At 45.8% G+C, this 144,179-nt stretch overlaps 1 protein-coding gene across 7 annotated transcripts; it reads right to left on the bottom strand.

Moving 5' to 3' along the window:
* Positions 1-13,266: 13,266 nt before the first annotated feature.
* Positions 13,267-116,979, bottom strand: HOMER2 (homer scaffold protein 2). Of its 7 annotated transcripts, none has more exons than XM_002749176.7 (9): positions 116,755-116,979; positions 60,685-60,841; positions 43,245-43,376; positions 29,295-29,387; positions 23,993-24,099; positions 18,739-18,895; positions 16,256-16,366; positions 15,347-15,427; positions 13,267-14,177 (listed from the first exon to the last, which is right to left on the bottom strand). In XM_002749176.7, the coding sequence occupies exons 1-9, from the start codon at positions 116,757-116,759 to the stop codon at positions 13,989-13,991; spliced, it is 1,032 nt and encodes a 343-aa protein (XP_002749222.1). In that variant the 5' UTR covers positions 116,760-116,979; the 3' UTR covers positions 13,267-13,988. The 7 variants fall into 7 exon arrangements, with proteins under 7 accessions (XP_002749222.1, XP_008996733.1, XP_035159835.1 ...); XM_008998485.6 differs by having other exon boundaries at positions 23,993-24,132; XM_035303944.3 differs by lacking the exon at positions 116,755-116,979 and adding an exon at positions 116,216-116,334 and having other exon boundaries at positions 23,993-24,132.
* Positions 116,980-144,179: the final 27,200 nt, after the last annotated feature.

The raw sequence follows: 144,179 nt of genomic DNA on the forward strand, positions 1-144,179 counted from the left end.
AAGGGGAAGGGACCGATGCAATCTATCCCATTCATCTCTCAGACTGTGCAAGCATCCCCACTAACCTTGTCACCCTCACTCTTGTGATGTTAATCCTGGATTTCCACAGAACAAAAGGAATTCACCTTATTTCCAAAGAAAGTCCTGCCATAGAACCGAAATCTTGGTATGTCTGGTTTTTGTTTTTGTTTTTTTTTGAGACGGAGTCTCGCTCTGTCACCAGGCTGGAGTACAGTGGCATGATCTTGGCTTACTGCAACCTCCGCCTCCTGAGTTCAAGCGATTCTCCTGCCTCAACCTCCTGAGTAGCTGGGACTAGAGGCGTGTGCCACCAAGCTCAACTAATTTTTGTATTTTTGGTGGAGACGGGTTTTAACCATGTTGGCCAGGATGATCTCAATCTCTTGACCTCATGATCTGCCTGCCTTAGCTTCCCAAAGTGCTGGGATTACAGGCATGGGCCACTGTGCCCGGCCTTCAGTGTTTTAACTCTCATACAGCAGCCTGAGGGGCCTCAGCCGCCACAGCTGGGAGGGGCATGGGTTCCTTTCAGCAACTGCACCTGGGCCTGCCTTCATGGCGTGGCCACTGCCAGGTTGCCCACAGGTCTGTCATGTGTGCTACCTTTTCAGAATGCAAATCCAACTCCTGTGCCTCACTGTGGTGGCCTGGGCCTGATAGGCCAAGCCCTAACCCTACACTGGCCCCTGTACCTGTCGCTCCCATGTGGTTCCCAGGGGTGTTCCAGTGGGGGCCGCAACCTGCTGGCTACTCGCTGGGCATCAGGTCCAGATCCCAGGCTTCCTTCCCCACCACAGACAGGCCAGGCTCTGGAATTGAAAAAGTGGCAAAATCAGAACTTTGTGGGACTTTCCTTTTGCCTATTTTGCAGTTTGGTATTGTTTGTAATTACATATTTATAATTTCAGTATTTTGAGATGCCAGCAAGCTTAATCAGGCTGGAATAATACTCAAGTTGGTTTCTAACTGCTGGCAAAGACGAGGGGCCTTTGAAAAAAAGGATCCTTTTCAAAAGAGCATTCTCACAGTAAAAGTTCCTGGCCTAATTGCGTCTTTTGTGCATCAACACTTCTCTTCCTCATCTGGAACCCCCTCTCTCCTTTCTCCCTTTCCCTACTTCCAGCCAAGCCTTGAAGTAAATCCAGACTTTGGTTTCAGGGAATTTAGAGCCAAGAAAGTAAGGCCTGCCCAGCTTCAGAGCTCTCCAATCTGGCCTCTGAAGCACTGCCAATCTTCACCTCTCCCTGGCTTTCCAGCCCACATGGTAAGGGCAGCCCCTCAGCCTGGCAGATAAAACCCTCAGAGACCTGGCCACTTTCCCTGGACAGCCCCTGCTGCTCCCACAGGTTTTAGTACAGCAATGCTATGCTGCTTCCTGCCTGCCTGCCCACCAAGGGCCTGGAATTCTCCCTCTACCCTCCATGTCCTGGCAAACCCATGCCCATCTTTAGGTCTCAACCTCACAGCTTCTTCCCCCAGTTCTTCTCTGACCTCTCTCTCCTATAAAGCCATATACCTTGTCTTGGAGTCTGGCCTGGCCAGAGGAGGACTGGCATCTGCTCCTAGCACAGCCAAGCCAATGGATTGTCCTGGAGTGAAAAGCAATGAGCTGGACCAATCATACCTGTGTATTCATCTGTTCGTCCCTTCCATCTTCAGAATTTGAACGAGTGAATCAAGCCGGTGGTAGTAGCAGCCAGAATGAAGAGGTCATTGGTTAAAGGCCACATGGCATGTGAAACCCACATAGTTGAGTGGATTTATGGGGCAGAGGCTCTCAGACCACAGGGTATATAAAAGTATGTGAGAGTGCACTGGTTTTCTACTGCTGCCATACAAGTCACAAAAGTCGCTGCTTAAAACACAAATTAACAGTTCTGTAGGTCAGAAGTCTGACACGGATCTCACTGGGCTAAAATCAAGGTGTTGACAGGGCTGTGTTCTCTTCTAAAGGCTCTGGGGAGCAACAGTTTCCTTGCCCTTTCTGGTTTCTAGAGCTTGCCCCTGTTCCTTGGCTTGTGGCCCCCTCCTCCACCTTCAGTGCCAGCAGCATCGTATCTCTCTGACCCTTCTTCCATCATCACAGCTTTTTCTGACACAAGAAAAGGTTCTCTGCTGCTGAGAACTTGTGTGATTAGACTGGGCCTACCCAGATGATCCAGTATAATCTCCCTGTGTGAAGGGCCGTTTTGCCAAGTATGGTAACACAGTCACAGGTTCCTGGGATTAGGATGTGGACATCTTTGGGGGCGATTATTCTGTCTAGTAAATGGAGCTTTCTAGAATGATGATTTCCAGGTCCACAATGCAAGGATCCTCATCTACGAAGTCTTCCTGGGATGGTCCAGCAACACAAATAGCTCTGAAGCAGCTAGTCTGCAGATTTTCCTTAGAAAAATGCTACTATAAAAGTCAGAGGACCTGAGTGGGCTGGTGACGCAGGAACAGCAAAGTAGGCACATTCAGAGCCACTGTGGGCTCCTCCTGGGGTCAGCAATCCTGAAGCCTGGTGTTCATGAGGTCTTCAGAATGGCTCGGGTCATTCCTAGATCTGGAGAAGCAGGGTGAGTGCTGGCCCCTGACCTCAGCCGCCTGTGAGAGCTCTGCCTTGCAGGGGAGCCTTACAAATTCCCCATCAGCTGAGTTCCATGAATGTCTGCAGCGGAACAGCTCGCCCCTCCACTGGAACAGAGCGGATCTGGGGAAAGTAAGTCTCTTCACTATGGTGTTTCCCAGGGCCTGAGCATACAGATCACAATATTTGCTAAATGAAAACATGAATGAATGAATAAGACCTATAAATATGAAAAAGGTGATGGAAGAGGCACAAGTCCCCCTCCCTGGTAGTGGAGGCACACTCAGAAAACCCAAAGCCTAGTGGCCGCAGTCCGCACCACCACTCTTGCTTTGGCTCAGCAGTAGCCCATGGGGACATCAGCCTACTTAGGGAGGACACGAACTTCCAAAGTATCTTGTTAAGATACAAAGGACTCCTGAAATATTTCTGTTGACTTAAAGACAGACACAAATATTTTACTGAACTATGTATTTCTACAGAAACAACTGTTACAACAAAATCAGGTAAAATTCACAAAGGTCTACAAGTCTTTAAAGGAAAATATTTTTTCCCTTAAATATAAAAAGTTCATTTGCCAAATAACATCAAAAACAAACCAAAAAACTGTTAGAAACACAATAGACAGAAATACAATAATAGGAGACTAACATATCTTTCTTAGTCTTAACAAATCATTTAAATTAAAATTAAAGGTCCATAAATTATAAGGTCAAATGAATATATCTGAATTTTGTTCCCTTCAGAGAACACATTTTCTTCAGTTTCCTGGGGATATATATTAAAACAAAAAATTTATTAGGTCTCAAGAAAACATCCACCATGATCTCCAAAATGCACAAACTGTACAAGCCATACCCTCTTTGACAACAAGGCAATAAAACCAGAAGTCTGTAAGAAAAGCTAAAAACAACAACAAAATAAACTACCTGGAAATTTAAAAGAATAACTTCAAAAGACTCCAGTAAAAAACAGTCAAATCTGAAATTATAAATTATTTATAACTTAGAACGCCAAATATAAATTTAAGGGAGATTGATAAAGATATATTCAGAAGAAAAGTCACAACTTATAAGTCACAACTTATAATGTTAGTAACCATGACTTTTATTAAGGAAGAAAAATTTAAAATGGCATTCAACTTGAGAAGGTGAGAAATAAAAACAAAACAAAAATAATCATGAAATAATAAAACAGTAAATTAAGATATAAATCTCAGAGACGGTCATTTGAAAAGATCAATGAAACAGACTAACTCTGGAAAAACCAATGAGAACAAAAAGGGAAAGCACACACAATATGGGAATGAGGAAGCAGAATAACAGAGCTCCAGGCCAACAAATCTGAAAATCATAAAAATCATTATTTAGGAAAATTTACTTAATTAAAAACTTTTTTTTTTTTTTTTGAGAAAGGGTCTTGCTCTGTATCCCAGGCATGCTCATGGCTCAGTGCAGCTTCAGCATCCTGGGCTCAAGTGATCCTCCTGCTTCAGCCTCCTGAGTAGCAGGGACCACAGGCACATACCAACATGCCTAGCTGGGTTTTAGTACAGTCAGGGTCTCACTATGTTGCCCAGCCTGATTGTGCACTCCTGAGCTCAAGCAATCCTCCTGCCTCAGCCTCCTGAAGTGCTGGGATTACAGACACGAGCCACCACACTTAGCCGGGAAAATTTCAATTGCCAAAAAACAGAAAGGAAGTTTAAAGAAACCAATGAGCATGAAAAAAAAATTTCCTAAAAAGGCACTAGAGTTGGACAGTTTTATATGTTATAAAAACTTCAAAGAGCAAAACATTCTAAATATTTAAATGTTTCCAGGGCATAGAAAAAGAGCGCTTCCCAAGTTCTTTTTAATTTTTAAATAAGTTAACACCAATAACTGATGAAGACAGCAGAAAAAAAATTATACAATTATTCCTATTTAGGTATGAAAAACTTCTTAATAAAATGAGCAAACCAAATCCAGAAGAATTTTGCATTTTAAAGTTCTTATTTTTATTATACAAGTAATACATGATCTTAGTAGAAAAATCAGAAAGTACAGATAAGAAACACAAAATAAAAACCTACTATGGACCAACCAATCATAAATAACCACTGTTAACACTGAAAGGAGATGTATATTAAAAGAATAATATACTATGATTATATCAGGTGTTTGTAGAAACGCAAAGATGTCTTAACATTAGCAAATCTATTAAAATGATTCAAGTCATAATAGAGAAAAACCATTTGATCATCTTGACAGATGTGGAAAAAAGCCATTTAACAAAACCCCAACATCCATTACTATTTTCATCAAACTAGAAATAGAGGGCATAACCTTAATGTATAATTCAAATATTAAGATTATCTTACACTAAGAGTCAAATTTATAGTTTTGGAGAAGCATTCTTCTCACTAAAAAAAAAAAATATATATATATATGTATAAAAGAATGGACAATATCAGCACAATTATCTAAGTGTTAACATTGTTCTAAAAGTATTGGTCAATGTGATGAATTGAGAAAGTGAAGTAAGATTAAAAATATGGGAATAAAATTATCATCTTACCCAGAATTATTACCCAACTGAAAAAGGCAAAAAAATCAACAGCAGCAAAACCTTTAGCATAATTCAGTAATTGGCCAGTTACAAAATAAATAACCAATCACCAAGTACAACCACACACTACTCTCTTATGCAGAGGTAAGAATGAGGTAGATTGATGTGTACTGACACAGGAAGATCTATTGCAAAGAGAAAATGCTAATAATAGCAGAAGTGTTGTCTTATATGGTCAAAGTGCTAAAACATACTTTAGGAAACAACTGATGAATATGCATCAACTGTTGACTGTTTATCTTGGGAAAAAGGGATTTTAATTATGGGGGACTTTAATTTTCTACATTATGTTTTTTTAATAATGTCTACATTTATGTAAGTTTTATCCAATGTTTTTAAGTCATAGATTTAATTTTCATTTTTAAAAGTAGTGGGAAAAGATCTCATTTACAATAGTAATCACACTACAAAGATTACCTATACTAGAAAAGTTCGGCTGAGAGACATAAAATATTATAAATTTACTGAAACGAAAGGTTAAATATTATAAAGATGTTAGTCCTCTTGTGTAAAACATGTTAATTTTATGCAATTTCTAGTTCTTCTAAACATCACAAAATTATCTCAAATTTCTTTTGGAATTTTTTTTTTTTTTTTTTTTTTTTTTTTGAGACAGTCTTGCTTTGTTGTCCAGGCTGGAGCACAGTGCCACGATCTTGGCTCACTGTAACCTCCGCCTCCTGGGTTCACTGCCTCAGCCTCCCAAGTAGTTGGGTTTACAGGCGCCCTCTGTCACACCCAGCTTTTTTTTTTTTTTTTTTTTTTTTTGGTATTTTTAGTAGAGATGTGGTTTTGCCATATTGGCCAGACTGGTCTTGAACACCTGACCTCAGATGATCCACTCAACTCAGCCTCCCAAAGTGTTGGGATTACAGGCATGAACCACTGCGCCCAGCATGCACAATATATTAGGCAAGTTTTGAAAAAGTTTAATGGGAATGTTTAGTCCAAAGCTATGGCGATCCAAACAATGTGGTACCGTACTAGAAAGTGCAGGTAAAAATGAGCCACAGTAAAGTTCACAGCACACTCAAGGCCAGGGTGCTTATCCTGGCACCCAACAGAAGGGCTGGGTATACGGTACTGATAGGATTTCATCTAGAGTACAGAAAGGATAGACTTCCCAATGAACAGTGATGGGGTAATTTAGAAAATATAGTGCAGATAGATTAGAGAGTTTATTTTTTTAGAGACAGGGTCTTGCTCTGTCTCCAGGCTGGAGTGCAACAGCACAATCAAAGCTCAGAGTAACTTCAAACACCTGGACTCAAGTGACCCTCCCACCCTGGCCACCCAAAGTCTTGGGATTACAGGTATGAGCCACCATGCCCAGCCAGATCAGAGATGTAACCGCTTAGAAAGAAATAATAAAAGTGCAAAAATGAGATAGTGAATATACATTCTTGCAATCAGAATTGGAAAGACCTTGCCAGGCATGGTGGCTCATGCCTGTAATCCCAGCACTTTGGGAAGCCAAGGTGTGCAGACTGCCTGCGCCTAGGAGTTCGAGATGAGCCTGGGCAACATGGCGAAACCCATCTCTACTAAAAATACAAAAAGTTAGCCGGGAGTGGTGGCACACATTTGTAGTCCCAGCTACTCGGAAGGTTGAGAAATGAGAATCACTTGAACCTGGGAGGCTCAGTTTGCAGTGAGCCGAGATTGTACCACTGCACTCCAGCCTGGGGGACAGAGTAGACCCAGTCTCCAAAAAAAAAAAAAAAAAAATTAGAAAGGTCTTCATAAGCATGAAAACATAAGTAGCAACCATTTAAAAAAAAAAAAAGTAACGGCCGGGCGCGGTGGCTCAAGCCCGTAATCCCAGCACTTTGGGAGGCCGAGGCGGGTGGATCACGAGGTCAAGAAATCGAGACCATCCTGGTCAACATGGTGAAACCCCGTCCCTACTAAAAATACAAAAAATTAGCCGGGCATGGTGGCGCATGCCTGTAATCCCAGCTACTCGGGAGGCTGAGGCAGGAGAATTGCCCGAACCCAGGAGGCGGAGGTTGCGGTGAGCCGAGATCAGGCCATTGCACTCCAGCCTGGGTAACAAGAGCGAAACTCCGTCTCAAAAAAAAAAAAAAAGTAACAAACTTGACTAAGATTTAAAAAATGTCTAAACATTATTAAAAAGCCATACATGCAACTTAAAATTTCATTTTATAATGTTTATGAAGTAAGCCTCTTAGAAATCAATGATACTACTGAACATCTTAGAGGGTTACATTTGAACAAAAAAAATATATTATTTTTAGCTCTCTGACCCCAGGGTAACTCCGTGTTAAAGAGGAAGCAGTACACACTCATGCACTGTGGGTGGGAATATAATTTGGGACTGTTTCTGGAAGGCAATTTGAGGCAACACATATTAGAGTCCTAAAAATGTGCATACTTTTTTATCGTTAGGACAGGATATGTTGTGCTGCAGTTAACCAGCTAACTCTGAAATCCCAGTGGCTAACGCCTAAGGTTTAGTTTTTATTCATGCTACGTGTCCATGCGGGGTGGTAGGTGAGGGTGACATGAAGGGAGAAGGGAGCTGCTCCATGTAGTCACTCAGGGATCCAGGCCTGACAGAGGCTCTGTCCCTGGGACATCAGCATTTGCTGGGGCAAGGGAAGACAGACACTGCGGAACTACCCATGGGCATTTCAGTCTCTGCCTGGAGCTTCATATGTCACCTCTGCTCACATTTAATTGGCCAGAATTAGTCATAGGACTCTGAATGAGAACGAGGGGGCTGGAGGGTGAAGTCCTGTATGCCCCAGAAGGAAAGGAGTTGCTGATAGAGAGGTGCGTACTTTTGAGCCAGTAATAACTCCAGAAAATTATCCTAAGTCATTATTCTGCAAAATTCACAAAGATGTCAGAACTTCATTATGTTCTTGATTACAACAGCAAAAAATTGGAAACAACCTCAGAATTCAAGGTACAACCTACATAGAGGTTAAAAATAATGTCATTACATGTTTACTGATATAGAAATCTATTCACAATATAACATTAAAAGGGATAAAAGTCATAAAACATTATGTATAATATGATTATATTCCATGAAAAAGTAATAAAACACATACAGATGCATAGAAAAAAGTGTGAAAAGATAAAAACAGAAATGCTAACAGTGGTTATAATTAGATGGTGCAATAACAGGTGATTTTTCTCACTTATCTGGAATTTCTTTGTAAAAAAAAAGTATTTATGTACCAAAAAAGCATTTAAAAAGGGAAACACACAGTACTTGTGGGAGGGTTCACTTATCTACTCCACTCTTATATTAAACTCTTACATTTGATGCAAGGAATGTCTTCTTTCCTGTCACATCAGAAGACACTGCTCTCACAATTGATGTAAAGTCAGGACTTTCTATGAAAAGCAGTACAAGAAGGTAAAACAGTAACACAGCCCCACAGCTGTGGATCATCAGTCCTGCCCATCACTTGCCAAAACACACACCACTTGGGACTCCGCCATAGTTTGTCAGCTCCTGCCAGGTGCCCTTGGGGGTCTCCGGGGCCTGGGAGACCACTTTGCCACAAGGCTCTGCAGAGAGTAGGGCACTGTACAATTCCACTTCCAACAGAAGACCCACAAACTCTTCTGGTAAATGGATTCCAGAAATTAGACCACCACCACCAGAAACAGTAAAATAAAATCTCCTTTTAGGTGTACATACTTTTAATAAAAACTCTTCCTTATTGTTTCTCCCACCTCCCCTTTTGCTGTTCACACACACACACACACACACACACACGCATGCACCCAGTCCTAAGCTCACTAGAACATTTCGTCCATCTCAAAAATCTTACCAAAGCCACCTTCCTGCCTGAGTAGCATTTAAAGGCAAACTAGAAAACCCATATTCTTGAGACAGTTGCATGAAAGAGACATGTAAGTAACACACATTTCTAGACTAGACAGGAATCCCTCTCCATGCCAAAACCCCCACCATCTCCAAAATATGTACAATATCTTTGGGGAAGCCATGTACTCAGAAATTAGGGTCCTTTTAAACCATGCATATCATTTAAAAACATATATGGACATTGATCCTGCAAGCTTCTAGTTTGCAAGTGCTTCAAAATCTAGTGACAAGGCAACAAAAGAATTTAACTTCCAGAAAGACTAATGGAACAAACAATCCACTTCTGGATATGAGCAAAGACCAGCAGCTGGCTCCCTTTTTTTTTGAGGTGGAGTCTAGCTCTGTTGCCAAAGCTGGAGTACAGTGGCACGATCTCAGCTCACTGCAACCTCCGCCTCCCAGGTTCAAGTCATTCTCCTGCCTCAGCCTCCTGAGTAGCTGGGATTATAGGCACTTACTACCACCCCCAGCTAATTTTTGAATTTTTTTTAGTAGAGACGAGGTTTCACCATGTTGGCCAGGCTGGTCTGGAACTCCTGACCTCATGATCTGCCTGCCTCGACCTCCCAAAGTGCTGGGATTACAAGTGTGAGCCACCGCGCCCAGCCCTGGTTCCCTCTTTCCAGTCCCTGTGCTAAGTCACATCACTGCTGCCTTCCTCCCAAAGGTGCACCTGGCCATATGTGAGATCTCATCATAAGGTCCCCAGCACATCCTGTGGTTGGCTCTCATCCAAAATTGTTCCTGGTTTCTACAGAGGAGGAGATGTTTCTAAAGAAAAAGAGCCCTGTTAAAATAGGCAGATCATAGCTGGCGCAGTGGCTTACACCTGTACTTTGGGAGGCTGAGGCAGGCAGATTACCTGAGGTCGGGAGTTCGAGACCAGCCTGACCAACATGGAGAAACTCCGTCTCTACTAAAAATACAAAATTAGCTGGGCATGATGGTGCACGCCTGTAGTCCCAGCTACTTGGGAGGCTGAGGCAGGAGAATTGCTTGAACCTGGGAGGCGGAAGTTGTGGTGAGCAGAGATCGCGCCACTGCACACTCCAGCCTGGGCAACAAGAGCGAAACTCCATCTCAAAAAAAAAAAAAAAAACAGGCAGATCATGATAGTTTTGGGAGGCACATTCACTGTATTATGCTCCACCCTTTACTTGATGTTTTGTATCAAATGCAGTCCACAGCAGGCAGGCGCCTGCCCACCATCACCATGAACTGTGCTCACGGAGCCCGCAGGCTGGAGACCAATGGCCCTCTGTGCACAGTCTTCCTGGGTATTGATCAGGTCCCATTCATGCTGCTCCCCCGACTGAGCAAGGCTGCTCCCTCCCCGGAAAGCCAGAAAGGAGCGCATCTCTGGGAAGGGGCAGGCAGTGGAGAGGCCGCTTCCAACTAGAACTCTGTTCTGTTTCCATTCCTGCGATCTCAAGGTCTCCCTCTTGTTTTAAACATACTGCTCTGCCTCCACTGAAGCCAGTAAAGACCTCGGGGTGTGTTTGTTTTCTATAGAACTGGCCTCACAGGCATGGACACCATTTTAACCAACTTTCTTAGAATGATTCCTGCAAAACCAGAATCATTTCAAAGTGGAACTCTGTTACTGTTTATAACAAACATTCCTAAATGTCATTCTGATTCATACCTTTGTAAACTGTCCTTTGCTGTGGGCACATATTAAAATAATATAATTGCAATGTGCTCTTATCAGGATATAATTATTTTCTCTTGGCATTCATGGGTCACCAAAGGGACAAGAGTGGCATGGCTCAAAAGGTACTGTACTAAGGTCCAGGAGACCTGGATGCAGAGTCCACGCTGCTGGTCACCGCAGGGTGACCCTGGACATGTCACTTTCTGTCTCTACTTCCCATCTGCAAAACGAGGGGACAGTCTCTGCCCTGTTCTCTAACCCAATTAAAGCCTTAATATGATGGCAGGCAGGACAGATGAAACTGAGGAGCCACAGGAATTTGACATCTTGTGTGGATACTGGTCCTTTCCCTCCAAGGCCTGACCACACTGTCCCAACCTGTCTCTCTGGTGGTTTTACATTCCCCAGGCAGCACTAGGGAGGCTTCCTTGCCACTCCCAAGACCCGTATCCAGTTGGGTCTTGACTGGAATGAAAAGTAATTTTTAAAGATCCTCTTGATTAAAGAGTTCCAAGTTTTGTTGACTTCATTTAGACACCAGGTTTCATGGGGGCAGAAGGAAAGCTTATCACGGTACAGCAGCCAGTCTTGGAAATGCCAAAATCAGGAGACCTCATCTGCAAACTGAAAGTGCAGACCTGGCCCTGCACCTTCCAAGAGCACAGGCGGCTGCGATGCTCACCAGTGAGCAGCTTAGGTTCTGCCTGCATCTGGTGTAAGGTTAGGACAACAGTACTGAGACTGGGCTGGATGCCAGAATAAACGAGGGCACGTCACAGCAGCCCACGGGAACACCGTCCAGGTTGCTCCAGGGCCATTAATTTAAAAGAAAGTAAATGAAGAGACACTAAGATCTTTAGAGGAAAGCAGAAGGAATGGAAACTTCAGTGCTCTGTAAAAGCTGTTGTGCTTTCACAGCCAAGCCCAACTTCCCTTTAAAGGGGTCCCTACTATTCTTAGCTCCGGGGCTGCAACAGCTATAGAGCCAGACACACAGCAGGAGGAATCAAGTTCCTCACCTGCTGCCCACAGGGGGCTCCCCACAGGGGGCTCCCCACACACTTCAGTGGTTGGTGAGCTGGGATCATAGGTCTTGACTGCACAGCAGCCCACTGTGGAAATGGCTCTTCCAACCTTTTCTACACCTCCACTTCTGGAGTTTTCTAAAGTCACTGCTAGCAGAATGCCCAAGTGGCTTTAGTAACTATGCTATGTATATGCCACCTAAGCATGGTCTTGTCAGTCAAGAGGGCTCTTCCTAGATTCTTAAGTCACCTGATACACAGACAGAGGTCATCTGAAGACCCAAGTGGGGGGATTTCGGAACCCAGTGTCCACTGCTCCCAGGCAGCCACACACCCAGCCTGCTGCTGGGTGGACCAGGCTGGCTTGAGAATTCCTATCCCGCTGCTGGCCCAGGAGGCCGACTTATAGCCAGCTCTGCTCTCTGGTCTCCTGGTGCAGCCAGCAGGAAGCTGCTACCGACTGTCCTGAGAGCCATCTGGAGCTCTGGGGAAAGGGCAGGGCCAGCAGCAGCCTAGGCCGAATCACAAAGAGGTCTGGCCACACTTTCTACTTCCTGTCTGCCAAGAGCCCTGTGTACTCAACCAAAGCCCCCATTCACCCTGTGGGGGCTTCTCTAAAGTGCCTTGGTGCCCCAGGTCCCTGGCCTTCCCTTGTCTGCATCCCACACAAGACTCTCCAGCTCAGAGAGGCATCTCACTGAGGGGAAGGGAAGGAGAGCAGGAGGACTCATGCATTCACCTGGGGGCCCAGGGCACCTGCGAGGGGACCCTATCTCCCTCCCTCCTTGGGTTGTTTGCTCATTAATACAAATTCAGCAGGGAGAAACTCTGCGTCCACGGGAGGTTTCTAGAGGGAGTAGTTCTCTTAGGCGGTTCTCAAAGGGATAAGGGGGCACCAAAGCCTCCCCCCTGCCCAAGGCATTTAGGGATCTGTGGGGCCAGGGATTCAAAACATCTTGCCACACGTGGGCGACCTCCCAGGGTAGGATGCCAACAGCACCCACGGGCCCACTGGCCCCACTGAGCAGCTCTGTCAGACAGGGGAGGTTTATGGCTGCAGTCCCTTCCCTAGAAGAAGCTGAGAAAGGCAGGGGGAAAAGGTGGGTGGAAACCTCTGTTGCAAGGGCTGAGGCTCTCCCTGCGTGATTGTCTGCAATTTCTTTTCAATTGTCCAGACCCATAAGAGAATCTCACCCTAGATCCCAAGCCCTGGGCAGCCCTTATACCTGGAATTTCCAGGCCACAGCCCCCATTCCTGGGGGAAAAGGCAATTCGAGGGTCGGAGAGCCCCAGAGCAGAGCATCACGGATGGGCTCCAGGGGACCTCAGACCAGCTCCTGCTGGTTCTCCTTCTCCCTCCCTGCCCCAGGGCCACCCGAGCCCCAGCTTGGTTTTGACCACACAGTGACATTCATGTCTGATAACTACCCAGCACAGCAAAGATGGTGCATCATTCAACAGGGTCCCAGCTATGCTGTGGGGTTTGATTAAAACACTAAATTCTGTGTACATGTTTAATTGAACAGATATTTATTAAGCACCTACTTTGTGCCAGGCATTGTGCAAGGCACCCTCACTGTGTGCTGTTCGCACAGCACAATCATCTGCTCAGAAATTAAAACCAAGAAAAGGAACACTGTCGCAACCATACAAACTGGGGGTAGGGGCCAGTATCGCAGAGGCAGGCGGTTCCCGGGCCAAAAAATGCACTCACCGGGAGCTTGTTTTCCATCTCTCAATAAGCCTCCACTAAACAGTAGTTTCAAAGCCTCTCGATGTTGATGGAGAGGAATGTTGTTCTCTCTGTGCCCCCCGGGGCTGGTGCCTGGTGGACATTCAAATACTCTGAATGCTATTCAATAAAAGGAGCCTGATGGCCTGGTGTCAAGAATATCAGTATTTGGATTAGAAAATGTGTTTTTTCAGTTCATATGGTTGCAACAGCCCTTATGAAAGATATAAACATCCCTGCCCTAACTGCATAAATGTTTAAGGTAGACCTAGTTCTGGATTCCTGAGTCAGAATCTTCCAGTTGTCCACAACCTCACAAGGCCAGAGAAGTGAGAGGAGATTTCTATCCTGGAAAGGAGTGAGTGGACGGCACAACTGGTTTGGAAACACGACAAACTGTGCCTGCATTTACAGAAGCAACGCACATAGGAGAACATTCTAGAGCTATCTGGTCTCGCACACACACTTGGGACTCACAGGCGGGGCCCGGGCCTCGGCCAGCCCTAGTTATCGGTGCCTAGCTTGGAGAGGCCTCGGCGGAAGTCGTGCAAGTCGTCAATCTTCCCATCCAGCACCTCCAGGAAGCTCTTCAACTCCACCTTCAGGTGGCGCTGTCGATATTTGCTCTCCTCAATGTCTGTCTTTAAGGAACGCACTTTGTCTTCCAGGTTTTGATTGTCTCTCTCTGCTGCCTGGCAAAGCAAAAGGGAGAAAGGTCTGGAAAACTGAGTGACAAGAGTCATTCTTCTAACCCTGCCACAGCTGAAACAAACATTCTCCATCCCACCTGAGGGCCTGGGCCAGGGCCTAAGCTCCCTAGAGCATGCTAAGCCCCCAGCACACATGTGACCATGACCTCAGAAGGGAAGCGGCAGGCACTTCAGTGACCTCCTCCTTTCCTGTCTGCTCTCCTGCAGAGGGGCCAACACCTGGCCCAAAGACCCAAGACCCAACAAAGCAGGCAGAATGCAGCAGGGAAAGTCTGAAATCCCCGTCCAAGTGGCTAGCAGAGACCACATTTCAGTTCCATCCTGAGACAGAACAGATGGGAGAGTGGCTTGTTACCCTGGTCCCACAGAGGCGTGGCCTCCTCAGCCAGGAAGGACTGGCCGTGCCAGTGACTCAAAGACAGCCAGTCTGTGCACCCTCTGATGCTGTTACCATGGAGACTGTGGTGCTGGGCCCCACAAGCCTATAGAGCCACATCTAGGTAAATCACACGCAGGTTCTCAAAGACAGGACAGCTGTGAATCTTAACAGTAAGTCTTGCATTCTTCATATCAAATAAGAGCTTTATGTTGAGGGCATACATGGAGACTTTTCTGAACATGTGTACAGGAACCAGTTACCAATCCCAGGGTTGTTAATTACACGAAGCACATGTGTATTTCAGAGGGCCTGCAGGGAAGAGACTCTCTGAGGTGGAGGAGGATCTGAAAATCCTCATTTTAGGAATCAGAAATCTGAGACTAGAGAGGAAGGCCTGCCCAAGGTCAGTGCGCAAGGTCACTGGCAGGGGAGTGACTGAGGTGGCCCCACACCCTGACCCTGGGCTCTCAGGCCACCCCCTCCCCGCTCCTCACCCCCACCCGGGTTCTGCAAGGAAACAGTCAATACCACGGTGATGCATAGAAACCCTCGTAGAACTGGAAAAACCAAAAGACCAGTGCTGCCAAGTCTGCCCCGGGGGCAGGGGTGGATGCGTTGCCATCTGGTGTGCAGTTACCGCCAGCTTTTTGTGAACAGAAAATCTCTCCTTTACCATTCTCAGTATGAAAGTGAGGGGAGGTGGGCAAATGAGTACCATGACATTTGTGCCTTCTCGGCTGAGCCAGGACAGCTGTGCCCCTCACCCACGTACCTCTAGCTTCTCAGAGACATATTCGCACTCTGACATGAGCTGAGGTATGATTTCACTTTGTTTTCGGAGATCTTTCAGCTCCTACAGGAAAAAAATTTTAGAGAGAACAGAAAAGTCAGATAAAATATATTCTTGAAAATCACCAATGTGTGCACACTCGTGAAAGGAGCTTTGGGAACCTGTTCTGTTTGCAGAGACAATGACAGCGACTGTGAAAACACTTCATCTCAGGGAATTCCAAGGGTGAAGTGTGTCACACACTTTGTCACATGAAGTCTGTACACACCACGACAAGGCAGATGTTTTTCCGATTCCTGTTCTATGAGTAGAGAAGGTGAGGCCTGGAGAGTTTGGTAACATGCCCACAGCCTCCAACATGTGCGCACTTAACTGTCTGCCCCCTAGAAAATAAATGACTATAGGCCAGGTGTGGTGGCATTCGTCTACAGTCCCAACTACACAGGAGGCTGAGGTGGGAGGATCACTTGAGCCCAGTTCAAGACCAGCCTGGGCAATACAATGAGACACCATCTTAAATAAAATAAATACATTTTAAAAAATTTTTAAAAAGAAAATAAGTGATTATATGATGGGTCTCCAGTGGCATTAATCTGGTAGCAAAACTCCACTTCTGAGGACAGATACCAAACATGTCTGTCTTGTGAAGTGTTCAGCTCCCTTGGGGATCTGCATGATTGGCTATAGAACAGGACTAGCAGGGAGGCGGCAGAAGTTACGGGGAGGCCTTTGCTCTGGCCTGTCTGCCCCTTGATGTGGCTCCCAGCTCTCTCTCTGAACTGCTATGCAGGCAATTTCCAGGGCTGGTCATGTGCCCCAAGACACCTGCTGTGTGCCACCCCACAAGGCCCAGAGGATGCCGAGGGGCCTGCTCAGAGCACCGTGACTCACCGTCTCCTTTTCTCGGAGCTCTGCCTCCAGCTCCTCGATCCTCCTCTTGAGCTGTGTGTTCTTCTCCTTCTCTCTGTTGATCTCACTGCATTGTTCTTCCAGCTCATCAATCTTCAATAAACACCACACAGTAAAGCAAGGGTGACAGCTGATGTCAGTCATTAAGGAAGAGATCACCACAGCTACGCTTATGTTTTCCTTTAAAAACAAACCCTAAACTAATCCATTTGTAAGTTTATCTTTGTGGCTATGAACAAAGCCCACACAGCTCCACCACGGGGCTGTCCGTCCCACTTGCAGGGACCTGCTTTGCACATGAGGCCTTACAGAGGCACCTCAAGAGCAGAGCCAAGTAAGTCATAAAACCTGCCTTCTAGATGCCCTGGGCTTCTGGTTTCCGCTCATGGCCACGAAGAAGATTCAGATTTGCTTTAGGATCATCACCAGCAAGGGACAGGTGTCCCCTGGATTGAGCTGCTTTTCCCCAGAATAATTTTTACACCATTATTGTCATGTCCTGCATTATTCTGTTTCATCTCAAGGGTTTAAGCCAGCAGGGTAGAAAACCGAGCAACCTCATGGGGCAGTGGCTGTCAAAAAGGGAAGCAATGACATTTCGAACATTATAAATCAAGGTGGCCTTCCCCTGTGGATGCAGGTGGAAGGGGCTGGCCTGTAGGCCTCTTCTTGGAGGCTGAATGGCAAATCCCCAGATGGCATCTTTCCTTCCTTCCCAAGGCTGACCCCTCAAAAGGGTGACCTGTGTGGAACACAGATGCAAAGGCCTGATTCTCTCACACTGCCATTGGATGCTGGGGGCCAAAATGTGTGTGCAGAGTGAACAGCAGGCAGGGACCCCACATTCACTACAAAAGCATTGTAGTGATGAAGCCCACCCCCAAATGGGCAGCAGCAGTCCTTGATGTGATGGGTACCGAGGACACTTCCCAGAGGCATCCTGCACCAAGCCCTGGGGTCTGAACTTACAGCCACCACAGCCGCTGGAGACCACACCAACCTCTACTTCCAGCACTGGGAGGCAAGCTTGAGACATGTCCCACCCCGTAAGGGTAACACTCCTCCAAGGGAGCGTTGTGTGCGATGCTCTTCCTTTACTCCCCACGCACTGCTGCTGGCTATCGGACTCAGACCAAAGTGAGAAACTCAGCTCTTTTCTTGAAAATGCAAGAAAGGGCAATAGATCCCTCTGGCAGGCAGATCTGCCAGGCTGCGGGTGGGAACGTGCAAAGTCAGCAATTGGCCTGGTGCCCGACTGTCGGCACTTTCAGCACCGAGATGAAAAAATGTCACAAGACAGTTTTATGTGGCATTAGCAGGTAAGTAAGACAGTGTGACAGAGGGCTGGGGTGCAGGGGCCCTCTGACTTGGGCAGGGCAGAAACAGGGATCAAGGGGGAGTGAACACCAATCTAAATGGGACCTGTCTCCCAAAACCCTGCACTGACGGAGCATACTCCAAAGCCTGTGTGTTCATAGCGGGCGAACTAACCACCATCAAAACAAGGTTAGCAGAGAAATCTCAAGACCTCAGTTGGGGAGTGTCTGGCCATCCCAAAAGCACCTTGTGAACCAGCTGGAATGTGACTAATGACAGGGAAGGTTACAGGTTCATTTTCAAACAAATCAAAATCCCAGGATGTCAAGGGTGGAGAGTAGCGGGCATATGAGGGGCCAGCACCTGCCCACCCTCCTCACGCCTCAAGCACCATCATCTTTTTCTCAACTCCAAAGTGACATGTTTAGAAATAATAATGTGAATGGAAGCAGGGCTTCTGAGCAGCCACAGCTCGTGTCCCGAGTCTGTTTCTCACCTACTCTCTGGGTCCCCTTCCTCCACAGAGGGTCACTGAACCCCAGAAATGCCACTCTGAGAGGGACAAGGCTGACACCTCCAGTTTATCTTCTCCTCTTCAAGAGGAATTATAAAACTTGGTTCAGAAAAGGTAACGAGTCTGGCCAAGTATGGTGGCTCATACCTGTTATCCCAGCACTTTGGGAGGCTGAGGTGGGCAGATCACCTGAGGCCAGGAGTTTGAGACCAGCCTGGCCAACATGGTGAAAGCCATCTCTACTAAAAATACAAAAATTAGCGAGGTGTGGTGGTGGGCACCTGTAATCCCAGCTACTTGGGAGGCTGAGGCAGGAGAATCACCTGAACCCGGGAGATAAAGGCTGTAGTGAGCTAAGATCACGCCACTGTATCCAGCCTAGGAGACAGAGCAAGATTCCTTCTCAAAAAAAAGAAAAAGAAAGAAAGAAAAGGTAACGAGTCAGTTGTGAGTTGTGTACATGGTTAAACTCCTAAGAAAGGCAGGGAGGAGGAAGGATGTTCCCGTGGGAGAGGCAGCAGGTCTTCCTCTGGCCATGGGGATGAGGGCAAAGTTGGGGGTGGAGAAAAAGAGTCGTGGGTGCCCCCATCTCCTGCTGCTCATGCCAGCCGGGCTTGGGGCCCACTGCACCCACCTTGTTGCGGAGCTGGTCGTTCTCATCGCGACAGATGGAGAACTGCCTCTTCCACTGCTCCACGCTGGCTGCCGACTCCTGCAGCGCCGTAGTCAGTCGGGCATTGCTCTCCCGCAGGGTCTGCAGCTCAATCTCCCACTTCTTTACATTGGCAGCACTGCAGGACGGGGACGGGCAGTGACGACAGGTGGGTGCCGTCCTGTCTCACTGCGCCTCCACTCACCCGAGGGAGGAGACTCCACCACCCTTAAGCACACCCCTTGGGGGCCCACATGCCCTCTCCCCACAGTGGGCTGGCAGGTGGGTCCGGCTGCCCTGATACAGGGCCAGGAGGGACTGGCCCCACTTTCTGGTATGAACATGTCACCCTGCAGTCTATTTTCTTAAAGAATCACCTTAGAAGAGAACACAATTCTTGGGCTGGGCGTTGTGGCTCACACCTATAATCCCAGCACTTTGGGAGGCCAAAGCAGGCGGATCAAGAGGCAGGTCAAGAGATCAAGACCATCCTGGCCAATATGGTGAAACTCTCTCTACTAAAAATACAAAAAGATTAGCTGGGTGTGGTGGTGTGCAATTGTAGTCCCAGCTACTCGGGAGGCTGAGGCAGGCGAATCACTTGAATCTGGGAGGTGGAGGTTGCAGTGAACCATGGGCATTCCACTGCACTCCAGCCTGGCAACAGAGCAAGACTCCATCTCAAGGAAAAATAAGTGAACACAATTCTTCACGAATGAAGAGGCAAAGCTATGCACGAGTGCTGCAAGGCGGGCAATGCCCACCCCTTCCTCCTTCCTGGCTGCCCTGCTCCCACCTGAAAGGAGTCCAGCAGGGGCCCTTCCCTTCGAGAACTCTATGAAAGCCATGGATACCTCCAGGACGCTGGGTTTAAATAGGCAAGAAGCCAACAGCTTGGCTCAGGGCAATAATGGCCCCACTGTACCCCGTGTCTCCTCAGAGCCTTTAAAGGAATCCAGATCTGAGAGCCTAGGGTTTGGAGACAGGAATCAGTGCCCTGCCCTGAGGGCAGAATGGGGGTTCTGGAGGGAGTCCTGGCTGGCCCATGTCCCCTTGGAAGTGTGAGGAGACCAGGCATCTGAGGGACACCTCTTCTGTCCACACAAAGTCCTCATGCTTCATCCGATTCTATGTGCTGGGTGAGGAGGACATTTAAAACGAAACCAAGCTGGAATCAGGTTCTCCTCACCATTCTCTTCTGACCCTCCTTCAGTTTCCTTGCTAGCAGCCCACATCTGTGGTGCTGAATGTGACTGGAGGTGACAGGGAAGAGCTGCATGTGACAAGCCCATGGGGAGGCTTCTGCCAGGCTGACAGTCCTCTTTCTAAAGGCCTTCAAAATTTTTTTAAGTAAATACAATGGTGTGTCTGAATAGATCTGTGTTATCTTTCATTCCACACCCTCAAGGACCCAAGGACTTGGAAAATATGTAATTTCACTTTCAAACCCCACTGACTGAGGAAATAATAAAATGTATTATCTGATGAATTCTAGAGTTGATGACTGAGATTTTATTATTATTATTTTTTTTGAGATGGAGTTTTGCTCTTGATGCCCAGGTTGGAGTGAGTGCAGTGGCACAATCTCGGCTCACCAGAACCTCCACCTCCCAGGTTCAAGCGATTCTCCTGCCTCAGCCTCCCGAGTACCTGGGATTACTGGCATGCACCATGCCCAGCTAATTTTGTATTTTTAGTAGAGACAGGGTTTCTTCATGTTGGTCAGGCTGGTCTCAAACACCTGACCTCAGGTGATCCACTCACCTCAGCCTCCCAAAGTGCTGGGATTACAGGCGTGAGCCACCTCGAGCAGCCGATCACTGAGAATTTAAACTAATTTAGGGAAATAGCTTCATGACCATTCCTATACCTCACTTTTTCATTAAACTTGGAATTGAAAACATTTATTTTTAGGGGTGAAAAATTTTCACCCAGGCAGCCCATTGTGACTTAAGCAACCAAAAATAGTTCTCAGTTGGGTGTGGTGGCTCATGCCTATAATCTTGGCACTCTGGGAGGCCAAGAATGGAGGATCACTTGATAACCCCAGGAGTCTGAGACCAGCCTGGGCAACATAGCAAGACCTCATCTCTACAAAAATCAAAATCAAAATTAGCCAGCATGGTAGCGTGCACCTGTAGTTCCAGCTACTTGGGAGGATAAGGCAGGGGATCGCTTGAGCCCAGGAAGTCAAGGCTGCAGTAAGCTATGATCGTGCCACTGTACTATAGCTGGGGTGACAGAGAGAGACTCTGCTTCAAAAAATAAAAGCTCTCACAGTTGCCTGATGGGTAAGAAAAGTGACTGGTCACAGTTCTGTCCTTTGAAGTACCTGACAAAGAGCCACAGTCCAAAGGCAGGCGGCTGGATCTAAGGGTCACATGTGCTTTCTGGAATTCCTAGGTCAGATCACAGCCAGGCCAGTGCAGTTGGAGAGGTGGGCGCCAACCCTGTGGCAGGTCTGGCTGTGGAATGTGACAGGCTGCCTCTGGTAGGCTCCTGAAGAGACTGTGACCGCAGCCTTGAGTGGAACACAGGCAATGTGAGGTGACGGAAAGTTTACTAGCCATGTGACCTTGGGCAAGGAGTCACTTTATCACTTGGAATTTAGTTTCCTCATCTTTAAAATGGGGGGAGTTTCAAAATGACAGCTTTTCTTACAGACTAAATGCTTGAGACCTCCCCAAATTCATATATTGAAGCCCTACCCCTAATGTGATGGTCTCAGGAAGTAGGGGGTGGGGAGGTTGAGAGGTAACTAGGATTAGTTGAGGTCATGAGGGCAGAGTCCTTATGAATGGGATCCACGTCTTTACAAGCGTCCCCAGAGAGCTTGCCTCCTCTCCCCACCTATGAGGACACAGTGAGAAGACTCTGGTCTATGAACCAGACCCTCACCAGACACCAAAGCTGCCAGTGCCTTAATTCTGGACTTTCTGACCTCCTGAACTGTGAGAAATAAAGGTTATTTAAGCCACCCAGTTCATGGTATTTTGTTACAGCACCCTGAACCAAGATAGCTTCTAAGATGACGATACAGTTTTTGTTTTGTTTTGTTTTTGAGATGGAGTCTTGCTATCATCCAGGCTGGAGTGCAGTGTTGCGATCTTGGCTCAGTGCAACCTCCACCTCCCAAGTTCAAGTTATCCTCCTGCCTCAGCCTCCTGAGTAGCTAAGATTACAGGCATGTGCCACCATGCACAACTCATTTTTGTATTTTTTTCTCTTTTTTTTTTTTTTTTTTTTTGAGACGGAGTTTCACTGTTGTTACCTAGACTGGAGTAATGGCATGATCTTAGCTCACCGCAACCTCTGCCTCCCGGGTTCAAGCAATTCTCCTGCCTCAGCCTCCCGAGTAGCTGGGACTACAGGCGCGCACCACCATGCCCAGCTGATTTTTGTATTTTTAGTAGAGACGGGGTTTCACCTTGTTGACCAGGATGGTCTCAATCTCTTGACCTCATGATCCACCCGCCTTGGCATCCCAAAGTGCTGGGATTATAGGCGTGAGCCACCGTACCTGGCTCATTTTTGTATTTTTAGTAGAGACAGGGTTTCACCACGTTACCTGGGCTGGTCTCAAACTCCTAACCTCAAGTGATCCACCCACCTCAGTCTCCCAAAGTATTGAGATTACAGGTATGTGCCGCCATACCTGGCCAGTATAGCTCTTAAATGGGCAACTCTGAGGAGAGGGGCTTCTCAGTCTGAGGGAGACCCCCTACCCCTGGCCAGGTGAGCAGAAAGACCTGAGTGTGCTCATGGGACCAGCCTATACCATGAAGCCCAGCCTTTGGGAAATGCACCACATTCTCAAGATACAAAATCATAAGCACCGTTCACACAGTAAATTAAAATCATATTGATACCATTATGGGGACTGTGTTACATTTACAGGTCAACTTAGGAGAAACTGATACTTTTAAAATATCAAGGCTTTTTGCCACTTTCCAACAGAATGTCTATTTGTTAAACAGTTCTTTTTATAAGCCTCGAAATCATTTTAAAGTTTGCTTCACATAGATCTTGCAAATTTAAGTTTATTCCTGTGTAGTTTATGGTTCTAGTTCACATTGTAAAAGATCTCTTCTTCAAATATATATTCTATGTGACTTTTTTGTATATAGGAAAGTGACTGAATTTTGTGTGATTTCATATTTTTAATAGTTTATGTTTTCACATGGATTTCTCAGATGTTCAAAATTCAATCTTTTTTTTTTTTTTGAGACAAGAGTCTCACTCTGTCATCCAGACTGGAGTGCAGTGGTGCAATCTCAGCTCACTGCAACTTCTGCCATCTCCCAGGCTCAAGCAATCCTCCCACCTGAGCCTCCAGAGTAGCTGGGACTACAGGTAAACACCACCACGGCTGGCTAGTTTTTAAAATACTTTTTTCTTTTTTTGAGAAGGAGTCTTGCTCTGTCACCCAGGCTGGAGTGCAATGGTGTAATCTCGCCTCACTTGCAACCTCCACCTCCTGGGTTCAAGTGGTTCTTCCGCCTCAGCCTACCGAGTAGCTGGGACTACAGGCATGTGCCACCATGCCTGGCTAATTTTTGTATTTTTAGTAGAGACGAGGTTTCACCATGTTGGCCAGGATGGTCTTGACCTCGTGATCCACCCACCTCAGCCTCCCAAAGTGCTGGGATTACAGGCGTGAGCCACCGTGCCCAACCTAAAATACTTTTTTCTAGAGACAGGGTTTTGTCATGTTACCCAGCCTAGTCTTGATCTCCTAGGCTCAAGTGATCTGCCCGCCTCGGCCTCCCATACTGTTGGGATTCAGGTGGGAGCTGCCATGCCCAGCTAAGAGTCCATGTTATAGATAAATGATAAATTTGGCTCCCCAAAAACAAAACAAAGCACAGGCATGTGCGTAATACATGCACAGGCACACACCCTCTCTCCACACATGTACACTCAATCACATACATTCTAACATACACACTCTGATACTAACACATGCACATTCACCCTCTCTCCATTTACATACTCACAATCACACACACATACACCCACACACTCTCTCTTTCTCACACACAAATGGATGTTGATGTAGTTGGCCAGAGTAGGGCCATGAAGCCAGCTGGCCTGCCTTTCACCAGGAGACAAGAGTGGATGCTCCAAGCAGGTTCCAGTTTTCTTTCCCAATTTCCTGAAACCCTGTCCAGCAAGAAAGGCTTCTAGGAAGTGCTGAAGGTGAAGAAAATAGGTCTGGACTTCAAAACAGCCTTACCTCTGTGTCAAGGCAATCTTCAGCTTATCATTCTCAGACTTCAGGTGTGTGTCAGCTGGACCGGCGTGAGAGGCCTTTTCATCGTCCGTCCCGTTGACACTGGATGCCTGAGTAGAAGATGGGGTTTCACGCCCAGATTCCTGGCCAAAGTGAATTATCTTCACACATTATTGCTTGTCCACACATCAGCAGCAAGTCAGGCATAACAAGAAACTGTGTGTTTATGAGTGTAGACGAATCAACTCATCCAACTATAATATAGCAAAGACTAACAGATTTTTTAAAAATAAAACCTAGCAAAGACTATCAAGAACAAAGAAAAAGGCACTGAAGAGACCATGTAAAGCTCATAAAGTCTGTGCACTTTACTGAAAAATACCCGGGCCAGTGCTCTGAGCTTTTTTACTTATGGGCGAGACCTGGTCTCCTGAAATACACAGGACAGAAGCCACAAGGGAAGAGGGACTGTTAGAAACAAGGAATGAGGAATAGTGAATGAGGACAGAGAAAAAGTACATACTAGAAATGGAGACCACTTAAAGATCCTGGGGCTATGGAGCGTTAGATCAACACATTCATTGAAGAAATAAGAACCAGGTCCTGACTTTTCCCAGCTCCCTCACTACTGAGTGTTTTCCATAAATCACACCACGGAGAGGTGAAATTCCATTTGGTGCTATATAAGACCTTAGAAAGATCTTACTTAGCCTCCAATAAGCACACGGGCAAAGGAGGAAACTAGAAGAGACTGGTGTATAAATCCAAGTTTATATTTCTGAATTAAAAAAAAAAATGCCATAAACAAAATTAAAATAAAACAAAAACCTGGGGGAAATATATGCAGCAGCACATATGAAAAACAAAAGTCTGCCGGGTGCGGTGGCTTATGCCTGTAATCCCAGCACTTTGGGAGGCCAAGGCAGGCAGACTGCCTGAGGTCAGGAGTTCGAGACCAGGCTGACTAAGGTGGAGAAACCCCATCCCTACTAAAAATACAAAATTAACAGGGCCTGGTGGCACATGCCTGTATTCCCAGCTACTCGGGAGGCTGAGGCAAGAGAATCACTTGAACTCAGGAGGCGGAGGTTGCAGTGAGCCGAGATCATGCCACTGCACTTCAGCCTGGGCAACAAGAACGAAACTTTATTTTGAGACAAATTAAAAAAAGCAGAAAAAGAAATGTTAGTATCTTTCCTATGTTGACAAGCTCTTAGAGTCCTCATCTTTTAGAGCTATACACTCAAATATTTATGGATGAAACGAAATGTCTGGGATTTGCTTTAAAACAGAGGGGAGGAGGAAGGAGTAGGTGGGTAGATGAAACAACTGGCCATAATTTCCTAATTGTTAAAGCAGACCTATGGATACAGGAAGACCCATTATACAGTTACACCTAGCTTTGCATATGTTCAAAATATTTTGTGTTTAAAAATAAAGCTTTTGAAAATCAATACCAAAAAAAAAGCACCTTAAGTTAAAAGGGGTAGGTAATTGATATTTACAAAAGAAAAAAAACATACAATCAATAAACATAAAAAATATTTAATCTCATTGGTAAAGAAATACAAAATGGCTGGGCGCGGTGGCTCAAGCCTGTAATCCCAGCACTTTGGCAGGCCATGGCGGGTGGATCACGAGGTCAAGAGATTGAGACCATACTGGTCAACATGGTGAAACCCCGTCTCTACTAAAATACAAAAAATTAGCTGGGCATGGTGGCACGTGCCTGTATTCCCAGCTACTCAGGAGGCTGAGGCAGGAGAATTGCCTGAACCCAGGAGGCGGAGGTTGCGGTGAGCCGAGGTCGCGCCATTGCACTCCAGCCTGGGGTAACAAGAGCGAAACTCTGTCTCAAAAAAAAAAAAAAAAGAAACACAAAATGAAGGCCAGGTGCAGTGGCTCATGCCTATAATCCCAGTACTTTGGGAGGCCAAAGTAGGTGGATCACTGAGGTCAAGAGTTCAAGACCAGCTTGGCCAATATGGTGAAACCCTGTCTCTACCACAGTTACAAAAATTAGGCAGGTGTGGTGGCACATGCCTGTAATCCCAGCTACTGGGGAAGCTGAAGCAGGAGGATCACTTGAACCTGGGTGGCAGAGGCTGCAGTGAGCTGAGATCATGCCACTGCACTCCAGCGTAGGTGACAGAGCAAGACTCTGTCTCAAAAAAAAAAAAAGGAAAAGAAATAATATACTTTTCATCTGTCAAATTAACAAAACTTTGCTGATGAGGGTGTGGGAAGAAAAAGCCTTATTCACTGAAGGTGGGAGTTAGAACTGTATATTTCTGCAGGCTAAGTCTGTGGTATGTATCAAAAGCTTAAAAAACGTCCACACCTTTAACTCAACACCTCCATTTCAAGAACTTATGCAGAAACCACCAAGTGCACGAAGATACGCAAGGATGTTCATCACATGTTATTTATATTAGTGAAAACTTAGAAATACAGATGTCCCAAATCATAGGAGATTAACTGAATAAGCTGTGATACAAACACTAGAATGTTGTCCAGCCATTAAAACAGTTTTGAAAAGGAATACTCATAAGGTTAAATGGTATAATATAAAATATATACTGGAAAACTATGTTAGAAAGATACAAACCAGGCTAGGCGCAGTGGCTCACGCCTGTAATCCCAGCACTTTGGGAGACCCAGGCAGGTGGATGGCCTGAGGTCAGGAGTTCGAGACCAGCTTGGCCAACATAGTGAAACCCCATCTCTACTAAAAATACAAAAAATTAGCTGGGCATGGTGGTGGGCTCCTGTAATCCCAGCTACTCGGGAGGCTGAGGCAGGAGAATCTCTTGAACATGGGAGGCAGAGGTTGCAATGAGCCGAGATTGCGCCTGTACTCCAGCCTGGGTGACAAGAGGGAAACGCTGTCTCAAAAAAAAAAAAAAAAAAAAAAAAAAAGTTACACAGAAAACCCTAATAAAATATCTTCAAGTGGTGAGAGGTAGATAATTTTTATTTTCTTTACAGTATGGTAATTTTTCCTTTATATGACAAACGTAGTAATTTATAGTCACAAAACAGCCCCACATTAAGTGTTTTTGTAATTAGGCTGTTTAAAAATCCACCTATTTGGAAAACATAATCAAAGTGTTCATATTCTAAGAGATTCAGAAAACCAAGTAACTGTTTGATTACTAATTAAAAAAAGGGCCAGGTGCAGTGGCTCATGCCTGTAATCTCAGCACGTTGGGAGGCTGAGGCAGGCAGACCACCTGAGGTCAGGAGTTTGAGATTCAGAATTAAATTCAAAGATATCACTGTCATATGTGGTATTCTGAAAAAGATAACATATTAGAAACTTTCTAGACCATGGACCATTTCACATGCTGAATTTCATAGCTCCTCAGAGATTAATCAAGAATTCCCCCACCACCACATACACTAATCTAGGCATCAGGAAGGTGGGTGTGTTGATTTCAGGTTAAAAGAGGTCCTTTCTCACGCCTATAATCCCAGCACTTTGGGAGGCCGAGGCGGGTGGATCACAAGGTCAAGAGATTGATACTATCCTGGTCAACATGGTGAAACCCCATCTCTACTACAAATACAAAAAAATTAGCTGGGCATGGTGGTATGCGCCTGTAGTCCCAGCTACTCGGAAGGCTGAGGTAGGAGAAATGCCTGAACCCAGGAGGTGGAGGTTGCAGTGAGCCGAGATCGTGCCATTGCACTCCAGCCTGGGTAACAAGAGCAAAACTCCATCTCAAAAAAAAAAAAAAAGGTCCTTTTCAGTCAATTCTCACACTTTAGACAGACTGTTCAATTAGTATACAAAATTAATGGTATCACTTAGATCATATTAAAGATTATTTTAAAAGATTCAGGAAAGCTCCTGTCTACCTGAAATGGAATTCGCATTCATTTCCATAGGCCCATGTGGACATATTTATGTGATGAGGCCCGGACAAGGTATTGGGGAGATAACTCAAGGCAGACATAGGTTTTGCCTTTTTGAAACATCTTAAGCCACCAAATCTGTCCCAAGGGTCAGCCATAGCTCCCACAAACCCAAGGTCCCTCTCATTCTCTCCCCTCCTGAGCACCCATATGTTGGGTATGCTCCCTCCTGGGGTTCACCAACACTGGAACTTCTCCATCCCTGTCTTTGCTGGCTCCCATTTCATAACTGGGCCCATTTCCTAGGGCTCTAGCATCTGCCCTCTTCTCTCCATTGCTTCTTTGTGCACCCAAGGCTTCAGCTATGCCCCTGTGAGGCTGATGGTCAAGTCTAGAGCATTGATCTTGACTGCTTAAGATGCCCAGGCCTCCCGGTTCTCTTTCTGCACCCTGTCCTCATTTGCAACCCCCTCCCCAGGCTTCCCTGGCCCAGCCATTCTCCCCTTCACAGCCTCTAGATGATCTTTCTGCCCTCACTCCCTCCCTGCCTGCCTTACCATCTGCAAGCAAGCCCATCCTCTCAGGTGAAAAGTCCAAATCAACAGTCACAAAACACTTCCAATGTCTACCAACTACCCAAGAATAATTAAACAAATAGCTAATAAATAATAAATTACCCACTAATGAAGAATTTTAGGTCTTCACAGTATCTCCAAGCACACACCCATGCCTCCCACAGCACACCTCAGCCCACCGGGCAGACTCCTGGCTATCTTGCTAGTACATCATACTTATTCCTGCCCTTCAGTCTTCCCTCCTGAAGTCTCCCTTTCCCCTGGCTTTCTACATATAACCCCGTCACTAGGTCAGGACTTCTCCCACCACCACATATACTTCTCTAGATATCAGGAAGGCAGGTGTGTTGATTTCAGGTTAAAAGAGGTCCTTTCCAGTCAATCCTCACATTTCAGACAGACTATTCAATTCCTGGCCAAGCCAGCTCTCCTGCGTTAAGACAGAGCTATTGGAACACCATCTCCCACCTGACCTCTGTTAAAACTGGAGATGAACACAAAGGTTGTCTGGTATCAAGTCTCTCTCTTGTGGGCACAAGGTACCCTACATAGAAACTCACCCCCCCGTCACAGCCAGGAGACATGGGCCCTCGCCACTGGCATTTAAACACAGTGACCACAGAATGTCACTCCAGGGACAGGACATGCATTAACTCGAATCTCATCAACAATTTTCTGTCCAAAATATAGTACACCACATCCTAAAAAAATAAAGAGTCTAATACAAACATGTCACTGTGATTAAGCTAATAGTTGAAAAAGTCTTCAAAATGACCTACTGTCAAAATTCCCTATTTCTGGCCAGAGTGGCAAGGAACAAGAGACCCCATCACCAACCCCACTCAGATTTACTTTATGGACACATGTCTTACCTGGGAATGATTACTCGAGGTCTCGATTTTCTCCTGGGTCTTGTCTTTGGCTATCTTGGCAGCTTCTTTCACCTCCTGGAATTTCTCTGCAAACTGAACATGAAGAATATTTGTTAAAGCTTTTTTAAACTTCAGTCATGGTTGGTATTCACAGACTTTATTTATTTTGCGTCCCTTTTAGGCCAATGCATTCTGTACAAATCCAGAAGAATTTTATTTGCTATTAAATGAATATAAGGACGTATACTCCAGTAAACAGCACTGGGCAAGTCAGATCTGAACCAATATGGAAGATACTGAAGCTACTTTGATTATGATGTATTAAACTAATATGGCCAGGTGTGGTGGTTCATGCCTGTAATCTCAGCACTTTGGGAGGTCAAGGCGGGCAGATCACCTGAAGTCAGGAGTTCGAGACCAGCCCGGCCAACATGGTGAAATCCCATCTCTACTAAAATACAAAAAAATTAGCTGGGCGTAATGGCACGTGCCTGTAATCCCAGCTACTCAGAAGACTAAGGAAGGAAAATCGCTTGAACCTGGGAGGCAGGGGTTGCAGTGAGCCAAGATCACACAACTGCACTCTGGCCCGGGCAACAGAGTGAGTCTCCATTTAAAAAAAAAAAAAAAAAAAAAAAAAAGGCTGGGCGCGGTGGCTCAAGCCTGTAATCCCAGCATTTTGGGAGGCTGAGGCGGGTGGATCATGAGGTCAAGAGATCGAGACCATCCTGGTCAACATGGTGAAACCCCGTCTCTACTAAAAATACTAAAAATTAGCTGGGCATGGTGGCATGTGCCTGTAATCCCAGCTACTCAGGAGGCTGAGGCAGGAGAATTGCCTGAACCCAGGAGGTGGAGTTGCGGTGAGCCAAGATCACACCATTGCACTCCAGCCTGGGTAACAAGAGCGAAACTCCGTCCCGAAAAAAAAAAAAAACTAATACAAAAATGGCAAATGAAAATTGGCTATTAACCACACAAAAAAAAAAATCATGGAAAACTTCATAATCCATACTGAAAAGTCCAAAAACTCTTATATGTCAATGTCGTGAAAAATAAACACTCAAAAAATTGGAATAACTCTTGTGATTTTAAAAGCTTAAGAAATAAAATAGTAAACCATAACATGTAGCCTATGATTGGATCCTGTTTTGGACAGACCAACTGTAAGACTTCTGAGGGGACAAATGGGGAAATTCGAATACAGACTAGATTTTAGATGATATCAAGGAGTTACTAATGTTGTTAGAAGTGCTAATGATGTCAAGGTTACATTGGAAAATGTCATTTTTTTCTTAGATGAATACTAAGTATTTAGGAGTGAAATGTCTTAATAATTACGGTTTAAAGTACTTCAACAACAATAAAAGTGGAAGAAATGGGGTAAAATGTAAACAACTGTTAAATGTAGGTGATATGTATATGGGTGTTCATTATACTATACTCTCTACTTTTTATTAATATCTTAATATTTCCATAGTAAAACAATTCTTCAAGTCCCAGGGCAATCATATCACTCATTAGCTTACAGTCACTAACAAGGTGGCCAATTTTAATTAGCAAATTCATTGCTTGAACAGAGAACAGCCTGTGATAATGCTGGTGTGTATTACAAAGAAAGAACTAAATGTGGTTGCTGACAACACACACACACACACACACACACACACACACACACACACACACTAGCAAGTTGCAAAGCTATCAACAATTCTGCGGGTTTTATTGAGAACTCATTTATTTCTGAGCATAGGTTATCCTCTGGGTATCTTCACAATGCCAGTAACAGTTATCTGCTTTGGGAAACCTTGCCAGAAAACAGATGTAGGTGAACTCAGCATCCTAGGGTAAGCAGAAAAGGTCAGTCTTTCTGTTCTGGCCTGTGGTTGAAGGCCCTGTCAACAAAGCCACAGCTGGGGAGGCTCCATATTTAACTATTGCAATCCTGGCAGAGGAAAATCACAATACTTATTGCTTAAAACATGAGGTCCAGCAGGGATGAACAAAGCCTCCCTCACCTTTTTTTTTTTGAGAATCTCTTACAGAAAAAACATCATTATCATGAACTCCTTTGTGGCAGGGTCCACATCTTTCCTCTTTGTGCCCTCCTCCCACACCTGGCAAAAAGCAGGTACAGTACAAATAAGTTTGTTGAGTGAATGAATGAGTTCTAGGCAGCCCTATCCATTTTAGGAAAAAAAAAAATCATGTAAAAGACTTGGTAGTCTATCAAAGATTTTGTTTACATTTAAACAGGTGAGAATCAAAAAGAAAATTTCAGACAATAAGCTTAAAATATAATGAGGTAGGATAACAAGCCCTGTGATATGGTTTGGCTGTGTCCCCATGCTTTGGCAGGATCCCCATGCTGTGTGAAGTCTAGGGAGTTGGTGACCTACGTCCCAGCTGCTCCAGCTGTGACTAAGAGTGGCCAATGGACAGCTCAGGCTGTGGCTTCAGGGGGTGCAAACCCAAAGCCTTGGCAGCTTTCACATGGTGTTGGGCCTGCAGGTGCACATAAGTGAAGAATTACTGTTTGGGAACCTCTGCCTAGATTTCAGAGGGTGTATGGAAATGTCTGGATGACCTGGCAGAAGTTTGCTGAAGGGGTAGGGCCCTCATGGAGAACCTCTGCTAGGGAAGTGCAGAAGGGATATATGGGGTTGAAGCCTCCACACAGAGTCCCCACTGGGACACTGCCTAGTGGAGCTATTAGAAAAGGGCCACCGTTCTCCAGACGCAAGAATGGTAGATCCACTGACAGCTTGCACTGTGCACCTGGAAAAGCAGGGGACACTCAATGCCAGCCCATGAAAGCAGCCAGGAGGGAGGCTGTACCCTGCAAAACCACAGGGGCGGAGATGCCCAAGACCATGGGACCCCACCTCTTGCATCAGCATGACCTGGATGTGAAACATGGAGTCAAAGGAGATCATTTTGGAACTTTAAGATTTGACTGCCCTGTTGGATTTCAGACTTACATGGGGCCTGTAGCCCATGCAAGTTTTGATCAATTTCTCCCATTTGGAACAGGTGTATTTACTCAATGCCTGTACCCCCATTGTACCTAGGAAGTAATTTGTTTTTGATTTTACTGCCTCATAGGTGAAAGGGACTTGCCTTGTCTCAGATGAGACTTGGACTGTGGACTTCTGGGTTAATGCTGAAATGAATTAAGATTTTGGGAGACTGTTGGGAAGGCATGACTGGTTTTGAAATGCGAGGATATGAGATCTGGGAGGGGATGGAAAGATATGGTTTGTCTCTGTGTCCCCACCCAAATCTCATCTTGAATTGTTAACTCCCACAATTCCCACGTCATGGGAAGAACCTCCTGGGAGGTAATTAAATCACCAGGGCGGGTCTCCCCCATGCTGTTTTCATGATAGTGAATAAGTCTCAGATCTGATCGTTTTAAAAATGAGAGTTTCCTCACACAAGCTCTCTTCTCTTGTCTGCTGCCATGTGAGAAATGCCTTTCACCTTTTGCCATGACTGTGAGGCCTTCCCAGCCACATGGAACTGTAAATCTAGTAAACCTCTTTCTTTTGTAAATTGCCCAATCTTGAGTATATCTTCATCAGCATGAAAACGGACTAATATACTCTATCAGGTACATTTTAAATAAATGATCATTTTTCAAGGTATGGTATTAGTAGATGCATGATGGAACAGAACAAATGGGTGAGAAATGGGCCTGACCTTTTATATAAAAAATCAGCTTATGACTAAGGGGGAATCAGAAATAAATGAGGAAGGTTACTCAGCATATGACTGAGATAACTTTATTAAATTACAGGAAATGAATTTAAATCCCACAAACCTGTAGCATGATAAATTACTGATGAGTTAAAGGGGCAAGAAAAAAAATCAGATGCTCCTGAAGAAAAAAAAATGCAAACAGACTGAGCACGTATCAAGCTTCTGCTTGAGAGGTGGGAGGATAATTTTCTAAACTTGGAAGAAATTTCTTAAACCCACAAAAGTGACAGACTTCACTACATAACAATTTAAAGCTTTTGAATATAAAAGGAAAAAAAAAAAAAGCTAAACCAGAAGGGAAACAACAGCTTTGGGAAAATATCTATAGCTACACTAGTACAACAGAAAAAGGACTATTTTCTTTAGAATGGAAAGAATTCGTACAAACTGAAAAGTATGACAAACCCAATAGATAAATGGCAAAATTCAGGAATAACAAATGCAGTAACAACTTATAGAAAAGACCATTCAGCCATTTGTTGGAATTGCAAATCAAAATAATGAGGTGCCAGTGTTTGCCTGTGAAATGAGCAAACTCTAAACAATTAGATTCTCTGTTCTGGCAAGATATTTCTGGTAATGTTGGTACAGCCCCACTGAGAAACTATTTGGAAATATGTCTCATGAGTGAAAAAAACACACCTACTGACCCAATGATATAGCTTCTGGGAAATGCTCTATGGAAATAACTGAGAATACGGGGAGAAAAGGCCCTCAAGATCAAAGATGTGAATTCTAGCATTGTCTGCAACTATGGAACACTGGAAACAACCCAGAGGGCCCTAGGAGAATGACAGAGAGAAACTTCCTCTCAAAGCCTCCAACTAGCAGAAGAAAAGCGCCCGACACGACAGACGCCTAGTCATTGTCCTTCTGTGAAAAATCCCAACCCACCAAGTCTTGCATTTTCTAATAGTTCCCCTATTCTAAAAAAAAAAAAAAGCATATAAGCTTGTAAATTTGGAAAACATAATTTAGAAAAAAATATTTTTTCATATGACTGTTGGCTGCATGTATGTCTTCTTTTGAAAAGGGTGTGCCTATATCCGTTGCCCACTTTTTTAATGGATTTTTTTGTTGTTGTTGTTGTTGCAAATTTAAGTTCCTTATAGATGCTGGATATTAGACCTTTGCCAGATGCACAGTTTGCAAAAATGTTCTCCCATTCTGTAGGTTGTCTATTTACGCTGTTAATAGTCTCATTTGCTGTGCAGAAGCTCTTTAGGTTAATTAGATTCCATTTGTCACTTATAAGTAGGAGCTAAACGTTGAGAATACATGGACATATAGAGAGGAACAACACACACAAAGGCCTATTTGGAGCATGGAGGGTGGGAGGAGGGAGATGATCTGCAAAAATACATATTTTTTAACTTTTAGGTTACATAAGTTATATATAATACATATTAATATATATGAATTATACAATATTATATATATATATATTTTTTTTTTTTTCTCTTTCCTTTTGAGACTGAATCTCACTCTATCGCCCAGGCTAGAGTGCAGTGACGCAATCTCAGCTCACTGCAACCTCCGCCTCCTGCGCACAGGTGATTCTCCTGCCTAAGCCTCCTGAGTAGCTGGGATTACAGGCATGTGCCACCACGCCCGTCTAATTTTGTATTTTTAGTGGAGATGGGGCTTCACCATATTGGCCAGGCCAGTCTTGAACTCCTGACCTCAGGGGATCTGCCTGCCTCGCCTCCCAAAGTATTGGCATTACAGGCATGAGCCACCACGCCCAGCTATTATGTATATGTAGACCTACAGTCCCATTGAGGTAGGAGGCAGGACTCAACTCTGGACCAGACTGAAGACTGGCTAATGTGCTCCACATAGCCATGACAGTTTACCCATTCCCTGGCAATGACCTGGAAGTTACCACCCCTTTTCTGGAAATGTCTGACTAACTTGGCCCTTAATTTGCATGTAATTAAAAGTAGGTATAAACGTGACCGCAGAACTGCCCCTTAGCTGCTGCTCTTGGCACACTGCCTACAGCGCAGCCCTGCTCTGCAGGAGCAGCCACAGAGCTGTTAACACTGCCACCTCAGTAAAGCTGTTTTCTTCTACCACCAACTCACCCCTCAATTCCCTCCAGGGCAAAGCCAAGAACCCTCACAGGTGGGGCCCCAATTTATGGGCTTCCCTGCCCTGCAACACCATCATCCAAGATAAGAAGGACATAATCTTCTGATATCTCTGTCTGTATATATGCATTCATTACCTATATTTCTTTTAAAATAGATTATATATCTCATTTTACAGCATCTTTTGAAACAGTATTATATTAATATTTCCATGCAATTATATGATCTTGTCCTACACATTCTTTTTTAAGACTCTCGGGAGAACGATCCAAGATGGCCAATTGCTAACATCCCGGGATTGCAGCTCTCAGGGAAGGCGCGGAGAACTAGAAGATGCCACACTTTCAGACAAATTCTGGTCACTCACGGAGCAGAAGATCCCCCAGTGGAGGAAACACACGGGTGGCCAGCGCGACTCTTGTGGCCGGCGCAGCGGTTCCGCTGGCACCTCTGCGCAGCAGCACTCGGAGCAGAGTAAACAGGTTCGGAGGACCCGCAAGGGCCCCCACGACACCAGAGCCCAGCGCAGCGGCTGTGACGGCACCTCGGCGCAGAGTAAACGGGACCGGTTCCCCTTCTGACCGAGGTTTGGAGTCCCAGGAAGGCAGAGTCGCCTACTACGGACACAAGAAGGAAGCCCGACAGGAGAATCCTGGGCAGAAAAGCACCATCAGTTTTAACGCCGCTGCTCTAGCCCTGGGAACTAACAACCTGGACGTCCACTCAAGAGACCTAATCTGAAAGTTGGTAATTTCAAAGACGACAGGAGGATAAATTTACAATGACGGGAAGAAACCAGCGTAAAAAAGCTGAGAATACTCAAAGTCAGAATGCCTCTCCCTCTAAAGATGATCACAGTTCCACATCGACAATGGAACAAGGCTTGATGGAGAACAAGCGCATCCTGATGACAGAATCACTCTTCAAGGAATGGATAATAACAAACTTTGGTGAGTTAAAAGAGCATGTTGTAGCCCAACGTAAAGAAACTAGGAACTTTGAAAAAAAGTTTGATGAAATCCTATTGAGAATAGACAACTTAGAGAGGAGTATGAGTGAATTAATGGAACTGAAGAATATAATACAGGAACTCCGAGAAGTATGCACAGGTTTAAACACTCGAATTGTTCAAGCAGAAGAAGGGATATCAGAGGTCAAAGTCCAACTTAATGAAATAAAACGAGAAGACAAGATTAGAGAAAAAAGGATAAAAAAGAATGAGCAACGTCTCCAAGAAATGTGGGACTATGTGAAAAGACCAAATTTACGTTTGATAGGTGTACCTGAATGCCACGGAGAGAATGAATCCAAGCTGGAAAATACCCTTCAGGATATTACTAAGGAAAATTTTCCTAAACTAGCAAAGCAGGTCAACATTCAACCCCAGGTAATACAGAGAACACCACAAAGATATTCCTCAAGAAGAGCAACCCCAAGGCACATAATCGTTAGATTCACCAGGGTTGAAACACAGGAGAAAATACTAAGGGCAGCCAGAGAGAGAGGTCAGGTTACCCACAAAGGCAAGCCTATGAGACTTACAGCAGATCTCTCAGCAGAAACTCTACAAGCCAGAAGAGAGTGGGGGCCAATATTCAACATCCTCAAAGAACAGAACCTTCAGCCCAGAATTTCATATCCAGACAAAATAAGCTTCACAACTGAAGGAAAAATAAAATCTTTTATGAACAAGCAAGAACTCAGAGATTTTATTACCACCAGGCCTGCTTTACAAGAGCTTCTGAAAGAAGCATTACACACAGAAAGAAACAACCAGTATTAGCCTTTCTAAAAATACACCAAAAAGTAAAGAGCACCAACATAAAGAAGAATTTACACCAACGAATGGATAAAACAGCTGGTCAACATCAAATGGCAGTAACTCTAAATTTAAATTGACTAAATCCCCCAATCAAAAGACACAGCCAAAACCCAATGGCATGTTACATCCAGACCTGTTTCACATGCAAGGATACACAAAGACTCAAAACAAAGGGATGGAGAAAGATTTACTAACGAAATGGAGAGCAAAAATAAATAATAAATAAATAAAAAGCAGGAGTTGCAATTCTCGTATCTGATAAAATAGATTTTAAAGCAACAAAGATATAGTGGTAAAAGGATCAATGCAACAACAAGAGCTAACGATCTTAACACCCAGATACGAGACTTAGATTCAATGAGACAGAAAATTAATAAGGATATCAAGGACTCGAACTCAGATCCGGAACAAGTAAACTTAATAAATATTTATAGAGCTCTCCACTTCAAATACACAAAATATACATTCTTGTCAATACTACATCACACCTACCCATAAGTTTAAATGAAACATTGATTGGCCATTATTAATACCCAATTTTCTTCAAAATAAAGCAATATTTCCATTTACTCTCCCTCTTTCTCTTCCTCTTTCTTCCTTTCCTTTACTTATTGTTTTTTTTTTCTTTCCTTCTCTCAAAAAAATAAATAAATCAACTTGTAAACCTCTAGATCCAGGTCGGCAACGTCTCTCTCATTGCTTGATTTCCTTCCTTCCCTTCCCTCCCTCCCTCCCCGCTTCCTCCCTTCCTTCCTTCCTTCCTTCATCCCTTCCTTCCTCCCTACTGTCCTTCTTCCCTCCCTTCCTGCCTTCCCCCCCCCAAAAAAAAAGACTCTCACTCTGTTGCCCAGGCAGGAGTGGTGCAGTGGTGTCATCTTGGGTCACTGCAACCTCCATCTCCTGGGTTGAAGTGATTTTCCTGTTGCAGCCTCCCAAGTAGCTGGGATTATAGGTGCCCACCATTATAAACCCTGCTAAATTTTGTATTTTTAGTAGAGACAAGGTTTTACCATGTTGGCCAAGCTGGTCTCAAACTCTTGACCTCAAGTGTCCACAAACCTTGGCCTCCCAAAGTGCTCAGATTACAGGCATGAGCCATTGCACCCAGCCTCTACTACACATCTTAATTGCTGCATATTACCCTGAAGGATACACTGCAGTTCAACCAATTTCCTACTACTGGATGTAATGGCTTTCTTTTTTTTTTTTTTCTGTTGTAAATGATGCAATCCTTGTAGTGAAATTTTTATACACAGTTACAATTGTTTCCTTAGAATAGATTCCTGTCAATGAAACCCATGGATCAAAGGATATTCAAATCACAAAGGTTTCTGACATGTATTGCCAAATTCTCACATCTTCATTAAGGCCATTTTTTAGTACTTCTTACAATTGGGGTAATAATCAAAATCATTATCATGACAGAAAATGAGAACATTACTGCTTGATTTCATTTGTGGCTTCTTTCCGCCTTAGCCATTGAAGACCTGAGGCACACTACTGTTCGCTTATTTAAAATCTGTTTCTTTCCCTTAGCTTAACAGAATCTCAAATTTTCTTGGAGCAGGAAATTTCCTAGGTGCTAGAGAATGAAAGCCAGTCGAAGCCAATCATGGAAACCCATTTTCCTGGTTTTTGGTGGGAGAAGCGAAGGGCCTAGGGACCCAGCATTGCTAATGGAATGCAGATGTCTGCCAGGGCAGTTTCCAAAGAAGGTGCTGTGGTCCCTCTTCCTTCTCCCTCTCGCCAAGAATGCATATGTGATGGATAGAGCTTGAGAAGCCATCTTATCACCACAAGGAAAAGGCCAATAAAAGAAAAAAAACAAATGAAACCTATGCAGATCCCTCAGACCCAACATCATGGAGCCACGGTACCAGTGCCAGCAACCACCTGCCTCAGGACTTCTCTGTCACATGAGAAGAAATTACCCTACGTATTTAAGCACTGTGATTAGGTTACCTGTTACTTGCAGCCAAAAGCATTCTACTTAAAACATGTCAAAAGAATGATTAATATCCTCCATTTTAAAAATTAGCTGTTAAATCAGGACCCAGAAAGGTAGGAGATAAAACAACGTTCTTACAACGATACTGAGTGAATAAAGTGAGTATATGAAGACAAATTTGAATTACAGATGAAATCACTGAAATGGATCAAAAGCACTGAAATGTCATGCATGTATCAGGGTTTAGCCAGATCTACCACTGTGCACTGGCAATGCCATCCTGGGTCACTCCGGCTTAAGAGGAGAATGTGTTTCCTTCTGTCTGTGACGAGTAAGATGGAACCAAATTTAGAACAGTGACAACTCGAGGTCAAATGCCAGAAAGAATCTAAATTTTAACCACTGGCTCATTCTTATATTTGTCCCTCTTTTGTCTCCTTTCATAAGCTCTTCCTTTTATCAGAACATGCAAGTCCCTTTTCAATTTCCTTCAGCAGGTTGGGGTTTTATGTCCTCTCCAGTGGGTGGACAGATGAGTTCCAGTTTACTTCTGAGAAAACACAGCTTCTACTATTTTTGGAGAGCCTATCTAAAGAGCAGAAAATTGCCCTGTAATAATACTTTTTGGACTGTGGTTGGGAAGTGGTCCTTATAATGGAACAGTTAAGACCAAGACATCTATTTTCTTTCTAGGGGGCAGAGAGGGAAGTATGTATAAAGTATTCTTAGATGAAAATGTCCATGCTGGTGTTCCTTTCTCTAGCCTAGTTATAGTGCTTGATTACCATTCCCCTACCGGGCTGTGGATGGTTGCTCTGGGAAACAGACAGTACTAGCCTGGATGTCCCCTCAGTACATGCCTTGGGAGCACTCGAGGCCAAGTTCCTCTGTGCTAGCTAACTCCCACTTGTTGAGATGGCCAGACTCACTTCATGATAATTTATCAGTGTGTGGTTAATCATTTCCTTCAGAGAGCAGGGGGAGAAGCTGATTCAAAATGTTTGGACAAAGGGGTCATCTGAGGGCTTCTCTGTCAAGTCTTTGTGATGATGGAGGTTTTGGGCACAGAGCAGGAACTCCAGCACTGCACCAGAGGCTGAGAGGCTTGGGAGGACAGTACATTCCTCCTTAATGATAGGACATTTTCTTCTGTCTGGGAAAAATTACAGGTGACCATCCTTGGAAGCAGGCACAGCTCAAGGTCTCTTCAGTTCTCAGAGGCACAGAGAATTTAACTTGGACAATGTGTTCTGGTTTTTGTTTGGAGTTCTCCCTGCTGTCAATTCTGTTCATAGAAACCTTCCCCCTTTCTACCTAGCTGCTTGGGTTCCTTTAAAGATTGAAAAAACTGTTCCAGGAAATTGTGAAGTGATTCTCTCAAACCAGCCTTGGCTTTGGGGAAGAACTTCCAGGCCTGGGAGGGATCAGGAGCACATGACCAGGATGGGTCTGCCAGGCACCCTGTCTCAGACAGAAGCTCCCAGGCCAATTTGTGTGGATACGAGGCAGGTATGGGAAGGGGCCACTTGGTGGGGTGGGGGTGGGGTTGCCAACACACCCTTCCTCACCAGGCACCTCTTCAGGAGGGAAAGCCACACTCCACACTGCTCCCTCAGACAGAGGTTCCATCTAACTGTGGCACAGTCTGACTTGTTCAAAGAAGTCACCACCATACCTGCTCCTGCTTTAAACAAATTCTCTCTGCTCCTCACAGGATCTATTCCTGTTCCTCTTCCCCATTTCAGAAAATGGCCTCACTACCCTCCCCATCCCTCATTATCCCAGAGTCTCTTCTTCCTCTTCTGTTCACCCAGTTTTGCCAATATTTGTGCCTCAGTATTTTAAAAAATTCTTCAACTCTTAACCCTTCATCTGCTCTACCCTGGACTAAAACAATCTAATCTGACTTGCTGCCAGAAAACATTCTACCTAAAATGTAAATCTGATCGTTTTCCTTCTCGGCTTAAAATCCTTCTCAGGCCATAGGTTAAAGTCCACAGAAACTCTGGCATGACTGACAAAGCCTTTGAAGACTGGACGTTAGCAGCCTTCCCCACCCCGAAAATTCTGGACACTCCATCAGCTGAGCTCTCCGCAGCTTCCCTCATACACCTCACAGCGCCAGGAATGGGCTGGAGCTAATCCTGCTATCTAGCAGACAATGGAAAAAGGAAATCCTCCCTGTGGGCAAACCCTGGAACATCTCATGGTGCCACAGGCACAGCAGAGGTGACCTGGATTCAACATCTTGGAGGAAACCGTTAAGGGCCTAGCTGCCTGAGGAGAAGCCGCAGAGAAACACAGTGACAAAGAGGTTTGAGAAACAGCAACATTAATGGGTCCAAAGGGAACCAGAGCCTGAAAATACTCATGTTCCACATGCAGGCTCTTCAGAGGCCTTCACAGCGAAAGAGAATATTCAAACTAGCTGGCAGGAAGGGCTGTTCTGTGGATACCCAGTCATTTGCTTTCCCCAGACAGCCTGGTACTTGCTCAAATGACTTACGGACACACTGGCCCTGGTGCCAGGGGAAAAGGCACCAAATGGCTTGAAAACACATACTCCTGCTCTCCATGGCCTGATTCCTGGCCCTGCTGGGCGTCCTGCTGCCAACACAGTGACCCACGCCAATATCACACATTTAGGCCCCAGCCAGCTCCCTAGTGAAGGCTGATTCCACTGGGCCCCTTCTAGGAGAAGGGTGATTTATCATCACCAGAATAGACACTGTGGACTGCCATGCCTCTGCCAGCCGCACCAGCCAAAGATTTACCCAGTACTTTCTATCCCACACGACGCTGCTTCAAAACAACTGAGGTTGCGGAAAACTCAGTTCTCTGCATATGAAGTGAAGCAAGAGTCTAGCTGCCATAGGATTCTCAGCTCCTCCCAGGTACCGAATCAGCTGAAGTGGCAGGCCTTGTGGAACTCTGCTGCGCTCATGCCTGGTAAACATCCGGGATCACAGCACACAAGCCCTGGAGCTGAAGGATCGGGGACAGAGAGGACGTCCTCTCTGTCCTTCAAGCACATGCACACACACTGGACAAAGGAAGGGGACATGCCAGCAGGCCCCTGCCAGTGGGAGGCTTCCTGATGCACCCTAATTTTCCCCTCTTTGAAAATTGTCTTCAATACACACAGGTAACCCAAGCAGCCAAGTCTGCCCTAGGCAACTCTGTCAATTCCCCAAGAATCTGGAAATTTGTGGAGCCCTGAGAACAGGGATGATGTCTCTGATCCTCTGTGCCTAGCATGGTGTCAGCAGAGCAGAGGCGGGATCGCACTTGTCCAGTCAGTCAGATGTTCACAGCAATGGTCTAGAGAGAAATAACTCCTAGAGCCAAGCTGCTGGAAGCAAGTCTGGCTCTGGCCCTTCCCTGGATGTGCAGCTCTCCCTTGCACTCCTTGAGAGATTCCAACATTCTTCCAACAAATTTCTTTCACTTGTAAACTAGTCAATCTTATCTTAAACCAAAATATTCTCAGCACTTACAAAGGGCTCTACTACTACCCTAAAAGGAAATGTATGCTCTAAAACCAGATCTCAGCCCCTTTAAAGTGCTGAGTAAGGCCTCTCAGAGGCAATCCGTTTATTCCCTCAGTTCTTGAGGTTCTCTCAACAACTTTCTGACCATCCAAAGAGTATGTCCCAGGCCCCTTAGAGAAGCAACTTGGAGCTATGAATCCTCTCCCTAGAAAAAAAGCAACATACACACACCACTGTGTGGCATTTTAAGGGATGTGTGGAGTCCAGGCTAAGAGCTTCCATTAAGCATCACCTTACTCCCTAAGGGCTCCAACCACAGGGTCACTGACATTGATGGCTGTCAGAGAAAAAGTGTGCCTTACTTCAAATGGTTTAAGGAGTTTCATCAAGATGCAGTCTTGGCAGCTGGAACAGTCTCTTCCTTGGAAGTCCTACAGTAACAACCTCTGACAACTGTGCCCTCACACAGGAAGGTCACCTAACCCTCAGAGTCCTGAAAATCCAACTGATTTGGTTTTGGCACACAAGCCAGTGCTCAGTGTGCGTGCTGATACTGCCAGGCACTGGGAGCGGTGGCTGACACCTGGAAGGGAGGAAGGACTGGCCATGCTTCAGGCCCCAAAGCAGCATTTGTTAGATACAAATATCTGTTCCCCAGACAACTTCAAGGAACCTGGTATTTCAGAAGGGCCCCTGCTTTGGCACCCTGTGATCTCAGGAGGTGTGAAACCAAAGACCAGACAGGAATCCTGCTCACGAAGGGCACATCCCTCAGTGGGCAGTCACTGACTGAGAACGGCATCTGACGTGGGACTGCAGATGGGACCACATTACCTTTGTCAGCTGCTGCTCAGAAGAAAACCCCAAACCAAACACCGTGTTGGCTCTGCTGTCGGCCCACTGCCCAAACTTCTGTGATGTTTTGGTGAAGGTCATGTTCGGTGTGATTGTGCTGTTGATGATCACCTGCGGAGAAACAACCCAAAGGGTGGAAATGTAAGTGCTGGATGAGACAGTCATTCCTTAGAAAGTCTTCTGCTGGCAAAGCCAGTGCTTGGAGCCTGCATCCTTGCCCTGTTATATTCGGTCCCGAGTTCTCCTGGCACATCCCATGCTGAGTCAGATACACAACCATGAAAAGGGGCAACTTCAGAAACTTAACAGTCAGTCTAAAATAAGATCCTACGCATTATCTGTGGGAGAAAGTCTCTCCTAAGCAAAGAATAGTTTCCCAAACTGCTATTTATTTCCCCAAGCTGCCATGCATCAGAGTGCCCTTAATGGCTAGCCATGTCCCACATCCTCAGAACTGCACTATGTTGCTTTATGAGTCACCTGGAGCCCCAGTGTCCAACTCAAACAACTGAAAATCTCTATAAGCAATTGAGGCCTGCTGCTTCCCAACAGGAAGGATCAGGTACAGTCCAATTAGGATAATTTGTAGAGGGTTAATGGACAAAGAAACCAATCACACAGGTGTGAGTGGGGTATAGGGAAACCATAACGATGGTGCAGCAGCCTGGTGCAAGCTGTCACCACTCCCTGGCCTAAAAGAATCAGAGGATGGGTTGGGCGTGATGGCTCACGCCTGTAATCCCAGCACTTTGGGAGGTTGAGGTGGGTGGATCACGAGGTCCGGAGATTGAGACCATCCTGGCTAACACAGTGAAACCTCCTCTCTACTAAAAATAATTAGCCAGGCATGGTGGCAGGTGCCTGTAATCCCAGCTACTCGGGAGGCTGAGGCAGGAAAATCTCTAGTACCCAGGCAGGGGAGCCAAGATCACGCCACTGCCCTCTAGCCTGAGCAATGGAGTGAGACTATCTCAAAAATAAATAAATAAATAAATAATGAGAGGATAGGCTGGGCACGATGGCACACGCCTGTAATCCCAGCACTTTGGGAGGCTGAAGCAGGCAGATCATGAAGTCAAGAGATAGAGACTATTCTGGCCAACATGGTGAAACCATGTCTCTACTAAAAATACAAAAATTAGCATGCCTGTAGTCCCAGCTACTTGGAAGGCTGAGGCAGGAGAATGCTTGAGTCCAGGAGGCTGAGGCTGCAGTGAGCCGAGATCGCACCACTGCACTCCAGCCTGGTGACAGAGCAAGACTCCATCTCAAAAAAAAAAAAAAAAAGAATGAGGGAATAGAGAGGCTATAGACCCTAGAAGGGAGAGGGATCAGGAAGAGTAGGTGACCTTATGTTGGAGGACACAGTCTGGCGACCTCACAGGAGCAAAGAACTGGGGGAGCCAACATCTTCGCTTCGCTCCCTCTGACCTCTACTTGCCACTGGCCAAACCCAACTAGAAGCCAAAGGGCCTGAGAGCCCACTGATGTCTGCAAGTTAGCCTCTCAGGGACCAGAGCAATGTCAGGAAGGGTAGAGGAAGAATCTGAGGCTGAGGCGGAAGGATACAAAGATAATGTCTAGCAATGGCACATTGATTCATTTAAATATTTATGGAACATTTACTATATACCAGACATTCTGCTAATTAAAGATACAAAGACGAATGAGTCAAGATTTCTGGTCTTCCAATTGCAAGTAGTCAGGAAGAAGGCAGAGACACCAAACAACTGATGAGGGTTATAAAATATCAAAACAGGCTTGCTCACATAGAAATCCCTGGAAGCCCTAAGACTCTAAGAAACACACAGGAAAAATGCTCTTGAAAATAAAGGATTACTGGGTGTCTACGTAAAGGCAGGTGGCAAAAACCACTGGCTGCTTCCTTACCAGATGATCTGAGCAGGGAACAAGAGAAATCTAAGTAAATATTCTAAAGAGTGAACCTACCAGCAATTTTACTTATTAAGGTTGTTTATTCTCAACAGTCAACTTAGAACATTTTCCTTGTAACTAATAAAACAGAGAAGAGAAAAAAGTTTGAATGGCATAGGCCTTGTTTTCTGTGGTAGTAACTTGAATCTAATCTACCATTTTGCTAAAGGACAGACCTTCCAGATACAGACCCTTGCCTTAACTAAAGGGCAAGGGTCTGTAAGTAAGACAGTAAGAGACAGCTGACACTAGTTAATAGAAGTATCATCGCTACTGCTATATCTACATTTATCTATCAGACTATTGAGTTTGCTGATGAGGCACTGGCTCAAGAGAAAACCTTAGCTTTGCTGGTAAAATAATTTTTAGAATACTAATAGCAGTAACTACTTATTTGTTGAACACTTATTGAGTGCCTGACTTGAAACTTACAACAAGCCTCTGCATATGACTATTCCTTCATTTTACAGAAGTAACTAAGATTTGGGAAAGGTTTTTTTGTTTTGTTTTGGAACAGAGTCTTTCTCTGTTGCCCAGGCTGGAGTGCAATGCTGTGATCTCGGCTCACTGCACCCTCTGACTCCTGGGTTCAAGTGATTCTCCTGCCTCAGTCTCCTGAGGGATTACAAGTGCCTGCCACCAAGCCCAGCTCATTTTTGTATTTTTAGTAGAGATGGGGTTTCACCATGTTGGCCAGGCTGGTCTTGAACTCCTGACCTCAGGTGATCTGCCCACCTCGGCCTCCCAAAGTGCTGGGATTATAGGCATGAGACACCACACCCAGTCGAGATTTGAGAAAGGTTAAACTAACTTGCTTAAGGTAACACACGAAAGCTGGACAGCAGCAGACTCTAGAGGTAAAAACCCAGTTGCCTGACTCCAAAACTTGTCCTATAAACATCTATATGATGTTGCTTCTCGTTTTCTACACAATGAAGAAAACAAACATTACTGCTCCTCTTCTTTTCCCCATCTATGAAGTACTGGTGTCCACGTGCTACGGTCCAGGTAACTTTTCCTTTCTCTACAATAACTCTTCCATAATGCCAATGTCCATGTGAGCTAGGACATTTCACCAAATCTTTTCCATCTGGAAAACTGAATGCAACAGGAGAAGTCAAGAGATCTGCCTGCCGCCACTGGACACTATCAAGAGCAGGGCATGGAAAATGCAGATCTAAACCACTGGCAAGTGTGGGGGAAGGATTCTGGCTCAGCCCCAAGCAAGGTGAATATGGTGGAACCTAAGGAAGGTGTGTGGCTAGGAGCTGGATCAGGATGGATCACATGACCCCAGAAAGCCAACCCTAGTCACCTCGTCACCTCTTAATTACCAGAATCCTGGGAGAACAAAGCAATGACTACATTCATTCAGAAACTGGATTTATTTTAAATCTTGCTGCTACCTCACTGCAGACCTATGCCCCTAGGTCAGTCGCCACACCCTAAACCCTCCCCTTGAAAGGCAGTGGAAAGAGGCTGGCCAGAGGATAGGACATGGCTCTTAAATTCACCCCAAACAGGCTGTCCCAGAGGCAGTCAGGGTGGAATAACAATGGTGACACCTCTATTTCTTTAAAACTTACTTTCTAAGCCACTTTTTCAGCCTTTAATCCCCATTTTTTTTTCAGATGGGGAAATTGAGGCTTAACATCGTCAAGGGACCTGTTCAAGGTCGTAAAACTAGTAAGTGGCTAAAAATAATATAATGTATGTATTACTTACAAAGCAACAATGGACTGATTTCAAGAGCTAAACCTATTTACCATGGCTGGAGGTTCATTCAGCTTCTTTAATCTGTAGACTCAATCAGTTTTTCGAAAATTCTCAACCACTCTCTCCATGAATATTGCTTCTACTCTATTCTCTCTCCCTGCTTCTACTTCTGGGACTCCAATTACAGACATGCTAGGACTTTTGAGTGTGTCCAACATTTTTTTTTTTTTTTGAGATAATGTCTTGCTCTGTTGCCCAAGCTAGAGCGAAGTGGCACAAACATGGCTCATTGCAGCCTCGACCTCCTGGGCTAAAGTGATCATCCCATCTCAGCCTCCCCAGTAGCTGGGATTACAAGTATGCACCACCATGCCCGGCTAAGTTTTGCATGTTTTGTATAGATGGGGTTTCACCCATCTATACAAAATGCCCTGGCTGGTCTCAAACTCCTGGGCTCAAGCAATCCATCTGCCTCAGCCTGCCTCAGCCTTCTGAAGTGCTGGTATTACAGACAGGAGCCACCATGCTGGCCATACCCAATATTTTTTATACTCATCAATTATTTTTCCCTAATTCTTGGTTCTCTCTGCTTTTATTTGGGTATTTCCTATTAATCTGCTTTCCTGGCCACTGATGTATCCAATCTGCTGCTGTTACATCTATCCATTGATATACATTTTTTTTTTGATAGAGTCTCACTGACACCCAGGCTGGAGCATAGTGGCGCAATCTCGGTGTTGGGCTCACTATAACCTCCACTTCCTGGGTTCAAGTGATTCCCCTGCCTCAGCCACCAGAGTAGCTGGGATAAACAGGCACACACCACTATACCCAGCTAATTTTTGTATTTTTTTAGTAGAGTCGGGGTTTCACCATGTTGGCCAGGCTGCTATTGAACTCCTGACCCCGTGATTGACCCATCTCAGCCTCCCAGAGCACTGAGATTACAGGCATGAGCCACCGCGCCCAGCCTATCCATTGAATCAGACACTGATTTTTTCAGTTCTAGAATGTCCATTTGGTTCTTTAAAAAAAAAAAAAAAAAAAAGTTGAAATCTCTGAGAATATTCTCCTTCCTTTATTTTGTCCATTTCCCCCCTGTTTCCTTGAATATATTAAACATAGTTTGCAGGCTCATGCCTGTAATCCCAGCACCTTGAGAGGCAAAGGCAGGTGGATTGCTTGAGCCCAGGAGTTTGAGACCAGCCCAGGCAACATGGTAAAACCCCATCTTGACTAATACAAAAATTAGCGGGGCATGGTGGCATGCACCTACAGTCCAAGCTACTCAGGGGGCGGAGGCAGTAGGATCACCTGGGCCTTGGGAGGTCAAGGCTGCAGTGACCTGTGATGGTGCCACTGTACTTCAGCCTGGGTGACAAGAGGGAGACCTTATCTCTAAAAAGAAAATAAAGAAATTATAGTTGGCAATAGCATCATATCTTTTAAAAAATGTGCATACCAGGCCAGGCGTGGTGGCTCAAGCCTGTAATCCCAGCACTTTGGGAGGCCGAGGCAGGTGGATCACGAGGTCAAGAGATCAAGACTATCCTGGTCAAAATGGTGAAACTCCGTCTCTACTAAAAATACAAAAAATTAGCTGGGCATGGTGGCGTGTGCCTGTAATCCCAGCTACTTAGGAGGCTGAGGCAGGAGAATTGCCTGAACCCAGGAGGCGGAGGTTGCGGTGAGCCGAGATCGCACCATTACACTCCAGCCTGGGTAACAAGAGCGAAACTCCTCCTCAACAACAACAAAAAATGTGCAAACCTTAATTTTAAAATATTTTATTGCTAAAAAATGCTAAGGATCATCTGAACGCTCAGCAAGTTGTAATCTTTTTGCTGGTGGAGAGACTTGTATCAATGCTGATGGGTTGCTGACTTAGGGTGGTGGTTGCTGAAGGGTGGAGTCATTGTGTCAGTTTCTTAAAATAAGACAATATTTGCTGCATTGACTGACTTTTCCTTCACGAAAGGTATCTCTGTAGCATGCAATGCTGCTTGACAGCATTTCACCTGCAGTAGAACTTCTGTCAGAATTGGAGTCAGTCCTCTCAAACCTTGCTGCTGCTTTATGAAGCCATTCTTTGCTCATCCATAACAAGCAACTTTTATTGTGAGATTATAGCAATTCAGTTACATCTTCAGGCTCCACTTGTAATTCTAGGTCTCAATTTTTATTTTATTTATTTATTTTTTTTTTGAGATGGAGTCTTGCTGTATCCCTCAGGCTGGAGTGCACTGGCATGATCTCAGCTCACTGCAACCTCTGCCTCCCAGGTTCAAACAATTCTCTGTCTGACCTCCCGAGTAGCTGGGATTACTAGCACCTGCCACCCGCCACCCGCCACCCGCCACCCGCCTGGCTAATTTTTGTATTTTTAGTAGAGATGGGGTTTCACCATCTTGGTCAGGCTGGTCTTGAACTCCTGACCTCGTGATCCACCCGCTTTGGCCTCCCGAAGTGTTGGGATTACAGGCATGAGCCACTGCACCTGACCTTCTCTTGCTGTTTCTACCACATCTGCAGTTACTTCCACCACTGAAGTCTTGAACTCCTCTAAGTCATTCACAAGGGTTGGAATCAGCTTTTTCCAAACTTCTGTTAATATTCATATTTTGACCTCTTTCCATGAATCACAAATGTTCTCAATGGCATCTAGAATGGTAAATCTTTTCCAGAAGGTTTTCAATGTACTTTGACCAAACCCATCAGAGAAATCATTATCTATGAAAGCTTAGGCCTAAGAAACTTTTTTTAAGGCAAAGTCTCTCTCTGTTGCCCAGGCTAGAGTGCAGTGGCCCGATCTCAGCTCACTGCAAGTAATTCTCGTGCCTCAGCCTCTTAAGTAGCTGGGATTAGAGGTGTGAGCCATCACTCCTGGCTAATTTTTGTATTTTTAGTAGAGATGGGGTTTCACCATGTTGGCCAGGCTGATCTTAAACTCCTGCCCTCAAGTGATCCATCTCCCTTGGCCTCCCAAAGTGCTGGGATTACAGGCATTAGCCACTGTACCCAGACAAGAAATTATTTTGTAATCATCGACTTGAAAGTTGAAATTACTCCTGGATCCGTGGACTGCAGAACAGATACTGTGTTAGCAATGATGAAAACAAAACTAATGTCCTGGTACATCTCCACTAAAGCTCTTGAGTGACCAGGTACATTTTTATTTTGAATATTTTAAAAGGAAATATTTCATTCTGAGCAGTAGGTCTCAACAGTGGCCCTAAAATATTCAGTAGACTATGCTGTAAACAGAGATGTGCTGCCATTTTCAGGATTTGTTGTTCCATTTATAGAGTGTGGGCAGGATAGATTTAGCATAATTTCTAAGGGCCCTAGGATTTTCGGAATGGCCAGTGAGCATGAGCTTCAACTTAAAGTCACCACTTGTATTAGTCCCTAACAATTGTCAGCCTGTCCTTTGAAGCACTGAAGCCAGGCATTGATTTCTCCTCTTTAGCTAAGAAAGTCCTAGAGGACATCTTCTTTCAACAGAAGACTTTTGTCTAATTAAAAATTTGTTGTGGAGTGTAGCCACCTTCAAATAATGAACACCGCTAGATCTTTTGGATAGGATAACTTGTTGCAGGGGTTTTTTTTTTTTTATACAGGGTCTCACTGTCACCCAGGCTGGAGTACAGTGGTGCAATATCAGTTCACTGCAACCTCTACCTCCCGGGTTCAAGCAATTCTCATGCCTTGGCCTCCCTAGTAGCTGGGATTAGAGGAGTCTGTCACCATGCCTGGCTAACTTTTGTATTTTTAGCAGAGACAGGGTTTCTCCATGTTCGCCAGGTTGGTCTTGAATTCCTGGCCTCAAGTGATCTGCCCACCTGAGCCTCCTAAAGTGCTGGAATTACAGGCTTGAGTCACGATGCCTGGCCAACTTGCTGCAGTTTCTATATCAGAACTTGCTGCTTCATCTCTCTCACTGAATTAAAGAGAGTCTAGGGCATTGCTCTAGATTATGTTTTGGTGTAATGGAATGGGGTGGCTGATTTGATCTTCTCTGCAGACCCCTAAAACTAAACTTTCTCCAAACCAGCAATAAGGCTGTTTCGCTTTATCATTCATGTGTTCAATGGAGTAGCACTTTTACATTGCTTCAAAACTTTTCCTGTGCCTTCACAACCTGGCTGTTTGAAGCAAGAGGCCTAGCTTTAAGCCTGCCGTGGCTTTCGACATGCCTTCCTCACTAGGCTTAATCATTGCTAGCTTTAAAGTGAGGGATGTGAGACTCCCCTCTTCACTGGAATATGTAGATGCCATTGTAGGTTATTAATTGGCCTAATTTTAATATTGTTGTGTTTCAGTGAATAGGGAGGCCCAAGGAGAGGAAGAGAGATGGCAGGCAGTGGAGCAGTCCAACCACATGCCACATTTACTGACTGCACGTGCTGTCTTACATGGACAGGTTCATGGCACCCCAAAACAATGACAATAGTCACCTCAAAGATCACTGATCACAAATCACCACAACAGATACAATAATGAAAAGTGTGAAATATTCCAAGAATAACCAACATGGGACATGGAGATATGAAGTGAGCACGTCCTATTGGAACAGTGGTGCCGACAGACTTGCTTGGCACAGGGTTGCTACATCTTCCATTTTTGTTAAAAACGCACTATCTGCAAAGTACAATAAACTGAGATATGCCTGTACTCACTCTAAGCTAGAATTCCAGACCTCTAACTCTGGAATTAACTCTAACTGTCCATCTCTTTCCTCTCTGCTTCTATATCATATGTGTGTTGCAGAGGGAGGCGCAAATTCTGAGAATCAGACCACAGCCCATAATTTATGCCCACCAAAACCCCGCTACCTCACTCTCCAGGCTTCCAAGAGAAGGGTCCCTTCGCCTGCCCAGAACTGCGTTCTCTCGGTGCCCTAGGTCCCATCTCCTTAGCCCCACCCCCAGGGCATTCCTTCTACCCACACAACCACACTGTGAACTCAGTACCACAGATCCAGAGCAAACAAAAATCTGTTCACTCTTGGGACACAAGATGCTGGTCTTGCAGGAACTCATCAGAATTTTGCAGTGGGAGTTCCATCCTCCTCCTCATTCCCTACTGAGATGCCTGCTCTGCTGGGGGATGACTTTGATCCTGGTTCAGCAAGGCTACCTGTCCCTCACCAGCATCAAGGTGTCAGGGAATTCAGCAAACACAACCCACAGGATCCCATTGGATTGGCCATGAGGAAGGAAAATGAAAGCCTTCAATACGCTGCTCTTGCCATTCCTCAGGCTGCCTCCCTGCAGGCTTTGCTGGCTCTGGGACTTCCTAGATCCAGAAGGAAAGAAAAAAGGCAGGGAGGCCGGGCACAGTGGCTCAGGCCTGTAATCCAAGCACTTTGGGAGGCTGAGGTGGGAGGATCACTTGAGGCCAGGAGTTTGAGACCAGCCTGGCCAACATGGCGAAATGCCATCTGTACTAAAAGTACAAAAAAATTAGCCAGGTATGGTGGTGTGTGCCTGAAATTCTAGCTACTCAGAAGGCTGAGGCAGGAGAATCACCTGAACCTGGGAGGTAGAGGTTGCACTGGGCTGAGATCACTCTACCTGCACTCCAGCCTGGGCGACAGAGCGAGACCCCATCTCAAAACAAAAAAAAGAAAGAAAAGAAAAAGGGAAGACAGGGGAAGGAAAGCCAACATTTACTTCTATACTATCCTTCTCCATTGCCCTGACGCACCAGAGGTGCTTGTTCTGAACAACCTCAAGGCCACAACAGTAGGCCCATCTCTACAATCAATGAGAAAACTGGCTGGCTGCCCTCCCAGGAAGTCCAGCACACCCACCTTCACAAAAGCAACAAGAGAGATCGCCTCTATGTACAGAGTCATCCCCAGCAACATGGGAACTCCATGCTGTGCTACGCTTGGCTCAGCCCTCCATGACCACGTCTTCCCAAAAAGTCGGGCAGAATGAAGCTTCCAAGGATAGGCTCTTTCCGTGTATGGTCCTCCTGGGCCCACACCGTGTCTGACTAGCTGCTCTTGTACCTGGAAGCCACTTAATGCCTTTGTTTCTCTTTCAGGCTCTGACTCATTTCTGATTTTCACCTTCCTTAGGAGTGAATGAAGGAGTAAAAGAAAGTGTGCATGCATGAAAAGACCTTTTGTCCACTCTGGTGTGCAGTGGTGAGCACACAGTGTAGTCAGGTGGGTGCCAGGGAGGCTTCTGGGGTTGCAGATGAGGAGAGCTGGAGACCTACGGGACTGAAGGAGGCTTAGTTCCAGGTGGGTTAATAGATCCTTCTCTTGTGAGACCAGAGAATGAAGTAGGGTGGGTTTGACAGACATAAATGATAAGCTCAATGTCACGGTCATGGGGAACCTGCATTACCGTGACATATGCACCAGATTCAAAATATGTCGGATTATGCCAAGTGTGTAGGCAAGTGTGCAGGGCAACGGGAGCCCCACAGATTAGTAAAACCACTTTAAAAACCAACTGTAGTTTACTCCAGTAAAACTGAAAATACACATTCTCACCAGCCAACAATTCCATCCCTCAGTTATACCTGTGAGAAAACTTTGCACAGGTATATGGAAACATGCACAAGAATGTTAGCCTGATGGGAGAGCATCTAACTAGGGAAAGGCCCAGAACTTGTAACTGGGAGTTAAAAACAAAAACAAGAATGTCCACAGTAGCAAAAACAATGTCCACTACCAGCAGAATGGATCAACACACTGGAGTATTTCCATACAATGAAATACTAATCCAGCAGGAAAATTAACCAAGGCTAACCAAATGATCAGCATGGATGAATCACAAAAATTTAACGTTAAGTGTTTAAAAAAAAAAAAAAAAAAAAAAAGGCGGGGGGAGGTTATAAAAGAACACATATGAGTCTCTAACATGATTCTATTCAGATAAAGGTCAAAAACAGGCAAAACTGAATAATAGATTATTTAGGGCAGGGGTCAGCAAACTATAACCCTCAGGTCAAATCTAGCCTATGGCCTGTTTTTGTAAATAAAGTTTTATTGGAAGACAGCCATGCTTATTTATTTACATATTGGTCTATGGCTGTTTTCAGGCTACGAAAGAGTCAAATATCTGCAGCAGAGACTGAACAACCTGAATAAAACACTTTAGGCCGGGCGCGGTGGCTCATGTCTGTAATACCAGCACTTTGGAAGGCCAAGGTGGGCAGATCATGAGGTCAGGAGTTTGAGACTAGCCTGGCCAACATAGTGAAACCCCATCTCTACTAAAAATACCAAAAATAAAAATAAAAAAATAGCTGGGCATTGTGGCGGGCTCCTGTAATCCCAGCTACTTGGGAGGCTGAGGCAAGGAGAATCGCTTGAACCTGGAAGGTGGAGGTTGCAGTGAGCTGAGAGCACAGCCCCAGTGACACTGTGAGACTCCATCTCAAAAAAAAAAAAAAAAAAAAAAAACAACTTTAAAAAGTTCCTCTCGGGCCCTTTGAGAAAACCTTTGCCAATCTCTGGTTTAGCAACATATACACATGTGGGAAAACTATACAGAAAAGCAAGGGGATGCTTAATACAGATTGCCAAAGAGTGGTGATCTCTTGAGGAGTGGATGGGAGAGCATCTAATTAGGGAAAGGCCCACTGAAGAACTTCTAAAGTATTAATGAAAGATGTACTTCCACTGGGTGGTGGGTACAATATGGGTTTGCTTTATTATTAGACACTGAATGGTACCTATTAACATAAATGGTTAAAAATAAAGTCCACAAACCCCTAACAAAGTTGTAAGGGAGGCTAATCTTCAGAGTGGGCAGAGGATTGTGAAAACAGCAGGCAGTACCCTTCCTGCCAATGGAGACAGTAGAAAATTCTGTTAGGGACCAAGGGGGTGGCTGGATCTGTGGGTTCTGGCATCAGAGGAGAGGCAAAACTTGAGTAAACTGAGGGACGAGAAGTGAAGTGGTCACGGGTGGAGTGTCATCTGGTGGGAGAAAAGAAGAGGCCCAGGGCAAAAGGCTAAGGAAGCAATCAAGAAAAAGCAGGTGAAGGAGCTGGCAGTACACCTGCCACAGGTGGCCAGGAACCAAGGAGGCATGAAGCCCTGAGAGCCAAGAGTGAGCGTATAGAGGATGAGGGCATAGCTGAGTGTACAATGTGGCAGAACGAGAACTGTTCCTACCTGGGGAGAGGGGAGAATCAATCTAGGGAAAGAAACCAAAGCCCAGAAGGGAGAAGGGGCTGCGCTAAAGCACCCCAGGTATAAACTTCACATGGGCTTCCATCTCTGTACACCTTCCTCTCGTGTGAGTCACCTCTGAAACTTTCACAGAGAAAGAAGCCACCCTAGTAAAAGTCCAGTTCTGCAGATCAGTAGAACCAAGTTTTCAAAAAATGCACAAAACACATGTAATCAAGAGCTATTTGGAAGAAGCAAAATGCTAAAAAAAAACTTAAAAAAATTACTCCTCCCATCTCTAGTCTGACCTACTCCGGACTTCAGGGGAAGCTGCTCATGAAATGGGCAGGGGTAGATAGGCCCATCAGATTCCCTTCATGGAAAGTCGTTCCCAAATCCAGGGAGATGGAGTTGGACGAACCTGGGAGTTTTTCGCAAGAGGCTGGGACTGAGCTACAGCAATAAAAAGCTGTCGCCTGCTTCAAGAGTAGTTATTAACAGGTGTTAATAACGTTGCTGTCTGTTAATAACAACTATACAAGATGTAGTTACTAACAGTAGTTATTAACAGACAGCAAAGTTAAGAAACATTCGCTGAAAGCCTACTATGTGCTCAGAACCTTCCATATGCTTGCTCCCTTAACAGAAGGTGCTCATATTTATTCAAAGGAGAAAATTCTAATGATGGGTGAAAAAGCAGAGCCCGAATGTGTTCCTGAAAGTAATTTTACATTTGCAAAAGAAAATACACAAGTCAGAGTTTTGGAGGCTGATATCCTCTGAACCATCACAATCAAGCAGCACTCGCAACACAGCAGGTACTGCTGAGTATCTGTAGAATGCATGACCTCTAAGGTCTCTTCCAATACAGGTTTCCGTGATCCTATAAATAACTGAGAACCAAGGGCAGCAGAGTCATCCAGAGCTCCCAGGAGAAGCACCTGCTTCAGGCAAGTCTTGTCCACAGGCAGGCAGTTTCTCATAAGGATGGCAGTGACTAACAATCTGGAAAGAGTGCCAACAGCACAATGAAATCAAGTGCTGTTATGGCTCAATTAACCAATGCTCTGAAAATGGAGTTTCTTTATAATGGAGTTGGCCGTTCTGCCTAAAAACTCACCATAAATCACATGCCTATTGGCATGTGCCATGTGGCTCATAGCAGTACTCTCAGAAGCTGGGAGTGGGGAGTTGTCCTCATGTGGCTCCCATCTGTCCAGTGTCTATAAATAGGGACAATCCAAGGTTTGGGTCCTTGGGCCCCCTTTGGCGGTCACTCTGTCTCTGCCTGCTATTCCTCCTGTGGACACAGTATACCTGCCACAGGCCGGGAGAGAAGGTGGCCAGGCCTTACCTCATCATCTAATCACTCCCACACCCACTTCTATGGCTTTGCCTACCCTGGCTTGGTGCTGGGAGTCCAGGCATAGTTCCTATCCTCAAAGAGCTCACAGTCTCCTGGCAGCCCCAGCACTGACGTGGAGCCATATAATCTCCTAGAGCTTGGACAATGCTGAGGCAACATACTGCAGTTTTCCCACCCACTCATGTCTTTGGGCAACAGCTGGACTGACACATGAAATACTGTCCCAGGAAAGAAAAAATGCCTCCATGTTTTAAGAATAAAGAACAAGTCTTAGTACAGACCTTCCTATGATGAGTAGCACCAATTGCTCCCAAAGGGAGGAGAGGCCATCCACACATCCCTCCCCAAGTCAAGTGTGACACACGCTTGGACAGGGCAGAGGTGCTGGCTGTGCCTGGCACGGAATGACAGCTGCTAAAGCTGTGGGCCACAGCTTTCCTCCCAGGGAGCCTGTGCGCTTCAGCTGCCCACAGTTTACATGGAAGCTGAGTATGATGTGGCCTTTGCTCAAAATGACCTCTGAGTCCCTTCTACACCAGCCACTTCCTACTGAAGCACGTCTACTCCTTCACTGGGGAGGGGTGGAGGAGGCTTCCCCTTTCCAGCCTACAACAACCTCTGGCTTTGAGAGGGACAGATGGCCCAGAAGTACCATGCAGAAGCTCAAAGTCATAAACCTGATGTAACCCAGCCGACGGTGAGGCAGGACTCAAGCGCTAGACCTGCCCAGCATCACAGAAGTGCGGCTCATGAGCTAAGACACAGCCCCAAAGGCTACACGCATTTGACCACCTGTCATCTCAGTTCAGATCAACATTTGACATCAAAGGCCTAAAACAAAGTGGGGCTGACCCAGTGTGGTAGAACACAACAAGCGGGATGCCAGGACATGTCCATACTCGCCCAGCCCTGGTGCATCCATGCCTAAGTGGCCTGCCTGAGGCTCCACGGCATGCATGAGAACTGGGGTGTGTGCTGGGCAGGGAGCAGGGCTCCAGGCCTGAATAGATCCTCAGGAATAAGAACAGAAGTGGAACTAAGCTGACTGAACAGAGATGGGGGTGAGGGTGGGCAAGGGCAACAGACAGGAGCCCATAAGGGGAAGGCACTGGCATCAGCACAGATGCTCAGCAGTCGGCTCGACACACTGCACCTGATTCCAGTCTGCAGACGGCAAGCGATCCATCTAGAGTATTCAGGCAGGATCAAGCAAGACTGGGCTCAGGAGATGAGGACCTTAGTAATGGGTGGGGAAGGGGCACACTGCGGGGGAAGAGGCGGCAGCAGCAACAGCTGCTACCACTCTAGGGTCCTCTCCATGCCCACCCACCTTGTGGAGCAGCTGAGGGCACAGGGTCTGATTTAGACCCAGGCTGCTGGGTTTACACGTTGCTGCCTGCCATGTCGAGAGGGCCCACCAGGGCTGAGTTTGCATCGGGACCACTTTCCAGTGCAGTGTGGTCAGGTTCTCCAGACAAACGTGCCCTATCCCCAATCCCTGAGTGTCAGCAATAGTAATTAAACAACTGAGGTCCATCCCTACTCCCCACTTCCTGGAGCCTTCTGTTCCCTCATGGGATGCTTCATTTGCAGAATGAGGCTCTGTCATGGATCTCTGGTGCCATAGCACTAAAGCTGGAACAGCAGGTGGTAGCAGGGCGTGGTGCCTCACACCTGTAATCCCAGCACTTTGGGAGGCCAAGGCGAGCAGATTACTTGAGGCCAGGAGATTGAGACCAGCCTGGCCAACATGGCAAAACCTGTCTCTACTAAAAATACAAAAATTATCCAGGCATGGTGGCAGGCACCTGTAATCCCATCTACTTGGGAGACTGAGGCGGGAGAATTGCTTGATCCCAGGAGGTGGCAGTTGCAATGAGCTGAAATTGTGCCACTGCACTCCAGCCTGGGCAACAAGTGAGACCCTATCTCAAAAAAAAGAAAAAAGAAAAAAAAAAAAAACAGGTAGCTGGGCACCATAGAAAGGGAATTCCAAGATCCTCTAGGTGGCTCCGAGTTCCAGCAGCACCCCATGGCCTAGGTTTTGGATTCCCAGTCTGTGAGTGAGTCTAGAGCTTGATGGCGCTCTGACGCTGAGCCTGGAATAGTGCTGTGCTGCAGCCAGGGGCTTAGCCCACCTTCCCACACCCATCTCATTTCTCCTGTCATATTTGGCTTGGACCCCACCACATTGTCACAGCCTTCAGGAACTGCAGAGCCATAACGACACAGTGGCTGACACTTTGACAAATTACTAAAAGCTCAGCTAATAGAACTAAAGCACTTGCTCTAAGAAAGTCGTTTTATCTATATTTAAGCCCAATATATCCTTGGATAACTCAACTGACAAAAGTACAAATCCATCGAAGGATGGCAGATGAACTGACAGAATCTATAGATAAAAGAAAGCAGGTCAGCTTGATTCACCACTGCTGTCAGAACATCCTGGAAAGAGTCCAGGTGATTCCAGCGCAGAAGCACAGAGGAGAGGAGTGGTAATTACAACTGTGCATCACCATGTCTCCCAGAAGGAAAAAAAATAGACACCTTTCAGATGTTCCCCCAACAAACTCGAGGTGCCTACCTACTATGTGCCAGGCACCGGCACACTTCCTTACTGCTCACCAGCTCCTGGGATGTGCTTTCATCCTACTCTCATCCTGCTTGCTTGGATAGATCAGCTCCTTCATCTCTGCAGTGGAGGGAGATAACACACAACCCGCCCAGTATGTGTCAGGAAACTCTCCTCTACCAACCAGGAGAAGCCTGGTTTAGTTCCAACCCAACAAACCAGGAACTGGTGTGCAAAGAACTGGGCACTGGCCCCAGCCAACCAAGCCTCCCCAGCAGTGTAAACCTGGGACAGGTCATTGCCTCTCCTTAGACCTCGGCTATAAAACGAGGACTTCCGGGGTCTCTTCCTGAGGAGGAGGAAGTGCTGTGGCAACTGGATGGGACAGCAACAGGATCCCAGGGTCAAGCCACCTTTACCTGCAGTTGCCAAGGCACAGAAAAAGGGCACAAAGCAGTCCCTTAGAGAACATGGGCTGAAGTGCCCTCATCTCCTGAAGAGATCAGGAGGCACCAGCAGACTCTCATGCCTTCCCTGGGAGACCTTCCCTGGAGGCTTCCTCATGCTTTCTGCTTGTGGAGTGCAGGGAGAAGCCTATACCCAGGCCCATTCTATTGCCCAGCCCCTAACTCCCCTGCTTCCTATGGCATAGGAAGGCTGATCTAGAGGCAGAAGTCAGAAAAGACTGCAGGTGGGGGAGAAGGTGGCTACTGCATGGGTCCAGGTGAGACTGACAGGACAAGAGTTAGGGTCCTAAAACTGCAGGCACAAGGGGCGATACTTCAAAGGCAGATTCACTTGACAAACTTAAAGAGGAAGGACTGTGTTTTGCTTTATTAGCCCAAACGAATGGGGAATAAAAATGGAGAGGTGGTTTAGAGGACAAATGGGAATTCAGCTTTAGATACACTGAATTCCAGGAGGCAGCAGATAATCCATGTAAAAAATGTACAGCAGGACGAATACAGACAATAAACCATCAGGTCTGTCTTTTTTAAAGACTTGGTGATACTTCTGCTGGTATCCCGTCTTAATTCTATTCCCACGATAATGTGACAAAAATCATGGGAGAGAGAGTAACATACATATATATATATTTTTTTTTTCAAGAAATACTTTAAAACTACTTAATAAAATTCAACTCCTATGCCTAATAACACCAAAACCCAACTAGATAGAATACCCAATGCTGGCAAGGGTGCAGTAACAGACACTCGTACAGGCTGGAAGAACAACCCTTCTGGAAAACAACTTGGCAGTATGCATCAAAAAGCCATAAAGCGTTAATATCTGGCCCTATATATTACTTCTAGGAATCTAGCCTAAGGACTACTCAAAAGAAAGCAATGGTGTTTGATGAACAACTGAGGGTATCTGATACATGAAGATGCTCATTATCTATAATAGCAAAACATTGGAAGTCACTTAAATATCCAACCACTGGGGAAAAATTAAGAGCATTATAGGCCATTGGTGGAATTATTACACAGGCATTAAAAAGTTATTAAGACAGTGGTAATAGAGAAATCTTTTCTACTCCATTTACCATAAGTTTAAATGAAAAAAGAACAGAATATGTGATTACACAGACATTACAACTTCTGTGTTAAGATGGCAGCATTCTGAGTACATCTTGGATGAAGAATAAGCAACTGAGAGTGTTAAAATCAGCTGGGGGGTGGGGTGGTACCTTGGCTCCATCCACACTGATGATCCGATAGCTGTTCCTTGTGACATCATAGAAGTAGGAAACAGTGACTGCCTGCTTGCTCGCAGGCATCCAGTTCTTCTTGGTGTTGGGGTCGATCTGGAAGACATGCGCTCGGGTGGTGAAGATGGGCTGTTCTCTGCAACAGGAGAGTGGGTGTGTGAGTTGAGAGAACATGACTTAATGTATAATTTATGATTTCTAGGCCACCTACTGCCCCAAAAGATTTTAAATAGCTTACAGGGAAAGATACATATGCATGAAGTCAATTAAAATAAGAAAAGCAAAGAGGAAAAAAAAAAGAAGACACCAGTGAGTTTTTGATACCCACACTCCGCTAGGCTGTTATCCCCAGAGACTGCAGGGCAACTGGTGTAATGAACAATTTGCTTAAAAGGCAACTTCTTGTTCAGTGTTTCTGAATCCCTGTCAAGTGTCCTATACTTTTTCTGACACCCTGTTGTCATTTTTAGGATTTTTGGAACCATTTCATTTTTTAGAATTTTGCAACAAATTTATTTTCAGGGATTCCACAACAATTTTAGGATTTTACAATCCATTTGCAGCTTAATGTTATATTTCTGTTAAATTTGCTCAAATGTGCAGCAATTTATGAATGTTATAATTTTTTTTTCTTTTTTTTGGATATGGAGTCTTGCTGTGTCGCCCAGGATGAAGTGCAGTGGCACAATCTCAGTTCACCGCAATCTCTGCCTCGCAGGTTCAAGCTATTCTGCCTCAGCCTCCTGAGTAGCTGGGATTACAGGTGCACGCTACTGTGCCCGGCTAATTTTTGTATTATTGTAGAGATGGGGGTTTCACCATGTTGGCCAGGCTTGTCTTGAACTCCTGACCATGTGATCCACCTTCCTCAGCCTCCCAAAATGCTAGGATTATAGGCGTGAGCCACCATGCCTTTTTTTTTTTTTTTTTTTTTTTTTTAAAGAGACAGTGTCTCACTGCTGCCCAAGCTGGGCACAGTGGCACAATCATAGCTCACTGTAGCCTGATCTCCGAGGCTCAAGCAGTTCTCCTGCCTCAGCCTCCCAAGTAGCTAGGACTATAGATACGTGACACCACACTTAGCGAATTTTGCGGGGAGGAGGTAGGTAGAGACAGGCTCTATGATGCCCAGGCTAGTCTTGAACTCCTCATCTCAAGTGATCCTCCCACCTTGGCCTCTCAAAGTGCTGGGATTATAGGCATGAGCTACTGGACCCAGTCATATGATAGAATTATTTGTATCTCTGTATCTCTTCAGTCTACTTCTAGAATCATTCAACAACCTGACAAAACATTTAAGTTTTGTTTCCAACTCATAAACCTTTTGAGTTTTATGTAGAATTCATCAAATGCATCTCTTGTGCTAGTCTCACCTCCATATTGTTGCTTTTTCATTCCATATGCCTAAAGCACTTTATGTCATTAACCAAATTTGCATATTACCTATATTTTTCTGTTGAGCGGGGAATTAGATTTTGACAATAAGCATTTAGAAATAAGGCAGATGAATAGAAATTGTGATAGATTTCACTGCATTTCATATTCTAAGCAATCAACTTCACAGAGTAATGCAATGACACAGACATCACAAATATATTTATTTTTGAAGGAAGTATCTTTACACAAACTGGCTCAAAAATCCTTTAAGTATTCAAAAATAAGATCCAAATAGAAAAAAGCCAACAACATGTAAAAAAATAGTCCCATTTTTATAAAATGCTACAGATTTAATAAGTACTTATTAGAGATACACAATTAAATCAAAAGGTAACTTCCACAATTTGTTAAATCCTTACAATGTCAAACGAGATGACATAAAAGAGACATAGACAAGAAGATACAAAAACATTCAAAGGGAAAAGAGAATTTTACGTGTTCTGATCTCCAGACGGAATGTTTTAGGCGAAGCAGTCTTTGAATTCAGCCTGATTGTAGAATACTCATTAAAAAATAAAAAAAGAAAGAAAAATTTACTAATTAAAAAAACAAATAAAAAATAAAATAAAAAGAAAGCTCTTTTTTTCTTTTTAAAGAATGCTCTTAAGAGAGAAACTTTTCCTAGAAAACCACTTTGCCATTTAAACCTCAGGTAAGGGCTGCTGAGTAACACCAGCAGCATCGACCATCAGCCACAGTTTTGAAGAAATGCAGTCACCTCCTTTATGCCTGTTTAATGCATTAATGCTACTTCAATGCAGCTGTCCACAGAGGCCAGCATTCCAGAACAGAGGCTAGCAGCATTCCTTGCTCCCTGAAACTTCCCTTCTAGGTCCCCTGGAGCAGGACAAGTGCCTCTGGGTCTGTGGATTACTAGGGCATCTTTATTCCCTCAACAGAGACTAAGTTTACCCACACACTAGACGCTAAAACGACACCCTTCCAGCGGCTGGGTGACAGCTGTTAGAAACAAAAGGAAGACTCTCACTGTAATTTCCCACATCTGTTGTCGAGAGAGGCCAGCCGACGGGGAGTGTGTGCGCATCAATGCGAGCCCCTAGATCCTGTCCACGTGATACGATCCAGCCTGCCGTCTGGATCACCCAGCTGTGCCACTCTCCACCCAGCACCATATTTTGCTAATCATCTAAGTACAATGCCACAAAGGAAAACACTTCCTCACATAGTATTCTCCTGCATACGTGAGAGGAAAGACCGATTTAAAGGGCAGTAACTACAGAACATTTTTTGAAGAATCAAATTGTGCTACAATCTGCCTCATTGTCAGAGCACTGAATGCGCTGGGCTGGGGGCCCACAGGTTTGAAAAGAAGAGCCTTCCTGGGAAGTGACCCAGACTTTCAGATTTTCCCTCCTGTTCCCTACACCAGAAAAGAGGAATTGGGGCTGGGTTTGGCATGCTTAGACCAATGTTTCCTAAATCTCTCTGACAGAAATTAGCTGGTACACTTACTAAAAATACACATTCCCAGGCCCCATCCTAGCCCCCTACCTTGAACCTGGCTCTCCAAGAAAGGGCCCCAGGGGCTCCATTTTTAAGAACTCCAGGTGATTTTTATTTTCAAGGAAGCTGGGGACACATTCACATTAGATATAATCAGATGATCTAAAAAAATAAAGAAAGAAAGAAGAGGCCCTTAGAGCCAGCATCCCTACTGCAGAACGACACAGGTGCCTGAATGACACAGGAAGACTCCAGAAAGTTCTCCCACAGCTGTGGAGGGGGCTGGAGGTGGGGCAACAGAGGGACCAAGAATAGGATCTCTGGATGCAAAGGATGGGGACAGGGATGAAGGGAGGCAGAGTTGTTTTGGTCGGGAAGTAGGGTGGAGATGAGAGCAGCCTGTGATGGTCCAGCAGTGGCCTTCCGCAAGCACTCTGTCCCTGAGGCCTACAGGAGAGAGGGAGGAAGTGAGGAAAGCCAAACGGAGAGGCAGAGGGGAAGGCAAAGGGAGCTGAGAAGATGGCAGAGCTTCCTGACCAGGCACAAGGAAAGCGTGTGCACAGGCAAAGACCTTCCTGACCAGGTCAAAGTGAGCAGAGAAGAGGGGCTCCATCTCCAAATCTACCTGCTCAGCTCTGCGGATGAACTGAGGTCATGGTGTGCTGCCCTTGAGACCTCTGAGTAGAAACACAAGGATGTTGGGAGAACACAGTGGCTCAGCTGGCCACACTCTTGGTCACCACAGTCAGGCTCTCTGCAGGGCAAGTGTCGAATCCAGTTAGAGGGAGGGACAAAGACCTGTGAGGGGTACTCCCTGGGAGCGGTCCTGCCAGCTCCATTCTGAGGTGGTCACCGTGGCAGGAAGCTATGGTCTTCCTGAGGCCAAAGACCCACATTCCTCATCCCTGAGCCCCTGGGCAAATGGGAGGATTGCACAGCCAGTCTGGCAGGAAACCACCCACAGCTCTGGATTTGCCACATGAAATCTGGGGGCACTGGGGAGTTCCATACTCTTCTTCTACAATTCAAAAAGTCTAATGATATTTCAAGAAAAGGAAAAAAAGAAAGGCAAGGAGAAGAAAAGCTCGTAGCTGACCTTTACTGAGGGCTCACCACTCTGCTAGGCTCGCTCTCCACTTTAAAATCGCAACAATCCTACAGGGAAGGGGCTGAACAAGTGGGGAAACAGGAACTCAAAGAGGCCAGGTAACCTGACTTGGGTCACACAGTACACGACAGGTCTGAGATTTGATGTCACTTCTAAGTGACACGGAAATCCTCCCTCTTAACCATTATGCTATTCTATCTTCCTACAATAGCTGTCTATAGTAGGCAGCTTCGAATGTGGCTCCCAGTGGCCCCCACTCCTAGTGTTCATGCCCTTACGTAATCCCTTCCTCTTGAGAGTGGGTGAGACCTGTGACTTGCTTTTAACCAACAGAATATGCCAAAGGTGGTGGGATGTCATTTGTGTAATTAAGTCACACAGGATTATGATGTGTCTCCTAGCAGACTCTCTCAATAAATTACCTTGTTGGTTTTGATGAAGCAAGCTGCCATATTAGGGAGATCCACCTTGCAAGGATTCCAGTCAACTGCCAGACAGGAATGGAGGCCCTTAGTCCAGCTTCCCTGGAGGAATGGAAATTCTGCCAACAGCCATGGAAGCCTGAAAGCAGATCTCTCCACAAGCGAGCCTTCAGATGAGACTCCAGCCCTGGTCAACACCTTGATTACAGCCCTGCAAGAGACCCTGAAGCAAAGGTTCCAACTAAGCTATACTGAACTCCAGACACACAGAAATGTGTTTTAAGCTGCTATGTCTGTGACAGTTTATTACATAGCAATAGAAGACACATTGTCCTTCACAGAAAGTTTACTACACACCAAGCAAACCATACATATTCTCATTTAATACCCCTGACAGGACTCAGAAAATCAAGGGTCACAGAATCACTTTAGGCAAACTGGACAAAGCTTATTTATTTATTTATTTACTTACTTACTTATTTGAGATGCAGTCCCACTCTGTCACCCAGGCTGGAGTGCAGTGGTGCGATCTCAGCTCACTGCAACCTCCACCTCCCAGGTTCAAGTGATTCTCCTGCCTCAGCCTCCCAAGTGGCTGGGACTACAGGTGCATGCTACCGTGCCTGGCTAAATTTTTGTATTTTTTAGTAAAGACGGGGTTTCACTGTGTTCGCCAGGATGGTCTTGATCTCCTGACTTCACGATCCACCCTCCTTGGCCTCCCAAAGTGCTGTGATTGATTACAGGCGTGAGCTACCACACCTGGCCCTGGACAACAAATCTTAACACCATTATGGGCAAAATTCAAGTACAAACCTCACCACAAAATTCAGAAAAAGAGACCTTGACTTTGAAAGAATATTTTGCCTCACCTGAGAAAGCAAGAGAGCTAGAAGTAGGACACAGAAGTCATTTCTTCCAGTGTGCAAATCAATATAAATAGAAAGATTTAAGAGAATCAGAACTTTCCAACCTGCATTTCCTTCCCAGCAGGGAAAAGCTGAAGAGAGTGTATCAGAGGACAGAAACTACCTTCATATCCAAATTTATTCTCCTTTCTTTGATGTTCAATGTTCAGAGGGTAAATTTCAAATATACTCCCATTCCTTCTTCAGTGCTTTAAATAGAAAGCAGATGTTTCCGGACGGCAAAACACTTCTTTAGACAGACAATATAACCCACTGTTCCTTGCATAGTCTCTTTAGAGCTGAATAAACACCAATCGCTGTTCACTGAACACATTCTGGAACCTGACAGTAATTGTTCCCAAGAATAATTAGATACTCTGTGCAACATATGTATGTTTGGAATATGAAAACCACTCAGCAACGGGGCTGCTCCTGCTTTGAACAATTTCTGGCTCCGTGTAAAATAATTCTGCTAAGAATTGACATGACTACTTTTTGCAAAGAAAAAAGAGAGAAATGATGTTTTAACTTATCACAATTCTTCGCTTGCAATGCTTAGCGCCACACTTTTTCTGACATAAACCTACAAAATCCCACTATTCTTGTTTCCTACTTCGATTTGATTTGAATTAAAACAAACCCTTCAGACATTATTTTACAGTATTACAACTCTTACAAGGTACCATAATTAGTTTATCTGTTTTGGGTCTGAAACCCCTCCAGACACCATCCACTCAACACCAACCGACAGGTCTTCCTCTAGTACAATGGGTCACTCTCTGCCTGGCCAGCTGCAAAGGCTTCCCTGGCTCTGTCCCCAACAGACCAGCTCCCGGTGCTCTGCATGAATCACAGGCCAACCCCTGACCACCTGGCCCTGCCCTCTCACCAGCAGGGCTTCTGCTGCTTTCCTTCTAGCACTCTGAATCACCTGCACTTCTGCACATCCCAGCCAATGCACGTGCCCATCGCTGGGCCCAAAGCATCCTCCCTTGACTGCTGGAAGAATTCCTATTAGTCCTTCATGTACTGTCACAGCATCTTGTGAAGTCTGATTTGTGCTCTGAGGACACAGACCCTTGACTGGTCACCCATCACAAGAGACAGGAAGCATGGTCTCATCTCACCCTTGGCCCACACTCCAGGTGGTCAACGGACTACGCCAGCCAGCAAGGCCAAATCCGCAGAACCCAGGACAGAGAACTGAAGGAAAAAGGATATGGAGTCAGAAACTTTTCCTTGCATATTCTCCCATGCAAAGAATCTAACTCATAAGCATATTGGAGTTCTACTTTTATACAAAATCCACATTGTAATGTTCCTGTTATTTCAGATAATACAACTGCACATCAAGAACACCCAAGAAAATCAACTGAAAAAGTGAACATAACTGAAATTCAGTAAGGTGGCTAGGTATAAAATTACTAATAAATGAAATCAGTAACCTTCCTAAATAAACAAACAACCAGATAGAAAACATAACAGATTATATGGCTGGGCAAGGTGGTTCACGCCTGTAATCCCAGCACTTTGAGAAGCCAAGGTGGGCAAATCACTTGAGATCAGGAGTTCGAAACCAGCTTGGCCAAATGGCAAAACCACATCTCTACTAAAAATATATAAATTAACTGGGCATGGTGATGGGCACCTGTAATCCCAGCTATCTGGGAGGCTTAGGAGAATCTCTTGAACCAGGGAGGTGGCAGTTGCAGGGAACTGAGATTATGCCACTGCACTTCAGCCTGGGTAAGTGAGACTCCATCTCAAAATGTAAAAAAAAAAAATGATAATAGATTGCCTAAAATCCCATTTACAGTAGCAACCAAAAGGATACAATGTCTTGAATCTATTTAGGGAGAATGCAAGATCTATGTTTAAAAAAATAAAAGTAAGGCAGGTACAATGGGGTGCCCTACAGTCCCAGCCACTGAGGAGGCTGAGCGTATGGCTTGAGACCAGGCTCTAGTATACTATGATTGGGCCTGTGAATTTCCAATGCTTTCCAGCCTGGGCAATATAGCAAGACCCATTTTTTAAAAACCCAAATAAATAAATACAGTAAGAACAATAACTTCTGAGGCACACAGAAGAAAACTTTAATAAGACATATTCTTAAAATGGGAAAGCCAACACAAAGTTGTCAATTATCCCTAAATGTATCACTCTAACATAATAAAAATATCAGGATTATTTTTAGAAGTAGACAGGGTTATTCATATGAAAAACTATGTGAGGACAGCCAAAATATTCTGAAAATGAAGAGCGATGAGGAGCAATACCATCTCAGATATTGAAATATATTATAAAGTTATAACAACCAAGGCAGAAGGTCTTTGCAAATAAGCAGATAAATAATGGAAGGGCACAGAGTCCAAAACAGAAGCCCAGGGAATTTTAAGTATACAACACAGGCAGTGGAAACGCAAGAAATTGCTCCAGAAATCCTGTTTCAATAATGCGCAGCTACCTAGACGAGCCCACATCTGCCAGACCTTAGCCAGAATTCTGTCTCCCTGCCTGGTCTGAGGCCTTTCAAGGAGGTCACAACTGCCCCATCCTATTATTTTCTTCCTGCCCCCAAACTTCCCAATTAACAAACGTGATAAATTAGTGATCTGATAGAATAAATACTTGCCACAAATCCTCCTAGTGCTCTGACTAGGAATTCCCCTTTTGGGTCACATTTACACCAGGGAATGGATGAGGCAAGTGCCCCTGATGAATACTGACGGGCTTTATTAATGACACTGCCTTATTTTCCAGTGTCTGACAGTTTTTAAGGAGCTCTAAACACACAGTCTCCTACTGGTCCTCCTGAGATGTGGGTTTGACTAAGTTCTGGGGCTGGTTCACAGGCTGAGGGCTGACTGGAGGGGCCATCAGATCCATTCCCACGTGCTTTGGAAAAGGGTCCCGATTCTCCAAAAGGGCTGGATGGGCCCACAGTAGTGGGTGAGGACCTGGACAGCCAGGAGGGAGAAGGCAGAGCTGCGGAGAAGCAAAGATGAGACAGAAAGTAAATGTGGGCATGGGGGTGGGGAGAGGGAGGTATGGCTTCTCTGAGGATGCAGAATAGGTAAACTTTATAGGGGGGATGAGTGAATGGGAAGTCTAGGACATGGACAGAAGAGAAAATAAAACTCACTAGCAACATGGCAATGCCATCCTGTGTTCAAACGGCACCCCTGGACCCCTGCACAGAAACCCCTCTCCCACCTCCACCCATAGATCTCCCTCCACTTCAGCCCAGAGCCCAGCAAATCTGCTAGGTTTAGCAGATAAGGGAGGAGACAGCTATTCAGGCACCAGAGGTGCACTCAGAGACCAGCAAGGGCGACTGTGTGGCACAGGAAGCAGGCGGCAGTAGACAAGGCCTCAGGGCAGGCCAAAGCCAGATGACCATGGAGCCTGAGCAAGAGCTAAGGAAATCAGTCTTTATCTTGGGGCCAGCATCTCCCTAATGCACTCTGTGGAGCTATTTTCCCTTCCAAACACATTCCAAAAGATACATACGTAGGAAAAAAGTTAAATGCATTTGGATCTTCTCATAATTATGTTCTATCACCTTCAAGAAGTGTTCTCAGGCCAGGCGTGGTGGCTCATGCCTGTAATCCCAGCACTTTGGGAGGCCAAGGCAGGCGGATCACGAGGTCAGGAGTTTGAGACCAGCCTGTCCAATATGGTGAAACCCTGTCTCTACTAAAAAACACAAAAATTAGCTGGGTGTGGTGGCGCATGCCTGTAGTCCCAGCTACCCGGGAGGTTGAGGCAGGAGAATTGCTTGAACCTGGGGAAGTAGAGGTTGCAGTGAGCCAAGATCATGCCACTGCACTCCAGCCTAGACAACAGAGTGAGACTTTATCTCAAAAAAAAAAAAAAAAAAATGTTTCCAAGCCAAGACTGCCAGGAAATAGCTTGGGGGCCGCATGAAACACAGGTATCTGTCATGTGAGCCACAACACAGGTGTGTTCCCACACTGACAAACCAGCCACTGCCTGGATGGTTACCTTCTATCCACAGGCTGTCATCTCAGGATTTCAACATATACTTGTGATTTTATTCTGTAGATGGCATATTTAACATTTATACTATAAAAATTCATCCCACCTGAATCTACTGTGAACAAAGGAAGTTTTAAACAAAAAGCAGAGTTTGATTCACATATGAACCCCACAAGCCAAGAACTGGAAAATAGCCAAGTGATTTCTAAAAAAAACAGGTGGTAAGATGCCCAAGTCAAAAGGATTAATGATTTCTGAGACAGCTTAATTCAAGAGAGCACAAAATCCTGCCAAAGGAACAGTTTGTGTTCCTCCTTTTGCTGTAACACGTCTGTGCGCAAAGATTTTCATACTGCACTGTAATGAAACAAATGATGGAAGACGGCATGCTGTACCTGACGAGGGTATCACTTGGAAACATTATTCTAAATATCGACTAGATAGTTTTTTTAAAGGACTGGAAAAATAATGTTCTCAATTTTAAATGCCAAGGGCTTTTGTATTCATCTATAATAAAAATGAAGTTAGATGTCTACTTACATACCTTATTCTTAATAAGATGAAAATAATTGTTTTATTGTTGCAAAGCATTCACATACAAATGTGAATAATCTCACAGCAATTAATTCATCTGTGAGACCATATCTTGCTGTCCGCTTCACCTAGGAGTCTGTTATGTTTTATGATCGGTTGATTTCCCACTAGTATTCTAAATGGGTAAATTGTTCCACAGTAAAATAAATTTAGGAAATGCTGAGCAAAGAGTAGCACAGTCAGAACTACAATTTAGAGGGATCACTGTGGCAGTTGTATTGAAGATGGGCTGACGGGGGAAGAGACCGGAAGCTATTACCAAGGCACTTCGCAATCACCCAGGCACCTGGAGATGAGGGCCTGGCCACAGTGGTAGGGACGGAAGGAAGGGAGTGGGTTTCTGAGATTTCAAAATGGCATTGGGACAATTTCTGGTTTTCAGTCCAAAATGTGAAGAGCTAGGAAGTCACCACTCCATTTTAACAAGTAAAAAGCTAAACAAGGTCGGGCGCAGTGGCTCACGCCATGTAATCCCAGTACTCTGGGAGGCTGAGGCAGGTGGATGGCTTGAGCCCAGGAGTTCGAGACCAGCCTGCACAACATTATAAAACCCAATCTCTACCAGAAATAGAAAAATTAGCTGGAGGCTGGGTGTGGTGGCTCATGCTCTATAATCCCGCAAGGTGGGCAGATAGTTGAGACCAGTTTAAGACCAGGCTGGCCAACATGGCAAACCCCGTCTCTACTAAAAATACAAAAATTAGCCAGGCATGGTGGCCTGCACCTGTAATCTCAGCTACTCAGGAGGCTGAGGTGGGAGGACTGTTGGGCCTGGGAGGGAGAGGCTGCAGTGAGCCGAGATCAAGCCAGTGCACTACAACCTGGGCAACAGAGTGAGATTCTGCCTAAAAACAAAAAAAACAAACCACCAAACACAGAAAAACTAACACCTCTTCTTCACTGTATCAGAAGTGAGGTCACAGGGCAAACCACAGCCCCTCAAATTGGAAGAGACAGATACAGAGAATCACAACTTACCAGAGCAGAAAGCCATAAGCAGAGACCTCTGTGGGAACGAGTGCCATGGCAAAAAAACCTGAACTATAACTGGGGCATTGCTGAAGCCTCAGTGTGGGTAGGTATCAGAGTCGAAAACTCCAGAGGGACTCCATCCTAGGGGGCCTGCCCACTGTCTTGACTTCTACTTCCGGGAGCTTTACCAGGTTCTCCCAGTGAGCATCAGAGAAAAATCCCCTCCTGCTTCAGGCAGGGGGAGGGGAATGCAGCCGTTTTAAAATACACTAGAGCACCTGTTCTTCCTAACAAGGCCTGCCCTCAGGAGAAACTAATTTACCAAGGCCCAATCAGCTGAGGTATATCAGCACCAGCTAAGCTGGAGGAACGAAAATACCCAACTCCAGCCCCCTTTAACCATCCTGTCCTACCTAAGTGGAGGGAAAATATTTGAGAAGCACTAGTGAAGTTCACAGTCCACGGGCACAGGCTCACCTCAAGACTGAGACGTAGTCATAAGGCTATGGAACGCTTCCCCTCCCCAACACCTCACCACCACATTACCAAAGACCTATTGACTGCAGTTCCCTTCACCCAGGACAGCATGTCTACCTTTCACCAAAAACTTACAAAGCATACCGAAAGTAAAAAAATAAATAGTTTGAAGAGACTAAACAAATATGAGAACTGGAGTCATATGTGGCAGGCATGTTAGAATTATTGGACCAGGAATTTTTTTTAAAATTATTAATATGCGAAGGGCTTTGATGGAAAATGTAGACAGCATGCAAGAACAGATGGATAACGTAAGGAGATGGAAATTCTAAGAAAAAATCAAACAGAAATGCTACAGATTAGAAACACTGTAACAGAAATGAAGAGTGCCTTTGATGCCTTCAGTAGTAGACAGGGCTGAGGAAAGAATCTGTCAGCCTTAAAGGCAGCCTTAAACTGCCTTTGGAAGGCTCAGAGTTTGGAAGTTCTGAAAGTTTCATAACTGAAAAAGAGAAAAGACTAAAAAAAAAAACAGAATAACCAAGAACTGTGAGAAAACTATAAAAGGTATAACACAGGCATAATAAATATATTAGAAGAGGGAAAGAAAAAGCAGAAGCAACATTTGAAGCAAGAATGACTGAGAATTTCCCCCAAATTAACGTCAGACACCAAACCACAGATCCAGGAAGCTTAGAGAACACCAAGCAGGATAAATGCCAAGAAAAACTATACCTAGTGTAAGTCCGGTAGCCTCGCCTGGAGGTTGGACACACCCACCTCTGCACCCGGCACCAGGCTCTGCCGCGTGGCTCCCCTGGAAGGCTCCAGCTGATGCAAGGCTCCTGGCCGGCTCTCCCACCAGAAAACCCGCCCAACAACCCGCTAACCAATAGCGGCCTGCCCCGTCTCAATCCCGCTCCGCTGGAGTTAATCAGAGCACCCAGCTGTTGCTCGTTCCTTCTAGCCAGAAAACACCCCACGCCCCAGGAAGTTGGCGCGACTTCCCTGGCCCCTTTCCCCGGGGCCATGGAACCTCGCCCGGGAGCTGAATAAATTGGATTTTCGTTTCCTTATACTGGCCTCAGTTTCCTCATTTTAAACTCGGCAATAAACCTTACACCTAGGCATATCACATTCAAACTTCAGAAAATAAAAATAAATTTAAAATCTTGAAAAAAGTCAGAGGTAGGTAAAGAAACACTTTACCTACAAAGGAACAAAGCATGACATCTAACTTCTCAGAAACCATACAAGTGACAGAATGGAGTAAAATACGTAAAGTGTTAAGAGAAAAAAGCACCTACCAACCTAGAATTTTGTACCCTGAGAAATTATTGTTTGAAACTGAAGGAGAAATAAAGACTCTCAGATATACAAAAATTGATGGAGTTTGTTGCCAATAGACGTGCCTTACAAGAAACGTTAAGTGTTTCAGAAAGAAGGAAAATGATAGGACAGAAACTTGAATCTACATAAAGAAAGAGTATCTGAGAATGAATAAGTGAAGACAGCATAAAAATTTTGTTATTCTTAATTGATCTAAAAGATAACAGTATGATCAAAATAGTAACATTATATTTGAATATGTATGTATATATATGCTTATGAATAAATAAAATGAATGACAGCAATGATATAAAGCAACAGGATGGAGGAGTTGGGATTATTTTATCATTAGTTACTTGTACTACCCATGAAGCAATATACTGTTATCTGAAAGTGAGCTTGGATTCCTTGTAAATGTATATTACAAACTCTATGGCAACAAGTAAAAAAGCATAAAAAAAAGAAGTATAATTGGTATGCTAAGAAAGGAGAAAGAATTGAATATGAAATCCTCAATTACAACTACAAAAGGCAGAACAACTGTAGAAGAAAACACTGGAACAAAGCACACAGGCAGCAAATGGAAAATCGTAACAAATATGACAGATATTAATCCAACGATATCAAGTCACCTTAAATGTCCATGTTCTAAACACACACAAGACAGAGATTGTTAGAGTGGGTTAAAAAATAAGGCCTGACTACAAGAAACCCACTTGAAATATAAAGACACATAAAAATAAAAGTAAAGGGATGGAAAAACATATACTGTATAATAGTAGTCCAAAGACAGCAGGAGTAGCTCTATCACTTTCAGACAGATCAGACTTAAGAACAAGGAAAGTTATGAGAGATAAAGAGAGTCATTACCTAATAGTAAAGGGGCCAGCCGGGGGCGGTGGCTCAAGCCTGTAGTCCCAGAACTTTGGGAGGCCAAGGCGGGTGGATCATGAGGTCAAGAGATCGAGACCATCCTGGTCAACATGGTGAAACCCCGTCTCTACTACAAATACAAAAAATTAGCTGGGCATGGTGGCGCGTGCCTGTAATCCCAGCTACTCAGGAGGCTGAGGCAGGAGAATTGCCTGAACCCAGGAGGCGGAGGCTGTGGTGAGCCGAGATCGCGCCACTGCACTACAGCCTGGGTAACAAGAGCAAAACTCTGCCTCAAAAAATAATAATAATAGCAATAAAGGGGCCAATACTAAAGGAAGCCATAACCTTAATGTGTACATGCCTAGCAGCAAAATGTCAAAATACATGCCCAAACTGACAGAACTACAAGGAAAAATAGCAATGAATCCACCATTATAGTTGGAAACATCAACACTCTTCAGTTAGAAATGGACAGATCCGAGAACAAGCTCAGTGGCTCAGGCCTGTAATATCAGCACTTTGGGAAGCTAAGGCAGGTGGATTACTGAAGGGTTGGGAGTTTGAGACCAGGCTGGCCAACATGATGAAACTCTGTCTCTACTAAATATACAGAAAGCTATTTTTGGCATGTGATGGGAGCCTGTCAGGAGGAGCTGAAGCACAAGAATCGCTGGAACCCAGGAGGCAGAGGTTACAGTGAGCTAAGATTGCACAACTACACTCCAGCCTGGGTGACAGAGCAAGACCCCATCTCAAATAAAAAAAAAAAAGGACAGATTAAAAGAGGCAGAAAACCAGTAAGGACATAGTTGAACTCAACACTATGACATCAACCAACGGGCTATAATTGGCACCTATAGACTATTCATCCAACAAGAGTAGACTGCATGTTCTTTTCAAAGTGACATGGAACATTCAAGACAGACCACATTCTGGGCCATAAAACACACCTCAACAAATTTAGAAGAAATTATACAATGTCTGTTTTCATACCACACTGGAATTAAACTAGAAATTAGTAACAGGAGTGGCCAAAAAGTAGAAAAAACTCAAATGTTCCATAACAGATGAATGAATAACAAAATGTGGTGTATCCACAGAATAGAGTATTATTTGGCAATCAAAAAGAAATAAAGTACTGATACAGGCTATAACAGGGATGAACCTTGAAAACATTGTGCTTAGCGAAAGAAGGCAGTCACAAAAGGCCACACATTCTATGATTCCATGTATATGAAACGTCCAGGACAGGCCAAGAACCTATGGAGACAAAGTGGATGAGTGGCTAAGGGTAGGATGCCAGGGTAGGGGAAATTGGGAGTGACTGCCAATGGATTCTGGCTTTCTTTTAGGGGGAATAAAAATGTTCTATAAAATTAGATTGTGGTGAATGTTCCAAAGTCTCTGATTAGAGCAAAAAAAAAAAAATCAATGAATGTATATTTATATACGTGAATTGTGTATTATGTGAATTATATCTCAATAAAACTGTATTAAACTTTTAAGAGGACATTGATTCAGCCTGAGATTCTGCACTTGGTCCCAACAGACCAAACCAAAATGGAGTCGCTTATGCTGAAGTTCTAGGTACCATGCCAAAACTAAGTGATTTATCTGACCTTTCAAGAAATCAGGACAGAGAAAAGCCGAATCCCCAAACAGGCCAGTTTTATCTGACATGATAAGGAAGTTCTTTTTGCTTTAACCTTTACAGAGACCTAACTTTGAAACAACCATCCGCTTTTTGTTCTTCCTTGTTTCCGCTTTCTTCAGCCCTCTTCTGTCCATAAACATTCAATGTCCACATTGCAGGGTGGAATTCTCTGAATCTCTTCTGATTCTGAGGGCTGCCCAGTTCAGTAATTGTTGTGTTAACTTTATTTTGTCTAAAGTTTTTCTTTTATCAGCTGTTTTCCTTGAAAAAAAAAAAGATCAAACATGGAAGATGAAGGAGAAAAAAGCCTCAGTGACTCCAAGTTGTCTGGCCTGGGCAACTGGGAGGAGATTTTAGTCATGCTGGGTGTGCCCTGCCTGTAAACCAACTGGAAGAGATGTTGGAAAGAGTGGAATTTCTTTTTAGGGTGACTGCAGGGTTAGAAGACAACACTGGGGAGACTCTGTCTCAAAAAAAAAAAAGCTAACTTGTTTCCCTACCTTTATTGAGAAAAGTAAAGAAAGTGATAGATATCTCAAATACAAGTTAAAATGATGATACTGCCAGGTGAGGTGTCAGAGCCCCCGCATTGTGAAGTGGCCAACTCGTGAGTTGGTAAGAATTCACCAACAACAGTATAGGTTTGAAGAAGTTTTATCAGAAAGAAGGAACGCTGCCGAAGAGTGCAGTGGGGTGCCTCCGTGAGAGGACTGAGCGCCCCCTGGTGTATTTTTCCTTAGGGGTATTTATGGACCTTAAGGCGGGAGCCTGAGGGTAATCTGGACCACACTAGCCACATAGGTCATGACAAATGATTACATCTGTAGTAATTCTGGTGCCTTAATGTCAGCAAGTGTTGCACAATACGTTCTGGCATGGCATTCTGGAGATGCATAGAAATCCTAGTTACTTACAAATTTGGGGTAAAGATAGCTGCAACCACGTGCCTGCTTTAGACACTAGGGAGGTGCAATTACTTCTAATTTCCCAGATAAGGAATTTGCCTGGGGTGCCTGTTTGATGGTCACCAGGTAGTCTTTGCTCCCTTCTAAATTCCTCAGACAAGGAGTTTTTGTCTCTGGGGCCTATTCAATGGTCACCCGGTGATTTTCGCTCTCCTCACAAACATTCCTCATTTTGTCTCAGCAACACAACTGCGCCCAGTTTCAAGTCTGGTTTCTGTTAGGACTCTTTCTACCTGTCAGGGTCAGAGGTAAACAAGAGGAAGGTGCTCCACAAAACTTTTCTGTTTCTCTTCTTAAGGAATAAGGGACGAAGTGGTTCAGGGCTAAGTCCCTTCACTCTGTGTGCGGTAGGGACATTAATATAACCACAGCAAGGGTTTGTGAGATTAAATAAGATAATGTGTGCAAAGTGCCTTTTTGTTATTAATAGCAACCTGTTAAAGGAATACTGTGTTGACTGCAGGTGTAAGAAAGACGGCACTGCAGGGAAGAGAATCCCTTTGCCACCTTAGCTCAACCTGCCCAAGGAGAATCTCGTTCTCTCTCCCTATTACCATCAGCAAATTAAACAAAGAAATCTTCAAAAACAATAACTGTGCTTTTATAACTTAAGAAAATTGTTCAAAGTTTAAAAACCTAGACATCTGGTATTAGTTTTTTCCTTTACTGGCAAATTAGTTCTAGTTTTAGCAAGCTGGTTTTACGGTTCCCAGGTTCCCACCCTTTCAGGTTTCCAAGTAGCAGGGAGAAGTATCCTAGTACCACTTCTAGAAGCCAGTCATTGTAAATGTATGGCTACTACTCTGAATTTACGTTTAGTGGGGAAAAGAAGCTGTTTTTATTTTCCTAGGAATCACTTTAGTTTAAAATTAGAATTGCATGGTGTAAAGAGCTGGTAACTTGCCAAGTCAATTACAAAAAGCAGAAAACACAAAACCAAAGATGCAGACATACCTCAAGAGTGTTTATGATGTTTTCATTTACACTATCAGTTGGTCTCTCAGGCTAATGGCTATGTGTGTGTGTTCCAATAAAACTTTATTTACAAAAACAGGTGGCAAGTATAGAGTTGGCAGATTTGGCAGATATGACAACAGAACTTTCATTTAAATTTAAATTTCACTGCCAGGCGCGGTGGTTCACATCTGAAATCCCAGCACTTTGGGAGGCCAAGGCAGGCGGATCACCTGAGGTCAGGAGTTTGAGACCACCCTGGCCAACATGGCAAAATCCCATCTCTACAAAAATACAAAACTTAGCCAGGTGTGGTGGCGAATGCCTGTAATCCAGCTACTTGGGAGGCCAAGGCAGGAGAATCACTTGCTCCCAGGAGGCAGAGGTTGCAGTGAGCCGAGATCGCACCACTGCACTTCAGCCCGGGTAACACAGTGAGAGTCTGTTTCAAAAAAGGAATATTTTAAATTTCACATAAACAATGAATAATTTTTAAAGTTATTTTTAGTGGGATATAATTTAAACAACATAAAAATCTACTTTTTTAAAATCCCCAATTCAGCAGCTTTTTAGTCACAGAATTGTGTGACTTAGTTATTAATTTCAGGGCATTTTCAGAGCACCCCTCAAACCCTGTGCTCATTAGCAATCATTCTTCTCTTCTCCCAGGCCCCAGAAACCACTAATTTACTTTCTGTCTCTATGAATTTGCCTGTTTCAGGCATTTCATGTAAATCGAATCATACAACATATGGCTTTTTATGTCTAGCTTTTCTTTGTAGTGAGCACTCTATTTTTGAGGTTGATCCATGTCAACACATACCAGTATTTCATTCTTTTTATGGCTGTATTATAGCCCATTGTATGGATATACCACTTTTTAAAATCTATTCTTCAGTTGGTGGACATTAGGCATCGTTTCCATCTTTTGGCGATTACAAATAATGCTGCTATGAATATCCATATTCTATAATTATGTGGACACATGCTTTCTTGGCTCTTGGGTGTATATACCTACAAGTGGCATTGTTGAGTCATAGGATAACTGTGATTAGCTTTTGAGGAACCACAAGGCTGGCTCCCAAACAGCTGCTCCATTTACGTTACCACCAGCAATGTATAAGGGTTCCAATTTGTGCACATTCTCACCAACACTTGTTATTGTCTGTCTTTTTGATATAGCCATCCTAGTGAGTGTGAAGAGGATGAGGGATACCAGGCACATCTCCAAAGGAACAACCAAGCACCTATCTGAAGGCAGCTTATCCCCTAAGTAGGCAGACTGAGTGTGTGACTGTTCTGGGGGCCCCCACCGACTTTCCTGGGTTGCAGGTGTCCAAGGAGAGAAGCTCACACACTAGGTTACCTATTTCAGGGTCTCTTATTAACGGAAAAATTTAAAACAATGCTCTTAGAAATACTGAAAACACAGAAAACTGGGGTGTGGAGATACAAGAAGGGAGTCAGGTAAACAGTGAAGCAAATGTTTTTTATACGACGTAACCTTGGAAGTCACAAGCAAACCTGCAGATAGTGGGCAGGCCATATTTCAAAGACAACGAAGATGTCATACTGGACTCTGCCATTCTCTGCTTGTCTGGAGTGGCCACAATGGAGTTAAAGCTCAGCATCCCTGTGCCCTGGAGAGGGTGGGAGTAGAAGCCACCAGTGCAAGGAGAACATCCGCTTTTCTTACTTTGCCTCCAAGTTAGTCTGACTTTTTTTTTTTGAGACAGAGTCTCACTCCATCACCAGGCGCCAGACTGGAGTGCAGTGGTGCAATCTCAGCTCACTGCAACCTCTGCCTCCTGGGTTCAATCAATTCTCCTGTCTCAGCCTCCTGAGTAGCTGGGATTACAGGCGTGCGCCACCATGCCCAGCTAATTTTTGTATTTTTAGTAGAGACGGGGTTTCACCATGTTGACCAGGATGGTCTCAATCTCCTAACCTTGTGATCTGCCCGCCTCAGCCTCCCAAAGTGCTGGGATTACAGGCGTGAGCCACCACACCTGGCTAGTCTGATTTTATTTTAACTGCAAACATTGCCTGATATAGTCTGAACATCTTGAAGAAGCCTGAGTTACACAGAGAGGGGAGCTCCAGATCCTTCTTGAACGTTTTTCCTCTGCAGCTGGAAACCCCATGCAGTTCCTAACCAATGGTGCCTGCCAGCAGGGCCTGAGAGTCTGACCTACTGCCTACAGCCCAGAGCACACAACCTGCCTCCCCCATCTCTGCCATTACTCTTGCTTCTGTAATTACATCCCAACAGCAGAATTCTATCAGGCCATCTTCCTGAAAGCAACACAAGCCCCTGCTTAGAGGAGTAAGCTACTGAGATAGCAAGCAGATCACACAGTGAAGCTTTGCGTATCTTAGGAAATATACTTGCTGCAGTCCCTCCATCCTGGACCCTTCTTCCACACTCCCCCACCGCCTATCCCTCATCCTGGCTCCCTGGGAATTCTCAGGGGCCATCTCTTTACTGGTTTTTTCAAAACACGTACAGGGCTGTGAAAAACTGTTCGGTGCTTCCTCAAAAAGTTAAGTACAACATTTTCACATGGTCCTGCAATTCCTCTAGGTATATACCCCAGAGCATTGAAAGCAGAGACCCAACCAGCTACTTGTATGCCCAGGTTCAAAAGCGGCATTATTCACAGCAGCCACAAAGTAGAAACAACCCAAAGTCTATCAACAGATAAATGGATAAACAAAATGTGGCATAGACATAGAATCAAATAGCCTTAAAAAGGAATGAAAGTCTGTTATATGCGACAACATGGATGAACTTTGGAAACATGATAAGTGGAATAAACCAGTCACAAAATACATATCGGAAGAGTCCACTTATATGAATCAAATTGTCAAATTTATAGAGACAGAAAGTAGAACAGTCATTACCAGTGGCTGGAGGAGGAGGGAATGGGGAGTTATTGCTTAATGGGTACAGAGTTTCTGTTTGGGATGCTGAAAATTCTGGAAATGGAGAGTGGTGATGGCTACACAACATTGTGAATATACTTAATGCCACTGAATTGTACACTTACAAATGATTAAGTGGTACACTTAATGTGTGTTTTACCACAATGAAGTGTGCTGGGAGCAACTTCTGGTGAGGTAAGGGATGGCTTCACAGAGACAATGACTGGGCCAAGTCCTTAGGAGGACAAGGGGAGGAAGAGCAACTGTGAAGAACAGCTTGATGGCACCAAATAGAACACTGCAAAGGGTGTGCATTAAAAGGATGGATGGAAGTGGGCACAGTGGCTCACACCTGTAACCTCAGCACCTTGGGAAGCCAAAGTGGGAAGACTGCTTGATGCCAAGAGTTTGAGACCAGCCTGAGGAACATAATGTGACAAAAACTACAAAAACTAGCTGGGTGTGATGGTGCGTGCCTGTAGCCCCAGCTACAAGGGAGGCTGAGGCAGGAGGATCGCTTGAGCCCAGGACTTCGAGGTTCAATTGAAAATTTTTTCAATTTTTTTTTTTTAATTGAAAAAAAAATCAACTGCTGAAAGAATTTTGGAGATGGATAATGATGATGGTCGTAGAACGATGTGAATGCTTTTAACGCCCTGAACTCCATACCCGTAAACATGGCTAAAATGATCATGTTTATGTTATCATAATGTTATGTACATTTTACTATAATTTTTTTAAAAGACTAGGAAAAAACCCATTGTCTGCTGGAGTGGGCACATCTGGCTCTTCTACACCACTGTTGGAGTACTGTACTTTGACAGAATTCTCTGGGAAGCAATTTGTCATCACACATCAAAAGCCTCAGAAATGCCAGGTGCAATGGCTCATGCCTGTAATCCCAGCACTTTGGGAGGCTGAGGCAAGTGGGTCACTTGAGCCTAGGAGTTGAAGACCAGCCTGGCAACATAGGGAGACCCCTTCGCTACAGAAAAAAAAAAAATCACCAGATAACAGTAGCTTGCGTCTGTAGTCCCAGCTGCTGGGAGGTTAACGTGGGAGGATTGCCTGGGCCTGGGAGTTCGAGGCTGCAGTGAGCTGCCCTGTCTCAAATAAATAAATGAAGCCTTAGAACCGCATGCATACTCCTCAACCCAACAACTCTACTTCTGGGAATCTATTCAAAAGTGATAAATAAGCCTTTGCAAAGACACTTATGCCAAAGGACAGTCACTGAAGAGCGCTTATTAAAAACAAAAACAAATAAAAATAAACCTGTAAATAAACTAAATGTCCCAAAGTTGGTTAAATTAAGTATGATACATCCATGCAAGAAGTACCACCTGGCCTTTCAAAATTATAAGTAAATATTTGCTCACGTGGAAAGATAATCTTCTTTTCTTTACCTATTCTGATTTATGCTATACTTCACTGTTACAAAATAAGGAGACCACCCAGTGTTGCTGAGTCCCAGCCTAGTTACAACTTTCTCTGTCCCCTTCCCTACTAAATAGAACTAGCCAGACTTTGAAGGACTTGAGTGTCACTTGAAACTTTTTGCTTCAGAGGAAACAAAATAACGGGGGGAAGCAAAGAACTCATAGGTTCCAGAATTCCAACAAGATTTGGCTAACACTAGGAGTGTGGAGTGAAAAGAGCGAGTTGCAAAATAGCTTCATCCTCTGCTCCCACCATTCTTATCAATATGTGTACAAATATTAACTTAACAAATATTTAACCCACAACTATAAAGGAGAGCTGTGCTGGGTGCCAAGAATATCCCAGGGAACAAGACAGCCACGGCGTCAGAATCCAGGGAGCTTGGTACCTGTCTGTCTGAGCACGTGCGTGTTCATGGGATGGGGTCTGAAATGGTGACTCTACAATGAGGGTCTTCTGGCAGGATTGAGAATAGGTCTATTGCATGCATGCGACGTGCAGACAGCCTTGCTGCAATGGGAAATCATGTCTGGGCAAGAGAGAGGCCAGTGTCTCTTGCTTCCCAATCTAAAGATCAAGTGCAGAACCAGCTGGACCAAACAGAAAAGGCGTGAGGGACCTCCAAACACCAGAGTCGGAGGGGGAGAGGTAAGTGCTCTCAAGAGCTGTAGATGGCAAAGGGACAAAGATGACACAAGATGGACAGGGACTTGGCACCAAGAGAATTGAGCCCTGAGTTGCCAGCTGCTTGGTCCAAAGTATGGGCTGCTCTGGAAAGAGCCAGAGCCCTCATTTTTAAATTTTTGTTTTGTTCTTACAGTTAACCCATTGACCAAGACGTACCCATTTCTGATTTATATTTTCCCTATAAACCCCGTTATTGAAAGAGTTTGCCCTTGGAGGCAGAATTTATGAAAGAGTAATTTATTTCCTCATTTCTTCATTGGTCTAAGTCACATATAACTGCCAAACGGGTTTCTAATCTGCAGGATTTCACCAAGGTGGCCTCAAGAGTTGATAGGATTCTAGCCACAAGTGAAGGTATGTTACCAGCTCGAGCAGGCTGAGAGCAGAACAGCTGCCCTTTATCTTGGGGAAATAGCATGGGCACCTGTCCCTGCTCTTCCAAAACCCCAGGGGAAATTGCTGGAACAGCCATTTCCTTCCCACCCAAGGATATGGCACATGATTCCAAAGACACACGCAGGAAGGTGCAAGCAGGGAAGATCTGCCCCCGTGGAGACAGCAGCAAGCCCCAGTGTAGGTGTGAGGGAGAGGTGTTTAGAATATTATGAGATTAAGGCATTTAAGGGAAGTCTTCAAGGAAGGAAAACTAGTTAAGAAGAGTAAACCCATTGTTCTAGAGCCATAGTGAGCTTGCTGTAAACACATGGAAACCATGTGCCTCCCACCAGCCCTTTATATGCTGCAGCCCTATGCACACAGTAGGTCCAAAATACTTGCTAAACTAGATTATTTGGCTTTGAAATTATATCACATGTGCCCAGCAAGGCAAAACTCATCCTATTATTTCCCACAATATCAAGGGCAAAAGTGTACTCAACCTCATCTGGTCCAAGAAGACAGATGTGGGGGCCCCAAATCCTTATAGTTCTTTGGGGCGAGATTACTGCTGACACTGGGCCAGCCTGCTCGCAGCTGGACCATCTACTCCGAGGAGCAGCTCAGAACAGGATCATGGAGAACACCTGGGCAGGAAATGGCCCAGAGGTAACTGGGGACTAAGAGCAGGCAGCCCTGCCCAAGCCACATTACATACTACTCATCAAAGTCCCGGTGTCTACTCTCATAAGAACCCTTCAAAAACCTAACACTTTAGGCCGGGCACAGTGGCTCATGCCTGTAATCTCAGCACTTTGGGAGGCCAAGGTGGGTGGATCACCTGAGGTCGGGAGTTCAAGACCAGCCTGATCAACATGGAGAAACCCCATCTCTACCAAAAATACAAAATTAGCTGGGCGTGGTGGCTCATGGCTGTAATCCCAGCTACCTGGGAGGCTAAGGCAGGAGAATTGCTTGAACCTGGGAGGCTGAGGCAGGAGAATTGCTTGAACCTGGGAGGCGGAGGTTGCAGTGAACTGAGATCCCACCATTGCACTCCAGCCTGGGCAACAAGAGCAAAACTCCGTCTCAAAAAAAACAACAAAAAAACAAAAACAAACAACAACAAAAATCTAACACTTAAAAGTAGGGACACAAAGATACAGAGATGCCATCCCTCCCTGACAGCACTCACTGGCAGTGACACAGGGTGAGTACTGGGTGCAGAAACTCAGGCCACAGTGCTCTGGGGTTCAGGTATCACAGCCAGAGGTCTTTGCCAGGGATCCTCTAGGGCAGGCAGATGCTATTCTCAGGAAAGTGTGATCATATTGGGACAGTGCCAATGTGACAGGATACCACGGTGCTCAGATTTCTCTCCTACCAGGGCCTCTTTTCCATGTCCTACTTGAATATCAGGCCCCACCTTAGCAGGTGAGGCTGAGTGGTCCGGTGGGGGCTCACCCCTTTAGTTCTCCTCCATGGGGTTTTCCCTCCACACTCACCTCCAGAGTTTCGAGGACATGTCTATGTGATGACACCTGAATGTCATCCCAGGTGTCTCTCCTGAACCCCATGCTCACACCTTACCTCCCAGTTGTTCTCCCTGCACCCCCACTTCAGTGATTTATGTCACTATGGCAGAAACCTGGGAATCTCACACCCAGCACACAGCAGGAACATCTCCCGTCGCTATCCTCTCCTCGGCAGCCTAGGCTATCAGCCTCCTTCCTAGCAGCGTCCTCCAAAGGGCCACAGGTGTGCTGAGCTCAGGTCCCACAAATGGCTGTCCAGTGCACAACTCCCAGTGTCAATTACAAAAGATATGTAGACTCTTTATGTCAACTACCTGGCAGATCACGGATATCCAGAACGTGTCTTAAAGAAGTGCTTTTTCTAATTCGTACAAAGCTGTGAAGAAGCCTGCTGAGAAGGGGATCTCAACCCACAGACAGGGCCTGGGCTACAAGAGTCCCAGGGCTGGGCACTGTCTTGTCCATTTGCCTAGGTGCTGTAAACATATTTTCCATGTGTCCATGACACTAAAAAGATTGGGAAACACTGACCTAGATTACACCAATAGCCTCTCTGTGCTTCTGGATCTCTTCTATTGACATACAAATAAGCTCAGGTCTCTCCCATTCGTACCAGACATGTAAGTTAGCGTTCCTGTTCCACCCAACAGCCCTCAGCCTTCAGGCCCTACTCAGGGAAGTCACAACAGGTTGCTCATCCAAACAGGATCAAGGACAGGTTGGCCTGTTGGCACAGCACAAACAGCTCAGCCCAGTGAGGGAGAGTCATTAGGTAAGCCAATCAGCCACCTCCTTGCAGAATTCAGTCGTCATTCTTGCACGTGGAGCCCCTTCTCATACTTAATCATACATTACTAGTATAATAATTCAGTTGTCCAATTCTCCCAACAAAGAGGCTTCATGGATCAAACTGACCTCAGGTTCCAGCATTATTTACAAAAAGGTCAATCAGAAATTAATTGGAACGTCCAGTACCAGGAAGCAGCAAGTCAATAAATTAACACAATAGAGTACTATGTAACCCTTTTAAAAAAGAATATTATGACTATATAAATATTGTTCCCTGCAGAGGCAAAAAATGTGCCAGCATTATAGTTCTTTCTGTACAGTTCCAGTGTCAACAGCAGAGTGCTACTCACAGGACCACATTCCTAGTACCAGGGTCAGAGAAGCTTCTCCTTTCTAGCACTCGCCCAGTTGTTCCAAGGCAGGCGGCATACTTCCTGTGCTTCAGATTTGAAACAAGACATGCTTGTGATAATTTTTAAGTTTTGTGATATTTTACTATTGCCTACTCTATCAAGGAAAGAAACGCAGCCCATCTTCCCATGACCCTAGTATCTTCCAGTGTGTTCACTTGGCCCATTGTCTGGAATCTGCTCCAGTCTCTGTCCTAAAGATACTATTCTTGGAGCCAGTAACTTCCAGGTGTCATTTGGAGTGAATGCTTCTGAGGCCCATTCATAGCTGTCTGTCTGGAAGTACTTTTCACTGGACTCCCAGAAGCCATCAATTCTTTTTGCCCACTCTCCCCTCGCTGTGACCTCCTCCGTAGTCTTTGCTACTATTTTGCTGTTGTAGATCCTCAAGATGAGTGGGAGGTCAACTTCAAGTCCTTGCACCTCAGGAACGGCCTTTACTTTCCCCCTTTTACTAGATTGGTCTGTCTGGATGTATCCCAGGGCTGCTGTACCAAATTCCCACAAAATTGGTGGCTTAAAATGATAGGAATTTATTCTCTCAGAGCTCTGGAAGCCAGAAAACTGCATTCAGTTCACTGGGTTGAAACCAAGGGGCGGCAGGGCCATGCTTCCTCCAGAGGCTTGTAGGTTGGAAGCTCTAAGGAAGCATCCATTGCCCAGCCTTTCCCAGCTTCTAAAGCTGCATTCCTTGGCTCATGGCCTCCTCCTCCATCTTCAAAGCCTGCAGCAAAGCCTCAAAGCTCTCTGCAGAGATCCTCACAACCTCTTCTCTCTTCGGTCTGTGTATACTAAAGTCTCCCTCTGCCACTCTCTTCAGGACACTTGTGATTACTCTGGGCGCTGGATAAAACAGGATAACCTCCCTATCTCAAAGTCCTTAACTAACTCATATCTACAAAAACCCTTTAACACATATGGTAACATCAGAAATCAGAATCTGATATATCTATGGGAGACATTTTTTAGCCCACCATACTGGGAATGAAACAACCTTTTTTTTTTTTAAAGACACAAAGTCTCACTATGTTGCCCAGGCTGGATTCAAACTCCTGGGCTCAAGCAATCCTCTTACCTCAGCCTCCCTAGGAGTTGGGACTACCATAGCAGTCAGCCTAAAATGATTATTTTAAATGGCTTAAAAATTATTTTTTCATTTTCAAACAGGCACGGTGGCTCATACTTGTAACCCCAGCACTTTGGGAGGCCAAGGTGGGCAGATCACCTGAGGTCAGGAGTTTGAGATGACTGGCCAACATAGGGAAACCCCATCATGACTGGCCAACATGGGGAAACCTCACCTCTACAAAAAAAATACAAAAATTAGCCAGGCATGGTGGCACACCTGTAATCCCAGCCACTCAGAAAGCCAAGGCATGAAAATCACTTGAACCTGAGAGGGGGAAGTTGCCAGTGAGCCAAGATTGCGCCACTACACTCCAGCCTGGAGGACAGAGTGAGATTCCGTCTCAAAAAAATGATTTCCTCTGATGTGCCACTGTGCAGGCCGTGCTCCACCCTTCTGTCATCTCATCGGATGAGAAGCTGCTTCTGCTGGCTACTCCTCCTCTTCCAGACTCCTCGATGCCGCACACTTTCCCTTCCCCACGCTGATCTGACCTGATACCATGCTTTCAAATACCATCTACCTACCCCGGATGCATGCCAGACCAATGCCAACAGCCACACTACCAGTTGTGGCTCTGCCAGTAGAGTCCAGTCATACCCCCACCCCGCTGATATGTCCCTGAAACCTCCAATTAAAGCCCCAGCTTCCGTACCACTTCTCATTCTGGCCCGCTCGGTTCAGAGGCTCTCTGGGGTTATGCAGGGCAGACTGGCCTGCTACCCCCACCCCCTGTGGCCCCTCCACTCAGATTCCAGGCTCTGGTCTCCTCTGTGCTATATTTCTGACATTGCCTTTCCTCCAATAGCTTTCTATGGTCCAGAAATATATTGCAATCTCTCAACTACTGATAATCCCCTCCCATTCATTTTGCTGTCCTGGGATTACACTTTTCATAATCTCCTTATTATCATTTTAATGGGTTCTGGGGAAAGAAGGTATAAATAAGCATAAGTGCTGAATCCTCCATCTTGAACTTTAAGTTAATCTCATTCGTTTTTCAGTTATAACTTGCATATGCTTAAAAGATAACAGATATTCTATTCTAAGCTCCTTGTCCAAGGGCTCCTATTAGTGGGAGGTTGGGGGTGGGCTTGGCAGGTTCAGACTTACATCCCAGCTTGTCCCACCTGCCCCACCTTCAACAGTGAAAGACCTTCCTTGTATGAGCACCACTGCCCCTGACACAGATCTGCCAGGACAGAGTAAGGAACTGGCAAACGTATGTGGGGTTTCCTCTTTCCAGGATTTGTTTTAAAGCAAATGAGTTCCATGGCCTTCCCTATAATGCCAGACTACATGCATTGAGGCATTAAATGAAGAGAATGCACAACTCTAAATCAAGAACACCTTTTGCAGGTTCTACAGCCCAAGAGAACCTTTTTACTCAAAAGCAAAGCCTGCATGATACCTCTTTGCTTTACAAAGGCTCAAGTTTAAAAATAAACACGGGTATTTGAAAGAGCACAAAAATAGTTTTTGTCCGCAGCTTTACAGAGCCCCGCGACACTGGGTATATGTTGGGTTGGAGGAAGCCAAGAGAGGCCACATTCAATAGGAAGTTAGCCCTTGCAGTCCTCAAACGAGTAAGACACAAGTGAAGGGAGCCTTTTTTTATGCTTGATTCCCTTGTACTACACAGGGCCAACTGCACTCCATTCAAACCAACCACAGGTGTCCACCTGTCCAGCTATTCATAAACAGGTTGTGAAGACAGCCCCCTGAGCCAAAATCCAAGTCCTCACTCAGCCTTTGTCTCCACCTAACTTCGTCCTCTCCTCCCTATCAATCCCGCACCCAACCTACAGGCTTAACAGAAGTCCCTGCTCACCCCATACCTGTGCTTTGTGAGGAGCTGTGCCTTCCTCCAGAATGCCCCTTGCTCATGTCACCCGTCCCCCCAAGCCCACACCCCTGGTTCAGAATCTTACCACCCTTCGAGGCAAAGTGCAAACTGATCACCTCTTCCATCAGAGGCACCTGGCTCCAACACCAGACTACGTTCTCTTCCTGGATACCAGCTCTTTCTATACGTTACTTGTGGCCCTCATATGTTATTCAGCCTCATCTTTGGGTAGCTAGAGATGTGTTGCATCCCACCCCCAAAAGTGGGCTGCAATCCCCTTGGGTAGGGATTAGGTTTTGATTTCTGTGGTATCTGTAGAGTGCCTTGATAAAGAGGTGCTTGGGCTGGGCATCATGGCTCGCCTGTAATCCTAACCCTTTGGGAGGCTGAGGCCGGGGTATCACCTGAGATCAGGAGTTCAGCCAACATGGTGAAACATTTAGTATTTCTCTACTAAAAATACAAAAAATTAGCTGGGTGTGATGGCACACGCCTGTAGTCCCAGCTACTCAGGAGGCTGAGGCATAAGAATCACTTGAACTCGAGAGGCAGAGGCTGCAGTGAGCTGAGATCATGCCACTGCACTTCAGCTTGAGTGACAGAGTGAGACTCCACCTCAAAAAAAAAAAAAGAGGTGCTTGATCCTATGGCCAGAGACTCTGAGTGAACCCCAGTCTCAGAGGGCTCAGAATGATCATCTCCTGGCTAGTGGGACCCTGTGTAATTCCAAAAAGCAAACAAGCAGATCTTTGCTGGACAGTAGTGGGAGCAGAGAACGCCACTCTACAGCAGAACTGCTAGCTAATGTTTTCCTCCCATGAATGCATGCAAGTGTGCACATTACCCTTCCACACCCACGCAGGGGTATGCTGAGGTACACTGACCCTCTCAGCCCCAGGCTGGGCCTGACAGCTGGAGCCCTGGCTTATGGTTGATCCTAACACCAACCTCCTTCATTTTCCCCAGTGGGCTGCACAAGTGACCCTTCCCAATGCACCGTGCCTGGTCTGAAAAAGGCTATAAAGCACAACTGAACCAGGGTGAATTCAAGGGTTCATGACTACATCTTATGTGCCATGTCTCAGCCAGAAATGAGACAGAGCTCAGCACCCAGGTAATGTGTCAACAATGAGGTGAGAAGGAGGGGCGCAGACACAGAGAGAGAGAGAAAGAGAGAACAAGAGGCGATGGGAGCAAGCACCCGTTTGGAAGGAAAAGGTACAGAGTATTGGTAGGTCTTCAGCACACAGAGGAAAGTGACTAGCAGAAGACTGGCACATTCTCTGTCACTCTGTGGAGTGCTCTGGCTGCCGTGTGGGTAAGGGGTTATGATCAATCAGATGTGGGGCTATGGTACTGAATATTCTAGAGTTTTCTTCTTTCTTTTGGAAAAGGTTTGATGCTTGACTTTTAGTAGGAGGAGGCTGCCAGCAGGTGTCCAGACAGCTGGGGCCCATATGTGCTGGCCCTGAGTCTGGCCCCAGAACAGCCCCTGCCTGTTCCCAGGCACCAGGGACATGTCATTTGTCTTCGCCAAAGGGCCAGATGGCTCGTGTGTATAGACTTCTCCCCACTTCACTTTTATCTTCTCCAAGCTCTCTTCTTCAAGCTTCCATCCTCAGACAGACATGTTTCTGTGCACATTTACATCTTAGGGCTTCAGGGCAATTCCCGTTCCGCTCCTAAGAGATCTGCTTTCTAAATAGAAAATGCGTTTCCATGATCATACAGCAGGGCTTGCCGAGATCCATTCCCTGCATTCTCAGCAGAACCTTGGCAAAAGTACTTCCCGGAGGTTCTAGTGCTTGTCAACCCCTGACATATATCTCACCCAATTTTCCCAACAACCTCGAGAAATCAGCATCTATACGTCATTTCAGAGGAAAACAGAAAGGAGAAAAAAGATTAAGTAACATGCCCAAAGCCACACACAGCTACTCCGTGACAGGCACCTGAGTCACCTAAGCCCGACGTGATGCTCCAGGGTCCCTTTACTTTGTTCCACTGTGCACAACATAAGTTACTTCCCACTCCTTTGTTCTACTCACTCTTCTCCCAGACCACATCAGCCCTTTGCCTCTCCCGCTACACTATGTTTAGGCTGAAGCCCTTGAGGTGCTCAGCCAGTCTTGGGGTAAACAGGTTCATCCTTATCCATCTCTTACCAAAGCTGTCATCTCAGGCCTTAAGGAATGATTCAGAAATCCCAATCCTGCGCATCAGTAGGCTCTCCACAGCCTTTCCCAAAGTCTCATTCGGCAGAAAGCCCAAAAATACTCCCTAAGCTCCCCAAACCTTCAGGTTCCAGCCCAACATTTCATAGCCCCTGAAGGTGCCTCTTAGGCCTGTTTAGACCATGTTCACCAACCGGCAATTGAGTCAGCAAGATGGGGCAGCAGGCAGCACCTGGTGCTTCAACTGCCAGCCCCCTGGGTGGCCACACAGAACCTCCGTGTGGTCCCCCAGTTCTCTCTGTAGCCACGAGTTACCACAACAGGTCTCTTCCTCCAATGATAGCAGCCTGAACTGCCTAGGACCATGTATGTCAATTTCAGAGGGTGATATACATGAAATAAAGATTATAGATGAGCTGGAGTTAATTTGCACTACCTTGGGGAATCCCCTTTCAAGTTCCTTGTCCACATTCAGCCCCCAGAAATGTTAAGACAAACTTCCGTTTGGCTGTGTATCCCTTAAGAGTTTCTTCTTCCTTTGACCTCCTCTAGCCCACATCTCAAATGACCCACCACCCTCTCAAATGTCACTTCCTCAGGGAAGCCTTTCCAGCCCCTCCATGCCAGGTTGGATACCTATTATTTGCTTTCACGGCACCCTGTAATTCTCCTTCAGAACATTTTCACAGCTGGACCACTAGGCTCCTCACTGATCCTTCCAGATAATTCTCTTCCTCCTCCCTAAAATTCCCCAGCCCTGAATCTCCTGTCATCAGACTCTGTCAACCACCAACCCCTGTGACACTTCCCCTCATTTCTCAGTGATTTTAGATCCCATCACAGTCCCTCTCTCCTACACTAATCTTGTCTTGATTCTTAGTGATTGGATACAAAGATGGTCCTTCCAGCAGGGCTCAGCTCTTGACCTTCTATTCTCTCCTCTCTCCAACTTCCTGTCGTAACCCTTCATTACCAGTTAGTCCTATCCATCTATAATCTTCATGTCACGTATCTCCTTCACTGACCCTGACACATATTGTCCTAGTCCACCTGGGCTGCTATCACAAAATACAAGAGGCTAGGTAGAGCTTATAAACAACAGAAACTTATTTCTCACAGTTCTGATGGTTGGGAAGTCCAAGGTCAAGGTGCCAGTAGATCTGCTGAGAATACAGTGGTTTTTTTTCTTTCCTTTTTTTTTGAGATGGAGTCTGATTGTGTCTCCCAGGCTGGAATGCAGTGGAGCAACCTTGGCTCATTGCAACCTCTGCCTCCTGGGTTCAAGCGATTCTCCTGCCTCAGCCTCCCAAGTAGCTGGGATTACAGGCACACATCACCACACCCAGCTAATTTCTGGATTTTTAGTAGAGACGGGGTTTCACTATATTGGCCAGGCTGGTGGTTTCGAACTTCTGACATTGTGATCTGCCTGCCTTGGCCTCCCTAAGTGCTGGCATTACAGGTGTAAACTACTGTGCCCAGCCTTCTTTTCTTTCTTTTTTTTTTTTTAACATGGAGTCTTGCTCTGTCACCAGGCTAGAGTGCAATGGCACAGCTCGGCTCACTGCAACCTCCCCCTCCCAGGTTAAAGCTATCCTCCTGCCTCAGTCTCCCGAGAACTGGGACTACAGGCGTACACCACCATGCCTGGCTAATTTTTGTATCTTTAGTAGAGATGGGGTTTCACCATGTTGGCCAGGAAGACCTCGATCTCTTGACCTCGTGATCTACCCAACTCCGCCTCCCAAAGTGCTGGGATTACAGGCGTGAGCCACTGTGGAGAGCACACTTTCTGACTCACAGATGGCACAGTCTCACTGTATCCTCATGTGATGGAAGCAGCAAGGCAGCTCTCTCAGGCCTCTTTTATAAGGAACGTGCTATAGTTGGAGTGCCTTTCCCCTCGAAAACTCATGTTGAAATTTAATTTCAGACCAGGTGGGGTGGCTCACACCTGTAATCCCAGCACTTTAGGAGGTCAAGGCAGACGGATTACGTGAAGTCAGGAGTTCAAGACCAGCCTGACCCATCTCTACTAAATACAAAAAATTAGCCAGGCTTGGTAGCACATACCTATGATCTCAGCTACTTGGGAGGCTGAAGCAGGAGAGTCACTTGAACATGGGAGGTGGATTTTGCAGTGAGCGGAGACTGTGTCATTGCACTCTCCAGCCTGGGCAAGAAGAGCAAAAACTCTGTCTTAATGATTAAAAAAAAAAAAAAGTGCACTGCTGCACTGCTGGGCCAGGTGTGGTAGCTCATGCCTGTAATCCCAGCACTTTGGGAAGATGAGGTGGGAGGATCATGAGGTCAGGAGTTCAAGACCAGCCTGACCAGCACGATGAAACCCCCATCTCTACTAAAAAATACAAAAAATGAGCCATGTGTGGTGGTATGCATCTGTAATCCCAGCTACTTGGGAGGCTGAGGCAGAACTTCTTGAACCTGGGAGGCGGAAGCTGTGGTGAGCCAAGATGGTGCCACTGCACTCCAGCCCTCCAGCCTGGGCAACAAGACTGCGTCTCAAAAAAAAAAAAAAAAAAGTGCATTGCTGGGCTACTTCTGCCCCTCCACTGCTACATGACTGTTCCTGTGAGATGACTGCGGCCCCAGCCCATGTCTGTACCCTCCCAACCACTATAGTACTGGCAGTGGTTTCTCTGCCAGAAATGTACTGCTGGGCTAAAGACCAGCCAGAAGTGTACTACTTGGCTAAATCTACTCTGTGCAAGGGTAACCTCCACCTGGACTGCTTGGATGCAGCTCTCTTCCCACTGGTGGCCACTGCAACACAGGTGACCTAAATAAAGCTGTTGATTCCAATAAGCCCAAGCACAAAACATCAGAAGCCCTTAGAACGTGAGAGGTCTGAGCACATAGACTGCTTTCTGCTTCCGCCATGCAAATATTCAATCGCATGGCTGTAGGGGGAAATGGATTTTACCTGTTACCAGGAACAGTTCCAGAGACTACCTAAAACTTCTCCTTCTAAAAACGGATTACCTACTCCAGCTCTCTTTTGGTTAGAAAACAAAAACAAATAAAAACAGATTACCTAGAAGACCACAGCCATGGATAACCAGAAATAAACACGTACCAAGATCCCACCTAGGTTCAGATCATAGCTTTAGTCTGTAACTCCCTCACCAAGCTGCATCCATTTTTCACTAGGTTAGTTTAGCCTTCAATGGGTTGACTTGCTCCAAGAAAAAGGGCATATAAATCAAATAGCTGATTTTTGTAAGATGCGTAAAGAACCAAATTTCGTTTCTTCAAAGTCAGTCTCACCTCTCACCTAGGATGGAGGAGCTTGAAACTCCTGACTTTTATGGAGATAAAGTGCTGTTTGATTGAGAAACTAGTTCTGAAACCCTCATCACAGAAGCACCTTCCCTCTCATATTCCCAACAGATGAATCCTTGTGTTACAGCCAGGAGAGCCCCAGCTAAAACAAAACAGCTGCAACAACTGGCCAAAAACAAACAAAACAAAGCTGTCATGCACTGTTTGAGACAATCAACAACGCGAACGAGCATCTGAAGTGTGAACATTGCTGGATAGGGAAAAGGTTCTGAGTCAAGGCCAAAAAGAGGGTGAACAATGTAGGCCTTGGAGAGCTTACAACCCTGCTGTGTGTCAACATTAGCATCAATACAACTGATCACAGACCCAGCCTAACAGACTCAACTTATTTGAGACTTCCATTCCTACCATGTAATCTGAATAATGCCTTCATAGAAGTGATTGTAACATACAATCCAACAGGATCAAAGAACTAAGTCATTCTTCTGATAACCTCTGCTGAAACCTGAGAAAAGGGGCCAGGGAGAAGCTGGGAGACAGATGGATTAGAAAGGGAAGACAAGGAAAACGGCTCAGCAGGTTCTGGGCAAAAGAAATCTGTAGGAGGCAGGGCACGGTGGCTCACACCTGTAATCCCAGCACTTTGGGAGGCCAACATGGGCAGATCACCTGAGGTCAGAGGTTCGAGACCAGCCTGACTAACATGGTGAAAGCCGTTTCTACTAAAAATACAAAAATTAGATGTGGTGGTGCACACCTGTAATTCCAGCTACTTGGGAGGCTGAGGCAGGAGAATCACTTGAACCCGGGAGGCGAAGGTTGCAGCGAGCCAAGATCACGTCACTGCACTCCAGCCTGGGCGAGAGAGCAAGATTCCATCAAAAAAAAAAAAAAAAAAAAGGGCTCAGCTCCTAGCCTCCCCACTGTTACAGGTGTGCTTAACACAGCTTTTCTGAGGCACATCTCCACTTTTAGTTTCAGATTTCAACTTGTACTTTTAAAATAAAGGTTGTTTTTCTCAAGAAACTACAAAAGTCTCACAAATCGTGACCCTCTGGGCGACTTGCCTCAGGGTTACACAACACACATAACTACCAGCTCCACTCTGTGTCCTGACTGTGTGACTTTAACCAAGTCACTTCACCTCTCTAAACTCTAGTTCATCCATAAAATGTGAAGCTTAAATGAAACACCGTATATAGGGAGTCCATAAGTATTAGTTCCCTTGCCCTGGCAGAACTCACTCTTCCACAGAAACCATGTAAGATACCACAAGGACCTCCTGGCATGACCCGATGTCTGCCCAGCGTGCCACTCTGCAGCCTCAGAGGTAAGCATCCTGCGCAAGCACAGAGTGCACGGACAGCCAGGAAGCAGCTGTGAGATGCCATCATTGCCCCTGAAGGGAGGGCCCTCTGCCAGAAGATAAAGTAGCCTTCTCTTCCCTGCACAGATTCTCCAGAAGTTTCCACCACGTGCACAGAAAAAGCACTGCCAATACTATAGTGGCTGGGAGGATACAGGCTTGGGCCAGGTCCACAGTTATCCTACAGGGACAGTCCCATGGCAGCAGAGGGGCAAATTAAGACCAGCTAAAAATTCACAGGTATGCTACAAACAGCTGACGGAGGCAGCCTCTCAGCAGAAAACTTGCCTTCTGGCTGGGTGTGGTGGCTCACGCCTGTAATCCCAGCACTTTGGGAGGCCGAGGCAGGCAGATCACTTGAGGTCAGGAATTCGAGACCAGCCTGGCCAACAGGTTTAGTAGAAACCTCATCTCTACTAAAAGTGTAAGAGTTAGCTGGGCGTGGTGGCGGGCACCTGTAATCCCAGCTACTCAAAAGGCTGAGGCAGGAGAATCGCTTGAACCCGTGAGGCGGAGGTTGCAGTCAGCCCTGTGCACCTCTGGCCTTGTGCACACCCCACCTGTGAGAGGTGCTCTTGGGCTCCCTCAGATGCCCACACAGAGCCCAGACAGAGCTGCTGCACTCTAGGCTGGGTGACAGAGGGTAAAAACTTGCCTTCTACCACATGCCACCTTCATCCTCTTTTATAACATGTCCAAGGTTATGCCAATTTCACCAAATGCCTAAAAAGCAGTATTTGAAGCTGCACAGATTTTTGCTATGAAGACAACCTCATTCAACACCCACAGAGCTCTCCCTAGAGAGAGAGGCCCCCTGGGGCCACAGTGTGACCAGCCTGGGCTGACACTGCCATTCTAAGTGTACTCCACTTAATTATTTAAGGCATGAGGCATTGTTTCCTTCTCAAGGCAAAGCTTTCAGAACATTTAAAATTCATGGGAGAAGCCAAGGAGCGGCTTTTTTTAGCTCCCTCCGTTGAAGCCAGTGATACTGCTTTCAATCAGGCAGTGGGATTCCAGTTCTAGTTTTTCAGAATATTCCATCCTTGGTGAAGCATGCCTGCTTTAAAAAAAAAAAAAAAAAAAAGGCCAGATGCAGTGGCTCATACCTGTAATCCCAGCACTCTGGGAGGCCGAAGTGGGCGGATCGCAAAGTCAGGAGATTGGGACCATCCTGGCTAACACGGTGAAACCCCATCTCTACTAAAAATACAAACAATTGGCCAGGTGTGATGGCTCACACCTGTAATCCCAGCACTTTGGGAGGCCAAGGAGGGCGGATCAGGATGTCAAGAGATTGAGTCCATCCTGGCCAACACAGTGAAACACAGTCACTACTAAAACACAAAAATTAGTGGGGTGTGGTGGCAAGTGCCTGTAGTCCCATCTACTCTGGAGGCTGAGGCAGGAGAATTGCTTGAACCAGGGAAGCAGAGGTTGCAGTGAGCCGAGATCATGCCACTACACTCTGTCTCAAAAAAAAAACCATTAGCCAGGTGTGGTGGCATGTGCCTGTAGGCCCAGCTATTCAGGAGGCTGAGGCAGGAGAACTGCTTGAACCTGGGAAGCAAGATGGTGCCCCTGTACTCCAACCTGGGCGACAGAGTGAGACTCCAACTAAAAAAAAAAAAAAAAGTGACAAAACAAAAGAAAAAGAGGACACTCTCACCAAGTCAAACTCAATTAATCAGCAGTTCTGTCTCACAGGAGTCACTTTAAATTTACTGAATCTGATTCTGTTGGTGCTAAATAAAGATAGGAGCCCTAACCATCACTAGGAACACACTGGGTGGGGGGAAGACAGGACTCCTTTTATGAAATAAAGCTGTGCTCAAACCCAAGCCTGGAGAGCCTAATTCAGCACTCTTCTCATCCAACTCCATCCACATCATGGAAGAGAACCCAATGCTGGAGCCATCTAGGTGGGCAAATGAGGGCCCAAGCAGGAGAGCTCACCCCCCTGAGTAAGACATGGGGAATAGGGCTGGTTGTGATGGCTCCTGCCTGTAATCCCAGCACTTTGGGAGGCCAAGGTGGGTGGATCACTTGAGGTCAGGAGTTTGAGACCAGCCTGGCCAACATGGAAAAAACCCTGTCTCTACTGAAAATACAAAAATCAGCCAGGCGTGGAGGCATGCACCTGTAATCCCAGCTACTTTGGAGGCTCAGGCAGGAGAATCGCTTGAACCTGGGAGCTGGAGATTGCAGTGAGCTGAGATCTCACCAGTGCACTCCAGCCTGGGCCTGGGCCACACAACAAGACTGTCAAAAAAAAGAAAAAAAAAGATGTGGGGAAGGGCTACCCACACCCCAAGGGCATGCCATAGGGAACAGCATTCTCACACCGCAGAGGTGTAACTGAAGCCCCAAGACAAGCTGAGGGTGCACTCCCTAAGATGGGAGTTAGAATTAATGCGCTGTCTCCAGGAAGGCAGGCAGGCTCCAGAGGCCTCTGCAGCCCAGAGCCGCAGCCCAGAGCCGCACCCCGAGCCTTCACAGGGACCTCATCACTCCTGAAAGGCTTCAAGACACTCTCCCTGAGGATGAGGAAAACCCAGCAACGCCCAAAGCTATTTACTTCTCAGAACAAGAAGGTCTGGACAAAGCTTTCCGAGGCATCACAGGCCCTCTCAGCCCGCCTCCAGCCCTGTGCACACCCCACTTGTGAGAGGTGCTCTTGGGCTCCCTCAGATGCCCACACAGAGCCAAAATTGGGCTCCCTCCCACTGATCTGAGCCCCACCAGGTGGGTCCACACAGAGCAAGCTCCCCACCACAAATGGCAGCTGGTAATCTACAGGGTGGGGGGCAGCTGTCTCCTCCCCGTGCCCTTACTGTCGGCTCAAGTTGTCTCTTCTCTAGGCTAAATATGCCCAAGTCCTTTAAACAGGTGGTGCTAATCTCCTTTAGATCAAGGACCCCTTTGAAAATCTGATAAAAAACTATGGACACCCTTCCCAGATAAGCACATACTTATCTACAACTCTCCATAGGATGGGCGGGGTGTTCAGTGACCCCACATCCCACATTGAGAACCCTTCCTTGAGACAGGGTCTTGCTCTGTCATCCAGGATGGAATGCAGTGGTGACATCACAGCTCACTGTAGCCTCAACCTCCTGGGCTTAAGGTGTCCTCCTGCCTCAGCCTCCTGGGTAGCTGGGACTACAGGTGCATGCCACCATGCCCACCTACTTAAAAAAAAAAAGATTGGTAGAGAAGAGATCTCACTATGTCACCCCAAGCTGATCTTGAACTCTGGCTTCAAGCAATCCTCCCACCTCAGCCTCCCAAAGTGCTAGGTTTATAGGTGTGAGCCACTGCACCTGGCCAAGAACCCCGCCTTCTCACCATCCTCACAGAAGCATGCCTAGACCCCTTCTGCTCTGCGTTTTCTCCTCCAAATGTCCTTCCACACATCTATACTCAGGGGACCTCAGGTGCCCAGAACCAAATGCAGGGTTCTAGATGGGAGCAGGCAGGCCCACAGCCTCCTTTGCTACAGTGCTTTCACACTTCTCTAAGGTCTTCAGAGTTTTAGGTGGCGTCACAGCAACCACACCACCAGGGCTGACTCACGGGGAGCTCACCTTCCACTCGAAATCCCCAAGTCTCTCTCACACTCACAAAAGACCCGCCCAACTCCCCACGCCCAAGACATGACTAGGTGCCATCACTCTACCTCGGGGAGAGGCGGAGACCACACCTTCCCCAACATCCAGCATCACTCAGGGTCCTCCCTGCTCTGGACGTTCCCAAATCAGAACCAGTCCTTCCCACTCACAGCCTCCCACACTCATAGGAAATCCTTCTGGAAATCAGCGGGCCTCAGCATCCCTGACCAGAACACTCCCTTCACCTTTGTGCCTTACTGAAAACCAGCGAGTCCCTGAGGGCAACACTCTCCACCTCCCCTACACATATAGAACAGAAAGGGAGGGGAAAGGGCATCCTGGTGGCCCCATCATGCAGCCCCCTCTGTGCCCTGGAGGCAAGGTCATTCAGTTACCTGCTCCCACACACCTTTGCCTGCCTCCACGTTACTTCTTGCCACCCACCAAGGGCTTCAGCTCCGGGCCCAGCTTCCTCTTCCACCCACCACCTGTCACCATCACCATCCACAGGGATAACCCTCAACACCCTGGACTCAGTTCCTCAGCCTCCTCCACTCCAATGCCTCCTTCACACATTCCTTTAGTGATCCTCACCCACAGCCACACCCTGGAATCATCTGTCACCTTAAGACACGAGCTGCAGGTCCCCTGCTTCCTTCCCGCCCACACCAGCCAACCTCCCAGCTCCTCGCAGAGACCTCAAAGCCACCAACTTCCTTCCCCTCTCCACCAACCACCTCCTGGCCTCCCTTTCTTCCTGGGAGGGCCCATCTCCATCCTACGGTCTCTCATGGTTACCAATCCCCGATGGACCCTGCCCCCTAGCCTGGCTGAACCCAGCCTCACGCCTTCTGCCATCTGCCTCCTCCACGCCCACACCCAAGCCACTGGGCAAGAGCAAAACAGGGTGGACAAGTTTCACTTTAAATTCATGCTCTCTGACCTCAAACTGTCACCTGCAGTGGCCAGTGGGCCTGTGTTTCTCTGGTAGGCTTGCGGCTCACTCCCAGACAACCTCTTCACAGCACCTTCTCCTCCAGCTTCCTACACCCTGTCCCCCGCCCCCGCTCCCGCTCCCCACTGATGACCTGCCTCATATTTCAGATGGAAATGAGGAGCCTCAGATGGGAACTCTGTCTTCCCACCACACCAATCCCTCCTGCATCTCTGTCACGGTGGCCTCCTTCCCTGGTGCTCTGAACAGCAGCCTCTCATCTGCTCAAGGCCTGGGCTCCTCTGCCCCCCAACTTCATACGGGCGGCGCTCCCCTCACAATTCACCTGCTGCATCTCCTGCCTGCAATGCTTCTCTCCACACCTGTGGCCTCTCATGCTATGGTCCAATTTCTCTGCTCCCTTAACAGTCAACTTCTTCAAAAAGTGATCCACACAACCCTGCTCCCCAGCCTCGCACTCACCTTCCAACCCACCTGGCTCCCGGTCCCACCTCAGCGCAGATGGGCCTCAGGTCAGGGGCACCCACAGCTGCCATGCTGTCAGGTCCTGGCCACCTCTCAGCAGCACTCAAATCAATGCCCAAACTCTCCTGATTGGGACACTTTTCCATTGGTTGCCCTGAGGCCACCGCCCCTCACTGGCCACTCCTCTTCTATCTTCTCTGCTGGCTCCTCCTCTCTATGGCCACCTAAAGGATGGCTGCTACAGGCTCAATCCTGAGCCCTCTCCTTCTCTGCCTGCTCCCCCTCCCTGGGTGACCTCACCCAGCCTTCTCCCATCTGACCTCTCAGCTGAGCCCCAGATGCATACGATTACCTGACTCCTCCCCTGCTCCGCCTCCGCCCACCTCCTCAAGCTGAAACTGTTGATACTGAATTTGACTCCCACACCCCATCCTAAATTACTCCTCCTCCAGGCTTCCCCACATCTCCTAGTGGCATAACCCAAAAACCAAAGGGTCTTTATTCCCTCCCTCTCCCTCATCCCTTGTGCCATATCTCACCCATCTGAAAGCTCTCACAAATCCATCTCCAAGCCTTCTATAGAACCACCCACTTCCATCTCCCCTGCGACCTTCTCAGCCTCAGCCAGCAGCTGCTGTGACCTGGAGACCTTCAGTGGGTCTCCTTCCTTCCTTCAACTCTTGTCCCCCTCCACTGCATCCCCCACAGAGCAGCATGTGCTCTTCGTAAATCTGAAGAAGGATCATGCTGCAACCCTACCAAAACCTTTCCATCTTATTCAATCACTCCGCCCATCAGATGAAACTGCCAGCCCATGCCTCAGCTCCATTTTGCCCTCCCATCCGTCTCTCTCCAATCCGAGACAGGGGGCCCTCCCCTGGCTCGCTGCAATCCTGCCCTGCTGGTCTGACTTCAGTCTCTCAAACATTCCAGATCTCTCCTTCCTACTTGCAGTCTTTGCACCTGCTCTTCCCTCCACCTAGAAGGCTCTGCTCCCTTTCTGCTCACACGGTAGCAGCTTAAATGTCACCTCTTCAGAGAGGCATCTCACAACCACACGTTCTAAAGTTGGTATCGGCTCTTGCTTCTTTCCCTCTGCCACTGAGCATGACTGGCAGTTATTTTACTTGTGGATCCATTCACAGGTTGCATTTTCAGGGGAGGGGTCAGGAACAGGTGGAGCTGTCTCCCTCACTAGAATGTAAATTCCACGCAGAGAGGGATCATGTCTCTGCTGCTCACCATTGATTACATGTGCAGATGATAATATTTTTGGTATGTTGGATTAAAATTTTTAATTTCATTTGTTTCTTTTCATTTTTTTTAATGTGAACACTAGAAAACTTAAAATTACATATATGGGTCTCCTATTTCTTTTCTTTTCTTTTTTATTGAGACAGCTCTGTCACCCAGGCTGGACTGCAGTGGTGCAATCTCGGCTCACTGCAACCTCCGCCTCCCAGGTTCAAGCAATCCTTCCACCTCAACCTCCTGAGTAGCTGGGATGGCAGGTGCATGCCACCAGGCCTGGCTAATTTTTGTATTTATTATTATTTTTTTTGTAGAGATGACGTTTCTCCATGTTGTCCAGGCTGGTCTCAAACTCCTGAGCTCACGTGATTCACCTGCCTGGGGCTCCCAAAGTGCTGGAATTACAGTCGTGAGTCACAATGCCCGGCCAGCTCTCCTATTTCTATTAGACAGAGCTGGTCTGGAAGGCAAGGCCACGAGTCCCAGATTATGATAGTATGTTGATATAACTTTACATTAGATGTTTTATGTGATAAACAATATAGAGGGGCCTGGACCAAAAATATTCAGGGTACATACAAGACTGCTGGGCTAGGTGATAGCAGGCTTGAAATATCCAGCTAATGAGGATGAAGTTATGCATCATCTCTACTTAGCTTATGTCAAATACCCATTACATGTGCACATTTGAAGGCCAACATTGGGATGACAGAGGATGTGTTTCAACCTGGTCATACAGCAAATACTCTGCTGGCCCTCCCAACTCAGTGGGTTCCCAGGCCACTGTGAATGACATACAGCCTAGGTATTCTTCTCTGTACAAGACTTACTGCTCTCATCTTCAACTTTCCCCTTCTCGTACTGAGTGCATGAGTCTCACTGACAGAAACTTGGATTTTGTTACGGTTTGGTTTCTCTGACGTTGGGCTGCTGCTGGACCGAGTGGGCTGAGGGACAGTGATGGGCAGAAGCAATCAGCCCACATTCCCTGAGTTCCATGAGACATACGCTAAGTCAGAGAGTGGGGAGGGACACAGATAAGCCGCCCCCACACTGCCTCTGCCCTCCAGGTCAGCACATTAATGTTCGTTCCCTCCAAGAGATTATCTGCTCCCATGGAGCAAGAAAATACACTTCTCACAGAGGTTAATAAACTTACAGATCTCATTACTCAAAGAGGTCATGCTGGTGAGAATTTTAATGCATTTTTTAGAAAAGATCTGGAAGAATTATTAACAACAGAACAATGACTGGCAAATCAGAGAAGTGAGGGCACAGAGGTGACAGAGACAGAACAGGCTCCCCCTCCTCCCACATGGTATGCCCAGAGCTGCGGATGGCAAAGCACTCCACGTCTGATCAGGGTGGCTGTCCCTGGGCAGATCTGGGACTGCCTGCATCTGTTCTTACTCCCTGGGTGCTTGACATGTTGGCATATCATCTACCAGTGGCCACTGGCACCTTTACAAAGTCACCATCTTCAATCTTCAACTGGTCTCTGAAGGCTGTTCCCTAGTCAGTATTTGCCTCAGCTCACTCTGTGCCCCAACCCTATAACCAGCTGCATCAACCCATTTTCCTTTTTGATCTACCCTCCAGTTCTCAGATCAATCTCTTAGCTCTCATGGAGAAGAAAATGCCAGCTCAGCTGGGCTTGGTGGCTCACACCTGTAATCCCAGCACTTTGGGAGGCCGAGGCAGGTGGATCATCTGAGGTCAGGAGTTAGAGACCAGTGAAACCCCATCTCTACTAAATAAATACAAAAAGTAACCGGGCATGGTGGTGTACACCTGCAATCCCAGCTACTTGGGAGGCTGAGACAGGAGAACTGCTGGAACCCAGCGGGTGGAGGTTGCAGTGAGTTGAGATCAAACCACTGCACTCCAGCCTGGGTGACAGAGCAAGACTCTGTTCCCCCACACAAAGAAAAAAGCCAGCCGATCCAGCTGCCACACCCCTCTTCTGGTCACAGCCTCAACATTTCTCTGTGCCTGCACCTTACGTGGCCTCTGAGGACGATGCACATCTTCCTCTAGTTGCCTCCTGCCTCCAACCTCTCATCCTTCTCTAGAATGTTCAATCTCCCCTTTACTTTACCCTCAGACTCCCAACGTCCTCAACTTCTGAAACAAACATCAATGGTCCTTCCACCCTGACTCACTCTCAAGCTACTTTCATCATCAGCTTAGCTAGACTTCTCCACTCGCTCCTCACATACTCACTTAAATCATTCCCCCTGCAATGGATTTGTGTTTTCACACTCGGCTGAGGCTGCTCTAACTCCCTCAGTGCCCTAACACTCCCATTTCCACAGGCAGGAGTACTAAACAGTTTCAGTCCCCTGCCTTCTCTACGCTCTGTGAGGCCTGTGACCCTGTTGAGGATGCTCCCCTTTTCAGCCTCCTCTCCCTGGCTTCTGCAGTCCCTCTCTCCTCCAGCCTTCCTCTGAGTCTCATCACCTCCCCGTCTCATTCACCGGCTTCTTTTCCTTCCCTCCAACTGCAAGCCTTAGCCAGAGGTCCATCTTTGTCCTTCTTGAGTTTCTTTTTCCTTAGGAGGTCAAATCCATCTCAGAGGTGATGGCTCCCAAATCTGTATCTCTGACTCTATCTGAACTGTTGAGTGTTAGAGCTGAATTTCTACTTGCTATGGATAGCCTGGACAAGTGGAAGGTCACCATATCCGCCCAAAACTAAACTCTCATCATATCCCCCAAAATAACTGCATCTCCTCTTGTGTTCCCAAGCTCAGTCAACATCACCACTATCAACCACACAGCCTAGAAACATACACAATAGCAACTCAGCCTCTCCCGTTCTCTCATCCCAACAACCAAAAGTGGAGTCCATCTACCACATGACTCTTATGAGAGTTTTGGCCTCCAGAAAGTGCATCTTAATAACAGGAATTATGGCCAGTCATGATGGCTCACGCCTGTAATCCCAGCATTTTGGGAGGGCAAGGTTGGTGGATCACCTGAGGCTAGGAGTTCAAGACCAGCCTGACCAACATGGTAAAAACCCATCTCTACTAAAAATACAAAAAAAAAAAAAAAAAATTAGCCAGGTGTGTGGTGGTGCATACCTGTAGTCCCAGCTATTTAGGAGGCTGAGGCAGGAGGATCACTTGAACCTGGGAGGTGGAGGTTGCAGTGAGCTGAGACTGCACCACTGCACCGTAGCCTGGGCAATAGAGCAAGACTCTCTCTCAAAAAAAAAAAAGAACATGAATTTTGCTCTCAAATAGGCTCAAGCTTGGTTTCCAACTCTGCCATGTACTGACTGACACCTTTGGTAGGTTACTGAATCTCTCAGGCCCAGTTTCTTCAACTATGAAAATGGGGAGGTTGTTGTAAGAGTTAAATGAGATATTGCATAGTCAGTACTCTGCACAGTGACTCAACCTACCAAGTTCTCATTAAATGGTAGCTTGTATCCTCATTTAGCAACGATGTATGAAAGAACTGCAAGGCGACAGGAGGATTGCTCAGGAGATCAAGACCAGCCTGGGCAACAGAGTACAACCCTATCTCTACAAAACATAAACAATTAGCTGGCCATGGTGGCATGTGCCTGTGGCCCCAGCTACTCAAGAGGTTGAGGTGGATCACTTGTGCCTGGAGGTTGAGGCTGCAGTGAGCTGTGATTACACTGCACTGGAGTGCACTCCCTGAGTGACAGAGCAAGACCCTGTCTCAAAAAAAAAAACGAAACTAAACAAACTCTCATCCCCAGTGAGGAGTCTGGAATCTTCCATATGTTTTTCTCTTTTGCCATATTACATACAATCCTAGACGCTGCCTCAGATCCATTACAGAGCAAGGCAAGGTTTGCATTATATAAATCTGCCGTATCAGCTTTCTCTTTCTATCCCTTCAGTTCTCAACATTTCTTGCCTTGCGTGTGGCCAGTTCCTATGAGGTCTCTTTCCTTCCAGTCTCCATACTACCCCTTCTTACTATCTCTAAAATAATTTTCCTAGCTCGGTATGGTGGCTCACACCTATAATCCCAGCACTTTGGGATGCCAAGGCAGGCAGATCACTTGAGGTTGGGAGTTGAATACCAGCCTGGCCAACATGGTAAAACCCCATCTCTACTAAAAATATAAAAATTAGCCAGGTGTGGTGATGAACACCTGTAATCCCAGCTACTCAGGAGGCTGAGGCACAAGAATCGCTTAAACCAGGAGGCCAAGGCTGCAGTGAGCCGAGATTACACCACTGCACTCTAGCCTGGGTGACAGAATAAGATTCTGTCTCAACAACAACAACAACAAAAATTCCCTAAAACAAGCACTGTTCTTCTTTTCAAAACTGAAAATGTCCCCTTATTGCCTACAGACTAAAGTCCATACAGTATAGTGCATTTCTGCCTCCCACCCCAAGTCACCTCTTCCTCTCCAAGCCCAATGCTTGATGCCCAGGTCAGGCCTCATTCTTTGACACCAGGACAAGCTGCTCCCCTGACCTCTGGCCTCACCCATGGCTGGCTCCCCGCCACTCAGAGGATTAAGTCCCAACACCTTGGCCCAAAGGTCTCCTTCGTGCCGATACCTTCCGAAACCCTTATCCAAATTCACCTTCTACTCCACATTCTTTTCTATCTCCGTGCCTCTTATTAATAGCTAACGTGTGTCAACATTTGTGTTTCATTTAATCCTTACAATAACCCTACAACATTGGTGTAATATTATTATTACTCCCATTATACAGATGAAGAAATGGAAGCTCAAGGAAGGTCAGTACCTTGGTCCGGTCACACAGGCAGTGAATGGTCAGGCAAAGACTGAGTCCAAGGTCCCTGTTCTTGATCTCCATACTTCACTACTTCCCTCGGGGAACACTCTCCACCTAAATGCTCTGTTCCTCACTTTGTCTGCCTGAGACACCCCTCTATCCTTCAAGACTTAACTTGGACGTCACCTCCTTCAGGAAGTCTTCTCTAACTTCTCACAGAGTTAAGCATTTATCCATGTTCATATTTCAATAACAGGCTCATCTCATTGCCTTAGCTACCTGCTCACCAGCCATCTCCCTCAGGAAGGCAGGGACTCTGTCCTATGACCTATCTTCTTGGTGTCTAGCCCAGAGAAGGTACTCAACATTCATGTGATGGTCATTGGCCAAAGGATCAAGAAAGGTGAAAGAGCTGACAAACAGATGAAGGGTGGTCAGAAAGGAATTCAGATCCATATAAGTGGGGATGGGAGTCCAGAGATGTACAGAGACCCTGAACTACTGACTAGTCCATATGGCCCCGGTACAACACACCCTAGTGCCCATCCATTGGGCAGTATTTGCTTGATGTCCAACTCCTCCACTAGCCTGTGAGCATCCCAGAGCCACAGATGTCTATCATTGTGTTCCCAGCACCCATGACAGTGCCTGACACAGGCGGATCACTGTTTGTTGAATGAATGAGTAAATGTGTACACAAATAATCAATGAAGGGTTCCCTGACAGGGGTTCAAGGGTTCCCAAGGGGATTCAAGGATTAGAGGATAGAAGCACATGTCATCCCCAACCACCTAACTCTAGAGGGTGCCCAAAGGGCCAACTTCCCACTCGAAGAAGAAATGATGGCTGTGGTAATGACAATGATAATAAACTTGGCCACCATTTATTGAGTACTTATGTCTCTGGCACTGTGCTAAGTGCTTTACACACATTTTCTATTTAATCACCTCAACCATTTAATAGATGAGGATAGTGAAGCCTAGGGAGATAAACTATCTCATCGAAGCTCACACAGCCAGTGAGGGTTAGGAAGGCCGGGGCTTGAGCTGTATGTGTTTAACCATCCTTCCCAGCCCCACAGCCAGTGGTGCTCCATGACAACACACTCTCCCCCGAGACAGCTGAGCCTCCACTGAGTCTGCACTCAGTCCATTTGAAGGCGTTAGAGAGCTCTTCCTCATAGCCAGTGAGCTGAAATATGACTTGATGCCACCTCCACCGGGAGCTGCTTTGCCTGCTCTCTGGAGCATCGTGGTACAGACTCCATTCCTTTTCCCCAGGAGGACCCTCTCCATCACCAGCTCCCACAGGACACAAACCAAAACAACTCTCCTTTTTCCCCCTTTATCTAAAAACTCCAATTAAAAGCTTTCCCAATTAAAGATCCCAAAAGGATCCAATGCCCAGGCAGTGCGGTCTGCAACATTCCACACTCATCAGGTTCCTGTGGATACCACCCACCCCATAACCAACAGATGAGATTACTCCCAGAGCAAAAGGAGGACTAAAGGCAGATTGGGCTCAGCCAGCCCCTCACTAGTGATCTGGACAAAGATTTCCTCAGGCAGGGCAAAGAGAGGAGCCTCCTGGAGCCCCTGCAAAGCTGGGAGCTGCCCTCACTTCAGCCCTCCTTTGACTGGGAGCCACTTGTGTACTCAAGGGCTGTACCTGGTTGCAAAGCCTTATCCTAAGCTTGTCTGCACAGGGGTGGGGACTCTACCATCTCCTTTTCCTCAGAGGAATAATAATAAGACTATCAACCAGGCTTATGAATAAATTTTTTTTTAAAATCTCTCTAGTCTTTGACAAATGTCTAAATGTGTTCCCCACAAGCGTATTTTTATTCTAACAAGCTAATTTGAAATATAATTTAAATAAATTCTACCAGAATGATACCATATGACTAACAGCACCCCGGTGGCAAAACTACTGGAGTCTTCATCATGCATTCAGAGGCTCCCATCCTGCCGCTCTTCCCACACAAAACGCACCCCACTAGGAAACTGGATCATGATGCCAGCTCTCACCTCCAAACCTATAAATACGACTCGGGGGCAGCCTGTGTGCGCAATACCTAGGTGCAGACACAAAACAAGCAGTGCTTAAAAGACCAGTGGATCAAAACCAATGCAAATTAGAAGCTTTTTGCCCCAATTCCTCACAATGCTTCTTTTTGCTCAATTTATTTTCACCCTGGAGGAAAAAAAACAAAGTCTAACTCTCAACATCTATAAAGTCAGGACTTGGTATACCACAGATTTCCAACATTAAGAAAAAACTCCTTTTCTCTATTGTAAATATGCTATTTGGCTGCTGTTCATGCTTGACAAAGGTGAAGGAAGTTTTTCTTGTCAAATAGAAAAGGGGTCCCTGCCCTCAGCCCCATCCCGTGCACCAAAGGGAAGTTCTTTTTCCAAAGGTTCTAGATGTCTGTGCAGGCTGTGGTGATATTTCAGTAGATTTGCCCAGGGTGTATTATTTAAAAATGTTTTTTTAATTTGCCTTCCTACTAAAGCAGGAAATACAATGTCTTTCCTTTTGTATACAACCCTGCCAACCTGCTCACTGGGGAAATTCTCTTTGAAGGAGAGGTGTGATATATACTAGACAAAGAGCCTCTGAAGCAGAAGGGGTCTTCTAGGTATGGGCATGGGTGCTTTCTGCTTGCAAAGAACCTTCTCATCCAAGTCTTAAAGCAGAATTACTCTGCCCTGATATTTCCAAACCAGGAGAAACAATTTGAGCAGCTGGGTCTCAGTCTACCAACCACCCTTAGCAACAACGATGCATCCTTGATGTTCTTACCAAGATTCACTAAGGAGCAGTGACTCACCCAAATTACACAGGCATTGTAAATTACCCAACGTTAATTGTGATCTTGGTCTCCTCTACCATTTCTTTCCTTCAGTAATTCATTTAAAGCAAACAACTGCTTTAAGAAATTGTTAAAATGTCTTTAAAAAAAAGCCTGTCTTGTTCCAGAAAGGATTTAAATAGGTTTACAAAGATGTATAAGATTTAGCAAAATGACAAATTAGAAGTAGGTGTGAATTTAAATGATGAGGTATTTTTATAGTTATTGGCATGGAAAGATGTCCACTCAAGATATTTTAAGTTGGAAAAATTATGTTACAAAACAGATGTATAAAATGATTGCATTTTGTTAAAAATATACTTGCTCTATGTAGACATACATCTAGACACACACAGACACACATACGTGGGAAAAAGTACAAAGGCAGACATTGAATGCTGATGGAGGTTATCCCTAAGACGTGGGATGACAAGTAATTTTCACTTCCTTCTTTATGCTGTTATTTTTCAGTATAAACATGTAGTTTTTTATAATTAGAAAAAAGCAAAGCTATTTTCCTTTTGTTTAAAAAAAAAAGTGGTAGATTAAAAGGGGTAAAGACAAAACAAGGGTAGGGCCATCACACGGAGCTAGAAATACAGGTAATGGATGAGGTCTGATAAATCTGCTAAGGGTCACCACACATTTAACTCTAAGTTCCTCAGGAGCCATTCCAGAAAAGAAACCTAATAATTTTCACAAATCACTGAGCCTATTAGACAGAAACGAACCATGTGCTCTGCTCAGGGTCCTCCTTCAGGGGACTGTGTGTAAGCAGCAAACCTGCCTTCTCTTTCCTAACAACCCTCGGGCCAGAAACTTCAGGGCCGTTTCCAACAAGAATGATGGTATCTTCCCAAAGTAAAAGTCAATCCAAAGACTGGTCAGGCCATTGCTACCTCCCTGATCTCTTTACCTTCATGCTCCCTCTGGTTCCCTCTGCTCCAGCCACACTAGCTTCCTTACTATTTCTTGAACAAGCCAGGATGCTCCTGCCTCAGGGCCTTTGCACCTGCTGTTCACACCATTCACACTGAATACAGTATTCACACTATTCACACTGCCAGGAATACTTCCCTCATGGCTCATTCTCCTCCTTCTTTCAGCTCTTTAATGTCTCCTTCTCAGTGAAGTCTCCTTCTGGATCCCCATCTAAAAATCTCTATCCTGGGCCGGGCGCGGTGGCTCAAGCCTGTAATCCCAGCACTTTGGGAGGCCGAGGCGGGTGGATTACGAGGTCAAGAGATCGAGACCATCCTGGTCAACATGGTGAAACCCCATCTCTACTGAAAATACCAAAAATTAGCTGGGCATGGTGGCGCATGCCTGTAATCCCAGCTACTCGGGAGGCTGAGGTAGGAGAATTGCCTGAACCCAGGAGGTGGAGGTTGCGGTGAGCCGAGATTTTGCCATCGCACTCCAGCCTGGGTAACAAGAGCAAAACTCTGTCTCAAAAAAAAAAAAAAAAAAAAATCTCTATCCTACTGCAACATCCTCTAGCCCCCTTCCTTATCCTTTATTGCTATCTGCTGAACTGTGTATTTTAGTAAAACAACAACAACAAAGAAAGTCGACCCAAAGAGAATATTCATTCATGTCTATTTACACATTCATTCAATATCTACTTAATTAGTGCCTACTCTATTCCAAATTCTATGTATTTTTCCAGTTCAGACACTAAGGGGGATGACTGTGTAACCATCAGTGCAGCACACCATCTGTCCCCCTAGCAATGTATCACACACAGCATCTTTCCTCAGTCCCCCAAATAGAGGGGCACTGCTCCACCATCACTTCTGACACCCAATGGACTATAACACTGTGTTTACTCTCACAGCATTTCACATATAAAGCGGGTACTTGTGGGTGTAGTTTATCTCCCTTTCTAAAATATAAACTCCACAAGGGCAGGAACTATCTAGTGGGTCTGCTCATCTCCTAATCCCCACAGCACTCACCAACAGCCTTACCAATGTAGGGACTGAATGAACGTTAGAAAGTGAAGTTTAAAAAACCCACAGAACCAAGAGAAGACAAACTCACCTCAACATATCTGAGAGACTGTATCTACTGCAGTCAACTCAAACCCCTAAGAACAGCCCTGTAATTTATTGGAACTACAGAGTCTGGTGCGATTCAGGAGGAATGGAAAATTAAAGAAGGAACAAACATCAAAAGAAAGTTAACTGGTATAGAGTACCTAAGGCAGTCCGTGGTGTTAGATAACCACGATTGTGGCATCCCTACATCGCAAGGTAATCTTGGCTGAACAAAATAAAGGAGTGTCAAATGAAGCCAAACAGTAATACAGTAGACCTTATTTGTAAACACTGACAAAATCAGCTAAAAGTCACAACAGCAGACAAGCCGGCTTTTCTGATGGCCTTTTGCAGGAGAGTAAAAAGGTAATTTACAACCCCAGTACTCAAATGACAGCAGACAGCCCGAAAATTAACCCATGTCATAATAAAAGCTCAATGGCTTGCTTTAGTGTTAAAAGAAAACTGCATCCAAACGTGATCTCTTTCTGTCTTGGCCCTTGCAACTCCCAATTAAGCAAGCAATGTAAGAGTTAACCCAAAAAACGATCGCAACTTCCAGGCCAGCATCCAAGCAAGGCTGCCCACAACATTCAAGCATTAACTCAATCAAAAATTATTTACTGGAGGCCTATTTGGTGCCAGCCATTGTGCTAGGTGTTGGAATACAATGGTGAAAAAGATAAGGCCTATCCTTTTGGGACGCTATTGAAGACAGATTATAAAGAAGTAAGTAACACCTGCATGCTTACTGGCATGTTGTGGAGAGCAATTACAGGAAACAAAGGTGGGACTGGGGCCCAGCACTTTGGGAGGCTGAGGTGGGCAGATCACTTGAGGTCAGGAGTTCAAGACCAGCCAGGTCAACAGGGCAAAATCCTGTCTCTACTAAAAATACAAAAAATTAGCTGAGCATGATGGTACACGCCTATAATCCAAGCTACTCAGGAAGCTGAGGCATGAGATCGCTAGAATCCAAGAGGCAAAGGTTGCAGTGAGCAGAGACTGCGCCACTGCACACCAGCCTGGGTGACAGAGGGAGACTCTATGTCAAAAAAAAAAAAAGTGGGGTTGGGTTAAAGAGTTGTGGAGGTGGGTGCTGTAGACAGGACGGCAGGAAAGGCCCTCAATAGGTGACCCTGAGGCCGAAGTCTGAAGGGAAAGAGGAAGGTAAGAGAATTCCAGGTGGAGGGAACAGCAAGTGCAAGGCTCTCAGGTAGGGCAAGAAAAGGAAAGGAGATCTGTGTCAGCAGAACACAATAAGCGTCACAGCAGCACGGCGTGGAGAGCGGGGTCAGCGCCTGTGCAGCGGGAGGCATGTAAAAAGGGGAATGACACGATCTGACTTGTGATTTTAAAAGCTGGTCACTTGGGCTCCTGTGTGAAAAATGGATTGCAGACAACCCAGAGTACTGCGGGGCCTGTTAGGAAGGAGTGATGGTGGGGCCAGGACTAGAGTGGGAACTATGGCTATGGGGCAAGGTAAATGCACTCCAGATAGATCCCAGAAGTAGAATGCACAGGACTGACAGCCTGCATGTGAGAGGTAGAGAAGAGGACTCAAGGATGACTCTTGGCAAATGAGTGCATGGTAGGGCCACTGACTGGGATGGGGAAGACGGAGGGAAGGTGAGAACTGGAAGGCTTATCAAGAGCTCCACATATGGACGAGAGTCAGAAGCCCCAAGAAAGATCTGAGTTAGAAATTAAAACGTGGGCATTGTAGGCATATAGGTGGATTTGAAGCCATGGGAGGGTGGGAAAGAGCTGGGGGTGGGACAGTATTACCTAGGAAGACAGTGTGGACAGAGAAAGGAACCAGGACCAGTTCCTGGACAACACCATGATTAGGAGTAAGAAGAAAAGCAGGAAACAGTGAAACCAGAGGAGCTGAGAGGGGTGTTGGTCATTTGTGAGGAATGCTGCTGAGAGAGAGGTAAAGTGAGATGAAGCAGAGATTTGGCAATGCCCTGGCCACCCATGACCCTGGCAGTTTTCATGCAGAGGTGAGGCAGAAGCCAGACTGTAGAGTATGAAGAGTGAACAAATGGCAGGAGAAAGTGAATGGAACCAGTGGGTTTGGATGTATATTTTGAGGTGTTTTCAAGTGAAGAAGAACAAAGAAGTAAAACAGAACCAGGAGAGGGATGTAGGAGGGAGGGAGAGCTCCTTTTTAAGACAGGAGAAACTAAAGCTATGCTATCCAATATGGCGGCCACTGGCTACATGTGACTTAATCTTAATTAAGTTAAAAATTCAGGTCCTCAGTCTCAACAGCTACATTTCAAGTGTCCAATAACCACATGTGCTGGTGGCTGCCATGCAGATACAGGACATTTCCAGCACTGCAGAAGGCTCCGTTGGACAGATGTATGCGCCTATACGGATGGAGAAGACCCTGGAGAGAACGGTGGTTATGAAGGAGAGACAATTGCTGAAAAGATAGGAAGAGGAAGGGATGGAGTGGAGGCTACCGCAGAAGGAGGGGCTCTTGTAGGAAGAGATGAGGGACTGGCCATCCAGCACAGCAGGCAGGTAGGAAAAGGTAGCATCAGCTGCATATTAGACTAGGCAGTGGTGAAATGAAAATGTTCCCTTGGTCAGAGGTCCCTATTTTGTCAATCGAAAGGGAAGCCAGGTGTGCATAGGAAGGGGAGAGGTCTGGAAAGGGGAACAGGTATGAAATAGTTGCCTTAGGAAGTAAGAACACAAACTCACTGGAGACCACACTTAACGCAGAACACTTTACAGAAGAGAAGTAGGAAATGGCAGTGAAGGAGGAGCGTCTCAAGTGGGGAGGAGGAAAACTCAGATGGTTTTTTTTTTGTTCTTAAATCCTAGTCCTGTCTACAAAGCAGAGCCATGACAAAGCTGTAGGATCGCAGCAAGGTTTTCTACTAGCTGCCCTTTCAAGAAGTTCTTCCCCCTCCATCCTACACAACTCTCAGAAAGGATGACATTGGTTCTATTTTCAGTTAAACGGCTCCCTCCAGCCTCCTCTGTCTGAACTGCTTCCCCAGTGCTTAGCTGCATGTCCATTTACGACCATGGTTTGTATTTTCACATAAATTATAGAAGACATGGAACTATTAAAAATGGCAGATGTAGGTAGCAGTTACAAACCAGCCTTTACCTACGAGAAGTGAGTAATATATACATTTATTGGATGATGTTAAAATTACATAAAAGACATGTTCAGTGTTTAAACAAAATCCCCAAATATCTCCTCCCTGCTTCTCCACAAACAAAAATTATTTTTTGACATTTCCTTTAAGGTTTTATGAGTAAACATTTTCATTTCCACAGAACTATTTGATCTCAACCACAGAATTTCAATATTTGTTTTTGATCACACAAGTATGGTGGGTTGGTTTTATGTTGGCTGTGGGGAGGGAGGGCCAGAGAGAGAGTTAAAATTACCAGATCCCTTTTATCTTCCATCCTGAGACCTTACATTTGCCAACTCCTTTTTCCCTATACATTTTTTTAAAGTATGAAATCTGAGAACCTCAAAGACTCCTACTGCTCAAAGATCAGCCTTTTCACAGTCCACTGAGGACTCACTGGAAATGTTACAGAAAAACAGCCTGCCAGCTTGGGTGCTGCGGGGTAGAATCACCCACAGTTGCTGTCCATGTAAAATCTCCTTGATGTAAGCAAACTTCTTCAGCCCTCCCTGCCCGCCTTACCCCCTTCTCTGTCCTCACCTCTGTCATATCCAGTTCATGCTGGCCCACAGCCCTCACACTTCCTTTCCTCAAAATTCCTCTTGGCCTGTCTCTGAGCCCCTCACACACTCTGCAGCTCCCATGGCTAAGGCTCACTGGGCAAAATGACTCCAGAAACTTACCTGGAGTGCAAGAAAGCCACTGACCAAGGAGGGCTAAGCCAGTCCACCAGGACAATCCTGCTCCTTCCACTGCACCCTTGCCTTCCCAGGCCCCACCCATCCCAAACAGGAAAGCAAGAGCTCTAGACCCTCTGAGAAGCATTGAGTCCTGGGAGGGGCTGTTGGAAGAATGCTGGGTTCAGCAGCAAGGAACAGAGAGATTTGGGAACTCTGGTTCACTTGCCTACCTCCATGCCCACATGCCAGGCAGTGGCAGGCTAAGTGTCCCCCTGATATACAAATGCTCATCGGCTGCACAGCCTGAGGGAAGTCACCGAACTACTTTGGGCTTCAGTTTCCTCATCTGTAAAGTGGGCATAATAAGTGTCCCCTGAATACGTATGACAAACCATCAACGTGTGCCCAAATAGGGTGAGCACATGTAAGGAGTTACTGTGCTATCAGCACAGTGGCTCCCATATCAGAGCCTACTGCTCAGAGAGACGCGGAGGGGAAAGCAATCCTGCTTTTAAATTACTTTATATACTCAGAAGCATTAGTGACTTCGACAGTGTATTTCACCTTCCCTCCTGAGCATCTACTCAGTTGTTTCAAAGACTGAAGCCTCACCTAGGTTCCCTATAGACTTCCATCATCTTCGGCCATCTCAAAGCAGATCCAAAGTCCACTATTCCTACGCTGGAGGTTTATTATTATTTGAGGTGTTTGTTCCCTTTCCAGGAAAACTTCGATTTCCATTTTGCTTGTAATAAATCCAAACGTGGAGAACGACAAACTGCTTCTGAGACTCACAAACACAGGCCCTGGAGTTGACTGCGCCCCGGGGCGAAGAGAACGCGGAATGGCCGAGGCTGGAGGCCGGCCAGGGCACCGGTCCCCGCCAGGTGCCCCCGCGCCCGGGCTGGCTGGGAGGCGAAGGGCCACGGGCTACTCGCCCAGGCCAGGGTGCCCCTGCCGGGTGTCTGCGCGCCCCTGCGGAGGGCGCGGATCGGGTGGCCCCAGACTCCCGGGGGCTGGCAGCGCGCTCACTCCAGCTTGGGGAGACCGGGGCCAGTCCGTCCCGGGGCTCCAAGCCCGGGGACGCGTGCCGCGGCCCCGCAGTCTCTCCGGAGGGGCGCGCGGAGCGCGCGCGGCGCGGGCTCACTTACCCCATCTCCGGCGCTGCTCCGGCGGCCGCTCCGACGGGGCCTCTGGCGCTTGCTCTCTGCCCGCTCGGCAGCCGCTCCCCGCGCGGCACATGCGGCGGCCCGTGCGCGCCCGGCTCAGCCCCGGCGCCGCTCCATTCCGCGGGGCTGCGCGGCTGCCACTGCTGCCGCTGTTGCTGCCGCCGCCGCCGCCGTTGCTGCCGCCGCCGCCGCCAGGCGCGGGCGGGCGGGGGCTGGGCTGCCGCTGGCTGGGCGTCCGCGCTGGGGCGGCGCCCGCCCCGCCCTCTCCCCCCGCCCGCTCTCTCCGCCCCGCTCCTTACGTAACCTCGTGGCCCCCGGGCCGCGGCGGCGAGCCAGGAGACTGGGGGCGCGGCAGTGCGAGCGCCGTCCCCCGCACCGCCGCGTTGTCGCCGCTTTTCTCCCGGGCCACCCGGACATCCGTGGTGGCCCCGCGTCGGCGCGCCCCCGCCCCACGCCGACCCGTGGGCCTCGCGTAGTGCCACCTGCCTGCTGGGCTCAAAGTGCCATTGGCACCTGGTGGGGACTCTGGAGCTACCTTTACTTTGCAAATGGGGGAACAGAGACCTGGGGAGGGTAAGTGATTTGCCCAAGGTCACACATTCAGATTAGAGTTCGTTCAGGTCTCCAGAATCTGAGATGCGCATAGCTGTGCTCCTCCTTAAAGCCCACTTTCATCTTCCTGCCCGTTGCCCACCCGGGTGGCCTTAAGGTGCCCGCCACCATGAAATTCTAGAAGCCAGAGTGGCAGGAAGGATCCTACAGCCTGCAGCAGGTGCTCTGGGCTCTTTACTGGATAAAAATGGGATGAAGGCTCCCACCTGAAGGGCTACCAGTTTTAAGGAGGCTTCATCAAGCTTGTTTTTATCCTTAAATCAAGGGGAATTCGGATGACAAAAGTAGAACTTGAAGAAGACCAGCCTCTCTTAGTCCCCTTTCTACCTATCAGGTCCTGAGTCTCTACCAAAGGCTAGCACTGGGACTAACCTAACCTTCATCCCCACCCCCGGGCCTTCCACGGGATCATCTTCTGTTGAGAACACACTGCCACATAAGCCTGGCATCTCAGGACAGTAAAAAAAGTCAAGAGACAGGCTGGGCACAGTGGCTCACTCCTGTAATCCCAGCACTTTGGAAGGCGGAGATGGGTGGATCATTTGAGGTCAGGAGTTTGACCAGGCTAGCCAACATGGTGAAACCCCATCTCTACTAAAAATACAAAAATTAGCTGGGCATGGTGGCATGTACCTGTATTCCCGGCTACTCAGGAGGCTGAGGCAGGAGAATCTCTTGAACCCAGGAGGCAAAGGTTGCAGCATGCTGAGATCGTGCCACTGCACTCCAGCCTGCCAACAGAGTCAGACTCTGTCTCAACAACAACAAAGAGTCAAGGGACAAGCAGATGGAGCACAGCCACCACCCTAACCCTGCCCTCACCTCTCTTGGGACCACAGCTGTCACCTAACCTCCAACTCTCCTCACAGGGGCACCAGCCCCCTTCTCATCTGTGCTTCGCAGTGTAGTCAGTAATTTCTCAAGTACAAATCTAATTACGTCGCTCTGTAAAATCCTTAAATGGCTTTCTTCCCACCATTCTTGGGATGAAGCCCAAGATAATGAACACGGTCCTACAAGACCCTGATCCTCTGGCCTCCACTGCCCTTTCTAGCCTTCCCTCGTCCCACTCTCTGCCTTGCCTTCTACACTCCAGCCAGCCGGCCATCCTTCCTGCTCTAGGGCCTTTGCACATGCTATTTTGTCTGAGAAGATTTTTCTCCTCTCCTGTCTCAGTCACCCCAACTATCTTGCCTTGTTAATTCCTACTCATTCTTCAGATCTCAGTTAAAACTGTCACTTCCTTTGGAAGCTTTACCTAATACTCTAGATGAGACTGTGAGCACACTCATACTTTTTCTTCATTGTACTTCTTTGTACTATATAGTTTGAAATTACTCAGATGCATCTGCAAACTCTTATGAAGCTATATCTTTTTGATCATCATTGTAGCTGCAGTGCCTACAAGTGTGCCTGAAGGTCCTCCATAAGTATGTGCTGAATGAATGAATAAGCAACAGGCCATAGGCCACAAAATTGGCCAGGGTCTGTGAGCACACGTGAGTCTGTGTACAGCTCAGGCTGACAAGCTCTTGATCCTAGAGGAAGTTCATCTACCACAAGCTGAATTCCAAAAACCAGGGCTGAGCCAGGGTACTTGAGGGGAAGGTGTTCCTGGCAGGGTCAAGGAGAGAAGTCAGCAGAAAGAGAATGAATAGCAGGAACCAGTCCAGCTAGAGTAGGGGTACCAGAAGATAGAACCCCGATGTGGAGGGGGCCAAGCCCTGAATGTGAGCTTCCTTTTGCTCCACTGATAGAAAGGGCACACCCCCATTACCTTGGCAAGATGCAAGGAGGTTAACCAGCTGGGGTGGTGAATCACTCTGGCCACTTCACATAGTCAGTGGCAATGCTGGAGGTATGACCCACATGAGATTAAATACTCCATGATTAAAGTGGCTGTCACCGTGGGACAAAGGCTGTCACCCTGAGATGAGGAGAGGAAACAGTAGATCAGAAAATATTTGGAAATGGATGCCCTTCCTTTCTCCAACTTATGGCTGCCATCCATGTGGGGAGCGGCCTCCACTCCTCTCCTTCAACCCCAACAACTCCAGGCTCAGGTCAGGTTCTGCTTCTTGGGAGCTTTTTCAGATCGCTCCAGCTCTCAGTCTGATTTTCTGGGGCAGTCCTTTCCAGCAGTATTTCATTATTTTGGAATGCTTCCTCGAGAGGGGACACTTGATGTTCCTATCAGCGTCCCTCCATGGATGCCAATACAGTCACCCTTTTTCTGTGGAAACTCCTACCTCCATGGTCTCCATGGCTCAGTAGTGAAGGGAGATGATCGGTGAGGTCTATCCTTTCAAGAAGCCCAAAGTGAAGGGGAGAGAGATTCGGGGCTAGCTGGAGGTTGAGGCAAGGCCAAGGAGAGCCTTTGTAGGCCAAGAGACATAAATGTCCTTTTAGGCTGAGCAAGAGGAGCCAGGGCTGGGTGAGGTGGCTCACGCCTATAATACCAGCACTTTGGGAGGACGAGGTGGGTGGATCACCTGAGGTCAGGAGTTCCAGACCAGCCTGGCCAACATGGTGAAACCCCATCTCTACTAAAAATACAAAAAAAAAATAGCTAGGTGTAGTGGTGGGCACCTGTAATCCCAGCTACTTGGGAGGCTGAGGCAGGAGAATCGTTTATTCCTGCTGACAAGTGGTGGAGAAAAAAAAAAGAGGAGCCAGTGAAGGGGGCTGGGGGTGGCAGCGGGGGACAAGGCCAAAGATAGGAGCAAGAGGGATTGTCCTAGAGAAAGTGAGAGAGGATGGATCCAGGCTTAGCAGGAGGAGTTACCCATGGAGAAGGCAGGAGCTGTGGTCCCAGGGAAGGCAAGAGAGGTTGCGGGAACTCTTGCCAAGTACATTTGCTTTTTCCTAAAGGAAGCCAGGACACCTACTGAGCATGCATGAGAGGGAGGTGATGGCACAGAAGCCAAATCTGAAACAGTACTGCTGGGAAAATACAAACTGGTATTTGGATAGCTTCTCAGTTGGGAATGAGCAGGGCAGCAATGCCCCCAGAAGTCCAGCCCAGGAGGCAGACCTTGACCAGCACAAGCTCAATGCCATTCTGTGCAGACAGCAGAGGCTTCCAAAATCTGATTGCCAAGCAAGGGCAGTTGGTCTGAGAAACATCCTATGTAACCGGGGCAGATCAGATAACTGTGGGTAGCCCATCAGGGAATGTATCCAAGCCTGGGAGCTAAGGGAACAGGCAGCAGCTCCATGTGTACCCTTCCTCTTCTTTATTGCTCACACATTCTCCCGAGCACCCTGGGCAGAGAAGCACTGTGTACCCTCTGTGTCTAACATTCCACAGCTCTGGGCTCTTGACTCTCAAAAGCTAGCTCCCAGGCTCCCAGAGAATTGGCCGCTTCTAGGTCTGGGACAGGGTAAATACAAGATGAACCTCGAGCATCTTGTGGTACCGAAAAGTAAGGAAGTACTCAAAAAAACAAAAGGATGGGGCGTGTGGAAGGGACACAGGAGCCAACTGGAAGGGCTCCCAATGGGCAAAGCTGGAACAACTTGAGCAACAAAGTAAATCATGTTGTATAAGATTATAGCCCAAAATATAAAATAAGTATACATGAGTTCACACTGGTACAAATTACTGAATAAGTAAACAGTGGAGAAGAGACAATCTTTCCTATGGTAGATGTCCTTCCCTCCAGAAGGTAGACTTTAATGCCACCACCACCATCACCCCACCTCCACTCCCACTTGAGGGTAGGCTGGTTTTAGTGTCTATTCTGTGCTTTCAAAGAATATAGTATGGAGGCCGAGTGTGGCGGCTCACGCTTATAATCCCAGCACTGTGGGAGGCAAAGGCGAGTGGATCGCCTAAGGTCAGGAGTTCGAGACCAGCCTGGCCAACACGGTGAAACCTCATGTCTACTAAAAATACAAAAATTAGCGGGGCCTAGTGACGGGTGCCTGTAGTCCCAGTTACTCGGGAGGCTGAGGCAGGAGAATCGCTTGAACCCGGGAGGCAGAGGTTGCAGTGAGCCAAGATGGCGCCACTGCACTCCAGCCTGGGGGATACAGCAAGACTCCATCTCAAAAAAAAAAAAAAAGAATATAGTATGGAAAGGGAAAAATATGAACTTTACAGTGGAAAAACCTGGCAGACACTATCTTAACCAAGTAATGACGATTAGCATCACCAGTGATGTCCTGTTGATATCATGTATCCCCCTAGTAGGGTGTGATGAGAAGGGCACTTCACCTGTGTGATGTTTTTTCTCAAAACTCAGAACTCCAGTTTAATTATGAGAAACACATCAGCCAAACCCAAACTGAGATGTTCTGCAAAATACCTGACCAGTACTCCTCAGAACTGTTGAAGGTCATCAAAGCCAAGAAAAGACTGAGAAACTGCTGGGAACCAGAGGAGGCTAAGGAGACATGACAACTAAATGCAGTGCAGGTCCTAGCTCAGATTCCAGAACATAACAAAGAAAAACGGGTAAAATCCAAATAGTCTGGAGTTTAGTTAATAGTTATGTGCCATCGTTGGTTCCTTTGTTATGACAAATGTGCCACAGAAATGTACAATGTTCATAGGGGAAGTTGGGTAGGAATATATGAGAACGCTCTGTATTATCTTTGCAACTTTCCTCTAAATCTAAAATTGTTCCAAGATTAACAGTTTGTAAAAAATAAAATAATCTTGGGAGTTTCCAAATCTTCCACGCCGTATAGCAATCAGCAGTATCAGAAAAGTGAGTTTGTAGAACACTGAACAAGTCATTTATCAGGTAATACCTGAGGATTTTGAAGTGTTCGAATAACTTCAAAGACAAGCCACTGAAATCAGTGTATTTCATTTTTTTAAAACTACCATCCACAGTAAGAAATAGATTTCTTATTTATATTACTTATACTATAACTTATATAGTGTGGTTATAGTATCACACTATAACCTGGTACATACTTCAGCATATACATACTCTGTCTGTAGTTATATTGATATAAAATAGAAACAAAAAAGTTAATTTTTATCCTTTCACCTGCAAGGCATTCAGATATCATCCATTCTGTTCTCTCTCTCTCTTTTTTTTTTTGACACAGAGTCTCACTCTGCCACCAGGCTGGAATGCAGTGGAATGATCTCGGCTCACTGCAACCTCCACCTCCCAGGTTCAAGCTATTCTCCTGCCTCAGCCTCCTGAGTAGCTGGGACTACAGGCACAGGCCACCACCAAACTAATTTTTGTATATTTAGTAGAGACAGGGTTTTACCATGCTGGCCAGGATGGTCTTGATCTCTTGACCTTGTGATCCTCCTGCCTTAGCCTCCCAAAGTGCTGGGATTACAGGCATGAGCCACTGCACCCAGCCTATTCTGTTCTATTTTTTAAAAGCAGTACTGCTCATAACCTACTAAATTGATTTCAAAAACCTGTAATCTATGTATTTTTATTTTTGGCAGCAAAATTGGGCTCATTATGTACATGCAGATTGTTATTATTAGTGTGCTCAGATTTCTGGTATGGCTAGTTAAGGGACTTCAAACATTTTTTTCTTCTAACCCTAAAAGGTCAGTTCTTTCAACTGCATATGAAACAAATGTCTTATTAAAGGCATTAATTAAAGGGATGACTGTTGGGTATTATGCAGCTCTTAGATTATGTTTGTGAAGCCTGTAGAGTAACACAGAAACATATTTATTCTTTCAACAAATGTTGATCACCTGCTATGTATCTGGCACTGTGGTGGGCATTAGGGATAAAGTGCTCAGCAAAACAGGCAAGTCCTTCTGTCATAGGACTATAAGATTGTGTCAATGGTATTAATCAGATAATCACACAAATTTAAAAACTGTGTGAATAGGAGACCTAATTTAGGCTGAAGAGGGTGGTCAGGAATGGCCTGTTGAAGAGGCATTTAAAAAAGAGGCCTGATGGCTGGGTGTGGGGGCTTATACCTATAGTCCCAGCACTTTGGGAGGCCAAGGCAGGCAGATCACTTGAGGCCAGGAGTTCAAGATCAGCCTGGCCAACGTGGCGAAACCCCATTTCCACTAAAAATACAAAAATTAGCCAGGCATGATGGTGCACACCTATAATCCCAGCTACTGAGGAGCCTGAAGCAGGAGAATCACTTGAACCCAGGAGGCGGAGTTTGCAGTGAGCTGAGCTTGCACCACTGCATTCCAGCCTGGGTGACAGAGCCAGACTCCATCTCAAAAAAAAAGAAGAGGCCTGAAGACAAAGAGGCATCATTAGTCATGGGGAGCATGAGGGGAGGGTCCCAAGCAGAGGAAACTGCAAAGGCACTGAGGTAGTAGAGAATCGGGCTATTTTGAAGTGCTGGGAAAGGCCAGTGTGGTTAGAGTGAAGTGAGTTTAGCAAAGCATGGGTGAAGTATGCAGGGCCCTTTGGCTGTGTTAAGGATTTGGGATTTATTCAAATGCAGTGAGAACCCACTGATGGGTTGGGGAATGCCACGATCTGCTTTATGTTGTTAAAAGATCACTCACTCCTGGGAGAAGAAGGGCTAAGAAAAGGACAAGAGTAAAACACGGAGACTGGTTAACAGGCTCTAGACAAAAGATAAGGATGGAGATGAAGGGAAGTAGATTACAGATTAGAGCTATTTTAGGGTAGATTCAACAGAACTTGGTGGATGGGATGTGTATTAGGATATAAAGTTAAGTCTGTAAAACAATCTGAATTACAGTTGTGCTGTGAGTAAAATTATATAAAAACAATTCGAATATATGGACAAGGCCTGGAGTATAGAAAATAAAAAGTTTATTGGGATGGCAGAAGGAATATAGGGTAAAGGCATCAGTACTGGACTCAGACCTGCATTAAGTCCTGGCTCTGCCATTGACTATCTGTGGCCATGGGCAAGTTTTTAACTTCTCTGAGCCTCAGTGCTTTCATCTATGAACTAGGCATATCTCTTTGGGCTATTAAGAAGAGTGAATGAGGCCGGGCATGGTGGCTCACACCTGTAATCTCAACACTTTGGGAGGCTGAGCTGGGTGGATCACCTGAGGTCAGGAGTTCAAGACCAGCCTGGCCAACATGGTGAAACCCTGTCTTTACTGAAAATATAAAAACTAGCTGAGCATGGTGGCACAGGCCTGTAATCCCAGCTACTCGGGAGGCTGAGGCAGGAGAATCTCTTGAGCCCAGAAGGCAGAGGTTGCAGTGAGCCGAGATATTGCATCACTGCACTCCAGCATGGGCAACAGAAGTGAGACTCCATCTCAAAAAAAAAAGAAGAGTGAATGAGATCATATTTGGGTGCTTAGCTCAGTCCCTAGTATAGTATATCCTCAATACATTATAGGTGTTATTATGATTATTACCGGTGATAATGGTGGAACTAAGGTGAAATTTTCATTTATTGTGACGAATGAATATGATCAAAATGGTTCTTATATAATCGACATTTTAAAATTTATAAGAGTCAGTTTGAGGATTCTGAAACTGCCTCCACCATGGAAACAGCTTGTGTACTTCCTGCCAGATAACATTTTGACAATCTGTATCTAGAGCCCTCCATAGATTCAGGACCCTTCTACAGGGCACCTGAGGATCAGAGAAGATTATGGGCGTCGCTTTAAGATGACACCACATCAGTATGGGACCACCAGCCCTAGTCCCTGCTGTTTCCAGTCCAGCCAAGAGCCTGCCCTTAGGAAGGTGAGCTATAAATGATTGCCAACAGTCCCATCTGTCCTCTGCCTCTTCCACCCAGGGCTCTCCAACGTCTATCTGTCCTGGATGCCTCCAGAGATTTTGATAGCATCTACCCATTTATTTATTTAACTGAGTACCTATTTTGAGCCAGTCTGTGTCATTAAACAGTAAGCTAAACATAATGTGACTGAGGTATGAACAAAGTACTTCCTGCAGAAGGCTTCAAAAAGGGGATGTGTGAGTTGGGTCCTAAAGGATGTGCAGGAGGGAAGACCATTTCTATATCCAGCAAAGAGACCAGCCCATGCTGAGGCATGGGGGCATTGAAGGCCATGATTGATACAGGAAATGACAAGAGTGTCTGTGTAGTTGGCTCAACAGTGTGGTGGGAAGTGGCCAGAAACAAGAGGTAAGTTGAGATCACTCTGAAAGACCTCTGGGTCATGTTAGGAGTTTGGACTTGATTCTGAGGCCACAGGGAGCTAGTGGAGGTTTTGAAGTAGGAGGTTGGCATGATCAGACTTATGTCTTAGCTTCTCTGGCATCAGAGGGGAGAATGTTGTGGAAAGGCAGACTGAAGGCAGGAGAAGCTTGTTAGGAGGATCTTAGCAAGACTCCAGGATTGGGGAAGGACAGGAAGTATCTTACTCAGCCCCCAGTAAGGATGGGAGCCTGATTAAAGAGAAGAGCCAGGGAACTCCTACAATGCCAGGGCCTGGGAAGCTGCAGCTGCTGGGGATGTGGGTTGGGGTCATCATCAAACAATCCAGCAACCTTGAGGAGAGGACTTTGGACCTCACTGGCTGCCTCCCAGCAGAATTCAATTCCAAGAGGCAAAAACAGAAATGATCTCATGAGCCACGCGCGGTGGCTCATGCCTGTAATCCTAGCACTTTGGGAGGCCGAGGTGGGTGGATCACCTGAGGTCAGGAGTTCAAGACAAGCCTGGCCATCATGGTGAAACCCCATCTTTAAAAAAAGAAAAGAAAAAAAAGAAATGACCGCATGAGTAGCCCAGCCAGCTGCAAGTGCCCCCAGGGGCATCATGGTTGTGCTGCCCCATGCTCTGAGCTGTCACACTCATTGTCACCTTTATCCCTATCAACAGGTGTCTCTTCCACTAGACTATGATCTCCAAGGCCAGGATCCCTCCCTGGGGTTTTCTTGTTCTGTTTGGGCTCCATCCTCAGGTAAGCTCTCTTCTGGGCTCCCATCTCACATTCAAGTCCAGCAAATTCCTAAACAGGTCAAGCCAAAGTCTCTGAATTAAACCTCACCATGTCTGACTGCCCTGCCATGGGGCACAGGCTGATTTCCTAAGCCCATCACAATGGCCAAGGGGATGGAATGTTCTGATTGGCTCAGTCTGGGTCACATGCAGCCCTGGGCTGAGGTGTGGTGTGGAGGCAGCTTCTCACAGAAGCATGAACTGGGTGTAGGACTGGGGTGGGTGCCCAGAGGAAAATCAAGGTAAATAGATACAGGGTGGTGGCCAAAACATAACACTGCTCACTGTCAGCATATAGTTATATTTGTTTCCCATTGGCACACACACAGTGGCTGTTGGATGATAGGTAGTCAAAGGCAGAGCACAGTCATTGCAGGTTAAGCAATTCCTGGAGAAGAACTTGAAAGGGCTGGTCTGGAGACTGGGTAAAGTTCTGAGGATCAAGGCAGAGACGGTGGAAATATTTGCCTTAAACCAGTTGTTCTCAACCTTGGCTGAACATTAAAATCACCTCTGGAGAGTTGACAAAATACCAGTGTCAGGGCCCCACCTCCAGAAAGAATGATTTAATTGGTTTGGGTGGTGCCCAGGCATCCGTAATCCTTTAAACTGATTATGATTCTGATGTGCAGCCAGGGTTGAGAACCACTGCCCACTCAGCTTTCAAAGAGAAGAAGGTGTGATACCGAGATCCCCAAGAGTTTAGGAACTGGTAGGAACAAAAAGGCAGACACCCAGCTCACTGGCTGGGCTTGCATGAGATTTTGGGTTCTAGAGAAGAACTAAGAAGTCCAAAGACTGTGTAAGGCCAGGGAGGTGCAGTACCTCCTGTGAACACATAGCAGAGGGTATTAATTCTGAAGTCCGCTAACTTTCTCTGAGAGAACCTGGAGTTCTAAGGATTATTTGCCTCTGATTGGCAGCAGCAGAATGAGAAGGTGCCTGTGTATATATCTGGAAGGTGGGATGGGTCAGGTTCAGATGGGTGAGGCTGGACTCAAGAGCCAGGCCTGAGGTAGACTCAGCAACACTAGGGATGAATTAAAAGAATGGTAGAATCATATATAGCTGAGGCTTCCAACCGCAGAGGGTGGGCAGAGGGTGATGCCTCTCAAGAGGGGGAGGAGCAGCAGCAACACGTCAGAGAAGTGAGATGATGAGTGCAGATTTGGACATGCTGAGATGTAGGAATCTGAGGAACAAATAAGAGGAGATGGCCAGTGGGTAGTTAGATATTACAGGTACCCAGCTTGGAAGGGAGACTTGGGAGCCATTGGCAAGTCAGTATCTGAACCCGGGAAGTGCATGTTGAGCAAACAGAGGTGGGGCTGAGGAGACACTGATAGGATCACCAGGGAGGAAAGGTAGCCTGTGAGGACCAAAGACTGGCCGTTAGTATCCAAGGGGCCATTCTGTTCTAATGTGGATCAATCCCCCTTCAGCTTGATTTTGCTGAATCAAATATCAACTTTTTAAAACATGAGATAACTCCTTGCCAGTATACTAAGAGCAAACAAAAACAAACAAACAAAAAGCAATTAATACAAAATAGAAACAAGCAGCTTTTCAATTTAATGTAGCAAATATTTACTGAACACCTACTACGTGCCAGCCTAGCCGCAGATGGTGTGGTTGGCATAGTCAGTTTATCAGGCACCCCGTCCTACTCCTACTCTCTTCTCCAGCCCCATCTGGGAGGCCTCAGTTGTTCTGGTTCCTAGAATCTTTGCTTCAGCTGATCCACCAGTTGTCCTACGGGAGGTCTCTGGCAAATCTGGGGTCCTTATGGTGAGGAACATGTTTGCAGGAAGCTACCTTCACCCCAGCTGCCAAGCAGGCTTTACGCTTTGTCTGATCCACAAAGCCCTGGCCTGTGCTGGGCTCCCCATTAGACCTGCCTTCTATCCAAGGCCCGCCTCCAGCTCTTTCTCAGCTCCTGTGTAAGGCAGAGATGCCTTATCTGGCTGTTGGCCCCAAATGAGCAGATGAGTGAGATGGCATTTCCACCCTCTCTCCAGTGGCTCATCCTGCAGGGTCTCCAAGAGTTTCCTTTTTGTCACTTCCGAGTTACAATACCACAACAGTTTCCAGAAAGTCACTTGGAATCAAGCTAATACCTTTCTACTCAAACAAAGCAAGAGGCTGATTAATCTCTCACAGTCTCCGTTCACACGTGATTTCCTTTCACCATTTTCCTTGGGCTCCTCATCCCCTCATTTGCCCAGGAAACACTTCATGCCCAGGTTGGAGGCTACTCTGACGGTTGCCTCTGTAGCAGACCCCTCCTTTTAGAAATTTGCTTTCCATTACATATGACGTACTGTTTTCTTGGCACAGGCCATCTCTCCACGTGCATAATTCTCCAATCTACAGATTCTTTACCTCCTTCCAAACCATCGTGAAGCTGTGTGTTCAGTCTACTTAAGTATCCCTTTAAATTCCCATGCTTCATTACATGTACTGGTTTATCACTTTCTAAAAATGTCTTCCTCAGTTGGTTCTTGGGTATACTGTCTCCTAAACAAGTTTTTTTTTTAATTGTGATAAAATATATATAACAATAAAACTTACCATTTAAATCCTTTCAAGTGTAGCTTTAAGTGGCATTAAGTATATTCACATTATTGTGCAATCCTCATAGCTATCCATCTCCACAACGTTTCCATTATCCCAAACCCACACAAATTTTGTTTTGTTTTGTTTTGTTTTTGAGAGTGAGTCACCCAGGCTGGAGTGTAGTGGTGTGATCTTGGCTTACTGTAAACTCCGTCTCCTGGGTTCAAGCAATTCTCCTGCCTCAGCCTCCCAAGTAGCTGGGATTACAGGCATGCACCACCACGCCTGGCAAATATTTATATTTTTAGTAGAGACAGGGTTTCCCCATGTTGGCCAGGCTAGTCGTGAACTCCTGAACTGAGGTGATCTGCCCACCTCAGCCTTTCACAGTGCTGGAATTATAGGCATGAGCCACTACACCCAGCCCACACAAGTTTGTTAAAAATGTCCAGAGGCCAGTTGTGGTGGCTCACGCCTGTAATCCCAGCACTGTGGGAGGCCGAGGCAGGCAGGTCACCTGAGGTCAGGAGTTTGAGACCAGGCTGACCAACATGGCAAAACGCTGTCTCTACTAAAAATATAAAAATATAAAAGTGTGGTGGCAGGGACCTATAATCCCAGCTACTCAAGAGGCTGAGATAGGAGAATCACTTGAAACCAGGAGGTGGAGGCTGCAGCAAGCCGAGATTGCACCATTGCATTCCAGCCTGGGCAACAGAGCAGGACTCTATCTCAAAAAAAAAAAAAAAAAAAAAAAAAGTCCAAAAAGTGGGGATATGCTTAGTTCACTTTTTAGTTCCTAATTCTGCACATAGTATATGCCTCATAAATACTCTTGGCTAATTAAAGCAAGTAAGAGGTTTAATATAACCACTTCTTAACTACTTTTTATTAAAACATGAGGGGTAAAGCTGACTCAGAGAAAAGGGAGAAAACACAAACTCATTCTACTACTGGGGAGGCTGAGGCAGGAGAATACCTTGAACCCGGGGGGCAGAGGTTGCAGTGAGCCAAGATTGTACAACTACACTCCAGCCTGGTGACAGAGCAAGACTCCATCTCAAAACAAAAACAAACAAAAAACCCACTTATTCTAGCTGGGACCCCAACATCAGGCTAAGACTTGACCTTGGTCAGAGAGCCTAAGAGCCCAAAGCCCCTGAAGAAAGTAAGAATGAGGCAGTGACTCACACCTGTAATCCCAGCACTTTGGGAGGCCGAGGCAGGTGGATCACCAGGTCAAGAGATCAAGATCATCCTGGCCAACATAGAGAAACCCTGTTTCTACTAAAAATACAAAAATTAGCTGAGCGCGGTAGCACACACCTGTAATCCTAGCTACTTGGGAGGCTGAGGCAGGAGAATCATTTGAACCCAGGAGGTGGAGGTTGCAGTAAGCTAAGATTGCACCACTGTACTCCAGCCTGGCAACAGAGCGAGACTCTCTCTCAAAAAAAAGAAAAGAAAAAAAGAATGAGGCCTTACCATCTCTTCTTTTCTTGTTGTTGTTGCCCAGGCAGGCATGTAGTGGTGCAATCATAGCTCACTGCAGCCTTGAAATCCTGGACTCAGGCAATCCTCCTGCCTCAGCCTCCCAATTAGCTGAGATTACAGCTGCATGCCACCAAGACTGGCTAATTTTTTTTTTTTAAGTTTTTGTAGAGGTGGGATCTTCCTATGTTGCCCATGCTGGTCTCAAACTCCTGGGCTCAAGTGGTCCTCCTGCCTCAGCACCTCAAAGTGCTCGGATTATAGGCATTAGCCACTGTGCCAGGACTGCCTCTCTTCTGAAATGACACGGACCCTTGCAGAGTCCCCAGTCAAACTAAAAAATTAGATAGGAAACAAAAGCACTAGGAGGAACAGACTGAGCCCATTAAAACTGAGTAAGAGACTTTGAATGACTAGAAAGAACAGTGTTTCCCCAAACTTGTCTCATCACATGAATCACTCAGGCATTCATGAAACATTCTGATTCAATACTCCTGAGATGGGGTATGGGAATTTACATGTTTAAGAAGCACCTGGAATGATTCTTACAAAAGGCAAATTTGGGAAAGAATGAACTGGAGTGTTCCATTAGCAAGGAGGGGCTGACCTGGCTGCCTGGAGCCTTTCCTCCTTCAACATCCTCCATGCAGGGCCGTTTGTCTCTTACTTCCATCTCTGCTGCCAAAAGCCTTGGATGATCCCAAGTTCTGGCAGCCCCATCCCCTGGCTGCTTCCCTACAGCTGAGCGTTGACAATGAGATGTAGTCCTAATTTAGAACAAAAGAACCAGGTATTCTTTGGCCAGATATTAATTAGGAAATGACTACAGATAGCTGGTGACATTATATTCTACCTTTAGATCCCACTAGGTCATTTAATGGAAATAAGCTGGGCATTTTATATCTACCAAATCTGAGGTCAGTGTTTACAGAGGAAGACACCAGACACCAACTATAATTGTCAGAGCTGAAATTTCACCTTGGGCCCTCCTGATACAAGCTCATGGAATAGAGCCTGGGGGATTCATTCACATTCAGGCTGCTCCAGCAGACCCCCCTGCCTACTGTACCATCACCACTCCCTCCCTACAACTCCAGGTCAGAAAGTGTTATGGTAAAACAGGCTGGTGAATGCCATTTGGCTAGAGATTCAGATGTTTTGATTAAGCAACTGCTTATTTCTTATAGGTCAAGCTGGATCTATAATTAATTTAGTCAGTTAGGCTTTGATTTAATTAAAACAATTTCTGGCAGGCATGGTGGCTCATGCCAACGTGGGAAGATCACCTGAGGTCAGGAGTTCGAGACCAGCCTGGTCAACATGGCAAAACTCCATCTCTACTAAAAATACAAAAATTAGCCAGGCACAGTGGTTCATGCCTGTATTCCCAGCTACTCGGGAGGCTGAGGCAGAATTGCTTGAACCCAGGATGTGGAGGTCGCAGTGAGCTGAGATCGCACCACTGCACTCCAGCCTGGGTGACAGAGCGAGACTCTATCTCAAAAAAAAAAAATCTGAAACAATCCCTGTTTATCTTTACTCCAGAAAGTTTACAGAAAGCAGTGTTTCCATGGGAAGTCATCAAATGGTATGCAGCAGGGAAAGATTCCGTGCGCCGAGGTTGGGAAATACTGTGCTCCACAAAGTGAAATAAGTTTCTTTACTATTTGTTTTATTTTTAGAACCTTTACTATGTCAATGTAGACTTAGGAAATTCAAATAAATGAATACAATGTACTATTTTTTTTTTGAGACAAGTTCTCACTACGTTGTCCAGGCTGGAGTAGAGTGGTGCTATCCTAGCTCACTGCAGTCTCAAACTCCTGGATTCAAGGGGTCCTCCTGCCTCAGCCTTTCTATTAGCTGGGACTACAGGCACACACCACCATACCTGCTAACTTTTATATTTTTTGTAGGGACGAAGTCTCACTATGTTGCCTAGGCTGGTCTCGAACTCCTGGCCTCAAGCGATCCTCCCATCTCAGCCTCCCAAAGTGCTGATAATACAGGCATGAGCCACTGTGCCCAGCCTATATTTTCTAAATTAGATGAATTTATTAGCAATTAAACCTTAGGTAGTTTTCCAGAGAACACATTTTAGAAAATGCTGAAATAAAAGATACTGTCACCCAGAGCCAATTTGACCTAGCAGGAATAAGCAGTTGCTACTTTGCTTGACCTCAGGGGAGTATCTCCTACCTCTGAGGTACTATTCTCCATAATCATAAAAATCACTTCTTGGGGCTAAGGGGTAGAGCATGGTGGTTAAGTGAGAAGGTTGTCTGGATTTGTATTTGGCCTCCCCTACTTACTAACCTCAGATGTGTTACCTAACTTCCTGTACCTCAAGTTCCCTAGCTGTAACATGGGCAGTGTTGGTACCTCCTCTCAAAGGCTGTGGTGAGGAGTAAAGGCACACTGTGCTACTATTAAGCAGCAGAGTGCGTTGTCTCCTGAAGAGAAGTGGGTCCTGAAAGCCCATTTTTCGATTCTCCAGGAAATAAAAGAGGGGTCATGGGACCGGGCTTGGTGGCTCAGGCCGGTAATCTCATCACTGTGGGAGGCCAAGATGGGAGAATCGATTAAGCCCAGGAGTTCGAGGCCAGCCTGGGCAACACAGCAAAACCCCATCATTACAAAAAATAGAAAAATTAGCTGGGCATGGTGGTATGCACCTGCAGTCTGTAGTCCCTGCTACTGGGGGGTGGGGAGGTTATGGCAGGAGTATGGCCTAAGTCCAGGAGGTTGAGGCTGCGGTGAACCAAGATCTCGCCATTGCACTCCAGTCTGGGTGACAGAGTAAGACCCTGTCCTCCCAAAAAGAGGGGCCACTTTAGAGGGTGCAGCAAACATGGCAATGGGAGTATGGTAGATTCGAGGGGTGAATGGAAGGAGTAAGCATAAACTGAGGGGGGCCATTGTGCTGGAGCTCAGAGCACCTGGGAAGCAAGGGGGAGGTACAGGCAAGAGTAACAGGCCCAGAGTGAAGGGGAGAGTTCAATAAAACGTGGAGAAAGAGGAAAATAAAAGAACCAAGTCAACCTTGTATCAGATTATATAGAAATATATGCTTACGTGGGTCAGTAAGTACATTATAAACACAAAAACTGAGAATAAAAGGCCGGAGGAAGAAAACAGTCAAACTTCACAATTCCTTTGAGACAGCCTTAGCTGTAGCCTAAGACTCCAGTGCACACCCTGTTGCTCCCTGACTCTTAGGGAGGTTGACAACCTAGGATACTAGTTTAGACAATGTGCAAAAGTGAATTTTGCTTGGAGTCTCCAGCAGAAAAAGCAAAGTCACCCAGAACTACATAAAACAAAGGCAGGGAAATGTTAAGATACTGATAGCCAAGAGGTAGAATAGAGAGGTTCCGCCTGGTGACTTGCAGAGCTCACCTGGTACCTCTCGGATTAGGATTTCGGTGTTCTCACTGGCATTTCATGACAAATATCTACTGCCACACAGCTGTGTGGGTTACAGTGGGCAAACACGTTTCTCAGAAACTCCATAGAAAATGTGTGAGTAAAGATGAAACTAATAGCATCTTGTCCAACTTCAGTCACCTTCAGATAAGAAACTTTAACTTCCTCAAGATTTCACGATGGCTGAGAATGAACTTACTAGGTCAGTTCTGAGAAAAGTAGTTTGGTCTCTTTAAAACCACAAAGCAAAAAGTCAACTCTAAAAAGGATGTTTGTGGCTGGGTATGGTGGCTCACACCTGTAATCCCAGTACTTTAGGAGGCCAAGGCGAGAGGACTGCTCGAGTTCAGCCACAGCCTAAGCAACATAGTGAGATCCTGACTCTACAAAAAGAAAAATTAGCGGGGTATGGTAGAACACATCTGCGGTCCCAGCCACTTGGGAGGCTGAGGTGGGAGGGTCAGTTGAGCCCAGGAGTTAGTTTAAGGCTACAGTGAGCTATGACTGCGCCACTGCACTCCAGCCTGGGTGACAGAGGGAGGCCCTGTCTCAATAAATAAATAAATAATAAAAATAAAAAGGATGTTTGTGAGATGTTCAAATCTGTGAAAATTGAACACCATTCTTAGATTATATTAAGGAATAATTTTTTGGTAAGATAATATAAGTTTTAAAAAAAGAGCTCTTAGCTTTGAGAGCTACATGCTGAAATATCTACAGTTTGCTACAAAACAATCCAGTGGGTGTGGGGAAGTGGGTCAGGGTATAAATGGAGTTAGTTTGGCCACGAGTTGCTAATTGTTGAAGGTAGGTGGTAGGTATGTGATGGTTTATTATGCTGTTCTACTTTTACATATGTTTGGAATTTTCCATTACAAACACCACAAAGCGGCTGGGTGCAGTGGCTCACGCCTGTAATCCCAGCACTTTGGGAGGCTGAGGTGGGCAGATCATGAGGTCAGGAGTTTGAGATTAGCCTGATCAACATGGTGAAACCCCATCTCTCTAAAAATACAAAAATAGTTCAGCATGGTGGCGCACACCTGTAATCCCAGCTACTTGGGAGGCTGAGGCAGAAGAATCACTTGAAACCAGGAGGCAGAGTTGCAGTGAGCTGAGATCGTGCCATTGCACTCCAGCCTGGGGAACAGAGCAAGACTCCCTCTCAAAAAAAAAACAAAAAAAAAAAATCCACAAAGCAGCCTAGGGGTGGTGGCTCATGCCAATAATCCCAGCACTTTGGGAGGCTGAAGCAGGCAGAGCATGAGGTCAGGAGTTTGAGACCAACCCAGCCACCATGGTGAAACCCCACCTCTACTACTAAAAATACAAAAATTAGCCAGGCATGGTGGCAGGTACCTATAGTCCCAGTTACTCAAGAGGCTGAGAATTGCTTGAATTGGGGAGGCGGAGGTTGCAATGAACCAAGATTGTGCCATTGAGTCACTGCACTCCAGCCTGGGTGACACAGCAAGACTCTGTCTCAAAAGCAGAGATATCTCACTGTACAGGCAGGCTATCCAATGTGTATGTGTAAATGTAATAGATATTTTATTCATTTATTTACTCATTCAAAAATATATGTAACATATTGTGACAAAATTCACCATTTTAATCATTTTTAATTTTTTTTACTTTTTTTGGAAGAGAGAGTCTCACTATGTTGCCCAGGCCGGTCTCAAACTCCTGGGCTCAAGTGATCCTCCCACCTCAGCTTCCCAATGTGCTGAGATTACAGGCATGAGCCACCATGGCCAGCCATTTTAACTAAAGTGGAATTTAGTACTTTCACAATGTTGTGCAAACATCACCACTATCCAGTTCCAGAATATTTTATCACCCCACAAGGAAACCTCAAACCCAGTTAGTCACTCAGTCCCCATTCCTTCCCTAGCCTGGCTGCCACTAATCTGCTTTCTGTCTCTATGGATTTGCCTATTCTGGATATTTCAAATAAATTAAACACATTTTTTTAGATTTAAATTTTATTTATTTTTATCACGAAAACATTAACAGGGTTTAAAGTTCAAAAGGGTCTGCAGTGAAGTCTCCCTCTCACCCCTCCTCCCCAGCAACACAGTTCCCTTTCCAGAGGCAGCAAGCTTCTTATGCATCTTTCCAGAAATTAAAAATTCCTCTTTCTTTACCCAGATGGTAGTATTCTATATACCTTGTTCTGCAGTTAGCCTTTCTTCACTTATCTCAGGGATCACCCTTCAACAGAACAAAGAGAGCTTTCCTTTTGCAGGTACATGGTCTTCCATCATTTCAGACTGTTTCACATACTGTTAAGTGCTTTGGGGCTACAGAAATTAACAAAGTATGGTCCTTTTCCTAGGCAGCTCAAAGTCTAAAAAGTACTTTCTTTTGAGAGGGGGTGTGGAGACAAACTGTAGGTTTCAGCTTCAAGGCTGATCATAATCTCAGCTGCCTTCACAGCCAAACTATCTGGAAGGAAAAAGAGAGATCTAAAGTAAAGTGGTCTGAGAAATGTTGGGGGATTAGCTAGCAGATGTTGGCAAAGGTGATGCCAATTGCTACCTCTCTTCCACCTTATTCTCTACGACGTAATTGAACACATCACTTATGTCCTCTCTTATGTTTTTTCTGATTAGAAAAGAAAGGGACTCTCATTGAGGAAACTTAGAAAGTGGATAGAGAAGCAGAAAAATTATCAACAGTTGTTTTCAAGCATTTTAAATAACTGCTTAAAACTGCACTGCATTAATACACCACACCTTAATAGCTTCCTGTAGGAAAACAGCCTACAGCATGGCAAGAGTCACACCATCTTGAAGTGAAACTGCCACGATGTTTGATCCCCACACACAAAGGTATTCTGCAGTAAGGTCTTGAAACAATGCCTGTACACAGATAAACCCTCATAAAGATGCTTACCTAACCTCCCCAGTGGTCATGAATCTTGGAAAGAAAATCTGAACACATGACCAGGTGTACATCTTTACCCTAAAAGCTTGCTATTTATAAAGGATACTTTCTGGAGGGATGTGGGGATCTACCATTCCCATGGCTGCCAAGACATCACTTCTGTTTGTAAGCCCCTATTAAATGTTTCCTTCTGATAAACTGGATTTGTCAGCCGCTTTCTTCCGTCTCTGAGCTCAGCCTTTGTGGGTGGGTTGACATACACCTACTGACCAAGAACACTCCTCATTCACTTCTGCATTTGAGAGATCCAGGAACTAAAGCTACAGTAAACGTTTATTTAAGGAGACAAAGAGACATCTAAGTGCATAAAGTAAATGAGACAGGTAAGGCATGGAGCCAGACATGTATATTTGAAAATTATCTTTATGAAATCAAAACCATAGTAATGAATAAATTAGAGAAGATGCAGGGAGAGAAAGAGAACAGTAACTGAAAGTTAACACTTTAGAGATTCCAACAATTACTAGATAGCAAAAATAAAAATAAAAAACTCAGCCAGGCACCTTGGCTCAAGCCTGTAATCCCAGCAGTTTGGGAGACCAAGGCAGGTGGATCACCTGAGGTCAGGGCTTCGAGACCAGCCTGATCAACATGGAAAAACCCCATCTCTACTAAAAATATAAAATTAGCTGGGCATGGTGGCACATGCCTGTAATCCCAGCTATTCAGGAGGCTGAGGCAGGAGAATCCCTTGAACCCAGGAGGTGGAGAGTGCAGTGAGCTGAGTTCACACCATTGCACTCCAACCTGGGCAACAAGAGTGAAACTCTCTGTCTCCAAAAAAAAAAAAAAAAACAACTATGAATGAAATAGAGAAAGATTCACTATTAGAACCTTTGTATCCTCAACAACTACAGAAGATGCCTGCCAAACACATGCAATAAACGTTTGCTTAAATAAACTGAACACGGCAGCTGGATGAGAAGGGACCTATGATATCTGATGGGGCGGAGAGGATTATGTGAAAAAATAACCGATGACTAAACACTGTGAAGGTCGTACATGATAAGTGAGGGGCAAAGGCTCCATTCAGAATATGGGTGGTAGCTGAAGCCATGGGAATAGATACAATGAGAAGAGGTCAATGGGAGGGTCCTGGGCACACTGACCCCAGGGAGAGCAGAGTCACGATTGCTAAGAATTTTGAGCAAGACAGCCTGACCAAAAACTCTTCCTGCCTAAGGCAGGGGAGGACAGAGCTGTCAGCAGGCTTGAGGACTATTAGGAGTACCTAGATCAGCGATGATTTGAGAGGACCCAAGAGAAGGAGAGGCCTACGTTTTGGGGCTTGAGAGAGGTCTCTTATCACCGGTGATTTTATCACCAGGGCTCTGACAAATGGACAAGACACTTCCTTCCAAACAATGTAATTTTCCCTGAAAATGGACCTAATAGCGTACCTCACATTACCATTAAGGCTAAATTGGACTCCACTGACTCATAATTCTTTTTTTATCTTCGGTTTTAATCCTTACTTTCCATACAACTCAGTAAATGACAGCACTGCTGTTCTTCTACTGAATAATCTATTTCAAGGATGGGCAGTGGAGACTCTATAGTTGTGTGTGCTATTATTACCTGTGCCACAGTAGAATCCTTTATAGCATTCATGTCAAATGTAAAAAAAAGAGAACATACAAAATGAAGTGGACTGATTGCTAGGTAAATCCTCTGAGATAAAATTTATTTATAATGGAGTCAGTTGTGTAAGAAAAAAAATGGCCTCTTCACCAACTTGCCACGCAGTGTTTTACATGGACCTTGTGGCTAAGAAACAGCCTTTTACTACGGTAATATGTTGGTAAAGATATCTCCAGCTCCTGTTTGACTAAAAATCGCCCAAGACAAATAAGCCTTATCCCTGGCAAAATTCAATTCCCTTTGGCAGATACTTGTTAATCACCAGCTGTGTTCCAGAGCCTGTGCTGAGGACACAGAGGTGAAAAGCCATAGTCCATGGCCCCTGGTATCACCCGGATACCCAGACATGAGGAAGGGACTCCCTGGATCATTGATGGGAAGAAAATTGTCCATTTAAAGGGAAGATATAGTCCTCATTATAAATTAATAAACTGGCACCTGTTTACTGAGAACATCATGAGCTTGGTTAACAAAAGTCAATTCTTGGTAATGAGCAACTCTGGATTTCTGGATGTTTTCAGCTAAAGACTGGGCTCTGGATTATGCCATAGGTGCAGATAAGTAAAATTATGGGGGGTAGGGAAGAGGAAGCTCATGTGCTCCTTCCTGCAGGCCTAACTTCCACAGGGCACTGGGGCATGGTTCTTGTTTCTAACATTGATTGATTCTTCTCCTTTCTCAAGAATTCTGAATCAGGTGGGAGAGAGAGAGAGAGAGAGAGCAAGCGAGAGACAGCAGAGATACATAAACAGAAGCTGTTGAGGATGCAGAACTGCTAAGGGTATCTTTTTTTTTTTCCTGCTTTGACAACACTTTCTCTTTTTCTTTTTGAAATGGAGTCTCACTCTGTCGCCCAGGCTGGAGTGCAGTGGTGCCATCTTGGCTCACGGCAAACTCCGCCTCTTGGGTTTAAGCCATTCTCCTGCCTCAGCCTCCCAAGTAGCTGGGATTACAGGCACCTGCCACCACAGCCAGCTAATTTTTGTGTTTTTTCAGTAGAGATGAGTTTTCACCATGTTGGCCAGTCTCAAACTCCTGACCTCAAGTGATCCACCCGCCTCGGCCTCCCAAAGTACTGGGATTACAGGCATGAGCCACTGTGCCCAGCTGACACCATTTTCAAATAAATATTAGTAATTGTGTCACTATCCAGCCTGGGTGGATAGCCAGCTTCACTTTGACATTTCTCTTTAGATGCAACAACCTTACAGTGGAGAATTTATTTAAAATTTTAAATAGATTTTAGAGGATTCTTGGAAGCAAGAAACTATGTCTCTTGCCATTAGTCTCTGACTCTGCTAAAATCAGTCCAGTTCTGGGCCAGTGCTTCAAAACCCTTCCTCTACTGTGGAAGGACAGAAAAGAACTGATACGGGGGTGAGGGAGGGAACCACTATTTCTGCCACAGACAATAGTAATATTATGATTGTCATCTTTCCAAGAGGTACATCAGGACACAGACTACTCAAAGGTATATGTCTGGACACTAACATTTTAATCATTAACTCCTGCCCTTAATGTTTTCCAGGCCCAAATCTCCTCTTCTGGTCTCTGTGCCATATTACCCTGGGGTTTCAACCAAGTGCTTCAAGGTCATATGTTCAAGCTAGCTTGCTAGCTTCCTTCTTTTGCTCTTAGGTATAATTTACTTACCATAAAATTCACCCATTGTAAGTGTACAATTCATGATTTGTAGCACATTTATGGAGTGTGAAGCCATCACCCCTATGTAGTTTCAGAACATTTCCATCAGCCCAAAAAGATCCTTCATGCTCATTTGTAGCCAATCCCTCTCCTACCCTAACTCAGGCAATCACAGATCTGCTTTATGTCTCTATCAGAACTTCTTTTTTGAACAAAATTTCAGCCTTAACCATCCAAGAACTCCTGCACCTCTACCTGAAGGTGGGGTGCCTTTTGGCCAACAATACAAATTATATTCTTTAAGTTTTACAATGGAATGCAACTTTATGTCTGTGCATCTGTTGCAGGCCATGGCCAGGTCGGCCATGAGATGCACCTAAGTGGAAATAAAAAGAAAATTCTTACACACTGCAGTAGAGGTATAAGCAAATGGAGACTGCCTCAAGTGCTGGCACAGCAGGAATTTCAAAGCCTCAGATATGAGTATTAGCCCCAGGTGATGTGGACTTCTGAGTAGTAAAATGATTGCTCTAGATGGAGGTAAAAGTTGTATCTGGGCGCTAAGCAGTGAGCCCACAGTTCTACGTGCTTTGGACCTGGCGGACATCTTACTCTGTATGAGTTCTCAAGACACATTACATTTTGGGTATACCTTCCAGGAGGTACAGAAGAGGCAGGCAACAGGGAGCCTCCCTGCCTGTTTGTCTCATTTATATCCTTTGCACCGCTCTTCTCCAACTTCGGGAGTAAGTCAAAGTAAAAGGAGCTGTATCCAAGCTGTCACTTGAACTCTGACAGGTTCCAACTTCTGGCTAGAGCAGTGTTTAATATGAAAGCAAACAGATCTTGCTTCAATCAAAGCCACAGAACATCTGCATTCTAGTCTCTCACCACAGAGCAATCTTGACCAGCCTGCCATCCAGCTCCTATGTCTCAGAAATACAGCTCAAATGTGTTTTTCTGTAGGTTCCTGGGTATCCTTCCATGGGCAGGGCACAGATTTGGAAAGGGCACTGACTTTAAATCTCATTTCTCCTGCTTGCTTATCATAATTGCCTGTCATCTGTAAGCCTGGATTGTGAGAGAGGGATAATATGCAGCCAGGTAGGTTGTTGTGAGAGTAAGTAAACATAAATCTAAAGCTCTGCCGGTGCCTGGCATGTAGTAAATGCTGAATATTTACTACATAATGGTAGTGCTAGTGGTCTTCACATTTTAACTGGCCATTTTCATAGGACAATGACAAATGTTTGTATTAGAATCTCTCCCTATTCAAATCAGCCAAGTTGGAGTGTTTTATTTTGGTTTGGAAAACAGTGAGGAACTGTTTGTTAATGCTTATCATATAGGCAATAGATTTTGGAAACAGAAAACCGAGCTTCAGAGAAATAGCTCGGCAAAGTCACTCAAGTCATCCACATCCATCTAAAGCCAATGTCTCGCTGGGCACGGTGGCTCACGCCTGTAATTACAGCACTTTGGGAGGCTGAGGTGGGCGGATCACATGAGCCCAGGAGTTCAAGACCAGCGTGGCCAACATGGTGAAACACTGTCTCTACTAAAAATACAAAAATTAGTCAGGGGCATACCTGTAATCTCAGCTACTCAGGAAGCTGAGGCAAGAGAATCTCTTGAACCCAGGAGTCTGAGGCATAAGAATCACTTGAACCCAGGATTCGGAGGTTGCAGTGAGCATAGATCACGCCACTGAACTCCAGTCTGGGTGAAAAAATTAAGCCAATGTCCTTCCCACTTAAAAATACTAAAGATCGGCCGGGCGTGGTGGCTCACGCCTGTAATCCCAGCACTTTGGGAGGCTAAGGCGGGTGGATCACGAGGTCAAGAGATCGAGACCATCCTGGTCAACATGGTGAAACCCCGTCTCTACTACAAATACAAAAAATTAGCTGGGCATGGTGGCGTGTGCCTGTAATCCCAGCTACTCAGGAGGCTGAGGCAGGAGAATTGCCTGAACCCAGGAGGTGGAGGTTGTGGTGAGCCGAGATCGCGCCATTGCACTCCAGCCTGAGTAACAAGAGTGAAACTCTGTCTCAAAAAAAAAAAAAAAAAAAGAAAACACTAAAAATCTCCATAAAGCAAAGATTCTCCACTTAACTGTGGGAGAAACAGACTCCTACCTACCACAGCAAAAACAGAATCAATATGCGACAATGTCTAATGAGAATGAATATGTTCTAATCTGAACAGAGAGACTTATTTCCCCAGGTGAGTGAGGGTCATGGCTCATATTCCCAATATGACTGGGATGGTATTACACAGGGGTTCCTTGTGGGGACTTGTGAGAGGAGACTAGTAAAGAGCTCTGTGAGTCCGCCCACAGGGAAATGCAGCAGTGTTGGAGTGTATCTCTGAAGAGTATCTACAAAAGAATTGGGACCCACAGAATGGGAGAATATATTTGCAAAGTACCTATCTGACAAGAAATTAACAACCAGAATATATAAGGAAGCCAAACAACTCCCTAAGAAAAAAATCTAATAATCAAAAAAAAACACCAGGCAAAATATTTTTGTTTTGTTTTGTTTTTTTCGAGACTGAGTCTTGCTCTGTCACCCAGGCTGGAGTCCAGTGGTGTGATCTTAGCTCACTGCAGCCTCTATCTCCCAGTTCAAGCAATTCTCATGCCTTAGCCTCCCAAGTGGCTAGGATTACAGGTGCATGCCATTTTTTGTAGAAATGGAGTTTCACCACATTGGCCAAGCTGGTCTCCAACTCCTGACCTCAAGTAATCTGCCCACCTCAGCTTCCCAAAGTGCTAGGATTACAGGCGTGAGCACCCAGTCAGGCAAATAATTTGAATAGACTTTTTTTTTTTTTTTTTGGAGACAGAGTTTTGTTCTTGTTGCCCAGACTGGAGTGCAATGGTGCAATCTCTGCTCACTGCAATCTCTGCCTCCCAGGTTCAAGCGATTCTCCTGCCTCAGCCTCCCAAGTAGCTGGGATTACAGGCACCTGCCACCACACCCAGCTAATTTTGTGTATTTTTAGTAGAGACAGGGTTTCACAATGTTAGCCAGGCTGGTCTCAAACTCCTGACCTCAGGTAATCCACCCACCTCGGCATCCCAAAGTGCTGCATCCAAGAATCCACATTCCTCACAGGAGCGCACTCTGGCAGTCCATGTAGTGTGAGTGTGCATGCACTGTGTGTGTGCTTGTTGCAGGATCACCTCTTCAGTAAATTTACCAGGGTTAATTTCACTTTGCTCTATTCTTCCTTTACCCTGAAGGACCTCTATATTTACATATCTAGTTGCAATGTTCTCTTCCTGCACCCCATTAGATTATCATGCATTATTTAATTTATTTATTTTGAGACGTAGTCTACTCTTTCAGCCAGGCTGGAGTGCAGTGGCACAATCTCGGCTCACTACAACCTCCGCCTCCCGGGTTCAAGCAATTCTCCTGCCTCAGCCTCCCAAGTAGCTGGGATTATAGTTGCCCGCCACCACACCCAGCGAATTTTTTTTTTTTTTTTTAGTAGAGATGGGATTTCATCATGTTGGTTAGGCTGGTCTTGAACTCCTGACCTCAGGTATCCACCTGCCTCAGCTTCCCAAAATGCTAGGATTACAGGCATGAGGCCCTGCGCCCGGCTGCTCTGTTTTATATACTGCATATATTACCATCATAACTATCTTATGGTTGACTATGCAATTAGATCTTAAGATATGTGTTCGACATTTTTTTAAACTCTCCTCACTCCCCCAACACTAAGCCCAGAAATATATTGCATAGCAATAAACGTTTGTGGTGTGAAAAAAAATCTTAGCAATAGGGGAGGGATAGCAGGGCGGGGGGAGTTGGGGAGAGATAGCATGGGGAGAAATACCAGATATGGGTGAAGGGGAGGAAGGCAACAAATCACACTGCCACGTGTGTACCTATGCAACTATCTTGCATGTTCTTCACATGTACCCCAAAACCTAAAATGCAATAAAAAATAAAATTAAAATTAAAAAATTCCCACCAAAAAAAAAAAAAAAAAAAAGAATCTTTAGGTCAGGATTATACCTGACAAATAAATGATCTTACTTTGTGTTAACAAAAATCAAGTAAATTATAGCAAAATTCTAAAAAAAAAAAATAATTTTTGCTGCAGAGAAGTAAATGCTTGCAGCTCATTTCTAGCCGATGGTGGTTTAGTCAAAGGGAGGTTGTTAAACACCTTTCTGAGAAACTCTCAAGGCA

The sequence above is a fragment of the Callithrix jacchus genome, chromosome 6 (assembly GCF_049354715.1).
Source record: "Callithrix jacchus isolate 240 chromosome 6, calJac240_pri, whole genome shotgun sequence".
Taxonomy (NCBI): domain Eukaryota; kingdom Metazoa; phylum Chordata; class Mammalia; order Primates; family Cebidae; genus Callithrix; species Callithrix jacchus.

Coding starts and splice junctions, on each gene's coding strand:
- HOMER2 (XM_054258292.2), bottom strand. CDS start 73,120: ATGGCCCCGGGGAAAGGGGCCAGGGAAGTCGCGCCAACTTCCTGGGGC. Junction 60,842..72,824: donor GGCTACCGGACTTACACTAG/GTATAGTTTTTC, acceptor CTCCTGTTGCAG/AGAACAGCCCATCTTCACCA. Junction 16,367..18,738: donor ACGACCAGCTCCGCAACAAG/GTGGGTGCAGTG, acceptor TGTTTATTGAAG/ATTGATGAGCTGGAAGAACA.